The sequence below is a fragment of the Balaenoptera borealis genome, assembly GCF_965194805.1.
Source record: "Balaenoptera borealis genome assembly, chromosome: X".
Lineage (NCBI taxonomy): Eukaryota > Metazoa > Chordata > Mammalia > Artiodactyla > Balaenopteridae > Balaenoptera > Balaenoptera borealis.
Genome location: NC_138881.1, coordinates 65,444,013 through 65,588,191, shown reverse-complemented (window position 1 = coordinate 65,588,191; position 144,179 = coordinate 65,444,013). Strand labels below are relative to the sequence as shown.

At 35.5% G+C, this 144,179-nt stretch overlaps 1 protein-coding gene across 1 annotated transcript; it reads right to left on the bottom strand.

Moving 5' to 3' along the window:
- Positions 1 to 77,118: 77,118 nt before the first annotated feature.
- GPR174 (G protein-coupled receptor 174) lies at positions 77,119 to 143,010 on the bottom strand. Its single transcript, XM_082377447.1, has 2 exons — positions 121,963 to 143,010; positions 77,119 to 88,907 (listed from the first exon to the last, which is right to left on the bottom strand). The coding sequence occupies exon 2, from the start codon at positions 88,371 to 88,373 to the stop codon at positions 87,372 to 87,374; it is 1,002 nt and encodes a 333-aa protein (XP_082233573.1). The 5' UTR covers positions 88,374 to 88,907; positions 121,963 to 143,010; the 3' UTR covers positions 77,119 to 87,371.
- Between the last annotated feature and the right edge of the window lie 1,169 nt (positions 143,011 to 144,179).

Here is a 144,179-nt window from a genome sequence, read left to right as displayed (position 1 = left end):
TGCAGACATCAACAAACTTATTCTAAAGTGTATATGGGAGGCAAAAGATCCAGAAGGCCAACATAGTGTTGAATGGAAGAACAACGTTGGAGGACTGACACAACTCAACTCCAAGACTTAACTATAATGCTACTGAAATGAAGACAATGTGTTATTGGTAATAGAGTACACAAATAAATTAATGAAATAGAATAGAGAGCTCAGAAATAGACCCACAGAAATGCCATCAACTGATCTTTGACAAAGAAACAAAGGCACAATGGAGAAAATATACACTTTTCAACAAATGGTGCTGGAAGAATTGGATATCCACATGCAAAACTAAATAAATAAATTCAGACGGACTTTACACCTTTCACAAAACTTAACTCAATATAGATCATAGACCTAAATGTAAAATTCAAAACTGTAAAACTCCTTGAAGACACAGGAGAATACCTTGTTGATTTTGGGTATGATGAAGAATATTTAGATAAAACACCAAAGGCATAATTCATGAAAGAAATAATTGATCAGCTGGACTTCATTAAAATTAAAACCTTCTGCTCTATGTAAGACAATATCAAGAGAATTAGAAGACACGTGACAAACCGAGAGAAAATATTTGGAAAAGACATATCTGATGAAGAACAGTTACCCAAAATATACAAAGAACTCTTAAAATTCATCAATAAAAAAACAAAACTTTTGTTCAAAAAATGGGCCAAAGACCTTAACAGTCACCTCACCACAGAAGATATACATATGGCAAATAAGCGTATGAAAAGATTCTTCATATCATATATCCTCAGGGAAATACAAATTAGAACAACAATGAGATACCACTACACACCTATTAAAATGGCCAAAATCCAGAACATCCACAATACCAAATGCTGATGAGGATGTGGGACAACAGGAACTCTCATTCTTTGCTGTTGGGAATGCAAAATGGTGCAACAACTTTGGAAAACATTATGTCAGTTTCTTACAAAACTAAACATACTCTTACCATATGATCCAGCAATTGTGCTCCTTGTTATTTACCTAAAGGAGTTGAAATCTTATGTCCACATCAAAACCCACACACAGATGTTTATAGCAGCTTTACTCATAATTGCCAAAACATAGGAAAAAAAACCCAACATGTCCTTTAGTAAGTGAATGAAATAAACTGTGGTAACACACACAATGAAATATTATTCATTTTTTAAAAGAAATGACCTATCAAGCCATGAAAAAAAATGGAGGAAACTTGAATTAGTATTACTAAGTGAAAGAAGTGCATCTGAAAAAGCTACACAGTGTATAATCCCAACAATATAATATTCTATAAAGGCAAAACTATGAAGACAAAAAATATCAATGGTTACCAGGGGTTGGGAGAGGAATGAGTAGGTGGAACACAGAGGATTTGGGGGGCAGTGAAACTACTCTATCTGATACTATAATAGTGGGTGCAGGTCATTATATATTTGTCCAAATCCATGGAATGTACACTGAATGAACCTTAATGTAAGCAACGGACTTTTAATGAAAATGATGTGTCAACATATTTTCATACAAATGAATGAAACAAATGTATCACTAACAAATGCAACAAATGTATCACTCTGATGGGGGATGTTAATAAGTGGGGAAGCTATGCATAAGTGGGACAGGGAGGATATGTGAAATTACTGTATCTTGTTCTTAATTTTGCTGTGAACTTTAAACTACTCTAAAAAATAAAGTCTATTCAAAAGAGATCGATAGAGAGAACAAATTCACAAAAAGAATAATGAGAAATGGTTATAACCACAAATATGAGGGAGACCAGATAAATTACCAGGGAATTATGCTAACAAAATATAAATTCTTAATGGAATGTACAGTTTTATGGGAAATGTAAATTATTAAAATTTACCAAAGAAGAAATTTTAAAAATTAATAATAATTGTTGAAAAACTGAAACATTTCCAAAAAGACTCCCTCAAAATTAATATCAATAAGGGTGTGATGAGGCTCACATTCTCATATACTACTCTTATGAATCTAAATTGGTACAACAAATAAATTTACCACAAGGTTGTAAGAGCATTATAAATGCTTCTATCCTTTGACCAATTAATAATTATACAAACATTAATTTATCTAATTTTTTTTTTGTCTAGGGAAGACAATAGAGCAACCTATACAAAATTTTAGGGAAAAGAGATCATAGCCCAAGTATTCTATGATGAGACAAATTACTATTTACATGTGAGGAAAAAAGAAAAAGCAGTTTCAGAAAATACACATCTACAGTAATCTAGGAAGTTAAATTCAAACCAAGTAAAACTTGAGTCAGAATTAAGAAATCAAATATGACAAAGTTTGAATAGAAAAGTTGTAAACAATGTAACCGTGAAAATTAAATTAATGTTTATATAATTATTAATACAGTTATAAAACTTATACCAGTGTAAAAAATGTCTTGAAAGAAGACACATAACATAATAAAGAAATATTTATCCTGATTATCAACATCATCAACTGTATTTAAAAATAGATGTTGGGTTGATTACTGTAACTCTTTAGTACTGTCTGGAGTCTGGGAGGGTTATGCTTCTTGCTTTGTTCATTTTCCTCAAGATTGCTTTGGCAATTCTGGGTCTTTTATGGTTCTATATAAATTTGAAGATTATTTGTTCTACTACTGTGAGAAACGTCATGTGTAATTTGACAGGTGTTGCATTAAATCTGCAGATTGCTTTGGTTAGTATGGCCATTTTAACAATATTAACTCTTCCAATCCAAGAGCATGGGATATTTTTTTCCATTGCTTTAAATCATCTTCAATTTCCTTTATCAATGTTTTATAGCTCTCAGCATATAAGTCTTTGACCACTTTGGTCAGGTTTATTCCTAAGTATTTTAATTTTTTGATGTAATTTTAAAAGGAATTGTTTTTTCTGTTTTTTTTTTTGTGGTTTTCTTTTACTTTCCCTTTCTTATATTTAATTTTTAGTGTAAAGAACGTGACTGATTTCTGTAGGTTAATCTTGTATTGTGTGACCTTGCTGAATTCGATTATCTAATAGTTTTTTTTTAACATTTTTATTGGAATATAATTGCTTTACAATGGTGTGTTAGTTTCTAGTTTATAACAAAGTGAAACAGGTATAAATATACATATATCTGCCATATCTCTTCCCTCTTGCATCTCCCTCCCTCCCACCCTCCCTTTCCCACCCTTCCTTTCCCACCCTTCTACATGGTCACAAAGCACCAAGCTGATCTCCCTGTGCTATGCGACTGATTCCCACTAGCTATCTATTTTATATTTGGTAGTGTATATATGTTCATATATACACTACCACTCTCTCACCTTGTCCCAGCTTACCCTTCCCCCTCCCTGTGTCCTCAAGTCATTTCTCTAGTAAGTCTGGGTCTTTATTCCCGTCTTGCCACTAGGTTCTTCATGACAATTTTTTTTTATTCCATATATATGTGTTAGCATATGGTATATGTTTTTCTCTTTCTGACTTACTTCACTCTGTATGGCAGACTCTAGATCCATCCACCTCACTACAAAAAATTCAATTTCATTTCTTTTAATGGCTGACTAGTATTCCATTGTATATATGTGCCATATCTTCTTTATCCATTCATCTGTCGATGGACACTTAGGTTGCTTCCAAATCCTAGCTATTGTAAATAGAGTTGCAATGAACATTTTGGTACATGACTCTTTTTGAATTATGGGTTTCTCAGGGTATATGCCCAGTAGTGGGATTGCTGGGTCATATGGTAGTTCTATTTTTAGTTTTTTAAGGAACCTCCACACTGTTCTCCATAGTGGCTGTATCAATTTACATTCCCACCAACAGTGCAAGAGTGTTCCCTTTTCTCCACACCATCTCCAGCATTTATTGTTTCTAGATTTTTTGATGATGGCCATTCTGACCAGTGTGAGATGATATTTCATTGTAGTTTTGATTTGCATTTCTCTAATGATTAATGATGTTGAGCATTCTTTCATGTGTCTGTTGGCAATCTGTATATCTTCTTTGCAGAAATGTCTATTTATGTCCTCTGCCCATTTTTGAATTGGGTTGTTTGTTTTCTTGATATTGAGCTGCATGATCTGCTTGTATATTTTGGAGATTAATCCTTTGTCAGTTGCTTCATTTGCAAATATTTTCTCCCATTCTGAGGGTTGTCTTTTGGTCTTGTTTATGGTTTCCTTTGCTGTGCAAAAGCATTTAAGTTTTATTAGGTCCCATTTGTTTATTTTTGTTTTTATTTCCATTTCTCTAGGAGGTGGGTCAAAAAGTATCTTGCTGTGATTTATGTCATAGAGTGTTCTGCCTATGGTTTCCTCTGAAAGTTTGATAGTGTCTGGCCTTACATTTAGGTCTTTAATCCATTTTGAGTTTATTTTTGTGTATGTATGAAGTTAGGGAGTGTTCTAATATCATTCTTTTACATGTAGCTGTCCAGTTTTCCCAACACCACTTATTGAAGAGGCTCTCTGTTCTCCACTGTATATCTTGCCTCCTTTATCAAAGATAAGGTGACCATATGTGCATGGGTTTTTCTCTGGGCTTTCTATCCTGTTCCATTGAGCTGTATTTCTCTTTTTGTTCCAGTACCATACAGTCTTGATTAGTGTAGCTTTGTAGTATAGTCTGAAGTCAGGGACCCTGATTCCTCCAGCTCCATTTTTCTTGTTCAAGATTGCTTTGGCTATTTAGGGTCTTTTGTGTTTCCATACAAATTGTGAAATTTTTTGTTCTAGTTCTGTGAAAAATGCCAGTGGTAGTTTGATAGGGATTGCATTGAATCTGTAGATTGCTTTGGGTAGTATAGACATTATTTCTTTCATCAGTGTCTTATAATTTTCTGCATACATGTCTTTTGTCTCCTTACATAGGTTTATTCCTAGATATTTTATTCTTTTTGTTGCAGTGGTAAATGGGAGTGTTTTATTAATTTCACTTTCAGATTTTTCATCATTAGTGTAGAGGAATGCAAGAGATTTCTGTGCATTAATTTCGTATCCTGCTACTTTACCAAATTCATTGATTAGCTCTAGTAGTTTTCTGGTAGCATCTTTAGGATTCTCTATGCATAGTATCATGTCATCTGCAAACAGTGACAGCTTTACTTCTTCTTTTCTGAGTTAGATTCCTTTTATTTCTTTTTCTTGTCTGATTGCTGTGGCTAAAACTTCCAAAACTATGTTGAATAATAGTGGTGAGAGTGGGCAACTTTGCCTTGTTCCTGATCTTAGTGGAAGTGTTTTCAGTTTTTCACTATTGAGGATGATGTTTGCTGTGGGTTTGTCATTTATGGCCTTTATTATGTTGAGGAAAGTTCCCTCTATGCCTACTTTCTGGATGGTTTTTATCATAAATGGTTGTTGAATTTTGTCGAAAGCTTTCTCTGCATCTATTGAGATGATCATATGTTTTTTCTCCTTCAATTTGTTAATATGGTGTATCACATTGATTTATTTGCGTATATTGAAGAATCCTTGCATTCCTGGGAGAAACCCCACTTGATCATGGTGTATGATCCTTTTAATGCGCTGTTGGATTCTGTTTGCTAGTATTTTGTTGAGGATTTTTACATGTATGTTCATCAGTGATATTGGTCTGTAGTTTTCTTTTTTTGTGACATCTTTGTCTGGTTTTGGCATCAGGGTGACGGTGGCCTCGTTGAATGAGTTTGGGAGTGTTTCTCCCTCTGCTATATTTTGGGAGAGTTTGAGAAGGATAGGTGTTAGCTCTTCTCTAAATGTTTGATAGAATTTGCCTGTAAAGCCATCTGGTCCTGGGCTTTTGTTTGTTGGAAAATTTTTAATCACAGTTTTAATTTCAGTGCTTGTGATTGGTCTGTTCATATTTTCTATTTCTTCCTGCTTCAGTGTTAGAAGGTTGTGCATTTCTAAGAATTTGTCCATTTCTTCCCGGTTGTCCATTTTATTGGCATATAGTTGCTTGTAGTAATCTCTCATGATCCTTTGTATTTCTGCAGTGTCAGTTGTTACTTCCCGTTTTTCATTTCTATTTCTATTGATCTGAGTCTTCTCCCTTTTTTTCTTGATAAGTATGGCTAATGGTTTATCAGGTTTTTTTATCTTCTTAAAGAACCAGCTTTTAGTTTTATTGATCTTTGCTATCATTTCCTTCATTTCTTTTTCATTTATTTCTGATGTGATCTTTATGATTTCTTTCCTTCTGCTAACTTTGGGGTTTCTTTTTTTGTTTTTCTTTCTCTAACTGCTTTAGGTGTAAGGTTAGGTTGTTTATTTGAGATGTTTCTTGTTTCTTAAGGTAGGATTGTGTTGCTATAATCTTCCCTCTTAGAATTGCTTTTGCTGCATCCCATAGGTTTTAGGTTAGCATGTTTTCCTTGTCATTTGTTTCTAGGTATTTTTTGATTTCCTCTTTGAGTTCTTCCATGACCCTTGGTTTTTAAGTAGTGTATTGTTTAGTCTCCATGTGTTTGTATTTTTTACAGATTTTTTTCTGTAATTGATATCTAGTCTCATAGCATTGTGTTCAGAAAAGATATTTGATATGATTTCTATTTTCTTAAATTTACCAAGGCTTGATTTGTGACCCAATATATGATCTATCCTGGAGAATGTTTCATGAACACTTGAGAAGAAGGTGTATTCTGTTGTTTTTGGATGGAATGTCCTATAAATATCAATTAAGTTCATCTTGTTTAATGTATCATTCAAAGCTTGTGTTTCCTTATTTATTTTCATTTTGGATGATCTCTCCATTGGTGAAAGTGGAGTGTTAAAGTCCCCTACTATGATTGTCTTACTGTCGATTTTCCCTTTTATGGCTGTTAGTGTTTGTCTTATGTATTGAGGTTCTACAATGTTGGGTGCATAGATATTTTCAATTTTTATATCTTCTTGGATTGATTCCTTGATCATTATGTAGTGTCCTTCTTTGTCTTTTGTAATAGTCGTTGTTTTAAAGTCTATCTTGGCTGATATGAGAATTCCTACTCCAGCTTTCTTTTGATTTTCATTTGCATGGAATATCTTTTTCCATCCTCTCACTTTCGTCTGTATGTGTCCCTAAGTCTGAAGTGGGTCTCTTGTAGACAGCATATATATGTGTCTTGATTTTGTATCCATTCGGCCAGTCTATTTCTTTTGGTGAGAGCATTTAATCCATTTGCATTTAAGGTAATTATGTATGTTCCTATTACCATTTTCTTAACTGTTTTGGGTTTGTCATTGTAGGTCTTTTCCTTCTCTTGTGTTGCCTGCCTAGAAAAGTTCCTTTAGCATTTGTTGTAAAGCTGGTTTGATGGTGCTGAATTCTCTTAGCTTTTGCTTGTCTGTAAAGGTTTTAATTTCTCCGTCAAATCTGAATGAGATCCTTGCTTGATAGAGTAATCTTGGTGGTAGGTTTTTCCCTTTCATCACTTTAAACATGTCTTGCCACTCCCTTCTGGCTTGCAGAGTTTCTGCTGAATGATCAGCTGTTAATCTTATGGGTATTTCCTTGTATGTTATTTGCTATTTTTCCCCTGCTGCTTTTAATACTTTTTCTTTGTATTTAATTTTTGATAGTTTGATTAATATGTGTCTTGGTTTGTTTCTCCTTGGATTTACCTTGTATGGGACACTCTGTTCTTCTTGGACTTGATTAACTATTTCCTTTCCCATATTAGGGAAATTTTCAACTATAATCTCTTCAAATATTTTCTCAGTCCCTTTCTTTTTCTCTTCTTCTTCTGGGACCCCTATAATTCGAATATTGGTGCATTTAGTATTGTCCCAGAAATCTCTGAGACTCTCCTCAATTCTTTTCATTCTTTTTTCTTTATTCTGCTCTGCAGTAGTTATTTCCAATATTTTATCTTCCAGGTCACTTATGCATTCTTCTGTCTCAGTTATTCTGCTATTGATCCCTTCTAAAGAATTTTTAATTTCATTTATTGTGTTGTTCATGATTGTTTGTTTGCTCTTTAGTTCTTCTAAGTCCTTGTTAAACGTTTCTTCTGTTTTCTCCATTCTATTTCCAAGATTTTGGATCATCTTTACTATCATTATTCTAATAGTTTTTGTGTGGATTCTTTAGGGTTTTCTATACCATGTAATCTGCATATAATGACAATTTTACCTCTTCTCTTCCAATTTGGATACTTTTATTTCCTTTCCTTGTCTGATGGTTGTGGCTAGGACTTCCAGTACTATGTTGAATAGAAGTGGTAAGAGTGGGCATCCTTTTCTTGTTCCAGATTTTAGCAGGAGGAAGGTTTTCAGCTTTTCAATGTTGAGTATATGTTGGCTATGGATTTGTCATAAATAATAGCTTTTATTATGTTGATATATATTCCCTCTATACCTACTTTGGTAAGAGTATTTTATCATGAATAGATATTAAATTTTATCAACTGCTTTTATTGCATCTATTGAGATCATCATGTGGTTTTTGTCTTTTCTTTTGTTGATGTGGATTGTCACATTATTGATTTGCATATGTTGAACCACCCTTGTGACCCTGGGATAAATCCAACTTGGTCATGGTGTATGATTTTTTTTTTATATGTTGTGTGGTTTGGCTTGCTAATATTTTGTTGAGAATGTTTGCATCTATATTCATCAAAGATATTTGCCTATAATTTTTGTTTTTCGTATTGTCTTTGTCTGGTTTTGGTATCAGGGTGATGGTGGTTTCATCAAATGACTTTGGGAGTGTTCCTTCCTCTTCAATCTTTTGGAATAGTTTGAGAAGGATTGGTATAAGTTCTTCTTTCTATGTTTGGTAGAATTCCCCAGTGAAGTCAACTGGTCCTGGACTTTTGTTTGCAGCAATTTTTTAAAATGTTTTTAATTAATTAATTTTTTTACACATTCTATTTCACTTCTAGTGATTGGTCTGTTCAAATTGTCTATTTTTTCTTGATTCAGGTTTGATGGGCTCTATGTTTCTAGAAACTTGTCCATTTCTTCTAGATTATCTAATTAGTTGGCATATAACTATTCATAGTATTCTCTTATGGTTTTTGTCTTTCTGTGGTATTGTTTGTAATTTCTCCTCTTTCATTTCTTACTTTGTTTATTTGGGTTCTCTGTCTTTTCTTCTTAGTGAACCTGGCCAGAGGTTTGTCAATTTTGTTTCACATTTTAGAGAACCAACAATTGGTTTTATTGACTTTTTTCTGTGTGTGTGTGGCTTTTTTTTTTAATCTTGATTTCCTCTCTGATCTTTATTAATTTCATTCCTTCTGCTTACTTTAGGTTTTGTTTGCTCTTTTTCTAAGTCTTTTATTTGGTAAGTTAGATTTTTTTTTGAGATTTTTCTTGTATTTTTTAAGGAAGGCCTATAATGCTATGAACTTCCCACTAGCAACTGCTTTTGCTGCATCCCATAGATTTTGTATGGTTGTGTTTTCATTGTCATTTGTCTCAAGGTATTTTTAAATTTCCTCCCCGATTTCATCATTGACCCATTGGTTATTGAGTAGCATGCTGTTTAGTATCCATGTAATCATTTTTTCTCATTTCTTTTTCTGTGGTTCATTTCTAGTTTCATGAAGTTGTGGTCAGAAAAGAAGCTTGAAATAACTTCTATCCCCTTAAATTTGTTGAGGCTTGTTTTATGCCCTAGTATGTGGTCAATCCTAGAGAATGTTCCAGGTGCATTTGAAAATAATGCAAAGCTACAGTAACCAATGCAGCATGGTACTGGCACAAAAACAGACATACGTATCAATGGAACAGAACAGAGAGCCTAGAAATAAACCCACGCACCTATGGTCAATTAATCTTCAACAAAAGAGGCAAGAATATACAGTGGGAAAAAGTCTCTTCAGCAAGTGGTGTTGGGATAGTTGGACAGCAGCATGTAAATCAATGAAGTTAGAAGACATCCTCACACCATACATAAAAGTAAACTCAAAATTGCTGAAAGATTTAAATATAAGACATGACACTTTAAAACTCCTAGAAGAAAACATAGGCATGTCTCTGACTTAAATCATACCAATGTTTTCTTAGGTCAGTCTCCCAAGGCAATAGAAATAAGAGCAAAAATAAACAAATGGGACCTAATCAAACTTAAAAGCTTTTACACAGCAAAGGAAACCATAAACAAAATGAAAAGTCAGCCTATGGACTTGGCGAAAATATTTGCAAGTGATGTGGCCAACAAGCGCTTAAATTCAAAAATATGCAAACACGTCAGGTAACTCAATAACAACAACAACAACAACAAAAACCCAAACAACCAAATCAACAAATGGGCAGAAGATCTAAATAGACATTTCTCCAAGGAAGACATACAGGTGGCCAATAGGCACATGAAAAGATGCTCAACGTTGCTAATTAGTAGAGAAATGCAAATCAAACTACAGTGAGGTACCACCTCACACCAGTCAGAATGGCCATCATTAAAAAGTCTACAAATAACAAAGGCTGGAGAGAGTATGGAAAAAGGGACCCTCCTACACTGTTGGTGGGAATGTAAATTGGTGCAGCCACTATAGAAATTAGTATGCATGTTCCTCACAAAACTAAAAATAGAGTTACCATATCATCCAGCAATCTCACTCCTGGGCATATATCCAGAGAAAGCTATAATTAAAAAATATACATACACCCCTATGTTCATAGTGGCACTATTTACAATAACCAAGACATGAAAACATCTTAAATGTCCATCAACAGATGAATGTATAAAGAAGAAGTGGTATATATATACAATGGAATATTATTCAGCCATAAAAAAGAATGAAATAATGCCACTTGCAGCTACATAGATGGACCTAGAGATTATCATACTAAGTGAGGTAAGTCAGAAAGAGAAAGACAAATACCATATGATATCACTTATATGTGGAATCTAAAATATGACATAAATGAACTTATCTACCAAACAGAAACAGACTCACAGACATAGAGAACATACTTATGGTTGCAAGGGGTGGGGGATGGGAGGGGGTTGGATTGGGAGTTCAGGACTAGCATATGCAAACTATTATATAGAGAATGGATAAACAACAAGGTCCTATTGTATAACACAGGGAACTATATTCAATATCCTGTAATAAACCATAATGGAAAATAATAAATATGCAAAAGAATACATGTATATACGTATATATAACTGAATCACTTTGGTGTACACCAGATACTAACGCAACATTGTAAATCAGCTATACTTCAATTAAAATATATATATAAAAACATAGGCAAAGGGTAAAAAAAAAGATGTTGGGTAGGGTTTTGGAAGAAAAAGCAGGTTAATTATATTATAAAGAGTCTATCAATAGATACTATTCTATCCTGGATCTTGGTAGAGTATAATAGATTATTTTTGTGTTTAAAAATATCCCTTACCATCGTAAGGGTAGAATAACTTCAAATTGCTAGAATAAATAGCCAATAAAACATGAGCAATTCAGAAAAAGGAAGTTGGAATCCTTGTACACGATAAAGGTTTAATATTTGTAATATGTAAAGAGTACCTACAAACAATATATAAGAATAAGAGAACAGCTCATATCTTAAACTTGGATATAGTTCAAATTCTCCAGACCATTAGCTATGTAACACTAAACATACAGAATCATTTTATTATTAAGAATATAGTGAGTGCACATGGAACATGTACTCTAGCCTCTTTATTTGTCTAAATCCACATGAGAGTCTTGGGATTTTACTGATAATCCAGTAGGCCACATGGAATAAGAGGAGATCAGGAAAAAGAGAGTTTCAGCAGACATTTGAGAGAACAGAAAATCAGATTTCCTCCTAACCTTTTCTTCAGCACCAATCACAGGAAATAGGAAGCATAAGAGAACTGCTTCATTAAGGGGTGTGGCCTTGTCATACAAGGTGTCTTGGAATCTGAATAGATGTGTATTCCCACCTCTTGGGGAGGAACAAGAAAGAGTGTGGGGAGGGAGTGGGAATTTTCTCTTCCCCTCTATTTTCAAACATATAACAAAGTGTTTGCTTAGAAATGGTTTTGAAGGAGCTAGACATAGGAGAACTTCCACTTTGTATTTTGCACATTTTTCATTTTAGTTTGTCAATGAACATATATTGATTTTACAACCAGGAAAAACAACAGATATTAAAGATAATGGCTATTTTTATTTAAAAATTAATTTCATGCTCTTTTTTAGAAACAGTGTCTCTGAAAAGTTATAATAATCCTGCATTTCTATAATATAAAAACAAAAATATTAACTCGTTCTCCAAGTTATTTCATTCTGTCATTTCAGTTATCTGTTGTGTTGTTAAATTTGATTTCTTATTGATGGCATATTTAAAGGTCCCTTTGTCTAGTCTAGTTGAAAATAGTGACATAACTAACAGGGTTGTCTCATTAACAGTGGGCATTGATTTAAAAGCATGAGTATATGTAATTTAAGAAAATCTAAGATTTTATGTTTTAAGACCTTTCAACTTAGTGCTCCCCTTTTAAACACTGAATCATAGACATCTTAATGAAATCACTCTAATTATTTTCCAGCTCAGCATGTTTGTGGTATGTTCAGAATGAATTGCATTTAATTATCAGATTAACTTTTTTTTTAAACATCTTTATTGGAGTATAATTGCTTTACAATGGTGTGTTAGTTTCTGCTTTATAACAAAGCTTATCAGATTAACTTTTAAAATTAGACTGCAAAATTTTATCATTACCTATATAGAATTATCTTTCTTGCACTAATGGAGATCTTTTTACAAAATAACTATTCAAAATACTAATAAAGCTAAAAAATAGACTTCTCCATATGGATTAATAACTTTGCACAATTTTTTCATTAGTATGTTTTACTTGAAGAAGTATTTTAAGTTTTCTCTTACGTAAATTGTCCAAGAACCTCATTAATTTAATATTTACTGGATGCCTATTATGTGCCATGGCATTAGAGATATAAAGTTAAATCAAACATGGCCAGTGACCATAAGGGGTTATAATTTTTTTAAATGAGATGTTATTTAAAATTATATTTGTGTGAGTCAAATGCATTATTTTTACTGTGATCTGTGTATGTTGTCAAAAACAATTTCTACATCACCATTTTATACAATTATATTGTTGAAGCTAAAGTGTCTGTCATTGCCAACCTCTACATAGTCATAAAGCATACCATACCATTCTTCATTTATTAAATTACTGAAAAACTATGAGGAAACTAAATGGTAAAAATACACACAAAATTTAAAGTGTTTCTCCATGTGATATGCTTCACCAAAAGGGAATATTTAAGAGCAACACTCTAATAACCTAACTGACCTGAGTTTAGTTGATTTTCCTGCTAAGAAATTTCTCCTTGGTCAAAATGTCACTATATATGTGGTTCAGTTTCATCATTAGCTGAAAAAGGGAAAAAAAAATGACATAACAGGTCTAGGTAAATCAAAGGATTAAATGTTTAAAAGTGAAACCATAGCAGAGTGGAAGAAATTATAGGTTGATATTTATTTGACCTTACTACTAACAAGTACATTCTAGCATAAAGGTACTGGGCAAAGGAGGAGGGCAGGTGGAGTTACAATGCTAAAAACTGGTAAGTTTGATACAACGTAAATTTAAAATACCATATGTCAAGATGCACTATAAATATTGGGGAAAAAAACCTGATGGTGAAGTATGTGCAATATTTCCTACATACATATGGTGAATACACTAATACGTAAATAGCTCTCTCAAATGCCTATGAAGGAAGTAACATGAAGGAAAGCACTGGAGCCAGAGATTTCCATCTAGAAAATTGTTGCAATTATTCAGGTGAGACATGGGAACTTCCTGTACCAAGACAGTAACATTGGAAGTGGAAAGTCAGTAGGATTTGGTATTTGATTGAGGTGTAGGCTGGAAGGGGAAGGAGAGACCAAAGCACAGGTACTTATTGTTTACCTTTAAACCCACCACAGTCTTTAGGTTTAGTATATGTCTCCAAATGGACTATCAATGTCCTAAATAAACAGAATTCTGTAAAACACATCTAAGTCAACGTTGAACCATAAGTAACCTATTCACAAATAGCTTCTGTTGTATGTACATCTAGCTAGTTTAGGCTTGGATTTCCCAGTCAGCACATGTTTACTTTTTCCTTTTCCTCCATCTGTTCTTTTCTCTGCACTGATTGGCACCAGGGCAATTCCTGCTCTTTGCATGTCCACCCATTATTATCCTGTCCTCCACTGCTCTACTGATTTAGAGATCAGAAAGCATTTTTCCCAGCACCAATGATATCTTATTGCTTACTTCAATTTCGGCATACCCACCCCTTACCACACACAGAGTTTTGCTAAATTTTGTGTGCACATATGACCCTCTTGCCATCAATTTCATTATCTTGGCTGTGATTCTATAAAGATTTTCTTGCTCATTTACTCAAACCAGTTTTCAACAGTGTATGTCGCATTTTTTTGTACTGCGGTAGGGTTAAATTTACACAATGTGTCCCATCAAGACTTAATTCCTATTAGGTATAATAGATGCTATTTGGATTGTTAAAAATAACCGAGTCAGTATCTTTATTGATTTGGAGACATGTTAATAACAAGTTGCTGAGTGGGAAAACAAGATTATAAAATTATGAAGCATAGAATCTAATTTCTGTTTTACATACACAAACACCCACAAATATTCACAAAGTCTATACAATAAAATGGCAAAATAGTAAGAGAAAGAATCTTTTTCCTGTAGAATGTTTTATGGGTAACTTTTAAATTTTCTTTCCTTTTCTTTTCTTTCCTTTTGTTTTTTCCCTATCTACAGTATCTAATTTTCTACCAAAAAAACATATATTATTTGTATATCAAAAAACTTAAAATTAAAAAAAAAATAAAATAATATAATAAAATAATTCTAAAAGTATAATAAAAATAAAAATAATATGTGATTCTTTAGAAACTTGTTTACTAACATGGGAAAAGACTCATCTTATTGAAAGACTGATCTTATATTTCCTTTTTTTTTCTAATCACTTCTCACAAATCTCCATTCTGACAAATAGGTCTAGAGCAAATACTGAAAACCTCAACTACTCTAGACTCTGTAGATTTATAAGTTGCTTAAAAGGAGTAATTTTCTTTTTCCTTTTGATGTATTCTAAATGTGTGTGTGTGTGTGTTAACAGTACCAACATTTAAACACATTTACAATTATCCCTTATACAGTGCATGGTGTCCTTTCCTTCCTCTTCTTCTCAGGTGTAGCACTACACACCTGAAATTTCCTAATGTGCTGTTGAATAAAAAAGAAGTCTGGGTATCCTGGAATACCAACTGTGTTTCATCAACATGTCTGTAAATAAATTTTGTTGAACTGATTCAAAGGTTTCTGAAACCCTTATTTATTGAGCATACATCTATGATTTTCTATCTATTGATCTCATTACTTAATCAGCAAATAAATGAAATTAGTGTGATGACTTATAATTCATAAAGGCTTTGAGTGATTAGCTGTTGCCCTTTAGCTACCTAATGATTTTCCAGGGAATGAACTCAAGCTAACAGACTTGTCATTTCCAAGGCCTTATTTTTCTTTAGTGGATTTGTGTTTAGTTTTCTTCTGAAAATCTGTATTTACTTTTTATTAGTTTTAGGATTCTTCACCCATACTCATTTGTCATTTAAAAGTAAATTCTTCATTAGTTGTAATGGGGAAAATTGAGAGCCTTGAAAATGAAAATTCTGAGATAATTAAAAAATGTCCATCAAATAATTTATTAGAACTACTTATAAGTAAAAAATATGTTTAATTTGAAATGCATGTTACTTGTGTGCATAGAAGAAAAAAACAACTTGATGGGACGCATAAGAAATTTATGTTTGTTTAGATTATATCACTTTTATGTTTTGCTTAATGACATCTTGGTATTTGGAAATATTCCTTTGTTCAGCTTATTTTTTATTATTGAATTGAAAGTTTAATGTCATGTGAACAGCTACCCTTTTCTTCTTCCCCATGCTTGCCATCTACTAAAATTGCTAATGATTTTGAATACTGACCAATAATTAGAGGAAGGATAATTAACCATAGGCCCAAATAGTTTAATTCCAGATGTCAAAGGTTGTTTTTCTTTAAACTTTATTTCTATTTTGGTAATGGAAAAGTAGCCTTATTTACTCCCATATTTCAACACCAACAGTGACTTCCCAATCTGTACCCCAGCCCTGACTTCACTCAGACATATTTACATTAATCAATATCAGGTCTGTCTGTCCCACATGTTAACAACTGATGTAAAAGGACATTTCCCATTCTCACTCTCAGATTCCTAATTCTACTGTTGGCATAATTCAATCTGAGTCCAAAGGCCTGAGAACCGGGGGAGCCAATGGTATAAACCCCAGTCCAAGGGCAAGATATGATGAGCTGAGATGTCTCAGCTTAAACAATGAGGCAGAAAAAAATGGGGCAAATTCCTCTTTCCTCAGCAAAGCTTTCCCCTCTTATTGTGCCACTTTCTTCTTTTATCTCTATGGCCATACTTCTCTCTACATCAAGGCCTTGAAATACTCTGTTCCCCTCTGTAATGTCCTTAGTCACCACTCCCATCTCAATTATGTGCCTAGATCCTTATCATTCTTCAGACATGATTTTAAATGTCATTTCTTAAGAGAGGATTTTCCTGATTACCCATTCAAAAGTAGCTCCCACCCCACCACAAAAGTCTTTCTCACAAGAACTTGTTTTTTTAATAACTTAACTACAATTTTAAATTTAAATATTCATTTTTAGATTTTTAAAATCTCTTTCTTCCCCCAATAAACAATAATTCTATAAGAGTAAGTCTCATCATTTGTTCACTACTGTATTATCACCACTCAGAACACTACGTGGCTTGAAGTAAGTGCTCAAAAATATATATTCAATAATAAATGTAAGCATGACTGAACAAATGAATGAAAGCAGTTCTAGTCTCATGACCAGTGGTTTATAGGCATTAACTTAATCTACTAAACGTGTTAAAATACCCTAGACATTTTTATGTCTAAGGAAGTGTCACTATCACAAGTCAGTAAGTTGGCACTTTCTATTTTCTTAGATTCTTTATCAGTTTATTTTTTTCTGAGAAAGCCTGAAAAAGAAAGTGAGTAATGAGATGTGAGTAAGGCTTGAGCACTAAACTTTATAATATAAAGACCATTTGCCTGAAGTAATGAAGAGAGGTGCTAAAGAGAACATAAAGGAAATCATGTGGATCATCTGAGAAAAAGGAATAGGACATCAACGTAGATGACTGGAAGGCAAGATTTCTCAAAAAGCATGTCACAGAGTAGGAAGGACGCAGGTGCATGGCACTGAGTCAGTATGGTCCCAGGGATAGGCTAAACAGAAGAACAATTTTAGGGAGGAGAAGGGATATCTTCAAAATAGACCACCTGGGCTTCATGCTGTAACATAAGAATGCCAATCATACAAACACTTGCTTCTTCATAGGCAACAGTGATCAATTTAAAATTAAGTTTGCTCATATTTATCCCTTCTCAAATGGTAAAATATTCTGCCTGATGACATAGTATTTAATTTGCATAAAAGTGCAGTGCCTCTAAACACTTCTCGTACCATTTTAACAGCAAAGGTCAAGGTCATACCCAGAATTCCAAAGGTAAATTTGCTATGAATAGGGCAGACCGTAGCAAGGATCTACCCAGTTTCATCCTGCATTAGATGTCATTATACTTTAATATTTTAGCATTAATTTTTAATTTTCTACTTTCCATTCTCTATTTGAAGCTATCTTGGCAATTCCAGTTAATCTCGCTGAACAAATTGGTGAGAGAGTTGGTTCCAGTACAAAATCCAACCAGGAGGTGGCTCTTTCAGCAAATACAAACAGCTTTCAAGAAATGGATCAATACTCTTCTATAGTGACTTTAATGCTTGCTTTTATTGAATGTTTTGATATAAAGTAAATGTGTAGCCAAAAGTACTACTTGTTTTATTGTGAATTTTAAAACCAGCCAGCAAAAGACTGCTGGGGCAGGAAAATGGTACCCATCTAATAGAGATGGTCAGGAAGCTAAGGACTTTAGCTAATTGAGTGTTCTGTTTAACTGAGAAGTTTTAATTCCCAATCTGATCTACATTTCACCACTAGATGACCCAACAGCAAGAGAACTTCGGGCTTTAAGAATAATACTGGGGGGACTTCCCTGGTGGTGCAGTGGTTAAGAATCTGCCTGCCAATACAGGGGGCACGGGTTCAAGCCCTGGTCTGGGAAGATCCCACATGTCGCGGAGCAACTAAGCCCGTGCGGCACAACTACTGAGCCTAGAGCCCGGGAGTCGCAACTACTGAAGCCCGCACGCCTAGACCCCATGCTCCGCAACAAGACAAGCCACCGCAATGAGAAGCCCGTGCACCACAATGAAGAGAAACCCCTGCTCACCGCAACTAGAGAAAGCCCGCATGCAGAAACAAAGACCCAACGCAGCAAAAAAACAAACAAACAAACAAAAAGAATGATACTGGGTGAGCCCAGTTCTGTGAGAAACTTTCAAATGGGTAAGTATGTTTTTGTATTTCTAAAGTTTAAACTCCAAATGGGAGGACAAATCAGAATTCAAACATACTAACAATCAGAAAACAGAGACTATAACATGACTATTAAAGTGAGATTTAAACTTTTTATGAGAACCATAGTTTGTGGAATCAGTCTCATTATATTATAGTATAATGGAATTCTTAATAGTGTGATTCCAGATATAGGGATTGAGAGGATAGAAAGGGTCATGTAAAGTGGAACACTCAAGAAAGATTTCCCTTAGCAAATAAAATTTGTGATGGGCCTGAAAATTATGGGGATGTCAGTTGCTTGTATGACTGTCAAGGAGAGAAGAGGTCATTTTCTTAGAAAGCCCTCTTGAACAACATTTGTGAGGGATAGATAGGAAAGGAAACTGGCATGAGTGGATAATGAGAAGTGAGATAAAACATTGGAAGTTTTCAAACAGAACATCTATCTCTGAGTAGAGAATCATAAAGTAATTTTAAAGAGCAGAGTATGAGTAGTACAAAACTGTCTATCTTGCTTCTCTGCACTAAGGCATACAGTTGATGGCAAGAAGTTTGAATTTTAATTCAGTAATTTTTTTTTTGTAATTCATTTAGATGTTTTAGCATAAAATTCTCACTTCTTCTTTTTGTAAGACTTTCTTATACAGGCTCCTTGCTTGAGCGAGACTTCTTTCACATTTCAAATTTCAATGTTACTTCTTCTCTGGAGCAATTCTCAGATTTCAAAATGGAAACCTGGAAGAATTTGTAAGGTATTCACCATGGAGCTGTAGTCAGATTTCTTTCATAGGACCTATGTTTTCTACCAGTCAGATCTGAATTTTTACATGATATTTCAAGATTAAATTGTAATAGATAAATTAAGGAGAAAGCCTAAAGCCCAAAGACAGTTCAGAAACAAAAGTTGTGACTCACCCTGTTAGATGAGGGGTCAGAAGAGGGCGCCACAGGCTTTAGGAGAACTTCTGTCAAGACAGTGCTAGCCCTTTAAGGAGGAAGATGGTTAGAATAATGAAACAAAATTATTATTGTTTTCAAATAATTATTGGGTATTCCTGCGTAGGCAGTTACAGGAAACATTTCCTCAGAAGATAGAACTAATCATGTTTGAAACTTATTTCACTAATTTGTAAAGGTCTTTATTTTGTTCTCAAATTCTCAATGCAGTTAGTGTTTAAAAATACGAGGTTCTAATTCTCTTTTCTCTTAAGCCTATCTAGTGGAGGAATAACAAAAGATAGGTTCTCAAACTTAATCATTTTTGCCATTTAAATCCAGAATCTCAGAGATTAATGGGGTCTTACATATTGTACCTAACTCTTTTATTTGACAGAAAGAGAAGCTGAGGTCCAAAAGGATCACACAATTGGATGTTGACAGAGTTGGAATAAGATACCAGCATACCCAGTCTTCTGTGGAGACTTCCTCTAATATAGCAAGCTAGCAAGTCCAGTAAAAAGTTGTGTGTATGGTAGTAATGTAAAAATAGAAGTGTTCTCATAAGTTAGAGATGTTTACTAAAACACTCATGGATGAAATGAAATTACATCCGGCATTTGCTTTAAAATTCTTCAGTAAAAATTGTGAGGGAAGGCAGATAAATACAACAAGATTTGCAACATGTTACTAACTATTAAAGCTGTGTTATTGGTATATTCATGTTCATTACACAACTCTCTTTTTTTGTTTATGCTTGAAAAATTCTATAGTAAAGAGTGTTTTGTAAAGTAATGTGTTAGGGGACAGCTGTGTAACTGGAAATTACACCATTATGTATAATCTATAGATTTTAATGATCCATGATCATGACCATGGTCAAAACTTTCTTATAAAGGCCGTCTTAATGCCAGTAAATGTTTTATAAATAAGTACCTGCTAATGAAAGTGTGCCTGTTTATGATGCTATACATTATAATGTGTTAAAATGGAGGTTTTTGTTTTTAAGAGAATATGATTAAGTTCACAATTGTGGAGAATATAAGTTTATTATTTGAACTATATTATATCTGTTGATTCCTTTAATTTTATCCAGCAAAACCAACAAATCTACAGGGTGTGTACGTATGTGAATGTGAGCAGAGCAGGATACTTCTTAATACAATTTGATTCTGCAACAATTGATTTGAAAGAGTACTTCCAAAACAATTTGATAATTTATGCATTAAAACTTTAATTTTCAAGGAAAACAAATCAATTAAAAAAGCAATTCTTCTGTCATCAGCCACTCAATATATAGATACACAGAGGAAGAATGCTGATAAATAATCAGCAGGGGAGCAGAACAAGGGAAGCATCAGTAAAATAGATCAAAGGGAGAGAGTTTGAGACTCTGGCTACATGTAAATATACTGGACCATATATGCCTTCTGGTTGAACAGCACAAATGACAACTGAGAGCTTATGTAGCAAAAAGCTAACTTAATATAGAGAAACCCCTCCCCACAAAAACATAAATAAATAAATGAATAAATAAGCATAACCCCTTGTTATTTAGTAAGTTAAATAAGCTAGCAAGCACAAAAATATTAAAGCTGAAATTTAGAGGTGGGAGAGGATCATACTGTCCAAATTATTATTATTATTATTTTTAATTTTTTAATTATTTTTTTAGGTCTACTATTTTTTAAATTAATTTTTATTGGAGTTTAATTGCTTTACAATGTCGTGATAGCTTCTTCTGTACAGCAAAGTGAATCAGCTATAAGTATACATATCTCTCTTTTTTTTTGGATTTCCTTCCCATTTAGGTCACCACAGAGCATTGAGTAGAGTTCCCTGAGCTATACAGTAGGTTCTCATTACTTACCTATTTTATACATAGTATCAATAATGTATATATGTCAATCCCAATCTCCCAATTCATGCCACCCCCTTCTTCCCCCCTTGGTGTCCATAAGCTTGCTCTCTATGTCTGTGTCTCTGTTTCTGCTTTGCAAGTAAGATCATCTATACCATTTTTCTAGATTCCACATATATGCGTTAATATACGATATTTGTTTTTCACTTTCTTACTTACTTCACTCTGTATGACACTCTCTAGGTTCATCCATGTCTCTACAAATGACCCAATTTCATTCTTTTTTTATGGCTAATATTCCATTGTATATATGTACACATCTTCTTTATCCATTCCTCTGTTGATGGACATTTAGGTTGCTTCCATGTCCAGACTATTGTAAATAGTGCTGCAATGAGCATTGGGGTGCATGTGTCTTTTTGAATTATGGTTTCCTCTGGGTATATGCCCAGTAGTGGGATTTTTGGGTCATATAGTTCTATTTTTAGTTTTTTAAGGAAACTCCTTACTGTTCTCCATAGTGGTTGTATCAATTTACATTCCCACCAACAGTGCAAAAGGGTTCCCTTTTCTCCATACCCTCTCCAGCATTTATTGTTTGTAGATTTTTCAATGATGACCATTCTGACTGGTGTTAGCTGATACCTCATTGTAGTTTTGATTTGTGTTTTTCTACTAATTAGTGATGTTGAGCATCTTTTCATGTGTTTGTTGGCCATCAGTATGTCTTTTATGGAGAAATGTCTATTTAGGTCTTCTGTCCATATTTTGATTGGGTTGTTTGTTTGTTTTTTTGATATTGAGCTGCATAAGTCGTTTGTATATTTTGGAGATTAATCCTTTGTCAGTTGCTTCATTTGCAAATATTTTCTCCCATTCTGAGGGTTGTCTTTTGGTCTTGTTTATAGTTTCCTTTGCTGTGCAAAAGCTTTTAAGTTTAATTAGTTCCCATTTGTTTTTATTTTCATTGCTCTAGGAGGTCAGTCAAAAAAGATCTTGCTAAGATTCTTGGTCACTTTCCTATATGGTTGTCTTCTGGAAAAATAGTTTTGAAAAAGATTTGGGCATTACTCTTTTTTGATCCACCTCCTAGAATAATGTCCAAATCATTTTTGAAACTATATTACCAGAAGACAGCCAGATGGGAAAATGACCAAGAATGGCTTCCACTTCATGAAATGCAATGTACTTCTCACCTTTGATCTACTAAGGTAAGTAGGTAATTTGGCCTAAATCTATTATATTAACATTCAAAAACGCTGCCACTGTTTCATTTCTCTCCAAAGGGAAATGGCTTCTGTTACTTATCTTGAATTTTTTTTCAACTTTCATACTTTGTAATTTTTTATTTGTATTTCTTGGTGTAAGGGGCAACTTGCCAAGAAAGGCACTAGCTCAGTAGCATAATGAGCATTTGCAAACAGTAGTTATGTCTATAAAGGCTTGTTTTCTCTCCTTGAAGAAAATTTCTGGGCAAAGAATTGACATTTTGAAAACATTTTAGGAAAAAATATTCAAATATCGGGAAATAAAGGTTATGGGGAGCAGGGGGTTTTGAAAATCTAGCTTGTGCAGACAGTGTAAACACATTGAAAAGTACAAAGATAAATGAGGCCAGGTGCATGAAAGAGAGATAGATGTCAGATCTAAGTTAGAGTTGAGTTACCCATTTGGGAGCTGATTTAGATTCAAGTTGGTATGAGGGAATATGGCCAAAATATGAAGTCTTGGCTGAGCAAAAGCTAAATGAGTTTGATGAACTTGGAATTGAGTTTGATTTTGAATAAAAACTCATCTTTACTTCTTAAATGGAACACTGCAATTTTAGTTTTAAAAGAGAGGATATTCACTCAAAAAATATCCTGTACCTGCAAGAGCAGAAGCAAGAGTGGGAGTGGAAAGTAAGAGAAAGAGAGGGGAAATCTGATGACTAAATACCACACGATATTAAGAAATAGGATTATACTGTCAGTTGTGACACTTGGATTCTAACAGCAGTTCTGATGCTAACTCGCAATGTTACTGTAGGCTAGTTCCATCCCTCTCCAGGCTTTAGTTTCTCCACCTGATTATTTAAGATCGTTATATTAAATGGTCTTCTGGGTGTGGGGGGATCTTTATAATTTTGCATTTCTAGTTAAAGTCATTTGAAATCATTTAGTGTAATTTAGCTAGGTTTTGGCTAATGTTCACTTATAGCTAATAGCAACTAATAAAGCTACTTAAGCTAATAAACTAATGTTAATTTTATTTGGAGACACTTGCTACTATTCTAATCATGTTTATACTAAATTAGGGTTAGACTTGTTTTTGAAGCATTATGCTGGGCACCAATTCTCACTGCCTATGTCTGGAGATAAAAATGGAGAAAGTATAGGGAATAGGGCTGACTGTTTGCTAAATCAAGGAAAACACACCCTGGAGATGACTGATTTGGAGATATCTCTGATGCTGGCTTCTTTTTTGTTTACCTATACTCAGAACTCCTTCAAGGTCACTAGCATTTTCAGTTAAACCTGGTGTTCCATTCCTAGTTGGCTGCTTGGCTGCCTCTTTCATGGGCCCACAAGTTTTATGCAGCTGTTAGGAGATGTGCTTGGTGTCTAATTTCCCCTTCTGCCTGTGGAGATTGAGGCTTTGCACATCTGAATCCATCTATATCAAGATTTTTCCCTGGTCCAACTCTGGTGATGCCCTATCCCATATTTCACTTTCTCTTTTTAACTTTTTGACTGTTACATCAGCACCTCTTATAACTGGGGGTACAGTTCTAAATATGCCAGTGAATTTAGGAAGGAAAAAGTTATGTGACAACCTATTAAGCCTCAAATAATAGCTCTTCTTTCAAAGGCCTTGTGATGTGAAACATCTCCATGGAGAATGCAGAAAAGAAGTTAATGTTCTCAGATAGTGAAACATTTCTGTAACCAGATTAGTCAGTCTTATCTTTGCATGGCTTTGCCATGTGACCTAAGACAGGAACCAGCCTTTTTGGGAAAGAGAAGTTCTTTTCTACATACTTCTACTGATACAAAGCAGATGTAGACCTGAACCCATTTGTCACAAGTGGCATTCAATATAATTTGGACAGATGTATGGACAAATATTTTATTTTAATAACTAATTAATTATATTTATAATAGAATTAGTATTTATTTTCTATAATTACCATCTCTTTATATCACATGTAACTTGTTTTCTGAACATATGGTAATATAATATTTTATTTTAAAGGAAGTTAAATTACTTTAAATAAAATTATATTTGAATAGATTAAAGAAAGATATACATATTATTATACATATTATGTAGTGATAAACAGGTACGGAAAAATCATGCAAGAGGTATAAGAATGATTGAAATTTGGGAAACACAGGATCAGAAAACCTCCAAGTTGCTGTTAGCCCTTAGATTCTATGATTTCTTCAATAGTCACTAAAAGGAGAATTAAATTATGAAATTATTTTCTATCTGCCTCCTTATTCTCCTCCCTCCATTCAGTACTATGTGGTTTAGTACTAGGTGTCTGCTGAGTGCTTATTTGTTCCAAAAGCATTAGTATTGCCTAGGTCATCTTCAGCAAGAGCAGCTTGCCTACTACATGAAAGGCTGTCTTACCACATGTTGACATTGCTCTTCTCGGAAATTACTGTAAGTCTATAAACACAAATGCTTTTTCAAAAGGTGTCAAAACAGCAAGAGAGATAAGTCATGAATTCTTATTTCATCATAAATATTCATGAACAATGCCATCTACAGCTGATGGCCAGAATAAGTCTCAAATGACAACCTATACTTTTGGACTACATGGTTATTTTACAAGCTCAAGTATAGGTTCTCTACTACTGTGGGACATGTGCATCACAATTGACAAGGAGCCATCTGAGCATCTGCAACTCAGAAAAAAAATCAGGAGAACAACCTAAATTCCCAAACAAGGGATTTGTTATGATCACCATGCAAAGGCATTTTCAAATGTCTTTCAAAAGAAGCAGCATACCAAGAATATATATATATACATATATACATATATATATGTTAAAGCCCCTTTGGGTTCATTCAAGTTCAGCTACAACTTTTTGCTTAATTAGGGCGAATGGAACCTTTTTACACTTTGCTTGGGAAGCTATGATTTTTTTGACCTACATCAACATTTATCAAGGTTTGTATTTTTGCTATCTCTTTGGACAATAGAGATTAATGAAGTTATTTCTTATGTGAATAGCACCTACATTTCCATTAACTTTTTGAATCTCAGGCAACCTAGGAAGGTAGGAAGAGCAGACATAATTGTCCCCACTTTGAGGAGAGAAAATTGACAACTATCAAGGGAAACACTTTTGATTCTCATTGTATATTAGAGACTGAGTAGTAAGCATAATTACAGAACCAATGCTTTCTGGCCTTTTATGAGATGTTAGGTTCTATCTAGACTAGACTGTCACTGGAAGTAACAGTGATGAAGGGTTTTAGATGATGAGGTAAAAGTAGGGGTGGGGGTCCAAAACCTCTCTTCAATGTTCAGATACCTATTGAAAGGCATGCAGTCCCATAGTCCTAAACTATTCTGAGAGCTGAACATCCCTGGAAGAAGCTGCTCTGCTGCCCTGGTGTAAACTGGTAGAACGAAGCCATCTGAGGTTTGTTTATACTATAAACATAACATTTGACCTACCCAGTTTGATAATACAACTAAATAGATCATTGCACAAAGTTTTTCTTTGGTCTTCAGGTGACTAAACCTCTGATTTTCACTTTCACATAACATTTAACATGGCAATAAAATCTCTTTAAGTTGATCAGAGCTAAGATAAGGGGAGCAGAGCTAAGAATAGTATGATTTTAGCTATTCTTCTATCTCTGAAAAAAGACAGATTTCAGAATATCATTAGAAACCAAAAGGGAAGTCACTAGTGACCTTCAAGGGAATATTTTTGTTAGAAAATGAGAATCCAGGTTTTAAGAGAGATTGGGAGATAATGATATGGATGCAGTGGGTAAAGGGCATTTTTAGCAAAAAACTGAGTGTGAGTGTAAAAATAGAATTATAACTATGGTGAAAAATAATTCGTCACTGCTTAATGATATATAAAGAGTTCTCTATTTTTAGTTTGTCTCCATACTGTTCTCCATAGTGGCTCTATCAATTTACATTCCCACCAACAGTGTTGGAGGGTTCCTTTTTCTCCACACCCTCTCCAGCATTTATTATTTGCAGATTTTTTAATGATAGCCATTCTGACTGGTGTGAGGTGATACCTCATTGTAGTTTTGAATTGTATTTCTCTAATAATTAGTGATGTTGAGCTACCATAGGATCCAGCAATCCCACTCCTGGGCATATATCTGGAGAAAACCATAATTCGAAAAGATACATGCACCCCAATGTTCATTGCAGCACTATTTACAATAGCTAGGACACAGTAGCAACCTAAATGTCCATCAACAGAGGAATGGATAAAGAAGATGTGGTACATATATACAGTGGAATATTACTCAGCCATAAAAAAGAACAAAATAATGCCATTTGCAGCAACATGGATGGAACTAGAGATTGTCATACTGAGTGAAGTAAGTCAGACAGAGAAAGGTGAATATTGTATGATATTGCTTATATGTGGAATCTAAAAAAAGGTACAAATGAACTTATCTACAAAACAGAAATAGAGTTACAGATGTAGAAAACAAACTTATGGTTACCAGGGGTAAAGGGTGGGGATAAATTGGAAGGTTGGGATTGACATATATGCACCACTATGCATAAAATAGATAATAAGGACCTACTGTATAGCACAGGTAACTCTACTCAGTACTTTGTAATGGCCTATATGGAAAAGAATCTAAGAAAAGTTTGGATATATGTATATGTGTAACAGATTCACTTTGCTGTACACCTGAAACTAACACAACATTGTAAATCAACTATACTTCAATAATTTTTTTTTACCTTAAAAATAAAAACAGAATGGTAGTTAGATGAGACAATGAGGTTAATGTAGCTTATATCTATCTTTAAGTTAGTAAAAAAAAAAAAAGAAAAGTAAACCTACTTGTGTGCTTTTTGCATTTGGTTATAACACAGGGGAAAAGAGAATCGAGCTCATTGGCAGCTTAGGGTATGGGTATGGGTATATACCCCATTGTTCATCCTCTCATTTTCCACTAAGACTAGGTAGCGCCAACCACACTGTTTCCTGACTCTAGGAAAAAATCTTTTCATAGTTCCAATGGTGCCATTAAAAACAAAAAAACTTTTTTGAATGTTTTGGCTATTTCTGTTCCTCATAAAGATCCTCTATTTGCCTCTGTTTACAAGTTTCAGTGAAAACAGGTGGCCCTGGGAAAGAAATAGGTAAGTGCTGATGTGACCAATGAATAATACAGAGACACAAATAGTCATTTCCAACTGGGCTCCAATGTTTTAAATTGCTTTATAAATCCATGACTTTGCATTTCCATACATATACAGTGCATTTCTTTATTTTTTTTTTTACAATATTTTCATAGCATCTTTTCTCTGCAGTTCTCAATGGTGAGGATCTCAAAATAACAACCTGTTCATATGAGGACCCAGGGAAAATCTGACTAACACTATTGGCAAAGTCTCAAGTTCCCCTACCATATACCTTCCCCTCTCCTCCTTGTATTTCCCTGACTTCTTTTTCAGGAGTAATCCCTGAGTTGAATCATAGTCTTTCAATGTCTGCCAGTTCCCATTCCTTTCCTAAGTGTAACTGAAATATGAATACACGGAATCCCCCAACCTGGGGTGAAACATTTCCATGGCCTGTGCAGTTGATCAGGTCATATTTCATCAGCAACAGTGGGTAGTATCCAAGAATGTGAGGAATTCATAAAGAGGCTAACTTCAGTTTAGCCTGAGTTTTATAAGTGGAGCCTCTGGGGATCTCACAGCTTTTCTTCATTAAAATAGTATATGTGGTTCACATAACTACTAATCTTCAAATGCAACTTATTGGCACCTGTTTGTTGAAATTCATTTGTTACTCAAACATCTCAATAATTTCACTTAATTTTCAAACTTCTAGCCAATTGGTCCTAGATTTTAATACTTTCAATAATTCTGCCTCATGTCTACATAGTTGGAGATATATTTTATATGGTGATATTGTATTTAAAAGAACTTTAACATTGTTGCTTAAATAACCCCTGCCTTATTACGTTAATTACCATTAAAGTATCTCACGTGGTCATTATCTTTTGTAAGAAATATTCTAAACACTTTATCTGAAAAATTGAAATTAAAAAAAAAAATACCCTTGTATCCACTTTCACGTATTATTTGTCCTGAAGGCAAACCTCCTTGGTAACTGCCAGGCTCTTAAATCTTAAATCAACCAGGATCATAACTCACTTATTCCCATATCACCTATAGCACATCCAGGACTGCACCCAGAAAAAATGATGGAAAGACTTTGCATTAATACCAGAGATGTTCCTTTGCCCCCGATACTGAAGCCATGGTTCAACTCTATTGACTTGGACATGACTATTATTGAGATCTTTTGTTTAACCAACTGTTAGATCATACTACCTTTAAAACTCTCACTCTGTCCTCCTCTCTTAGGCCCAAAATCAAATTTCATGATTATGTAAGAACTAGCAATGCCTCAATAATTTCTCAGTTATCTCTACTCCTTGAAATAAAATAAAATAACATAAACAAGGAATAAATAATATATTTGGCCCTTAGACAAAGCCAACTTTAAATATCTGCGCATAGTATCTGTAATTAACATGAGAGAGAGGATTATCAGAATTGCCTATCTTTGGAGCCTTGTAATTCCTTTGTCTAATCCATGATTTTACTATATCTATATAGGTGGATATTCAAAGGAAAACATTGGTGTCCTAGTTCACACATCTCAAATGGCCCAGTTTCTACTCAGTGAGATTAAATTTATCTGGAAGTGGAATCTGAAGAAAGGTGAAAAACTTCTGCTTGTCAAAAGTTTTACTTACAAGTGAAAAGATATGTCATTCTTTAGAGATTCAACTAGCTGGGAAAAGCTTCCTTGAGCACAGAAAAATAAAATACACACTGGCTATATAAAGAGTGCTTTAACGATTAAAGCACTCTTTATGTATATTATTTACTATAATATTCATATAGCTCACTCATGGATATGAATATTATAGTAAACACTCAGTTCCAGAAAATTGCAACAGAAGATGCTGGATGACCAAGTTATTTAACTTTATGAATGAGGAAATAATAGACAAGGGTAAGAGAACCTTGAAGATTCAGTTGAAATATTGTCATCCAAAAATCATTCTGAAAGTGTCTTTTTTCTTTTTAAGGAAATGTAATCTAAGGCAAGATCCAGATGATGCACTATTTTAACAGTAAGAGGCTAAGGGGGAGGAAGAGTCTCTGTTGAGTTCACTACAAAGAGTTCATTTTGCATCAAATAGCAATTACTTTTCAAGCCACACATCCCTCCCTGTGTAAAATATCTCTACCACTTAAATTCCCACCCATTCACCCAGTGATACAGAATAGTAACTCACAAAAGATCTGGATGCTTAGAAGAGGAAAAGAGTGGGGGTGGGTCAGCACCCACTTTTTCCTACTAGACTCTGAGCACTTCTTTCTACTTGCTAACTACAAAGGTTAAGAGTATAGATTTTGGTACCAGACTGCCTGAGGTCAAATCCTTGCTCGGCCTCTTAATAGCAAAGTGATTTTTGTCAAGTCATTTAATACTTTTGTGCTTCAGTTTCCTCATTCACATAATGTAACGATAGAATCTATATCATAGGGGTTTTTGGATGATTATCCGAGTTGAAATTGTTTTTTATCACTATTTTAAGACTTAGAATTCCTCATCATGCCCTTTTTGTGACCAGGTTTCATCTAAGCACAAAATATTTGTCTGGTTAGTTACATTGAACTTCAAAGCACTCCTCAACGTGAGGCATGTTTGTACATATGTTGTGTTCAGATGGGATGTGCACAAGCCAGCAAGCTTTGTGTACTGGGTGTACACAAAGGCTTCATACAACAATGTATGTGTGTGTGTGTGTTTGTGTGTGTGTATGCATGTACACTCTTTTAGCATGTCTATACCTGAAGTTTCTAGGCCAACTGATAAATTTACTATTTATGTTTTTCACAAGAATACATTTTAAAGATGATTCTTATATTTTTTTCTCTCTATGGAAACTTCTACTACAATATTCTTTCCCCAGATTCTCAGCAGGTAAGTGCTTTTAAATATAATTTAATTCAATTTTTTTCTTTGATTGTTGTTAGTACAAGTTCAAAATTAAACACAGCCAAGTGGCCTGTGAATATTATTAGCTTATTTTTCAAGTACTTTTCAGTGCCCATACAGATTTCCACACCCCACCACCTTCCCCATGGGCCCCCAGGGACCCACAACTCTGTTTCAGACAGAGAAGGAAGGCATGTGCTCTCATTTTGCACTTGTGAAACAGCCTAGCACCAGCCACTATTGCCCCACCCCTGTTCCCAAAAGCAAAGGGCAGAAAAAAGTTTCTCCTCCTTTCTTTTCTGATTTTGCCTTCTTTCTTATGGATCAAAATATGTTTCTTCAGCTTTGAAACTTCTAAGGGTCTTTCAGGTAATTTTTTATTACTGTTTTTTGAACCCCCCTGTCCTGTTGAGCACATAGAGGAAAGTAGATAAGCCATGCCTGTTAGACACGTGGTAAAACAGTTCACAGCTGTTGCAACCAAAGCCTGCATTCTTGTTTGAATGTGGTTAAGCTGGGAAACTGAAGTGTGGGTGTCTATGGAAACAACTGCTCAAGTGATTATGAGTTGAGACATAGAGAAACCAACTTGTAAAGGGGGTGTGCTAACTCCAGCCTCCTCCAACAATAGCAAATGATAATTCTTTGTGTTTGTCAATTTGTATTTGGGGCTTCAAATTTTGTTTCATACAGACTCAGCTGTTGGGCTTTCCCTTGGCTTAAAAGCATAGTTCTGAGTACTCAGGTCTATAAGCAAATTTTGCTGGCTGCAGCTCCAGCTATCTACCTATTTCCACAAAGACACAATTCTTTTGACCATCACCCTTAAAAGTGTAGTCTTTCAGTTTCTTTGATGGTGCAAAGCGCCTTCTTTAGTGGGTCATAAAAGAATGAAAAGAACATTAGCATTGCACTTAGGAACTTGTTCTCAGGTCATGGTTCATTCAAATATTAGCAGTAACTAAGGAGGCTCTACAGCTTGTGGGAGTCAGATTGCCTGGAATCTTAATTCCAACTCTGCAATTTAATAGTTGTGTAACCTGGGGAAAACTACTTAACCTTTTTTAACCTCAACTTTCTTATATATGAAGTGGTTATAGTCATAGGTGCTATATCTCACAGGGCCATGTGGTGATTTAACGAAATAACACATATACATAATCTAAGGAAATATATTAATAAATATTATACACCATCATCATCATAATCATCATCATATCTATATTACCATCCAGGAAAAACCAAATAACCTTGCTTCTCCTTAGTAGACTTATCTATAAATTGACAATCATGACCTAGGAGTATTGAGAAAAATTCCAAAGTTTACGAATTCTAAACAAAGATGGTAGTCTCTGAAGTGCAAATGAATTGAAGGGTGTTTATTGATAATGAGCAAATATAAAAGCTAGCAAGTGACTACATGCCCCATTCAAGGTCTCTTTTATGGGATGAAGTTAATTCTAAAAGTGAGAATACAAGTTCTTAGTTCCCAGCTGTTTCTGAGTAAATGAATCCTAGTTCTCCCATTCACTGGCATTTCTTCAATGATTAATGCATACTTACTAGATTCCAGAAACAGTGATGCCTTCGGAGTATCAGCTCTGATACTCTAGATATTCTACATGTCCTAGAGCATACAGGACTAGGATAACAGATATTTTTGTTCTTGGCATGATATATTATCAGAGAGAAATCTGGATATTCCATATCAATGGATATGGAATGTTTTTCATATCCATTGATAAGCCAGGCTCTGCATTTTCTGTGAAATCTCAAAGGAATTAGAAAATTTGTGGTGATTTTCTAGATTTCCTTTTAATACCATTACAGATTTTCTCTGTAGTATTTCTTCACCAGCATTGTTAGGTAACAGTTTCAAATACCCTGAAATTAAACTCTAATATCATAGTTTTCTACAGTCTGTAGGGTGAGGCTTGAGGACTTCAGCTTTTTATTATTTTATGTTTGTTTGTTTATAATATATCTTTGTCTAAGACAGAATTAGCGGGATGTGTGTGGGATTATGTGTCAATGTTTAACTTAAACGGGTCTTCAATTGCTCAAAGCTCCTGAAAAATGCCACTTATGCTCCTCATGATTACTCACAGAGCCTTACATAAAGTTTAGCTGCCAACACTCTAGAGCTACAATTTCTTTTTATGGTGAATGATGCCACCATTTCTTCACTAATCCTTTGCAGCTCACCAGCAGAGGGGGCCAATAGCTGTATTCTATGGTTCTTCAGGCAGTCCAGGGTCCATAGTGGGGATTTTTTGTTTGTTTTTGTTTAAAATATCTGTCACTGTGTCATGTTCATGGAATGCTTTCCTGAGCAGTTACAAAGACATGTTGGCAATGCTTTTGAGGATGGGATTGTTTTCCAGTCCCCAACATGATATTTTATTTCTAGAATAAATATTTATTTAAATAGATAAATAAATAAATATTTTTTTCTCTAGAAAATATTTCTGGCTCAGGGAAAATAAAATACTTTTCATTTTCAATGGAGACAGTTTCTGGAATGTTAGGGATAGTAATGACTGAGTTAAGTCCATTCTCTCACCCCCACTACACATATACACACACCTGTGGAGGGCTTCCCATGAAAAAACTTATTTAAACTGCTAAACTTTACTCATGTCTAAGAGAGTGAGCTCACTAATAATGCCTTGCCCTTGGGTGCTGATTTTGATGTCTTTCTTATACACACACATACATGTGCACACACCCTCACACTGTCGCAACAACAGAAAAGTTTAAGTGTTATTTAAATTATTTTACACTGGGGGGAAACTAAAATACAAACCAAATTTGGGAAATTGCTTAAGATCATACATTTAGTAGTTAAAGAAATAGAACTAGATCAATTAGGGTAATAATCTCCCTGTCAAGTCTCAGTGTCTTATTTACTCTTGAAGTTTACAGATTGAAGCCCTTAGTGACTTAAGGCATAGACTGGATGAGGGAATAGAGTGAATAGGAAAAGAAAAACAAACATAGAAAGAAAAAGAGGCATAAGCATTAGAGGGTTAGAAACCCAATAACCATGGCATCAGGGCTCTCTCCCTGGCATTTAGATGCATATTTCACCTTAGTCACAAGGAAACCTATTAATAAAGAATCTTCACAGACCTAACATTCCAATTATAGATGTAATTTTTTCCACAGCAAGAAACCCCTTCAGCATATTTTCTATCTCATAAAGTAAATAAAAGTCAATCTCCATTCAATCTTTTTCAGAGATGGGAAAATTATACTTTCATAAGCAACCTGTCGCATTGCTTAAGAACTGCTCATATGTTCTATATTATAAATGGAAGTCCACTTCCACCTATCTTCCATTTATTGGTCCTATTTCTTTCTTCTATTACATTAAAGGATTAGCTTCCTGCACTCTTATACGTGACAGCCATTATTCTACATAAAGACAGCAAGAATACTCTTCCTTTCCCTTGTCTAGAATCAGTTTTCAGTTCATCATCATTAGTTTTCACCATTCATCATTGGTTTCATCATATATTCTTCATTAGCCAAGCTTTCAGCCTCTCCATGCGTTAGCCACCTTCCTCTGGTTACTTGAGTTCATTTAAGTATGTCATAAAATGTGACATCCAAATCTCATCTGACCAATGTGGATTAGAATAAGGATGGTACCATCCTAATTCTGGGAAATGTATATTTCTTAATGTATTAAAGTATTGTGCTATCTTATAGATAACCAAATTATACTGTGGGGTTTTCACACTCAATTAAAGCTATGTCTTAAACATGAAATATTATCATGTCAGGTCTTTTCATATTGTTGAAACTAAATGCTATATTTACATTAGTTAGAATTTAGACATTTTTGTTTTACCCAGCATTTTACAATATTTAAATAATTCCAAACCACTGATTCCTGTTTTACAAATACTTCTAGCAAGCCTTGTTATTACAGAATATTAGAAGCATTAACTTAGAATAGGGAATGAAGAATCAATACAAATACAGGATCAAGAAATTACAGCTGACAAAAAGAGAAGGGACAGAAACACCTGAAAAAAACCACAAGAATTAAAGAAGCAATGTTAGTTCAGAAGCACTCAGTATAGGAGCAAACAGCCCTATATACCTCATGAGAATTTCAATGTATATGTAAACTACACAGTAAAGTACCTGAGCAATTAGGATACTCTTAAGTTAACTATCCTCTATTTAATAAGGCAGATACATAAGAATCTTTAGAAAAAGCCCTGCTTAAAATTTTTTGGTATTTGAAGTGGGTTGAATGGTGCCCCCCCAAATATATCTATGTCCTAATTCTCAGAACCTGTAAATTTTACCTCATTTGGTAAACGAGGTATTGCACGTGTAATTAAGTTAAAGATTTTGCGATGAGGAGGTCATCCTGGATTATCTGGATGGGCTGTAAATCCAACAACAAGTATCCTTATAAGATAGAAGAGGATAATATACAGACACATAGAGGAGAAGGTAATATGAAGATGGAGGCAGAGATTGGAGTAATGTAGAGGAAGCCAAGGAATGCTAAGAATTGTTGGCAACCACCAGCAGCTAGGAGAGAGACATGGAATGGATTCTCCCCAGATCCCTGGAAAAAAAGTTCAGCAGCTCTGCCAACACTGATTTTGGGCTTGTGAGCTCCAGAACTGTGAGAAAATAAATTTCCGTTGTTTTAAGCCACACAGTCTGTGGTAATTTGCACTCCAAACATAGAAAACTAATACAGTACTTAAGGTGCTAAGTATCACTACCTAGTAACTTTATTTACATGGAAACTGTTAAAAACTGGATAAATGGAGCATTTGTGGGTAAAAGTAAAACAATATAAAATAATATGAATTATAGAACCTGAACAACATAGTATCATTATTAATGTTTTAAACATTAAATTGTATTTACACAATACATACTGAAATGATATTTATTCACCCATTCACTTATCTCTCCATCCTTCCATCTATTCATCCATCCATCCATTTAGCCTACCAGCAAGCCAACATTTATCTAGCAGTTATTTTTTTTTTAATTTTTATTTATTTATTTATTTATGGCTGTATTGGGTCTTCGTTTCTGTGCGAGGGCTTTCTCTAGTTGCAGCGAGCGGGGGCCACTCTTCATCGCGGTGCGCGGGCCTCTCACTGTCGCGGCCTCTCTTGTTGCGGAGCACAGGCTCCAGACGCGCAGGCTCAGTAATTGTGGCTCACGGGCCTAGTCGCTCCGCAGCATGTGGGATCCTCCCAGACCAGGGCTCGAACCCGTGTTCCCTGCATTGGCAGGCAGATTCCCAACCACTGCGCCACCAGGGAAGCCCTATCTAGCAGTTATTGAGTTCAACCTTAAATCAACATCACAGCATGATTTCATTCATCAATGTTGTTAACCACAGACACGTTTTATAGATTGTGATAATTTCAATCACCCAAATGTTTGCAGTCATCCAGATATTGAGGATCATGAAGTTAAATCAACTGAACGATGAACTAAAGAGTTTTCATTTCTTACAGATGTCTTGATACCTTGTAAATGTAACCATAATCTAAAATGTCCCAAAATGCAGTTGAGAAGGAAGCAAAAGTTATCATGTTTAACGTATAGCATACAAGACAAACATGTGTCTTGGACATTCTCAACTATTGTGAAACCCCCAGGGAGTGGCAGGAAGAATAATTTGTGCCTAATTGGTAGCAATTTATTCTTTTAGTTTATGATGTTTTGTATATTAACTTTGCTTCACTTAAAATATGCTTTTTTTTACCTGAAAACAAGAATGATCATGTTTGGCCACAGCAAGATACTGTATTGGAGAAGATGTGAATATTAGTGCTACCTGAGTTCAGGATCACACTGGAAATAAAGGAGCTTAATTCATTATTCTATCAATGAAATACATGGCAAGTCTTCCTCAAACATGAAACTAGCTGTCTTCCAGAAATATTTGGCCAGTGACTGCCCATGAGGAAGATTTTATCAAACTAAAGCAAAATGAGAAAATTGGGAGAATGTGGCAAGTGTTTTATAAAATTAAAAGCATTTAACTTAAAGACTTCTCCTATCTTATCTGTTAATGTTCTTCCTAATTGTGGGTGGTTATTGTTTATTGTTGTTTACTAACCTCTTAACTTGACAAAATAAAATATGAGCAAGCCTATGCCAATGACCACTTTTTTGTATGCACTAGTTTATGAAATTTAAAAAAAAATGAGTTACTGCTATGAAGAAAAGAATGATAATTTTGGAATCAGAAAACCTGGATTGTAGTGCCAGCTCTGCTACTAGCAAGTAAAGTGATAACTTTATCTCAGTTCCTTAGCTTCTCAGATTCTTGGTCTCATCATGTGAATGGAATAATCACTGTTATGCTGACAACATAGGGTTTTTTTTTTAACATCTTTAATGGAGTATAATTACTTTACAATGGTGTGTTAGTTTCTGCTTTATAACAAAGTGAATCAGTCATACATATACATATGTTCCCATGTCTCTTCCCTCTTGCATCTCCCTCCCTCCCACTCTCCCTATCCCACCCCTCTAGGTGGTCAAAAAGCACAGAGCTGATCTCCCTGTGCTATGCGGTTGCTTCCCACTAGCTATCTATTTTACGTTTGGTAGTGTATATATGTCCATGTCACTCTCTCACTTTGTCACAGCTTACCCTTCCCCCTCCCCATATCCTCAAGTCCATTCTCTAGTAGGTCTGTGTCTTTATTCCCGTCTTACCACTAGGTTCTTCATGACCTTTTTGTTTTTCCTTAGATTCCATATATATGTGTTAGCATACTGTATTTGTTTTTCTCTTTCTGACTTACTTCACTCTGTATGACAGACTCTAAGTCCATCCACCTCACTACAAAAACCTCCATTTCATTTCTTTTTATGGCTGAGTAATATTCCATTGTATATATGTGCCACATCTTTATCCATTCACCTGATGATGGACACTTAGGTTGCTTCCATGTCCTGGCTATTGTAAATAGAGCTGCAATGAACATTTTGGTACATGACTCTTTTTGAATTATGGTTTTCTCAGGGTATATGCCCAGTAGTGGGATTGCTGGGTCGTACGGTAGTTCTATTTTTAGTTTTTTAAGGAAACTCCATGCTGTTCTCCATAGTGGCTGTATCAATTTACATTCCCACCAACAGTGCAAGAGTGTTCCCTTTTCTCCACACCCTCTCCAGCATACGTTTTTTTTTTCTTTTTTGAGGCTTACATGTGAAAACATCTAAGAAAGCATTTTGTGAACTGTAAAGTGCTAAACAAAAGGGGATTCATTTTGTGTAACAAAATTGAGGGAAACTCTTTGATGTAGTTAAGTACTTTTATAAAGTTACAGGAATATACTCCTATTTTCTGAATGCTAGATGAGCCTGTACTCTGAAAAGGCCACCCAATTGTTAATTCCTCCTGTAGACATCTTAGTCAGGAAATCTGTGGCTTATCATACCAACCAAAAATCAACCTAGCAGGTAAGGCCCTGTGTCAATAAGCAGTATCCACTGCAGAATATTATAAGGATTTGTGTGGATGCTCAAATCCACCTAGAGTCAGCAATCTCAAGATCTAGTACACTGTCAGACATTTAGTAGATGCTCACAAAATATTTATGCAGTAAATGAATGTGAGGGAGGGCCAAACAGAGCTTAGTGATTCTGACAAAAATCAATTATTTTATAAATAACACTACAGTTTACAATTTCACATTTACATTTTAGTGGTTTTAGTATTCTGGCAAAATTGTGCAACAATCACCACTATCTAATTCCAGAAATATTTCATTACTCCAAAAAGAAACTCCATATCCATTAGCATCCATTCCACATTTCCTCATATACCCAGGCCCTAGAAGCCACAAATGTGATTTTTGTCTCAATAGATTTTCCTATTCCAGATATTTCATATAACTGGACTCATATAATACATAGTCTGGCTCTTTTCATTAGGCATACTGATTTTGAAGTTCGTTTATGTCTCATAGTATTTATCATATTTCATTCCTTTATATGGTCAAATAGTATTCCATTGTATGGATATCCCATTTGGGTTGTTTCCACTTTTTGATTATTATGAAAACTGTTGAAATGAACATTCATGTACAAATATTTGCATGGGCATATCTTTTCAATTCTCTTTGGTAGATATCTAGGAGTGGAACTCCTTGTTTGTATGATAACTATATGTGTAACTTCTAGAGGAACTGTCAAATTGTTTTCCAAAGTGGCTGCAACATTTTACATTTCTACCAGTAATGTATGAAGGTTCTGATATCTTCACTGCCTTTCAAACATTTGCTATTATCTTTTTTTTATTATAGTAGATATTAAGTGATATCTTGTGATTTTGATTTGCATTTCAAAATGACTATTGATATTGAGTTTATTTTCATATGCTTACTGGTCATTTATATATCATCTTTGGATAAATGTCTATTTAAATAATTTTCCCATTTTAAGTGGGTTATTAAATATTTTATTGTTGAGTTGTAAGAGTTATTTAAACATTTGGGATACTAATCATTTCTCAGATATACAATTTGCAAATATTTTCCCCCATTATTTAGATTGTATTTTCAATTTCTTGTTACTGTACTTCAAAGCCCAAACAATTTTAATTTTGATGAAGTACAATTTATCTATTCTATTTTTTTTTTTTTTTGCTTCTTGTGTTTTTGGTGTCATATTTAAGAAATTATTACCTGAAGTTCAGAGAATGGATGACTTTGGAGCAGGGTTGTGGACAGAGAAGATTCCTTTTCAGATAAAAATAAAAATTAAACTAAAAAGATAAAAGCAGCAGTAAAATTCAGATATAAAAATATAACAGATACACAAGTTGTCTTAAGAGCCCACAATCATCAGGGGGTTGGCCAAGATGACAGAGTAGAAAGACACTGAGCTCATCTCCTCTCACAGGCACACCAAAATCACAACTATCTACAGAACAATCATCAATGAAAAAGATGGGAACCTAACAGAAAAGATGTTCTACAACTAAAGATATAAAGAAGGAACCACAATGAGATGGGTAGGGGGCATGGAGTCATGATATAATCAAGTCCCATACCCCCAGTGAGTGACCCACAAAGGGGAGAATAATTAGAAGTGAGAGGTCCAAGCCCCGCCTTGGGTTACCCAGCCTGGTGGTCCTGTACCAGGAAAATGAGCCCCCAGAGCATTTGGCTTTGAAGGACAGAGGGGATTAATTTCAGGAGTCCCAGACACCTGGGGGAAAAAAAAAACACTTTATTCTTAAAGGGTACACACAAAATCTCATAGACTCTGAGACCCAGGGAAGAAGCAGTAATTTGATAGAAGCCTGGGTCTGTCAGACCTATCTGAGGATCTTGGAGAGTCTCTGGGAGAGGCAAGAGGCCACTGCAGCTCACCCTGAGGACATAGACATTGGTGACAGTCACTTTTGGGAGCTCTTTCTACCATGTGGACACTGGTAATAAGTAAATACCAATCAATAATCACTTTAAATGTAAATAGACTAAAAATGCTCCAATCAAAAGACATAAGCCATTAAAAAGAATGAAATAATGTCATTTGCAGCAACATGAATGGACCTAGAGATCGGCATACTGAGTGAAATAAGTCAAACAGAGAAAGACAAATATCATATGATATCACTTATATGTGGAAAGTAAAAAGATGGGTACAAATGAACTTATCTACAAAACAGAAGTAGAGTTACAGATGTAGGAAACAAACTTATGTTTACCAGGGATAAGGGGGGCAAAGATGAATATAGAAACAAAAATCCTCAACAAAATACTAGCAAACTGAATCCAGCAACACATTAAAAGGATCATACACTATGATCAAGTAGGATTTATCCCAGAGATGCAAGGATTCTACAATATATGCAAATCAATCAATGTGATACAACATATTAATAAATTGAAGAATAAAAACCAAATGATCAACTCAACAGATGCAGAAAAACCGTTTGACAAAATTCAACACCATTTATGGTAAAAACTGCCCAGAAAGTGTTCATAGAGGGAACTTACCTCAACATAATTAAGGCCATAAATTACAAACCCACAGTAAACATCATTCTCAATGCTGAAAAACTGAAACCATGTCCTCTAAGGTCAGGAGCAAGACAAGGGTGTCCACTCTCAGCACTATTATTCAACATAGTCTTGGAAGTCCTAGCCACAGCAGTCACTGAAGAAGAAGAAATAAAAGAATCCAAACTGGAAAAGAAGAAGTAAAACTGTCACTCTTTGCAGATAACATGATACTATACATATAAAATCCTAAAGATGCCACCAGAAAACTATGAGAGCTAATCAATGGATTTCATAAAGTTGCAGGTTACAAAATTAATACACAGAAATCTATTGCATTCTTATACACTAACAACAAAAGATCAGAAGGAGAAATTAAGGAAACAATACCGTTTACCATTGCAATAAAAAGAATAAAATACCTAAAAAATAAACCTACCTATGGAGGCAAAAATACCGTACATATATAACTATAAGATACTGATGAAAGACATCAAAGATGACACAAACATAGAGAGATATACTATGTTCTTGGATTGGAAGAATCAATATTGTCAAAATGACTATACTACCCAAGGCGATCTACCGATTCAATGCAATCCCTATAAAATTACCAAGGGCATTTTTCACAGAATTACAACAAAAAAAATTTACAATTTGTATGAAAATACAAAAGACCCCAAATAGCCAAAGCAATCTTGAGAAAAAATATGGAATTAGAGGAATCAGGTCCCCTGACTTCAGGCTATACTACAAAGCTACAGTAATCAAGAGAGTAATGGCATAAAAACAAAAATATAGACCAATGGAAGAGGATAGAATGACCAGAGATAAACCCATGGACCTATGGTCACCTAATCTATGACAAAGGAGGCAAGAATGTACAATGAAGAAAAGACTGTCTCTTTAATAAGTGGTGCTGGGAAAACTGAACAGCTACATGTAAAAGAATGAAGGTAGAACACTCCATAACACTATACACAAAAATAAACACAAAACGGATTAAAGACCCAAACGTAAGGCCTGATGCTATAAAACTCTAAGAAGAAAACATAAGCAGAACACTCTTTGACATAAATCAGAGCAAGATCTTTTTTGACCCACCTCCTAGAGTAATGAAAATAAAAACAAAAATAAACAAAAGTGGACCTAATTAAACTTAAAACCTTTTGCACAGCAAAGGAAACCATATGACGAAAAAACAACCCCTCAGATTGGGAAAAATTATTTGGAAATGAAGGGACTGACAAGGAATTAATCTCCAAAATATACAAATAGCTCATGAAGTTCAATATCAAAAATCAAACAACTGAATCAAAAAATGGGCAGAAGACATAAACAGGCATTTCTCTAAGGAAGACATACAGGTGGCCAACAAACACATGAAGTGATGCTCAACATCACTGATTATTAGAGAAATGCAAATCAAAACTACAATGAGGTATCACCTCACACTAGTCAGAATGGCCATCATCAAAATATCTACAAACCATAAATGCTGGAGAGGGTGTGGAGAAAAGGGAACCCTCTTACACTGTTGTTGGGAATGTAAATTGATAGAGCCACTATGGAAAACAGTATGGAGTTTCCTTAGAAAACTAAAAATAGAACTACCATATGACAAAACAATACCACTACTGGGCATATACCGAACAAAAACCGTAATTCAAAAAGAAAGATACATGCACCCCAATGTTCATTGCAACACTATTTACTATAGCCAGGACATGAAAGCGACCTAAATGTCCATTAACAGAGGAGTGGACAAAGAAGATGTGGAACATATATACAGTGTAATAATACTCAGCCATAAAAAGGAATGAAATTTTGTCATTTGCAGAGACATGGATAGACCAAGAGACTGTCATACAGAGTGAAGTAAGTCAGGAAGAGAAAAACACATATCGTATATTAACAAATATATGTGGACTCTAGAAACATTTTATATATGATCTTATTTGCAAAGTAGAAATAGAGACACAGACGTAGAGAACCAACATATGGATAACAAGGGGGAAGGGGTGGGTGAGGTGAATTGGGAGATTGTGATTGACATATATACACTACTATGTATAAAATAGATAACTAATGAGAACCTACCTTTATAGCACAAGGAACTCTATTCTGTGCTCTCTGGTGACTTAAATGTGAAGATAATCCATAAAAGAGGAAATATATGTATATGTATAGCTGATTCAATTTGCTGTAAAGCAGAAATTGACACAGCAGTGTAAAGCAACTATACTCTAATAAAAAAAAAATTGAAAAAAAATTCAGCTTCCATTTTTGATAAAAGATCTCCAGAAAGTGGGTTTAGAGGGAACATATCTCAACATAATAATGGCCACAATCCCACAGCTAACTTCATAATCAATGATGAAAAGTTAAAAGCTTTTCCTCTAAGGTCAGGAACAAGCAAAGTTCATCCACTCTTGCCACTTTTATTCAACACAGTACTGGAAGTCCTAGCCACAGCAATCAGAGAAGAAAAAGAAATAAAAGGAATCTAATTTGGAGGGAAAGAAGTACAACTGTCACTGATTACAGATAATATGATAGTATACATAGAAAATCCTCAAGATGCCATAAGAGCTCATCAGTGAATATGGCAAAGTTGCAGGATACAAAATTAATGAATGGAAATCTGTTGCATTTCTTTACACTAACAACATACTATCAGAAATAAAATTAAGGAAACAATCCCATTTACATTTTCATCAAAAAGAATAAAAATACCTAGGAATAAATCTAACTAAGGAGGTAAAAGAACTGTACTCAGAAAAATGTAAGACACTGAAGAAAGAAATTGAAGATGACACAAACAGATGGAAAGATACACCATGTTAATGTATTGGAAGAGTTAATATTATTAAAATGACGATACCATCCACACAATCTACAGATTCAATGCAATCTCTATCAAAATACCAAGGGTATTTTTCACAGACCTTGAACAAATAATTTTAGCATTTGTATGGAAACACAAAAGACCCCAAATAGCCAAAACAATCTTGGGAAAGAAGAACAGAGCTGGAGGAATCACACTCCCTGACTTCGGACTATACAACAAAGCCACAGTAATCAAAGGATTATGGTACTGGCACAAAAACAGACACATCAATAAATGGAACATAATAGAAAGCCCAGGTATAAATCCATCCACTTAAGGTTAATTAATCTACGACAAAGGAATGAAGAATATAAAATGGAGAAAAGACAGTCTCTTCAGTATGTGGTGCTTGGAAAATTGAACAGCCACATTTAAAAGAATGAAATTAGAACATTCCCTACCACCATATACAAAAATTAACTCAAAATGGATTAAAGACCTAAATGTAATACTGGAAACTGTAAATCTCCTAGAAGAAATTATAGGCAGAACACCCTTTGACATAAATCGTACCAATATATTTTTCAATCTTTTTCCTAAAGCAAAGGAAATAACAGCAAAAATAAACAAATGGGACATAATTAAACTTAAAAGCTCTTGCATAGCAAAGGAAACCATAGACTAAATAAAAAGACAACCTACCGAATGGGAGAAGATATTTCTATATATCACCAAGAAGGAATTAATATCCGGATATATATACAGCTAATACAACTCAACATAAAAAAGAAAAAAACAATTAAAAAATTGACAGAAGACCTGAATAGACATTTTTCCAAAGAAGACATACAGATGGCCAACAGGCACATGAAAAGATGCTATACTTTGTTAATCAGCAGAGAAGTGTAAGTTAAAATCCCAATGAGATATCACCTTACACCTGTCAGAATGGCTATCATCAAAAAGAACACAAATAACAAATGTTGGTGAGAATGTGGAGAAAAGGGAATCTTCATACACTGTTGGTAGGAATGTAAATTGGTGCAACCACTGTGGAAAACATTATGGAGGTTTCTCAAGAAACTAAAAATAGAACTACCATATGACCCAGCAATTCATTCCACTCCTGGGTATGCATGAGAAAAACCAAAAACACTGATTGGAAAAGATACATGCACCTCACTGTTCATAGCAGCATTATTTTCAATTGCAAAGATATGTAAGTAACCTAACTGTTACTTATGCAACAATATGACTGGACTTGGAGCGTGTTATGCTTAGTGAAATAAATCAGAGGAAGATGATTACTATATGACATCACTTATATGTAGACTCTAATAAATAAAACAAACTAGTGAATCTATAAGAAAGGAACAGGTGCACAGATATAGAGAACAAACTAGTGGTTACTAGTGGGGAGAGGGAAGGGGCAAAGGGCAAGATAAGGATAGGGGATTAATAGTTACAAACTACTATGTATAACATAAGCTACAAGGATGTGTTGTATAACGCATGGAATAAAGCCAATATTTCATAATAATTATAAAGGGAATGTAACTATTGGAAGTTGTGAATCACTATGCTGTATACCTGAAATTTAAATAATATTTTACATCAACTATACCTCAATAAAGCAAACAGAAAACAACACACAAACACACACACACAGAAAGAAATTGTTTCCTAATACAAAGTGAAAAAGATTTACTTCTATGTTTTGTTATAAGAGATTTATAGTTTTAGCTCTTACATGTAAGTATTTAATCCATTTTAAAATAATTTTTATATTTGTTATAAGGAATAGGTTCAACTGTGTTCTTTTGAATGTGGATATTCAATTGTCCCAGCATCATTATTTTGAAAATACTGTTTTTCCTCTATTGAATTGTCTTGTCATGCTTTTTGAAAATAAATTGACCACAAATTTGTAGGATTATTTCTATTCTCAATACTAATCTGTTGATCTATATATGTATCTTCATGCCGGCATCACACATTCTTTATTACTATAGGCATGTATTAAGTTTTGAAATCATAAAGTATGAGACTTTCACCTTGTTATTCTTTTTCAAGATTGTTTTAGATTCATTTTAGGATAAGCTTAACAATTTATTTAAAAAATGGAATTTTGATAAGTATTGTGTTGAATTTGTAGATTAATTTTGGGAGTATTGCCATCTTGACAGTATTACATTTTGCAATTTAAGATCATGGAATATTTTTCCACTTATTTAGGTATTAATTTCTTTCAATGACTTTTTTTTTAATTTTTGGGGTACAAATCTCACAATTCTTTTGCTAAATATATACCTAAATATTTCTTCTTGATGATCTATGAATTGTTTTCTAATTGTTTTCAGGTTTTTCATTGCTAGTGTATAGAAAGAAAATTAAAATTTGCACATATGTATTGTATTCCACAACTGGGCTGAATATCTTATTTACTCTAATAAATTCTTTTTTATTCTTTGGGATTTTCTACATACAAGATAATGTTATCCACAAGGAGAGAGATTTTTACTTATTCTTTTCCTATATGGATGACTTTCTTTTCTTTTCTGTATTTTTTTTTTTTTTGCTTGCTTAATTACCCTGCTAAGAACCTCTAGTACAATGTTTTGTTGTTGATGGGTTTTTCAGTTTTATAGAGGTATAATTGACAAATGAAATTGTAAGATATTTAAATGTACAATGTGATGATTCAATATATGTATACATTGTGAAAGGATTACCCACATTGAGATCAAGATATTCACCTCACATATTTTTTTAGTGACAACATTTAAGTTCTACATTTTTATCAAATTTAAACTTAGACAGTTTTATCAAGTATAACTGTCATTTTATATATTAGCTCCTCAGATTTTATTAATCTTATAACTGAAAGTTTGGAAATTTTTACTAAACTCTTCTAATTTCCCCCACTCCCCAGCCCCAGCAACCACTTTTCTACTGTCTCTTTCTATGAGTTTGACTTTTTTATAGATTTCACATAAAATAATACCGTGCATTATTTGACTCAGTGTAATGCCTCCCATTTTCATCCATGTCATTACAAATGGCAAGATTTCCCTCTTTTTTATATTTTATTGAAGAATAGTTGATTTACAATGTTGTGTTAATAAGATGTCCCTCTTTTTTAAAGAATGAATAATATTCTATTGTGTATATATACCACATTTTCTTTATCCATTCATTCATTGACAGACAGGTTGCTTCCATACTTTGGATATGGTGAATAATGCTGCAATGAACATGAGAGTACACTTCAAAGTAATGATTTTGATTTATTTGTATATACCCAGAAGTGTGATTGCTAGATCATATGGTTCTATTTTTAAGTTTCTGAGGAACCTCCATACCGTTTTCCATAATGGCTGCACCAATTTACATTCCTTTTGTGGGTCTTTTTTGATAGTAACTATTTTAAGAGGTGTAAAGTAATATTTCATTGTGGTTTTGATTTGCATGTTCCTGATCACTAGTGAAGTTGAACACCTTTTCATATATCTGCTGACCATCTGTATACCATCTTTGGAGAAATGACAATTCAGGTATTATGTCCATTTTTAAATTGGGTTCTTTTCTTTCCCACTGCTGTGTATAGGAGTTGCTATATATTTTGGATATTAACCCCTTACCAGATATATGATTTCCCAATATTTTCTCCCATTCCACAGATTGCCATTATATTTTAATTGTTTCCTTTCACGTGTAGAAGCCATTTGTTTTATACAGCCCCAGTTGTTAATTTTTGCTTTCATTGCCTGTGCTTTTGGTGTCATATCTAAAAAATCTTTGCCAAGTTCAGTGTCTAAAAGCTTCTCTATGTTTTCTCCTAAGAGTTTTAGTGTCTCAGTCCTTACAATTAAGTCTTTATGCCATTTTGAGTTGATTTTTTTCTGTATAGTATAACGGTCCAATTTCATTAGTTTGCATGTGGATATCCAGTTTTCCCCAACACTGTTTAAAGAAGAGACTATTTTCCCCCATTGTTATTCTCAGCACCCTTGCCAAAAATCAGTTAGCCATATACGCATGGCTTTATTTCTGGTCTATCTATGCTGTTCCTTTTGCATATATGTCTGTTTTTAGGCTAACATCATGCTCTTTTGATTACTGTGTCTTTTTATTATATTTTGATATCAGCAGATTGATACCTTTAGCATTGCTTTTCTTGTACAAGATTGTGTTGGCTATCCGTGGTCTTTTGTGGTTCCAAATGAATTTTAGAATTATTTTTCTTAAATGTAATTGAAATTTTAAAAGGGATTGGATTAAATCTGGAGATTTGTTTTTAGTATTACAGACAATTTAACAATATTATTTTTTCCAGACCACAAATAAAGGATGCACTTCCATTTATTTGTGTCTTCTTTAATTTATTTTATCACCATTTTACAGTTTTCAGTGTATAAGAAGTTCACCTCCTGGGTTAAGTTTATCCCTAATATTTTATTCTTTTTGATGCTATTGTTAATGGGATTGTTTTCTTATTTTTTTCCAGATAGGTCATTGTTATTTTATTGAAATGCAACTGAGTTTTTTATATTGGTTTTGCATCCTGCAACATTACTGAATTTGTGGCTTAGTTCATAAAGTTTTTTTTTTTTGGTGGAGTTTTTAAGATTTTCCACTATATGATCATGTAGTGGGTAAGCAGAGATAATTTTGTGTCTTCCTTTTCAATTTGGATGTCTTTATTTTTCTTACTTAATTGCTCTAATAGAACTTCCAGAACTATGTTGAATAAAAGTGACAAGAGTGGGCATCCTTGACTTTTAATGGATCTTAGAGGAAAAGGTTTCAGCTTTTCATCATTGAGTATGATGTTAGATGTGGGCTTTGAGAAATAGTCTTTACTGTACTGAGGTAGGTTCCTTCTATATCTAATTTGTTGAGAGTTTTTTTTTATTAAATTTTGTTGGATTTGGTCAAATGCTCTTTATACATCTATTGAGATGATTATGTAATTTTTATCTTTCATTATGTTAATGTGGTGTATACCACTGATTTATTCCTTTATATTGAAAATACCTTTCACCCCAGGGACAATCCTACTTGATCATGGTGTATGAACTTTTAAATGTGCTGTTGAATGTGGTTTGCTAGTGTTTCATTAATGACTGCATCTATGTTCATCAGGAATATTGGCCTGTAGGTTATTTTTCCTTTGTTGCTTTTGTCTGGCTTTTGTATCAAGGTGATACTGGCCTCATAGAATGTTTGCAAGGCTTCTCTCTTCTTCAGTTTTTCAAAGAGTTTGAGAAAGCTTGGCATTGATGCTTCTTTAAATGTTTGGTAAAATTCACCAACAAAGCCATCTGACCCTGTGCTTTTTTTGTTGGGAGGTTTTTTATTAATGCTTCAATATCCTTATTCATTATTTGTCTGTTCAGGTTTTCTATTTCTTATTGATTCAGTCTTGGTAGGTGGTATGTTTCTAGGAATTTATCAATTTCTTATAAATTGTTTGATTTCTTGGTGTATAATTGTTTACAATAGTCCCTAATGTTCCTTTTTATTTTTGTGATATCAGTTATGTCTCTTATTTCATTTCTGAATTCATTTATTTGAGTCCTTTTTTCTTATTCTAGCTAAGGAATTTTGAAATTGTGTTTGTCTTTTTAAAAAACTCTTAGTTTTGTCAATTTATCTATTTTTCTATAATATTTTCTATTTCATTTATTTCTACTTTCAGCCTTATCATTCCCTTTCTTCTTTTGATTTAGGTCATAGTTCGTTCCTTTTCTTAGTTTCTTGGGGTATAAATTTAGGTTGTTTATTTGAAACCACTATTCTTTTTTAACATAGGCATTCAACATTATAAACTTTCCTTTTAGCACTGCTTTTGCTGAATCTCATAAGTTTTACCATGTTGTGTTACCATTTTCATTTCTCTTGATATATTCTCTAACGTCCCTTTTGATTTCTTCTTTGATCAAATGGTTTTATGAGTGTGTTGTTTAATTTCCAATTCTTTGGGAATTTTCCCATTTCTATTATTGATTTCTAGTTTCATTGCACTGTGATTGGAAAACATATTTGAAATGATTTCAACCTTTTAAGATTTGTTAAGACTTGTTTTGTGTCCTAGCATGTGATCTATACTGGAGAATGTTCCATAGAAGAGCGAATATTCTGCTGCTGTTGGTTGGAATGTTCTGTATATTTCTTTAGGTTCATTTGGTTTATAGTGTTGTTGACTTCTGCTCTTTTCTTACTTTCTGTCTGGATGATGTATTCATTACTGATAATGGGGTATTGAAGTCTCCAAATTTTATTGTATTGATGTCTATTTCTCCCTTCAGATATGTCATTGTTTGTTTTATATATATTAGGTGCTTTGATGTTGAAAGCATATATGTTAATTCTTCCTATTTAAATGACCCTTTTATGATTAAATAGTGACCTTTGTCTCTAGAGACATTTTTACTTGAAGTCTACTTTATTTGATATGAGTATAGTAACTACTGCTCTCATTTGGTTATCATTTGCATGAAATACCTTTTTCTATCCCTTAACTTCTAGTCTATGTGTATTCCTAATCCTGAAGTGAGTCTCTTATAGATAGTATATAGTTGTTTGTTGTTTTTTTCTCTATTCAGCCACTCTTTTTTCAATTGACATATAATTGACATGTGACATTGTATTAGTTTCATGTGTACAATATAAAGATTCAATATTTGTAGATATTGCAAAATGATCACCAAAATATGTCTAGTTAACATACATCACCATATATTGTTAAAACATTTTTTCTTGTTATGAGAACTTTTAAAATCTATTCTCTCAGCAACTTTGAAACATGCAAGAGTATTATTAACTATAGTCATCATGGTGTACATTAGATCCCCAGGACTAATTTATTTTATAATTGGAAGTTTATAATTTTTGACCCCCTTTACCCATTTTCCCCATTGAGTACCCCTGCCTCTGGCAACCACCAATCTTTTCTTTGTATCTATAAGCTTATTTTTTGTTTTGTTTTGTTTTAAATTCCACTTATGTGCATGAGCATATGGTATTTGTTTTTCTCTGTCTGATGTATTTCACTTAGCATAATGCCCTCAAGGCCCATCTATGTTGTCCCAAACTCTATGTCTTTTGATTGGATAATTTTATCCAATTATATTTAATGTAATTATTGATGGATAAGGACTTACTATTGCCATTTTGTTAATTGTTTTCTGACTGGTGTTTAGTTCCTTTGTTCCTTTGTTCCTCTCTTGGTGTCTTTTTTGTGATTTGATGATTTTCTGTAGTGGTATATTTTGTGTATCTACTATAGGCTTTTGCTTTATCTTTATCTTTTTATCTTTTCTCTTTATCTTTTGTGTATCTGCTATAGGATTTTGCTTTGCATTTACCATGAGGCTTACATAAACATATTGTAGTTATAACAATCTTTTTAAGCTGATAACAACTAAACTTTGATCACATACAAAAACTGTACATGTTTACTCCTCTCCCCACATTTTATGTTCTGATGTCACAATTTATTTCTTTTTATGCAAATATATACATTCATAAATTATTGTAGCAATAGTTCCTTTTAATACTTTTGTCCTTTAACCTTTATACTAGAGGTGAAACTATCTACAAACCATCACTACAGTATGGATATTATGAATTTGACAATATACTTTCCTTTACCAATGAGTTTTATACTTACATATGTTTTCTTGTTACTAATTAGCACCCTTTTATATCAGCTTGAAGAACTCTCTCTTCTCTCTCCTGGCTGTGAGGTTTCTGCTGAGAAGACCATTGATAATCTTCTTTTTCATCTTCTAGTTTTATCAAGATATAATTGACATACAGCCCTGTATAAGTTTAATGGGTATAGCATAATGATTTTACTTACATATATCATGAAATGATCACCATAATAAGTTTAGTGAACATCCATCATCTCATATAGATGCAACATAAAGGAAAAAGATTCTTTATGATGAGAATTCAGGATTCTTTATGATGAGAACTTTATGATGAGAACTATCATATATAACTTAGAACAGTGTTAATTATATTAATCATGCTGTACATTATATCTTATTTATCTTATAAGTGGAAGTTTGTACCTTTTGACCACCTTCATCCAATTCCCCCTTCCCCCAACCCCTGCCTCTGGTAACCAGAAATATGATCCCTTTTTCTATGAGTTTGCTTGTTTTTTGAAGTATAATTGACCTACAACACTATGCTAGTTCCAGGTACACAACAAAGTGATTTTATATTTCTATACATTACAAATAATCCCTACTGATAATTTTATGGGGCATTCCCTTGTATTTGGCAATTTGATTTTTTTTCACTGTTTTCAAAATTCTCTCATTGTCTTTGATTTTTGTCAGTTTAATTATAATGTGCCTCAATGAAGTCTTTCTTGGGTTCAATATTTTTGGAGATTTTGAGCTTTGTGTTCCTGGATGTCCATATCTCTCCACAGATTTGGGAATTTTTCAGCCATTATTTCTTTTTTTTATTTAACTGCAGTATAGTTGACTTACAATATTATATTAGTTTCCTGTGTATAACATAGTAATTTGATATTTTTATAGATTATACTCCATATAAAATTATTACAAAATATTGTGTATATTCCCTGTGCTGTACATTACATTCTTATTTCTTTTTGCCCCTTTCTCTTTCTCTTTTCCTTCTGGGACACCCATAATGTTTATATTATTTGCTTTGATAGTCTCCCATAAGTCCTATATGTTTTCTTGATTCCTTTTCATTATTTTTCTCCTCTGATTAGATAATTTCAAATGATCTTCTTGGAGTTTTCAGATTCTTTCTTCTGCTTGATCAAATCTGCTGTTGATGCCCTCTATTGCATTTTTTAAATTTTCATTCATTGCATTTTTCAGCTCCAGAATTGCTGTTTGATTTTTTTAAATAATTTCTATCACTTTGTTGAACTTGTTTTGTTCATGTGTTGTTTTTCTAATTTCATTGAGTTGTCCATCTGTGTTCTCCTATAGCTTGTTGAGTTTCCTTAAGATAAATATTAATTTTTTTTTGTCAGGCAACTTGTAGATTTTAATTTCTTTTGAATTTGTTACTGGAGCTTTGTTAGTTTCCTTTGGGTATGTCATGTTTGCCTGATTCTTCATCATCTGTGTAGCCTTGTATTGATTTTTGTGTATTTTAAGAGAAAAACACCTCTTCTTGTCCTTACAGACTCAATTATGCAGGTAAAAGCCTTCTCCTGCTGAGTTCTGGACTTCCTCTGTTATCACAATCAAGTGGGGTGGTAGCCAAGCCACATGGCTTTTACTAGGTTTATAATTCAGTCCACTGTTGGTAGGCCTGTTACCAGGGTCAAAAGTGGATGTGGTTCCTGCCAGATCCCCAGATCATGGGTTTCTGCCTTCATGGTTGAATAGCGCTGTGGCCAGGTCATGGGTCCTTTTCAGGCACCACAGTTAAGTCTGCACACTGTGGGCCTGTTATTGTTGTAGATGGATATGGCTTACACCAGGTCCCTGTGCAGGGTCCCTGGTGGACAAGACTGTCTCCGGTATCACAGCAGAATGGAGCTGGAGCTGAATCATAGGGCTGCTTCATGGTATGCAACCAGAACCAAGGTCAGTGGGCCTGCCACTGAGTGCTTGATCAGAGGTGTTGCCCACCAGTTCCCTGGGTAGGCAGGACTCCCCTTGGACTGCAGCAAAGCAGGGCTCTAACCAAGTCTTAGGGTCACTTCAGCATCCATTGCCAGGACTAACTTCAGGGTCCACAGCTTAGACTGGGTTTGGCAGGCCTCCTACCAGGTGCATGGGCATCAATGAGTCCCCGGGAAGGGAGACTGAGAGCCGGACTACAGCTGGGTCATAGGACTACTTTAGGATTCACAGTCAGAAACAAGTTTGGTGGGCTTGACACTGAGGGCATGTATGAGCATTTATCTTACCAGGTCCCTATGCAGGCACACTGACTCTGTACTGGTAATAGATTTGCCTGGAGCTAAGTCACAGGTTGCTTCATGATCTATAATTGAGTATGTGTCTGATGGGCCTATTACCAAGGATATAGATGTGTCTCCTCATGATTCCCTTGGCAAGTAGGGCTGCTTGTAGGAGATGGCCAAGTGCTGCTAGAGCCAAGTCCATAGGGGAATGAGGCTGCTTTCTGTCTGCATGTGGGACTATGTTTGGCAAGACTGCCACCAGTGCGTGGGCTTGCCTTAGCAGCTATCCTTGGTCTTGGGATTTACTGTGGTTTTGAAATCTTCTATCTGGATCACAAAGCTCCCACAAAGACACTTTTGTCTATGGATGGCTGCCAGATTGTTGTTTGTGTGGGGGTATTAAGCTGGGAACCTTCTATTCCACCATCTTGCTGATGTCACATCTGCATCATCTCATTTAATCTCATGATAGCCCTTTTAGACTTTCTTGTAAGGAAAGTCCACTAGCAATACACTCTTACAGCTTTTCTTTATTGGGGAATGTCATAAATTCTCCTTTTTTTGAAGGATAGTTTTGCTTTTCTAGATATAGAATTCTTGCTTAACAGGCTTTTTTTTTCTCTTTCAGCACTTTGAATATGTCATCTGAGTGCCTTTTGGCTTTCCTGGTTTCTGGTGAGAAACCAGCTAGTAATTTTATTCAAGTGATTTGTATATGATGAGTTACTTCTCTCTTGCTGCTTTCAAGTTTCTGTCCTTGACTTTGTCTTTTGTAGGTTTGATTATGATGTGTCCCAGTGTGAATCTCTTTGATTTTCATCCTACTTGGAGTTCATTGAATTTCTTGGTTAGGCTGGGTCATGCCTTCAACACTCAAACAGGCAGTTTATACCTCTGCCTTAGCCTTTACTTTCTGCTTTTGAATAGCCTGAAAATGTGTCAAAGATGAGAGCTTAGGGCCTTCTCCAGTCTTTCCTGGGCATACACACATCACTGGGCATGTGTACAGTCCTACACATGCACATGGACTTTGTTTGAGCTTGTTAGAAACATCTTTATTACTAGGCTTGTTAAATGCTCCACCACATGCATTACAGAATGCGGATCACTTACACTCACTGAAAAACACTGTGCTGAAAGTAGCTTGAAATTAGCTTGTTAGAAATGTATCATCACTAGTGCTCTTAAACATTTTATTGCATGTATTACAGAATGGGTATCACTTCCATTTACTGAAATAACACTAGTACATGGAACTTTAGATTCCCAAGAATATGTCCAAGTGTTTAAACGCCTCTTTTGGTCATCTTATTTCCCAGATTTTTCTTTTACACTTTTGATAAGCTTGCTGCTTCACCCAACTGTTATCTCTGCCCCAGGTAGCTGCACTGTTACACAGTTGCCAGTGATTACTTTCAACAGATGCCACTGGAAAAAAGTTTGTATGCACCGGGAGAGCTCTGAGCCAGGTCAAAAAAAGACAAGCCTTGCGAGTGGGCTTTCCAGGGAACTGCAAGACAGGTCAAATAATGACAATTTTCTGAAAATAGGGCTTTGAAAGAGCTCCAACTCCATTCTGAGCCCTCCTGTGGCAACCAGGTTACTGGTTTTCTCAATAATTTCAGGCTGTTGGTTTTCATGGCTACCATGAACTTGAGTAGATGGGGATAGACATAGGGCCACAAAGCTCACTGTTCTGATTCAGCTACTTTTCTTAAATAAATGTAACTGGAATTATTGCAAGTCTTTTGTTTACTTTCAGAGCTCTGGAAAATTAATTGTGACAATATTTGCCACTGTTACCATTGTTTTTATGGAGAGGATTTTCAGAGGTACTTACTCTGCTTTTCGCTCTGACATTACACCTTTTATGGTACATTTGATAAGATAAAGAGGATGAAGATACTAATCCATGATAGGGGAGATGATGGGGACAGAGGTAGAAAAAGTCAGAGATATTTTAGTGATAATGAGGGGTGAGTAGAATAGTTTAGCAAAATTACACTAAAAGATTGGAAATAAACTTAAAGGGGGGTTAAGAAGTTTGAACTATATTCTATCAGACGTAGGAAGTTGTGGCAAAATTTTGAGGAGGGGATAATAAGAACACTGCAGATTTTACTTCATAAACAGACTCTACAAAGCCCTGAATGAGTTGATTTTGTTTTAAGTCACATTTTGAAGATCAGGGGGAGAGTAGGTTAGATATTTAAATTAATTATTTCAGAATTATTTGCTAAGATCAATAAAATGACAGAGTCACAATTTTGAATTGGTGAACCTACATAAGACCAGGAACTGTCAGAATTGTAGGGGGCCCAAGCTTATTTAGTCCTTACCCCTTATCTTATGAATGGTAACACTGAGGTCCAGAGAGGGGAAAGAGCTTACATAAGACCACCTAGTGAGACAATGACAAAAAAACCTCAGAACAACAACAACAACAAAACAAACCTTGATGACCTTGAAGTCTCTAAGGCAGAAAAATATCGCTGTTCCCATCATTTAATTTTCAGACTCAAAATCCACTTTGGCTTATGTTCTGCTGCATTGAAAACTGGGCATCACAGGTATGGTATGTGTATGGTATTTAAAATGAAACTTGTAATTACCCACGTTTTCTGAGACTCTGCCAAAATTCCAGCCCTAGTACTTCTTTGCTTCCATTTCAGGATGACAGCATAACACAGCTAACGAAACATCTCTGTGCTCTGGCATGTGACCTCAAGCCCTAGGTGGACATGCACAGGGTTTGCATGTTTCTCTGGTTCAAGTGCTTGTGAAGGAATTGATTATGAAAGCATGGGAAACAGAGCTGAATATCCACATTTGGGATTATATAGTTTACCAAGAATATGGATGACTATAGATACTGCTGGGTGAGGGAGGCAAATGGACACTGGATGTGGGGGATGACTGTATAGCCTTGGCACTCTCAGGGTTCCCCAACTCATGAAAAAATTCTAAAAGAATTCAGGCTTGAGGTCAGAGCTTACCTCCAATATTCCCTTTATACCCCTCTCATGATAAGAAAGAGTGGTCTGATAAACTCAGTTACTCTGATGGGTTGGGGAAAAAATGCATTTTTCCTCCAGGTGACTAAACTTGCAAAGAGGCATCTGGGTAAAGGCAAGAGGTAACTCAATGAAATGGCTCCCTAAAGTGCATTTTAGGTACTAGGGAGTGAGGTGTTTGGAGGCAGGGAGATCTTTTCTTTGAATCTTAAATTGATTTTGACGAGATGCAAAACCAGTTATGTTTGGTATAACCTTCAGAGTCAGTATGTTCCACGGAGGGGAGATAGTGTCATGTTCCCAACCTTATGTCAGTTTTTTCTATTACCATTGCACGTCCTACTTTGTCTCCTGACACCTCTGCCCCAAATGCTGAGGGAATATAAGAGGAAGAAGTTCTCTTGCCTGGTGGTTATAGGAATGCAATCACAGTGTAGGCTGATGAAAATGTTTGCTGTAAATACTAGGACACAGTAATAGGATTGCCAAGTACTTTGTGCTGGACCAGTCTTTTCTTTTGGTTTTCTGTAGAGTAAAACAAAACATCCTTAAGTGTTATTTTAATTAATGTAATTTCAGATTTTCTTGATCAATTTTTTATTCACACAAACTCAGAAATGGCATGAAAAAAATTAATAGTTTTTCCTATTGTCAAGTATTTGATAATCTATAAAAAAGAATTTGAGAAGGTGCTACTTAAAGGGACACAGGGATATATTTGTATTGTGATAGAATCATTCTTCCTTCTAGCATCTACCTGCCATTAAAATGCTCAGCTACTAAGATTAACTGTTCAATTTAAAACCTATGGAGGTGGTCAGTGGAGGCATATTTCTGCTTAAATATTTGTTTCTTCTACTCTGCTCTAGTGGCCTAGTATTTTTGTGATAGTCCTATAAGCTGCGACTTTTTGTCTCCATGAAATGGTATAATTGAAGTGTTTGTAGTTCCTCTTGATTTTATTTTCCATCTTGAAAATGTTAGAAGTTTTGCACACTGGACAGACAGTAAAGTGAACTTATGCTTTCCAATGTAAATAAAATGATAGAGTTAGGCCATTCAGGAATGGCTTAGGTAATGATGGTTGGTGTTTTGTTATAAAAAAGGCAAAAACAAAAATCTACCTTTTTGCTATCTTGCCTATTAGAAACGTCATAATGTAAAATCTGCAGAAATGAAGTTTTGGGGTTTCCTGTTTACTCCTGAAACCTCACTATCTACAGTAGTGCTAAGCTGAGAATAAGCATGCACTCAATAAATATTTATTGACTGAATATTGAAGAGGTGGTCACTTTAGGCTTTAGGGAAAATTTTAAATAAGAATATGATCAATTATAGCATAAATAATTTAGTTACAAATATTATTTTCCTCTCCTGCGCCTCAGGTTCCCCATTTAAGGCATGTTGGGTGGAACTAGTTGATCTCTACAACTCTGACATTCTGTGGCTTTCTGTGTCTGTAACACCTCCAGACCAGAGACAGGAGAGTATAAAGCAGGGGTCATTCTCTGTGAAATGTGGTGAAGGTTGAGGGATGAGTCCTAGGAGTTCTTCTAATTCAGCTATCAGCATTCCCCTAATGTGTTTAGAAAAGAAAGTGGGGTCAAAATTTGTAGGAAAACTATTTTCCAAGTCAAAATATCCTAATGTGAACATCAGTGTCCTAGACTGACACCTGAGAGTAACACCTCCTGCTTGTAATGCATTGATCAATTTTGCACTATAGGATCCACTTTGGATCTTCAAAACATTTTAATAAAGGGGAGAGGAGCAGTAATGTAGTGGGGGACACACATTAGGAAGTGTTTTTCAAGGAGTATAGTCCAAATTAGGAGTTTCCAAAATTTTTTGATCATATATCTCTATCAGTTAAAAAAAAATTTGAGCAAGAAGAAATGCAGATGCCCATTAGGTACATGAAAAGATGCTCAACATCACTAATCATCAGGTAAATGTAAATCAAAACCACAATGGGATATTAACTCACACCTGTCAGAATGGCTATCAGCAAAAAGCTACAAATAACAAGTGTTGGTAAGGATGTGGAGAAAAGGGAACCCTTGTACACTGTTGATGGGAGTGTAAATTGGTGCAGTCACTGTGGAAAACAGTATGAAGATTTTTCAAAAAAACTAAAAATGGAACTACCATATGACCCAGCAATTCCACTCCTGGGTATATATCCCCCCACAATAAAAACAAAAACATTAATTCAAAAAGATACATACACCCCAATGTTCATAGCAGAATTATTTACAGTTGTCAAGATATGGAAGCAACCTAAGTGTCCATCAAAAGACAAAGGGATAAAGAAGATGTGCTTGATATATATATATATATATATATATATATATACACACACACACACACACACACACACACACACACACACACAAAATGGAACAATGGAATACTACTCAGCCATAAAAAAGGAATGAAATTTTGCCATTTGCAACAACATGGATGGACTTTGAGGGTATTATGCTAAGGGAAATAAGTCAGAGAAAGATAAATACTGTATGATATCACTTTTATGTGGAATCTAACAAATACAACAAACTAGTGAATATAACAAAAAAGAAACAGACTCACAGATATAGAGAACAAACTAGTGGTTACCTGTGGGGAGATGAAAGGGGGGAGGGGCAATATGGGGGTAGGGGACTTGGAGGTACAAACTATTATGTGTAAAATAAGCTACAAGGATATACTGTACAATACAGGGAATATAGCCAATATTTTATAATAACTATAAATAGAATATAACCTTTAAAAATTGTGAATCACTATATTGTACACCTGTAACATATAATATTGTACATGAACTATACTTCAATTTATAAAACATTGGAGCATTTACCCTCATAGGATTATATTTATTTATAATACATATGGGGCTTCCCTGGTGGCGCAGTGGTTGAGAATCTGCCTGCCAATGCCGGGGACACGGGTTCGAGCCCTGGCCTGGGAGGATCCCACATGCTGCGGAGCGACTGGGCCCGTGAGCCACAATTACTGAGCCTGCGCGTCTGGAGCCTGTGCTCCGCAACAAGAGAGGCCGCGATAGTGAGAGGCCCACGCACCGCAATGAGGAGTGGCCCCCGCTTGCCGCAACTAGAGAAAGCCCTCGCGCAGAAACGAAGACCCAACACAGCTAAAAATAAAAATAAATTAATTATAATACATATAATATTGCTAATTCCTATATTAAATATAATTAAAGTTTATTTTCTTTATTATTTTTAAATAAAAATACATATAGAAATTCTAATATTTTCTTCCCATTCCCAAAAGACCATCATATGTATTCCCCCTGGGTGTATATCCCCCACTTTGGAGATCTGAGATTTAAAGGACATGCTCAGAATCCATCCTTCTAGATACCTTGAACTTTACCTCTACATAAAATAAGATTTTTGAAAGTTGCACATCTGATATGAATTTCTATGCCCTATTCTCGTAATTTATCCATTACACAATTATAAGTTGCCATTGTGCTCCAACAAGCTCCAAGCTCATATTTGTCCAGCTTCAGGTGTAGAGGAAAGTTTCAACAAAAATGTCAGTATTAAATCTCATTGGTACGGCTAGTTAATGTAACTACCCTGAATTAAACGCCACAGCCTGGGGATAGAATAAACTGATTGACCAAAATTGGATTCGTGCTCTCTCCTGAAAATAGTGAGAGGCTGGCAGCCACACTTGAAACACAGAATAAGAATGGAAGGGTGTTTTCCAAAATAACGATCAGAGTATTCTTACATTAAAAAGAGCAATGGTGCTAGGGTTTTAAAAATGCCCACCAACATCTGGTTTGGTTATTTTTTTTACAAAGGAGTTACAGAACCCATCATATTTCACCTTTTGCCTTGATTGGCAGAAAGCTGAGGACAGGTTCTGTGCTATAACTCAAAACTTAGCCTAGATTTTCTGGCAGTTCTTCTTCCCTTTTACCTTCCTGAGGAAGCCACTCACACATTCCTGCCATACCCACACACTAACCTATTGTCTTTTGACTAGTGATTTTGTAGTGTCTTGTTTGATGGTGTCCATTTTATTTTAAGCTGCTTTAGTCTCTTTGACAACTAAATGACTTATTAATAAATAACAAATAATATTGCTACATGATCTGTTACTACATTTACCTAACCAAAGAAGAGGACAAGCCTAGGGCAATGAGAGGAATACAAAATGCTGAGTTGCAGAATTTAGAGACTCAAATTATTATCCCTAAGTCAAGTATTAAGGTGCCCCTTAACTCTTTCAAGTTCCTAACTTTGGATATTACCTCAATTTATAAGAATATTCTATTCTTTGGTATAAAAGTTGTTTTGTCTCTTCCTTAATGAGAACCAAAGTTCAAGTATTCTGAAAGGAAGCTGTGCATGGGAAGGGCAGGCACTGAACATGGACAGCATAGGTTGCCTTTAACATAATGGATTTGAGTGACACTAAACAAGGGCATCTTGCGTACACAAGGAGCTTGCATACTCTTGAAATTATGAGTCCCATGTTTCTTCCAGTGTTCACAAGTAACAATCTCCTTTGTCTTACTGTTGCCTGAAAGGTTATCATTAGTCAGTTATAAATGTGTGTTAAGCATTAGCCCCTCTTTGACATCCTCTTAAATGTAAACAACCTTGAAGGTTAATTCTGGGTTTTTTTCCCCCCTTAACCTTAACACAAAGTAGTTCAGTGCATGTTTCTTTTCCCTCTGGCAGGAGGGAATTCATGTCCTTCACTGTATATTCCTCTTAAAACCCTGCCTGTTAGCTTAGTAATACTCAACAGGACCTACCCAAAAGAAATAATTGGTAAATGCTCAGTGTCCATGGCCAGAGTTCTGAATCATCCCCCTTGGTTTCTTTTCTTACTGTCTCACTTTACTTTGCATGCTTTCTTACTGCCAGAGATGGACCAAGTCTGTACCAAAACATGTAGGTAACTGACCCAGATTAATATCAGCCTTTCAAAATAACACTCTATGTGTTTCAATATGTTTAATGGTGATGTTGAGCTTTGCATGGGGGAATGTGAAGGAGGATAATTATGAATACCTCTTCCCCTCTCCTCTACCATTTAAAATAATTCAGCTCTTGTCCCAAACTTGCAAATACTATTCAGCAAAGCAATAGACCTGCAGTTAACAAGCCCCATAATGACAGAGACGTTAGTGCTCACTAAATATTCAATCTATTTCCCTATATTTCTCAGTTCCCCTAGTTATTAGCCTGGGCTATGTGACTAGTTCTGGACAATTGACTCTGACTAGAGTTGATAATTTTTACTTCTGAGTTGAGGCAGTTAAGGACCAGTGTGTCTAGTCCATCCTGCCCTCTTCTTTCTGTGGTGGCCTTAGAGGTGAAAAGCCCCAGAGGGTGCAGCTACATGATGGCAGACACTTCATCAAGCCAGGTCCCTGACTTTATGGAGCATAACCTTTCCACCCCACCACCACTGCCAACCCCCATTAGCCACTTAATGTGGGCATAAATAACTGCTACTGTGTTAATACATTCACCTTCCTCAGAAGACAGTTTACAGCCATCTTCTGTTATTTAACCTTGCCCCTTGATAAAGGTCTTTCTGCTCAAAAATACCTCATTATTAGCTCACTACATATATCTCATATTACAGACTTTCCTTAGATATATATTTAATTTTAAGGCATTGTGTTATGTGGCTCATAATGTATTAACTGAATTCATTTATCTGGTTAACCCATTGGCTACTACTATTTCTCCGGGGAAAACAAAATAAAGGGCCCTGAGGAAAACAAACCTAGAAGAGACAAACTTTGTTGGGAGTGGATGTGAGAGAAAATTCTAGAGCATGGTGTAGGACAGAAATGTAGTGGGTAAGAATATTATAGCTGGAGGCTCTGGATACTCTGGGGGCAGTATGAGGGGGAACACTTACTGAAAATAAGAGCAAGAGTTGGGCTTTTATGTGTACATTGGCTTGAGTCCCCATTTCCTATTTTCCCTTTTCTTTCACCCTGACACCTTCATACTTCCTTCCTTATTTCATAGGTGACTAAAAGTGCTCTGAGGAAGGTTTGACCTGAGTGGGGATATGGTTACTTTCTATGTATCCTAGAAACCATGAATTTTATAATAGAGGAGACTTCCTCCTCTGGCCACCACAGGATATGGGTACTATAAGGGAGGAACTAGCCCTCTGTCATAAAAAATAAAGGGTAAAATGACTGAAATGTGGACAGGTAAGTTTCATTTATTATTTTAATATGAGTGAACATTGTCAAAAGCAACATAAAATGGGCTTTGTAGGAGTAACCAGAAAGTCTGAAATATATAAGTTATCTATGGAGTAGCCAAGGTGAAGGTGAGAAAATACATGTTTTTCCTATAATAAGGAAATTCTTGCAGGGAACCTGGGATACAAAAGAGGGGTTGAGGAAATTGGAATCTAAAGCTGTAGATGCCAGGGGCCCCTCAGACAGTCAGCTAGCCCAGGCTGGCCAAACAAAGTAATGTATCTGATATCTTTGTTCTCAACAATATGATTCTATTCTCTGTAGTATCTGTATAGTCCCTCTGGGTTACTAGACTTTTAGTGGTGACAGGTACTATCTACAAGGTAAAGTCTTTAGCCTGGCATAAAGCCCTTCACAATCTGGCTCCAGTTGACCATTCCATTCTCATCTACTGTCACTCTTCTCTACACCCAGAACTCAAGCCATGCAGAACTTATGGTTACTTTAACATGTGTTGGATATATTATATTTGTCTCTCAAAATTCAATCTCCATCCTTCTCCACCATGATTTTTGCTAACAGACCCTTTATGGAATACACTGATGGGCATTCTTACCCTTGACTGCCTGTTGGGTTTAGCCAGTGGGAGGAATCAGCAGATCAGGAGTAGGAGGGAGATTGAGATCAGGATATATATTCTTCTATCTCTTTTCTTATTCGTTATCTCTTTCTGTATAACAAACCACCCCAAAATGTGGGGGCTTAAATGGCTTACATATCTGCATGGCTCAATTTACTTGGACTGACAGTAGCTTGGTGGATATGTTTCTCATTGAAGGTTTGTGAATCATCACCTAAGAGAGTTATTACTATTTTCATTTGATGAATGAGGGCTCTGAAGACACTGCTAATAAGTGTGAATGATAAGATTCAAACCCACTCAGCCTTACTCCAAATTCACTGCTATTTTGTCTATACAATATGTTATTTTCAATTTGTGCTCAAAACTTAGAAAGCAAATTTCTTCTGGACACTGAACCTAGGCTTGTGCCTTCATGATAATTTGCAAGAGCAAATAGTCATGAGTACTGTCACTACTCTACTTGAAACCTGAAAATAGAATCACTTCTTTTAGGCCTATGGAACAGTAGTTCTCAAATACCAATTGAAAATAACATTTTTAGAAAAGGGAAAATATAAATAATACAGTGCATTTTCACAAGGCTAAATGTATTCCACTTAAATAAATAAATAAATCTTTTATTCTGGGTTCATGCTTTTTCTTTAGAGGAGGTTGAGAGATTAAAATGTCCTTTTTAAAATAGAAATATTAGGGGAGTTCCCTGGTGGCCTAGTGGTTAGGATTCTGGGCTTTCACTACTGTGGTCCGGGTTCAGTTCCTGGTCGGGGAACTGAGATCCTGCAAGCTGCTCAGCATGGTCAAAAAACAAACAAACAAACAAACCAATAATAAAAAGAGCAGTTCCTTTAAAAATAAATAAATAAGTAAAATTGAAATAGTGGTAATAGCATATGTAATTGGTTGGTGATTTGCTTTAATGTACTTGGCAAAACACAGCCTTTGTCAGTCCCACCTACTTTTTACTTTATGGAATATTTTCTGAACTGTGAAATCCAAGTCTGGGACACCCTTGCTGTGGTGACCCATGAAAATTTGCCTGAATACTTTCTAGGGATTTGAGAACCCTTAATTGAGAAGGAAATCAAAGGTGAACATAATAGCTCTTTGCATTTTTTCTTCCTAAACTGTTAGTGGTGGTTACACATTGTATCATAAAGTGCTAATCATGACATAAAATACTAAACTCTGAAATGCCTGCCTTGTGAGCTTTGCCAGCACTGCCAAACTTTCCACTGGTATTTTACAATCTAGAGTAACTGTGGTATCCTAAAGACAGGGATATTTTTACCTTTATACATCATGGTATAAAGATCTTCAGTAACATTCCTAATTTTACAGGTGATACAGATAAATTCATAAAATTACAAAACTTTAATACTGGCAGGGTCCTTAGAAGTCATAGTCTAATAACCTGAGTTTACACATTAAGAAACTGAGGTCTCCAATCACAAGCACTGAAATTGAAACTGTGATTAAAAACCTTCCAACAAACAAAAGCCCAGGACCAGATGGCTTCACAGGTGAATTCTATCAAACATTTAGAGAGAGTTAACACCTATCCTTCTCAAACTCTTCCAAAATATTGCAGAGGGAGGAACACTCCCCAACTCATTCTACAAGGCCACCATCACCCTGATACCAAAACCAGGCAAAGATGTCACAAAGAAAGAAAACTACAGGTCAATATCAATAATGAATATAGACGCAAAAATCCTCAACAAAATACTATCAAACAGAATCCAACAGCACATTAAAAGGATCATATACCATGATCAAGTGGGGTTTATTCCAGGAATGCAAGGATTCTTCAATATACGCAAATCAATCAACGTGATACACCATATTAACAAACTGAAGGAGAAAAACCATATGATCATCTCAATAGATGCAGAAAAAGCTTTTGACAAAATTCAACACCCATTTATGATAAAAGCCCTGCAGAAAGTAGGCATAGAGGGAACTTCCCTCAACATAATAAAGGCCATATATGACAAACCCACAGCCAACATTGTCCTCAATGGTGAAAAACTGAAACCATTTCCACTAAGATCAGGAACAAGACAAGGTTGCCCACTCTCACCACTATTATTCAACATAGTTTTGGAAGTGTTAGCCACAGCATTCAGAGAAGACAAAGAAATAAAAGGAATCCAAATCGGAAAAGAAGAAGTAAAGCTGTCACTGTTTGCAGATGACATGATACTATACATAGAGAATCCTAAAGATGCTACCAGAAAACTACTAGAGCTAATCAATAAATTTGGTAAAGTAGCAGGATACAAAATTAATGCACAGAAATCTCTTGCATTCCTATATACTAATGATGAAAAATCTGAAAGTGAAATTAAGAAAACACTCCCGTTTCCCATTGCAACAAAAAGAATAAAATATCTAGGAATAAACCTACCTAAGGAGACAAAAGACCTGTATGCAGAAAATTATAGGACACTGATGAAAGAAATTAAAGATGATACAAATAGATGGAGAGATATACCATGTTCTTGGATTGGAAGAATCAACATTGTGAAAATGACTCTACTACCCAAAGCAATCTACAGATTCAATGCAATCCCTATCAAACTACCACTGGCATTTTTCACAGAACTAGAACAAAAAATTTCACAATTTGTATGGAAACACAAAAGACCTCAAATAGCCAAAGCAATCTTGAGAACGAAAAATGGAGCTGGAGGAATCAGGGTCCCTGACTTCAGACTATATTACAAAGCTACAGTAATCAAGACAGTTTGGTATTGGCACAAAAACAGAAACATAGATCAATGGAACAGGATAGAAAGCCCAGAGATAAACCCATGCACATATGGTCACCTTATCTTTGATAAAGGAGGCAAGCATATACAGTGGAGAAAAGACAGCCTCTTCAATAAGTGGTGCTGGGAAAACTGGACAGGTACATGTAAAAGTATGAAATTAGAACACTCCCTGACACCATACACAAAAATAAACTCAAAATGGATTAAAGACCTAAATGTAAGGCCAGACACTATCAAACTCTTAGAGGAAAACATAGGCAGAACACTCTATGACATAAATCACAGCAAGATCCTTTTTGACCCAGCTTCTACAGAAATGGAAATGGAAAAACACAAATAAACAAATGGGACCTAATGAAACTTAAAAGCTTTTGCACAGCAAAGGAAACCATAAACAAGACCAAAAGACAACCCTCAGAATGGGAGAAAGTATTTGCAAATGAAGCAACTGACAAAGGATTCATCTCCAAGATTTACAAGCAGCTCATGCAGCTCAATAACAAAAAAACAAACAACACAATCCAAAAATGGGCAGAAGACCTAAATAGACATTTCTCCAAAGAAGATATACAGATGGCCTACAGACACATGAAAGAATGCTCAACATCATTAATCATTAGAGAAATGCAAATCAAAACTACAATGAGATATCATCTCACACTGGTCAGAATGGCCATCATCAAAAAATCTAGAAACAATAAATGCTGGAGAGGGTGTGGAAGTAAGGGAACACTCTTGCACTGTTGGTGGGAATGTAAATTGATACAGCCACTATGGAGAACAGCATGGAGGTTCCTTAAAAAACTAAAAATAGAAATACTTTACGACCCAGCAATCCCACTACTGGGCATATACCCTGAGAAAACCATAATTCAAAAAGAGTCATGTATCAAAATGTTCATTGCAGCTGTATTTACAATAGCCAGGACATGGAAGCAACCTAAGTGTCCATCATCGGATGAATGGATACAGAAGATGTGGCACATATATACAATGGAATATTACCCAGCCATAAAAAGAAATGAAATAGAGGTATTTGTAGTGAGGTGGATGGACTTAGAGTCTGTCATACAGAGTGAAGTAAATCAGAAAGAGAAAAACAAATACAGTATGCTAACACATATATATGGAATCTAAGGAAAAACAAAAAAATGGTCATGAAGAACCTAGTGGCAAGATGGGAATAAAGACACAGACCTACTAGAGAATGGACTTGAAGATATGGGGAGGGGGAGGGGTGAGATGTGACAGGGTGAGAGAGTGGCATGGACATATATACACTACCAAATGTAAAATAGATAGCTAGTGGGAATCAGTCACATAGCACAGGGAGATCAGCTCGGTGCTTTTGATCACCTAGAGGGGTGGAATAGGGAGGGTGGGAGGGAGGGAGATGCAAGAGGGAAGAGATATGGGAACATATGTATATGGATAACTGATTCACTTTGTTATAAAGCAGAAACTAACACACCATTGTAAAGCAATTATACTTTAATAAAGATGTTGAAAAAATGAGTAAATGAGTAATAAATGAGTAAATTAATGAGTAAAAAAAAAAAAAAAAAGAAAAAAGAAACTGAGGTCTCAAAGACAGATAGTTGAGTTTTCTAAGGCTATAGTATAAAGCTATTGATTGTAATAATAGCAGTTTGGAAACCTTAATTTATTTGTCCAAGGACAAATATTATATCAAAGATAACCAAACTGTAGATAATAATTTAAAGGCTTTCCTGAATTTTACTTTGCTTTCCTGTAAAAGAGTGATGGCAAGAAAAAAAAAAGGTCTTAACCTAATTTGTTCATATAAGCTTGTTTGTTACTACAGTGATCCAGCTAACTGGTATAAATCTCCATTTTTGCTCAGATACATGCCTAGAAGAATACAGAGAATGAGCTTTTACTCCTAATGAAGCTTACCCTCAGGATCAGAGACTCCGTAACCCACTTCAATTATATCTTTTTAAACCTCTTTTTAGACTCATGTTTCTCTTTAATAAACAAACAAAAGCAGACTCATGCTCTTTAATGTTATTTAAAGTTTAAAATACATTAAATATTATTACTAGAAATGAATAAAAGCAATAGTGATTTTAGAATAAAATGTATTTTACCTCGAAAACTAAACATAGAATTGTATCTATAAATATAAGTAATTTTGACCACAAGTTATCTAGGTGGTAATCTCACAGTACCCAGCTAGTACCTGGCACTAGTTGGTGCTCAAAAAATATTTGTTAATGGATGGATAAATAATAAAACAGTGATAGAATAAACCAGATTAAGATGGTCTGAGAGGCAAATGGAAGGTAAAAAAGTTGAGACCGTCCCATTAAGCTAATCTATTGTTATTTTCTTCATATCCCTAGTGCCTAACACGAATCATGTTACATGTTATACATTCAATGTTTAACTGCTTAATTACTGCAAGTATTAAGACAAGTGGATTTACAAAACTTTTCTATCGTAGCTAATGTTGAAGCTACAGCAAAAGCACACTATAGATCACCTTACTTATCGAGTCTACTAATTTGTTTTATTTTCATAGCCATAAAAAGAAAAAAAAACTTAGCAAATTATTTATATTAAGTATATCATATTATTAGAAATCACTTTTCCAAATACATATGCTTCTCCAACAGTTCTAATGATCCTTACTTCCCCTCTTGCCTCCCAAAGCCATATTTCTTCCCCTACCTCTTCATACTTACAACAGTGATTTTAGAGGAAACTGTTTATTCATTCCCAGAAGTATCTGCAACTAAAAGATCTAAAATATAGTCAATGACACAGTTGTGATGAGTCTAACCAGCAGACAAGGAAACTCAAAAGGGCCCAACCCACAGTCCCATCTCTTATTCTGGCTACATTTTCTTTCCCAAACCTCTCTTTAGGTATGAACTCTTTCATCATACTGCTAAGTAAAATCCAAATTATACTTCCAAGACTATTATATACAAGCTACTGATTTGGAGTAAACAATCTCAGTTTAGATGATTTGTTAGCAAATAATTGTCTTGCTTAACTTAGAGCCTGAATTGGGCAGTGGCAGAGGTACTGATGGGAATTTCCCTACCGCTACTGTAACTGGGAAGAGCCAAATCTGACTACATGTTGGATCTGTTTCTTTTACTTTAACCTTTGCTTCCCGTTGCTTTTGTTCAATAAAAGGATACTGCCTATACACAGTGGCCTGCCTCAGGGAACACTGCCCCTCTGCCTGAATGTTAAACCAAAGTGCCTTTGTTGAGGGAAACATCCTGACCCTGTCCACCTGCAAGACAGGTGGCTTGCAGGATGGCTGCAAGAAAGAGGAAATTAACACATCCCTTCCCAGAGGCCGGCCATTCCAGGGGACATTTGCAAATCTTATGGCATTTTTACTTTACTTTCTCATCTCCTCCCCCTCTCTATTCTATAAAAGAAACTGGCATGCAAACCCCGATAAGATGGTTTTTGGAGACATTAGTCTGCCATCTTCTCAGTCTGCCGGCTTGTCGGCGGCGAGCAGAGTGAGCTTGGACTCGGTAACACTACCAGGTCAGGTTCAGGCCGCAAATCCTGAACACAATACAGTTTGTATTCGATGAGAACAAGGGAAAATTGTGGAGTATTTTATACGTATTCAGAAATGATTGGTTAGAATTATAGTTGGTAAAGAAAGAGCTAAATTGTTCCATGATCCTTACCTTAAGACCAGCATTGACTGGGGGTTTTTTTTAATGGTTTTTAAATGCCTCTGGCGAGGTCCCATGGGAGCAATTATCAGGTTGGATGGATTGGCAGAGGACTAGTGAATTTCCCTCCCAGGTAACATTTTTGGGGAAGCCCATCCTCTCTTTTTGTTTGAGTTTCTGTTTAATATTGGTAGATAACATTTGTGATGCTCTTCTTGGCCTCATTCTCTAGAACACATTTTGCCTCAGGTGTGGGCTTTACTGAAGCTATGCTTAAACAGATTTGGAATACAACCAAATAGGACAGCTTAAAACTAAGACAAAGGGCTTGTTTTCAATGAGAGTATATTAAGTTTTTGAAGTATGCAAAATTCAAGTATCTCCCTCTTTTGTAAGACTAATATTTTGATCCAGAGCTGTGCTTATTGCAAGAGAGCAAATTTGGATTTTTAAATACCACTGGATCACCTGGTAGTTTTAGTTAAACTACTGGTTACTGGTCAAACTACTGACTTCATTTTCTTTTTATTTTATTTATTATATCCATTGACTTGACTAATTACTGGCAATGATCAAATCAACTGGATCTTTTAATTTTTGCTCTTTGCATTAGAAGGACCATTCATCTAACAATATAGCAATTGTTCTAACAAGCTGTCTGCTAGCTGTACACAAATAAGTTAATAGGGATGGTCTTGCTATTCAAAGTCCTATGTGGTTGAGAGTGAAAATATAGTGATATCAAGATTTCCAGTATGGCTCTGACACCAATTTTCTGACACCAACAAGTTATCCTACAATTCAATTCAATTCTGACACTACACGGAGTTAACAGAGATCCCACAAGAGCAAGTCCTTCATAAGACTGACACCACTTCAGGGGCCAACCACAAGTTTCAGATATGCCCAAGGCATCCCCACTTCTGTCCGGCTCGCTACAAATTTGGGGCTTCCAACAATGCCCTTAGGCTAAATAATTCACTAGAATGACTCACAGAACTCAGGAAAGTTCTATGCTTGCAATTATCATTTTATTATAATAGATACATATGTATATCCAGATGGAGATACATAGGGCAAGGTCTGGGAGGGTCCTGAGTGCAAGAGCTTCTGTTCAAGTAGAGTCAGAGAGTACCAGTATCTTAATATGTTCACCAACAAGGAATCTCCTCTGAACCTCAATGTCCATAGATATTTTTTTCCAGTTTTCATTATGAAGGTGTGTCTGATTAAATCATTGGTCATATGATTGAACTCAATCTGCAGCCCCTCTTCCTTCCCTGGACATTAGGCTGGCTCAGAGTTCCAACTTTCTAATCATACCATTGGTCTTTCTGGTGACCCCCCCCCATTATGAAACTCTCTAGGGACTCCTCCATGAGTTACCTCAACAGCATAACAAATATACGTGTATCACACAGGAAATTCCAAGGGTATTTGAAGTTCTGTGCAAGGAACAAGGAGCAAAAACCAAATATATTATTTTTATATCACACCAACACAAGGAAGTGTACATAATACGAAAAATAAGATGAATGTATTTCCTCTTAGATGATTTTGATGGCACCTGAAGATCTTGTATTGTTTACATTAAACAATAAATCTGAACTGTTATTGTATGCTATAAAGCAAAAATTGTCAATTGATATAGAATTCCAAAGAGTAGAATACTGGATAACAGAGTTCAATTTATTTACCCTCATTGTTTCTTCATCCTTTCAAAATATATATTTTTATTGATGTATATCTGATATATAACACTGTGTAAATTTAAAGTGTACAACATAGTGATTTGATACATTAAATTGCAATATAATTGCCAGTAGCATTAACTAAAACCTCTATTGCATCACATGATTAACATTTCTTCTTGTGGTAAGAACAACTAAGATGTAATTTCCTAGAAAGTTTAATGTTTATAATACATTTTTGTTGTCTATAATCACTATACTGTGTATAGGTCTCCAGGACTTACTTATCTACTAGTTGCAAGTGTGTACCCTTAAACAACATCTCTCCCTTTTCCCCACCTCACAGCTCCTGGTTCCACCATCTTACTCTCTGACTTTGTGATTGTAGTTTTCAGTTATTTTAGATTCTACATACAAGAGATGTCATATAGTATTTGTCTTCCTCTGTGTTACTTATCTCACTTAACATAATGTCTTCAAGGGCCATCCATGTTGTTGTAAATGGCAGAATTTCCATTTTAATGGCTGAATAGAATTATATATATATATATATATACATATATATGTATATATATATGTATATATATATATGTTAATATATATATATATACACACATATATATACTGCATCCTCTTTATTCATTCAGTTTTTGACAGACACATGTTGTTTCCATATCTAGGCTATAGTGAATTATGCTGCAATAAACATAGGACTGCATATGTCTCTTTGATAACCAGTTTTCATTTAATTGGGGTATATACCCAGAAGTGGGCTTGCTGGATTATATGGTAGTTCTGTTTTTAATTTTTAAAGTGTGGAAATATCACTCTCCATAGTGGCTGAATCAGTTTACAATCCCAACAACTGTGCACAAGGATTTCCTTTTCTCCACATCCTCACCAACCCTTATCTCTTGTCTTCATGATGATTGCTATTCTTACAGGTCTGAGGTTATATCTCATCCTGGTTTTCATTTGCATTTCCCTCATTATTAGCAAAGTTAAGTACTTTTTCATGTACTTGCTGGCCATTTGGATGTCTTCTTTGGATAAAAGTCTATTTAGTTCCTCTGCCCATTTTTTAATCAGATTTTTTTGATATTGAGTTGTATGAGTTCTTTATAAATTTTGGATATTAACCCCTGATTCAATACATAGTCTGTAAAAATTTTCTGCAATTCTGTAGGTTGCCTTTTCATTTTGTTGATCATTTCTTTTGTTTTGCAGAAATTTTTTTTTGGTGTAGTCCCAATTGTTTGTCTTTTGTTTGTGTTTTTTGATGTCATATCCAAAAAAGCATTGCCAAGACCAATGTCAAGGAGCATCTTCCCTGTTTTTCTTCTAGAATTTTTACAGTTTCAGGTCTTATGTTTAAATCTTTGATCCATTTAGAGTTAAGGTTTGTGAATGGTGTTAGATAGGGTCTCAAATTCATTTTTTCTTTGTGTGGTGAGCCAGTTTTCCTACCACCATTTTTTGAAGAGACTGTCCTTTCCCCACTAGGTGTTCCTGACTTCCTTATCAAATATTAGTTGACCTTATATATAGGGGTCTAATTCTGGGCTTTTCTGTTCCATTGGTTTATGTGTCTATTTTTTTTTGCCAGTACCATATGACATTAGTATTTTGAAATCAGGATGTATGATGACACTGGTTTTCTTATTCTTTCTTATGATTGCTTTGGCTATTCACGATCTTCTGTGGTTCCATACAGAATTTAGAATTGCTTTTCTATTTCTATTAAAAACATCATTGGGATTTTGATAGGGATTGCATTAAATCTATAGATGGCTTTGGTAGCATGGACATTTTGAACAATATTAACTCTTCCAATCCATGAAAACAGAATATGCTTCCATTTGTTTGTGCCGTCTTCAATTTTTTTCAGCAAGGTCTCATACTTTTTATTGTACAGATCTTTCACTTCCTTAGATAAATTTACTCCTAAGTGTTTTATTTTGTTTGATGCTATTTTGAATTGGATATTTTTTAAAATTTCTTTTTCAGACGTTTTATTGTTAGTGTACAGAATATCACCTAATTTCTGTGTATTGATTTTACATCCTGCAAATTTTCAAAATCCATTGATTAGATCCAACATTTTTTTAGTTGAGACTTTGGGATTTTCAACCTAAGACCATATCATTAGCAAACAGTGATAATTTTACTTCTTCCTTTCCAGTTTGAATGCCTTTTATTTATTTATCTTACCTGATTGCTCTAGCAAGGATTTCTAGTACTATGTTGAATAAGAATGGAGAGAGGACACCCTTGTCTTGCTCCTGATCTTAGAGAAAATGCTTTCAATTTTTCTCCATTGAATATACTGTTAGCTATGGGTTTGTTGTATTAGGCCTTTATTATGTTGGGGTGTGTTCTTTCTATACCCAATCTGTTGAGAATATTTATCATAAAAGAATGGTGTATGTTGTCAAGTTATTTTTCTGCATCTATTGAGATGATCATATGTATTTTGTCTTTCATTCTATTGATGTGGTGTATCACATTTACTCTTAGTCATGGTGTATAATTTTTAATGAATTCTTGAATTTGGTTTACTGATATTTTATTGAGAATTTTTTCATCTATGATTTATCAGTAGTGTTGGTCTATAGTTTTCGTTTCTTGTAGTGTCATTATCTGGCTTGGTTATCAGGGTATTACTGGTCCCATAGAATGAGTTTGGAGGTGTTCCCTTCTCTTCAATTTTTTGGAAGAATTTGAAAAATAATATCATTAATTTTTTTATATATATATAAAACAACTTTATCAGTACATCTATCGATGGACACTTAGGTAATTTCCATGTCTTGGTTAATGTAAGTAATGCTGCTATGAACATTAGAGTGCAGATATCTTTTTGAGATACTGTTTTTATTTTCTTTGGATATATTCCAAGAAATAGACTTGCCAGATCATATTATAGTTCTATTTTCATTTTCTTGAGGATCCTCCATATTGTTTTCTATAGTGGCTACACCAATCTACAATTTCACTAATAGTTCACAAGTGTTCCTTTTTCACCATATCCATGTCAGCATTTGTTTTGTCTTTGTAATGATGGCCATTCTAAGAGACATGAGGTGATAGCTCATTGTGGTTTTAATTTGCATTTTCCTAATGACTAGTGATGTTGAGCGTTTTTTTGTTTTTTGTTTTTTATGTACCTGATAGCCTTTCATATACCTTCTTTGGAGAAATGTCTTTTCAGGTCTTTTGTCCTATTTTTTTAAACTGGGGTGGGTTTTTTTGGTCTTTTTTTATTGTTGTTGAGTTGTATGCATTCTTTATGTATTTTGGTTATTAGCCCCTCATCAGATATATGGTTTGCAAATATTTTTTCCCATTCTGTAGAGTTTGTTTTTTTTCAGTTTGTTGATGGTCTCTTTTGCTGTGCAGAATCTTTTTAGTTTGATGTAGTCCCACTTGTTTATTTTTATTTTGCTGCTTCTGCTTTAGGTGTCATAAAAAAAAATTACAAAGACCCAGGCCAAAGAGCTTTATTCCTGTGTTTTCTTCTAGCAGTTTCATGGTTTCAGGTCTTACATTTAATTCTTTTATACAATTTTAGTTAATTTTTGCAAGTAGTGTAAGATATTGGTCCAGTTTCATTCTTATACATGTGAATATCCAATTATCCCAGCAACAATGATTGAAAAGACTGTTTTTTCTCCATTGAGTATTCTCAGCTCTCTTGTCAAATATTAGGTGACTGTATATGCTTGGGTTTATTACTGTGCTCTTGATTCTGTTCCTTTCATCTATTTGTCTGTTTTATAACAGCACCGTACTGTTTTGATGACTCTACGTTTATAGTATAGCTCCAAATCTGGAAGTGTGATGCCTCCTGCCTTGTTCTTATTTTTTTCTCAGTGTTTCCTTGGCTATTCAGGGTTTTTTGTGGTTTCACATACATTTTAGGAGCGTTTTTTTCTACTTCTATAAATATTCCATTGGAATCTTGATAACGATTACATTGAATCATAGATGCCTTTTGATAGTATAGACATTTTAACAATATTAATTCCTCCAATCCCTGAACCTGGGTACCTTTCCCTTTCTTTGTGTCTTCTTCAATGTCTTGTAGTTTTTAGAATAGAGATCTTTTACCTCCTTGGATAAATGTATTCCTAAGTATTCTTGGTGCTGTTGTAAATGTGATTAATTTCTTTACTTCTTTTTTCAGAAAATTCATTTTTGGTATATAGAAATGCTACTGACTTTTGTATGTTAAATGTGTATCCTGAAACTTTACTGAATTGATTGATTGGATCTGACAGGTATTTTTTTGGTGGAGTCTTTAGAATGTTCTATATATATAAATCATGTCATCTGCAAATAAATTCTATTTTACTTCTTTCCTTCCAATTTTGATGCCTTTTATTTCTTTTTCCCTGTGTGATTGTTCCAGCTAGGACTTCTAGTGCTGGGTTGAATAAGAGTGGTGAGAATATGCACCATTTTCTTGTACTTGATCTTGGAGGAAAAGCTTTCAATCTTTCACCATTGAGCATGATGTTAGCTGTGCACTTGTCATATATGGCCTTTATTATGTTGAGACATGTTCCTTCTATGCCTAATTTTTAAAGAGTTTTTATTATGAATTGATGTTAAATTTTATTGAATGCTTTTTCTGCATCTATTGAGATGATCATATGATTCTCTACTTTAATTCTGTTAAAGTGGTGTATTGATCGATTTGCATATGTTGAACCATCCTTGCATCTCAGGGATAAGTCCCACTTGATCACGGTGAATGATCCTTTTAATGTCCTGCTGAATTCAATCTGCTAGTATTTTATTGAAAATTTTTCCATTGGTATTCTTCAGGGATATTGGCCTATAATTTTTGTTTCTAGTAGTGTCCTGGTTTTGGTATCAGGGTAACGTTGGACTCATAAAATGAGTTTGGGAGTGTTCCATTGTCTTTGATTTTTTGGAAGAGTTTAAGAAATATTGGTGCTAATTCTTCTTTAAATGCTTGATAAAATTCATCATTGAAGCCATATGGCCCTGTTCTTTTCTGGGAGACTTGTTTACTGATTCAATCTCCAATTCAGCAAATTCAATTCAGATTTTCTATTTCTTCCTGATTCAGTCTTGTAAGTTGTATGTTTTTAAGAAGTTTTCCATTTCTTTTAGGTGGTCCTGTTTGTTGCCATATTTTTGTTCATGTTTCAAGGTTTTTGATTTCTTCTATGTTATCTACTTTGTTGGCATATAACTTTTTGTAGTGGTCTCTTATAAGTCTATGTATTTCTGTAGTGTTAGTTATTGTTTCTCCTCTTTTATATCTAATTGTATTGATTTGAGTCTTCCCTATTTTTTCTTAGTTAGTATCACTAAAGGTTTGTTGATTTTATTATCTATTTGAAAAACCTGCTTTTAGTTTCATTGATCTTTTCTCTTTTTTTCCTGATACCTATTTTATTATTTTTCACTGTGATCTTTACCATTTCCTTATGTCTCCTAACTTTGGGCTTATTTTGCTCTTATTTTATTAGTTATTTAAGGTGTAATGCTAGGTTGTTTATTTGCAATCTTTCTAATTTCTTAATATATGCATTTACCACTATAAACTTTCCTCTCGGAACTGCTTTAGCAGTGTCCCATAGGCTTTGGTGATTTGTGTTTTTATTTTCATGTGGTTTTAGATATTCTTTGATTTTCATTTTAATTTTTTCTTTGACACATTGGCTGTTCAGGAGTGTGTTGTTTCATTCCCACATATTTGTAGATTTTCCAGCTTTCCCATTGATTTCTGGTTTCATACCAGAAATATGTGGTCAAAAGAGATACCTGGTATTATTGTGGTCGAAAGAGATACTAGGTATTACTTCAATCTTTTTACATTTGCTAAGACTTGTTTTATGTCTTATATGATCTATCCCTGAGAATGTTCTGTGTGCACTTGAGAAGAATATTTCTTCTGCTGCTGTTGGATGGAATATTCTATAGATGTCTTTTAGGTCCATTTGGTATAATGTATGGTTTGCATCCATTGTTTCCTTGTTGTTTCTCTGTCTGGATGATTCATCCAGTTTTGAAAGTGGGGTGTTGTTAAAGTCCGCTGTTATTACTGCATTGTTGTCTGTTTCTCCCTTCAGATCTATTAGTATTTACTTAATATATTTAGGTGTTCCAGTGTTTGGTGTGTACATATTTATGGTTGTTATATCTTTTGGTTTCCACTTTCATGACTTATCTTTTTCCATCTCTTCACTTTGAATTTACGCATGTCCTTAAATCTGAAATGGGCTTCTTTTAGGCAGTATATAGTTGGGTCTCATATTTTTTAAATACATCCAGTCACTGTGTGCCTTTCGATTGGTAAGTTCAATCCATTTATATTTATACTAATTATTAATACGTAAGGACTTATTTATATCATCTTATTAATTACTTTCTGATTGTTTTGTATTTCTATTGTTTCTTTTTCTCTCTGTTTCTGCATACTTTTGTAAATTGGTTAATTTCCATGGTGGTATTTTCTGTTTCCCGTTTCTTTGTCTTTTGTGGATCTACTCTAGGTTTCTGAACAGTCTATTTTAGGTTGATAGCAACTTATGTTTGAATGTCTATAAAACTCCACCCTTTTACTCCTCTTTTTTGTGTAATTGATGTTATAATTTGCTTCTCTTTATGCCATGTAATTGTTAACAATTTATTGTAGCTGTAATTATTTTTACTACTCTTCTCCTTTAACTTTTTTTTACTATAGTTGAGTGGTTAACACACCATCCTAACATAGAGTTACAGTTTTCTGAATCTGACTGTCTATCTTTCATCTTTACCAGGGTGTGGTGTACTTTCATAGGTTTTCCTGCCACTGATTAGTGTCTTTTCATTTCAGCTTGAAGAACTTTCAATATTTCTTGCAAGGCAGATCTAGTGGTGGTGAACTCCCTCAGCAATTGTTTGCCTAGGAAAACCTTTATATCTCCCTCTTATCTGAAAGATACCATTGCCAGATAAACTTTTCTTGGTTGGCAATTTCTATCCTTCAACACTTTGAATATATCATTCCACACTTTCCTGGCCTGTAGAGTTTCTGCTGAGAAATCTGCTGATAACCTAATGGAGTTTCCTTTGTAGGTTATTTTCTTTTATTCCCTGGTTGCCTTTAAGATTATTTCATCATTATTTTTTGACAGTTTCATTATAATGAGTCTTAGAGAAGGTCTTTTTACATTGAGATTACAGGGCGTTCTATTAGCTTCTTGGACTTACATGTCCAAGTCTTTTCCCAGGTCTGAAACGTTCTCAGCTATTATTTCTTTAAATAAACTTCTGCTCCCTTCTCCTTCTTTTCTCCTTCCTGAAGCCCAATTATTCTAATATCTGCCTTTCTTATTGAATCTCATAGCTCTGGTTGGCTTTCTTCACTCTTTAACTCTTAGTTCCCACTCCTCTTCTAACTGCATTATTTTCATATTTCTACCTGCAAGTCACTTATTTTTTCTTCCATCAAGTCTGCCCTGCTACAGATGCCCTTTATTGCATTTTTTATCTCATTTATTTAATTCTTCAGCTCCAGAATTTCTATTTGGTTCTATTTCATAATTTAATCTCTTTAGTAAATAACTTCTTTTTTTATTGCTAATTTGTTGAATTCTTTCTGAGTTTTCTTGTAGCTCATCGAATTTCTATATAACAGCTATTTTGAAGTCTATATTAGTTATATGAGTTTGGTTGCTGGAGAAATATCATTTTGTTTTTGTGATGCCATATTTCCTTGAATTAAAAAAAAATTTTGTAGCTTTGTGTTTCTGCTTTCACATCTGAAGTAGCAGATGTCTCCTTAACTAAGCTTTTATGTCTTCTTTGGTTCTTACAATTAACAAAGCTGGCTATTAGAAACCTCTCTTTTGTATTTCAGAAAGTAGTGCTATAGTGCATGTTTTTGTTTCTCCCTTGAGAAACAGTTGCCTATTTTCAGAGCACACTTTCTGTGTCCTGAGCTTGCTCTTCATGATGTACTTGGGAGCACACACAAGGAACTGGCAGCAGACTGGAGGGAGGTCTGGGTCTAGCACTTGGTGAGGTGTGTTTAGGGAGTCTGAGGACCTAGTAGATAAATCTCCAGTTGTGGCACTCCTAGAGACATGTGGATGGACTTTCTGCTGAGCCCAAGGCCCTCAAAGCCATTTGAAATTTTAATCTGCCTCTTTCTTAATATGCTCCATTCCCCCAGTTTCAGAGCCCCCACCTTAGTACTCTGGGTGCTGGTAGAGAGAACTTGGTTTCTCCAGCAGCATCCCATTTAGCTGGCATAAGGGGAAGCCCTCTTTTTCTCCACAGGAGAGGTCACCTCCACCAGATAAACCAGCCGCAATCAATACCTTTTGGGGGGTGGAACGGCACTGAGAAAGTTTCTTTCACCATCTCCACTGTGACAAAATTCATGTTTTTTTTTTTCTTTTTTCTTTTTTCTTATCCAAAGTTGTTTTAGATTCTCCCTTCAGGAGGCTGGAGTCCTGCAATTCCTTTCTTGAGGGTAAGTATCTGCTGAATTCAGTACTCACCCAATTCTTGCCCAACAGTAGCAAGTGGGGTCCAGGCAGTCATACTGGTTATGCTGGTTCGGCAACCCATATGGTGATCTGTCTATATCCTACTATCTGCACTGGTGGACAACTTGGGTCCTTTAGAGCAATGTACAAAGTCCAGAAGCTCCCACAAATGTGCTCTTGTTGGTGTATGGATGTCTAATTTGTTGATTTAAAAGGGGTATACAAAGAAGGAATGTCTTATGCTATCATGTCACTGATCTCACTCTCCCAACATATATTTTTTTTATTGTCTACTATGTTGCAAGTAGTGAGGTAGACATTGTAGACACAAAGGAGAAAAAAATCTTGTATTCAAGTAGGGCTGGTGAACAATAAACAAATAAATAAAATAAGTACAAATTATAAGGAGCCATGAGAAAAAAATCAAGATAACTTATTAGAAATGAACTTGTGTCTAGAGGGGTGGGGAGCTCTTTAGTTAGGGTGGTCAACTTTGAGAACTGACACACTTTAACTGAAGGAAGGGAAAAGAAAACTGTTGGAAGAACATTCTAGGCAGAAGAAACAGGTACTGCAAGACACTTTTTGAAGCAATTTTAATTCCTTGGACCAATCAAGTTTGAGGGCAAGCCTATGCTTTGCATCTGAGCTGACTGGTGGGAAGTCAGGAAAGGGGAGTGTTGCTTCCTCTCTAGGAACAGAGTAAAGAAAGTATAGGTGGGATCCTGACCAATGCAATCACTTCCCATAACCTTGTTTGATCCCCCATGTTGCAAGTTTTAAGTGTTGTCCATACACTCCCAGAGCACCACCACTATAATTTTTTTCTGGAGGTTGCCCCTCCTTTTGCTGTAGGTAAAAGTGCCATTGGATGATTTAGATAACCTCAAGAGGGAAGATAATTTGCTGCTCCATTAGAGGGAAGTGATGGTTTTATAACATGGAATGAGCATACAAGAGACTACTGGGTTTTATGGTTTGTATGGAATTCTTAGGGCAAAATGACATCCCTAGTACTTCTGATATCCATGGAATGATAGATAATAAACATTGTTACATCATTTGTTTTTCTTTTTTTATAATAAAAGAATTTTTAGCTTAGCATATGACAACCCGTATTAATGACTACGTATTCTAGTCTCCTGTGCAGCTTGGCAGGGCCATGTAGCCGATTTCTAGCCAGTGAGTTGCAAGCAGAAAGGATTTTCAACACTTCTAGTCACCCCCTTAAAAAAAAAAGCATGTCTCCCTTTCCCCATTCCCCCATCCGACTAGCTATAATGTGAATGTGATAGGAAAACTTGCACCATTCAGATTAAGAAAACACCCCAAATGCTTTGGAATTATAAGACAGGAAATGTATATCCAAATATCTTTCAAAAAAAGCCACCAACTGGCTAAGACTTTTACATGAAAGAGAAATACATTTCTATCTAGTTTAAGCCACATTTCTTTAATCACAGGTAAAACTATAACCTAACCAGTACAGCTTATAAAAAAAGATTCAAAGGAGAAGAAAATGTGAAATGTCTGAGGGAAATTTTAGAGAAATATAGCCACCTAACTATAAGCAGTATTCATAGTTTACATAACAATGACATAGGTCTCAGAAAAATTTCAGAGTGTACATTTACATGGATGCATTCTAATACTGCTCTAGAAGTATTGTTTAGTAGACGATTTTGACAAAAATGTAGAAATTCAAGCTGTCAGCAGTGGTATTTTTACTTTTAGTGGACCTGAATGTGCTGGACTCCTTCCCATAAGAGTCATAATAAACTCGGATGGAGGGATCCCTGAACTAAAATCAACATTATTCTGTATCACACTTCTGCAGTAGAAGGAAGGCTTAGCTAAGGCAAACAAGATCAGGTTAATAGATGATTTTAACTAAGTTGGAACTTGCTCAGATTGATAAAAAGTAAATTTTTATACTTGTTAGAATTTAGTGTTTGATGTCATTACTGAAAAACATCTAAAACCAGTTCTTATCCCTTACCCCTTTTTATCATATATTAAATAGTTCATTTAAATGGTACTATAACTTATTAAAATATTAAAATTTTGAATTATGTAATATATGAAATGTACTTTTATATAATCTGCGGTAAGGAGAGTGGGTGCAGACATAGAGGAAAGAAGACTGACCATGTGTTGCTGTTGGTTGAAGCTGAGTAGTGGGTACATGAGGGTTTCTTATACTAATTGTTCTTCTTTTCTTCTTTTGAATATATTTGAATTTTTCCATAGTAAAATACATATATATAAGTTATACATATTATATATATATATATCTACATATCTATCTTTATATGCATCTGAGTGAAAAAGTTAAACTTATTTAGTGACACTATTTTGAACCCATTACTATAATGTTTTACTTTATCCAAGTATGGTGTAGGAAGTTTATAGTAAGATTACTTCCTTCATGCTTTCATTTCCTGAGCCTCAAACTTGGATCGTTATTGTTTCAAGCAGTTTTTGTTTATTTTTTCTTCTCATTAGATTGGCATTTAAAAGGTATAAATGATCCTGGTCTTTGTTCAAGTTGTGAATATTCAACATTATTTAGAAAAAGCTGAAAAACATATTTCCATTGTGGGACAGAATCAAACTTGAAGAACAGAGATCCTAGATCTGCCTCTCAACTCTGCTTATGAAGCTCCTGCATAAAGGAAGATATTGGGGTCAGAGTGATAGGCCTAATTACAGCCCACTTTCCACCAATGAACAGTTGCTCTATTATTCCTTGAAGAGATCCAAGAAGGAAAATGTAAGGCCTTAAATAAGGACTATGCCTATAGATGAATAAGCAGATGTTCAGTAAGGAGTTAGATGAAGAGAACTTAGTCAACAAAAAATAGAAGAAGAAATAAGGTCTTGGAAAAATCAAGTAAGTGTTTAAGGCTGAGGAAGTTCTGCTGAAGAAATTATCTGTGAAGTTCAACAAAGATACAGCTCACTGCCTGCCCCTCAAACACACATCACATCCTTTAATTATTGAGGAATAAATAAGTTGAAAGAGCCACATTTACCTGAGAGTTTATCTCTCACTTCTTCCCCCTCAAAATATGGTACAGTGAAGGCAGTGAAATTACTTGTGCAGTGGCTTCAAGAAGGCATGTAGGAGGGATGTACATTATTTGAGGACATTTGATGTGTGGGTCAAATCCCATATTTATATCCCATTATTTTCTTCAAGTCTACCAAAACATCAGAAATTTCTCCTTAGGAAAGCCTTTACCACTTCCTAGGAACATTTTTCTGTAGCAGTCAAAATGTATAATTCATAACAACTTGGTTATTGCAGAAGATACTTGGGTCTCCTGAAAGCATTAGGAATATAGGTGAGATGAGGAGGGAGTTGCTAAAGTGGAAGAAAGAGAACTAGGATGAGAGGAGAGCCAGGGACAATTCTCCTGACTTTACTATTTGTTTTGTTTTGTTTTGTTTATGTAGATCTGTTTTGAGAAGAGCAGAGGGGGACAGTGAAGGATAAGACTTTTTTCCTGCTAATCTTTAAGAAAAATCAAACTATCGGGTCTTAAAAACCCTTAAGACTAAAGAGAAAACATTCCTTCTGTTCCCTCATCTCGTTTTCTGCCCAAAGACTATACTTGAACAAGTACAGGTATTTAAGTCATTTGGATAAACTTGGTCAACAAGTGAGGATGGGGAATAATCTTAGTAGGGTGTGAACAGTATGGGAAGAGTAGATGGCAGGTGTAGGGTAGGATGGGGAAGTGGTTCATCTTTCCATTTGAAAATAGAATGCACCACTCCAGAGAGAAAGGGAGAGTAGAGCCTCAGGGGACTTACATCCATGCATGTGAGAACACTGACAAAGATCATCAATTACATCAGTTTGCTGAAAAAGTGACACTGAATTCTGGAGGCAGAACTTTTCTATGCAAATAGAGAGACCATCTTTATTATTAAAATGCATATTATAAATTATAGACATAAATACATTCCAAGTGCAACATTTTCACAGTGTTTTGGGAGTAAAAACAAAAAGATGACAGAAAAATGACGTTGCACAGGAGTTCCACTTATGCATAGTTTCAGACCAAGGTAGTTTTATCTGTTGTTCCTAGAGCAGATGGCTCCTTTTCATGGAATTACAGGTTAACAGAATTAGTTCCTAAACCAAGTGACAATGAAAACATATAAACCATTTGAATATAATAATAATAACAATAACAATAATGACCATAATAATAACATGGAAATCACTCCATATTAAAAATATCTGTTGGGGACTTCCCTTGCGGTGCAGTGGTTAAGAATCCGCCTGCCAATGCAAGGGACACGGTTTCGAGCCCTGGTCCGGGAAGATCCCACAGGCCTTGGAGCAACAAAGTGCATGCGCCACAACTACTGAGCCTGCGCTCTAGAGCCCATGAGCCACAACTACTGAGCCCACGTGCCACAACTACTGAAGTCTGCATGCCTAGAACCCGTGCTCTGCAACAAGAGAAGCCACAGCAGTGAGAAGCCCACGCACTGCAATGAAGAGTAGCCCCCACTTGCCACAACTAGAGAAAGCCCATGCTCAGCAATGAAGACCCAATGCAGCCAAAAAATAAATAAATAAATGAATAAAAATTATTTAGAAAGCCACTTTAAAAAAATATTTGTGGGAATAATTGTGTGTACATTTTGCAATCAGAACTCAAATAACTTTAATAGGAAATGTGAGTTCATTTATCTTGAATTGTATATTACTGTAGTTGATGGTGTTTACTTTTTGAGGGTTTTACTTTTTTCATTAAACCTGGAAAGTGACAAATGGGAGGTTTGGAGAGAAAATTCTCCAAGGAAAGGAGACACTCAAGAGGCTGCTGTCTGGATGGCAGCTGCAACAGTACTTCTCTCCTAGTTTAGACTTTTCCCTGGAAATCAGATCCAGAGTTGGAAGGGGAAAAAGTCAAAAAGAAAAAGAAAAAAGCAGAGATCTGAGAAACTGATAGTCATGTTTGTAGATATATTTCTTAAAATTTAGCATCCCCATTATTGTAAGAAAATTAGGTGATCACTTACTATATGTAACCTGAAAGGCACTGCTGTAAGACTCACTTTCTTCAAAATATCTTCCTTTCCAGTCTGCTTCAGTGTCTTTAATCCCTCCATTAAAAGTGAGAGATTTACACTTTGAGTTAAAGTTCATCCCTAAGGCCTAGAATTCAGATATCCCTTGGCAAATTAATATTAAGCTAACATTAGTCATTAGTACCTCAGTGTGAATAAATTTATCAGTTACTGACTAGAACAAGGGAATAGGACAGAAGACAAAACATACTGATGATGAGGAGGGCTTGATAAAGTAAATCACAGCATTGGATACAAACTTAGATGGGCAGGCCTGAAGAGAAGGTGTGGTCCTAGCTAAGCAGCAGAAGAATACTGGACACTTGTTCTCTCTGTCTTTTCCTCAAATGATATAAATAATTTTCAAGGGCTTCTGGACTGCCTAATAAATGGGCTATAACCTCAACATTTCCTCTAAGAAGTTCAGTAATCTCCTGGATATATTTTCCTCCTGTTTAAAATAATAGATATGTTTAAAGTGAAATTAATATGTTAATGAAATTAAATCACTGGTCTCCCAAAATGACCCTAAAAAGTGTAATTCATGCTAATATAGAAAATAATAAACACATATAGTATAGACAAGTCCTTTTCATTACAAGTACCCACAAAATTATTACTTCCAATCCCATTACAACACTGAACTATGTTCAAACACAAATCACTTTAAAGCAAAGAGACCAGGCATAATTACAGTTACCCATTTTAAAGCACAATTTAATAGTCATTTAGAACTCATTTAACACATCAAAATATGTACCTTATGATGAATAATTAGGATATAAATACATACACTATTGCTAGCAGCACAAGTCAATCTTCTAGCAGGGTTTTATCTTAATAACAAAGTACAAGCAAATCAACACTTGCCTAGAGAAAACATTAGAAAAATTTCCATTCATCTTAGATATTAGAATTCATTTTGATTTCACCAGTTTTTTTTCCCCAAACATATTGGTATTGTAACTGTGTGCTTAAAATAACTCCCTTCCTGTAAATATGATGGAGCTCTTCCTTGATTTTCACATTCCTTCCAGATAGGAAGTAGCATGTTTCTTCATTTTATAGCACAAAGATTTTAATTAAAGCACGCTTTGAAACTTAGAGCTTTTTGCCAAAATATTTTTCAAAGTATTCTAATATTTAAGACCTCAGGTTAAATTACTACCCATATCCTGGGTCTGTTTCCTGCATACTAGTACTAAACAGGTAGCAGGCAAGGCATTTTAATGGGTGTCCAATGTGGCCAAAATTAATCTTCTGCACTTTTCTCAAATGGGGAAAATATTGACTTCCCCAGCTGCTGGGAGGGAGGCTGTGCTGGCCTTACAATGGTATGACTGGGGCAAAGTTGGGCCAGAAAAATTACTGAAGACTCTAGGGTCCACATGCCTGGCTGCCTCCAAACCTATTCTGGCTTGTGAATGCAGCTTGACAGTTGCCACCTAACTTAAAAATAAGAAATAACTTCATCTTTTTGCTATGGCCTAAACTTAGTGCACTACTTCTTCCATAGGCTCAGAAAGTGCAGTAACCTGTCAGAGGTACCTTGATGTCACTCTAGAAGCATGGTGGACATTTCCTTTACTTGGCAGATCCATACATCTTCAGAGGTGTTCTCTGGAAATAGTTTAAGAGAATCAGAACTATGATTATCACCTATCTGCTTTCTCCTGGACCTTTAAAGGCAATTTGGGTCACATTGTATGAACTTTGACAAGCCACCTGCCCTGGTTAGATTAAATATGTCAATTTATACAGTCATAGAGAGTATGTGAATTTATTTCTTGTTCTTATTTTAAACATACCAGAGGCCTGAGTTCAGATTTTCATTCTATTAATAGATGTGACAGATGATTTTTCATACTGATATTGAAATGAAGGAAATAGCTATTTGAGTCTTCAAATCCTAGAGTGTAATCACATATGGAGATAAAAATGGTCCATGATTTTTTTTTTTGGTCCATGATTTTAACACTGTTTTTGCAGAATAATATAATGTCCATCCTACTAAAAGACAACTAAAATATGATATTGGGATATAAACTGTGATTACTAGTATAAATAGACAATTACATTGCTTCTAAATACAAAGAAGCTCAGTGTCCATTGTAAAAAAACTAAGTGCTTATAATGACTTCAACTTAATGGTCTCTGTTTATCTTAGGTTCACAGATACAACTGCTGGCTCTAGTTGAGATCATATGTGTACAGTATATCATTGAAATTTTATAGCTTAAGTCTTAAAGACTTCATGACAAATTACTACATGGACATCTCAACATAAATGATAGTGGAGTGTAATGCTCTAAATAGGTTGTGCTATGAAGATGTGAAATCCTCATATGGGTAAGGTAGAGCATAACTGAAAAGCTGTGAGTACTTCCCATGATTACTTCCCAGTGGCTTGGGGTATTGCAGGTGTGTTCTGATATACTTGCATTTCAGTCCACATCCAGTTTTGTTTGTTTTTTTTTTAACATAGTTCAGTTGTCAAGATAGAAGTGGTATGGCTGCTCACAAATGATTTTGCATGGAGTTTTATATTATCATGCAAATCTTGTCTTGAAAGCCGTCTTCTGAACTCATCAGTGGTAAAGTAGTATATGATTGGGTCAAGGCAGGAATTCAGACTAGCCAGACACAAGGCAATAGAATGAAATATTAGAATCACCCTTCTGGCTAGGCAGCTTTTAATTTCATTGGACTTGACCAGGAAATCTAAAGGAAAACTGAAGTGATAAGGTGCAAAGCAAATTAGGAAAACTCCTGCACAGGTTAGAATCATCTTCAAGGCTTTCTTTTTCTCTCCAAGGTCTTGGGCCACAGGATATTTATCCTTCAGTGATAAAACCGTCTTCCAGGTACAATACAGGACAATCAGAAGAGGAGTGACAAATCCAATCAACTCGCCAACGGTCATCATGACAACAGACTGGGCTAGATTGACATTCCTGGTAGGAAGATCCACAAAGCATTTGGTTCTGTTGCTAGGGGTGTCATCACTGCTTCGGAGGAGAGGAAATAGCAGACAGGCAAGGCAGATTATTAGCCAGCCAGCAATGCTGATGTATAGGTCATATTTCTGTTTACAGTCGTGGAAGCGAAAGGGGTAGAGGAGAAACCAAAATCTTCGCACACTGATGCAGACCAAGAAGTAGATGCTTGCATACATGTTGACATACTTCAGGTAGAAACAAAACATGCAGAGGCCAGGCCCAAATGGCCAGTCATGATTCAAGTAGTAAAAGATCCTCAGTGGCAAGGAGAGGACTTGTAGTAAGTCAGCAATGGCTAGGTTTATCATGAATATCACAGCCCGTTTGGTTTCTTTCATATAGCCATAAAATACCCACAAGGCTAATATGTTCCCTATGAGACCTGGCACAAGAATGACAGTGTATGTCACTGCATAGATGAAGTATCGAAAATCTGTATTAGATCCATCTGTCCCAGAACATGTGTCATTAGCAGGCATGTTTCTTTCTAGAGAAACTGCCTTTGCTAAATGGTGGTTAAAAACCTAAATTTATAATCTACTGCTGGTCTTTCTAAAAGACTGATCATCGATGGGCTGGGGAGACTGAATATAGAATAACCTCCTTTTTATTGCATTGGTCTGGGCTTCTATACATGATTTGGGTTTTTTTCAAATAACTATCTGCATGTTTGTTTTGGATTTGTCTACATTAACTACATTGAAGTCTAATGTGCAAGCACAGATGACAAGCTGTTATAATTTTCCCTTCTTGTTTACTCAGTTAGAAGGCCTTCTGGGGCATCATAACAGTTGATCCTCTCCCATTTGATCATAAATGTGCCATATAGTAGCTCTTCAAATTCCCATATGATGACAGTCATCTCTTCACTGGTGTTTGGCAGGCTGTTTTTCTTTTTTTTGGCTCACATAGAAGAAAAGTTTGCTTTAGTACTCAGTGGGTCCACAACTCCTCAGAGGTGATTTACTTGGATGGATCATCTTTCTGGGACTTTTTCAGGTATGTGTCGTAAACTAAAAAGTGAGACACAAAGTCAGAGCTGCAAATGAAAAAAAAATTAAGCCAATTATTGTCTAGAAATTTTTGAAAAAAAAAGCCTATGTGTAGAAAAATCTATTACCTTTAATGGAAAGTTCTGATGTGAATGAGGGTGATTAGTCACAAGTTCCATAAGACACTTTAGAATCACAAGACAGTATAGCTAGAAGGAACCTGAAAAGTAAACTAGCCCCTTACTACTCAAAATGTGATCCATGAACCAGCATTACTGGAGAGCTTTTTAGAAATGCAAAAGAATCTCAGATCCCATCTGGGACTTGCTGCAACACAATCAGCAATTTAAGAAGAACCACAGATGATTCTTAGGCATATTAACATTTGAGAGGCTCTGATGTAGACCACAGCTTCACCAACATCACTGATTGTCACACTCATCTGGGGAAATTTAAGAAAAATTACAACTTTCCTTAGATTTTCTGGTGTCTCCTCTAGAGATTCTGATTCAGTATTTAGGGCCTGAAATTTGTATTTTTAGAAAGATCCCCATATGATTCAGATATAGCCAACCCAGCATTTGTCCTTGAACCTTCATATAGGGACCACTGATTTGTTTCATATCTTCCCCAGATGTCTGAAAATTAGTGGGCAACCAGCCTCCCTTTAATTACTTGCAATAACAAGGGTCATTTAGTCACCTCTCAATTATCCAAGACAAAAGACCATGACATCAATATGGAGAATCAAAATCCCCAAAAAGTTGACCCAGCTAGGTCTATGACCTTTGTTCTAAAACAAATTTTAGCTTAGGCACCTGGATAGTTGCCTCGAGGCTGCTGAAATGCAGGAGGAGTTAATTGACTTTAAAGATATGTGGGAAGAACAAAAAATGAAGTAGGAATTATAAAACATCCTGCTTTGGATTATCAAATCCATGTAGATTATCAAATCCATGTTTGGAATTGGCTTGATTCAACCCCTGAAGGAATTGTAATTGTTATTATTTTGCCCCAATTTCCTGGTAAGTAAAATAGCACATTTGCTCAAAGATACGATGCACACTTTATTTAAACGTGCTGATAAATAGTATGACCTATGCATTCAGATTGAAGGGGTTAAATACTTGAGATTTCTCAGATAAGGAAGTAGAGAGACGGTGTTATAAAATAAAAAGAAGCAAGACTGTAAAAAATAACATCGATGTTGAAAGAGTGGTTAAAATTAGAGGTTGTTCAGCTCCCAAACTGAAATACATCTTTGAAATATTTTCACAGGTAGTGATTTTGATTAGGCGACAGGCAAAATTAGGTGGCAGACCAAAAAGTCATAAGCCCTGGGTTTTCAACCTCCTTTTAACTACTTATATAAAAGTCATCACCTGCTAACGTCACTGATTAGAAATCAGAACTAAACAAATAAACATCCAGTCAACCTCTAATGAACATTCACCTCTCCTATCAAAACCAATGACTCTTAAATCTATATGTCAATTCTGAGCTGTAGCTCTCTTTCCAACTATATATAACACCTCTTCTTTTGGATATTTCATCATCATCTTAAACTTCAACATATGAAAGTGAAGCCATCTTTTCTATTTATTGAAAATATGTCATATCTTGTCAGATAGTCACCTCTTTGATAAAAAATCTCCTAATGTCTTCTCATCTCACTCAGAGGAAAAAGTCCTTACAACAAATGGCCTATTTTAACTACATGATCTGGCCCCTGGTTACTCTTCTGACCTCACCTTCTAAGATTCTCCCCCTTGCACTCTGCTCCAGCAACTTTACAATTCTTGCTGTTAGGTGAACAGACCAAGAACCTTCCTGCCTCAAAGCATTTGAATTGGCAGTTCCCTGTACCTGAAATGCTTTAGCCTAGTTATTTATTTGTTTTAGTCCCTTGCCTCCTTCAGATCTTTACCCAAGTGGGTCCTTTTCATGAGGCTTTCCCTCATCTTCCTATTTAAAACTGCAGCTCACCTCCAACACTCCCCATCTCCCTTCAGTATTTATTTTATCTATTGCCAGTTGTAACTAACATACTCTTTGATTTTTACTTATTTATTTTGTTTTTTTTTAAATCTACTTTTTAAACAAAATTTTATTTATTTATTTATGGCTGTGTTGGGTCTTCGTTTCTGTGCGAGGACTTTCTCTAGTTGCAGCAAGTGGGGGCCACTCTTCATCGCGGTGTGCGGGTCTCTCACTATTGCGGCCTCTCTTGTTGCGGAGCACAGGCTCCAGATGCGCAGGCTCAGTAATTGTGGCTCACGGGCCTAGTTGCTCCGCGGCATGTGGATCGTCCCAGACCAGGGCTCGAACCCGTGTCCCCTGCATTGGCAGGCAGATTCTCAACCACTGCGCCACCAGGGAAGCCCCTTTATTTTGTTTTTATATATTTTCCCTACTAGAATGTAAAGTTCATGAAGACAAGGATTCTTGTGTGTTTTGTTTACTTGCTATAAAACAGAACTGAGGACTGTGGAAGACACAAATAAGTGCTCAGTATTTGCTGAATGAAATAATTTCAGTAAATAAAATCAATATATCTCACACAAAAATCATCATCCCTCAAAACTTCAAACCAGATTCTGCTCCTGACTTCTTCATTGCTGTTAAGTTCACTAATGTTTTCCCAGGTTGTCTCAAAGTCTTGGAGGCATTGACTCTTTGTCATTTATTTTCCACTTCCAAACAAGTTAGGGAAGATAGCATACTATGGGGGAAATAACATATGTTTAGGAGTCAGGATTACCTGGATTTAAATTCTTGCTCTTTTAATTAATAACTGTGTGACTTCAGGTATATCACTAAATTTCTCTGATTCTTTAATTTCTCATTGATAAAATGAGAATAATCATAGTACCTGACTTAGAGAGTCAGTGTGAGAATTAATTGAGCTGCTGTATATAATTTATTTAGCATAGTGTAAGGTACATAAGTGCTTAATAACTGATATTATTATTATTACTACTTTCTGCAACTGCGTTATTTCTCATAATATTATTCTTTAAATTTGCATTGTTTATACTCTAGTTCAGGACCTTATTACTTAATTTATTTCCCTATCCCTTATCATTTTCTACTCCATACTATATAATGCTGTCAGATATTTTTTTCCTTAAAATGAGCTCTTAAAAAGCATTAATGGATTCCTATTGCCCAGCAAATCACAAAATACAGTCTGGCGGTCAATGGCTTCCTTAAATACAGTGCCATCTACCTTTAGAATTTTGTCTCCCAGTGCTCTCCTAACATGCCCAGAACTCCAGCCAAACTGAGCTTCATACTATTCAAACTGACTTTTTCTTCCCCCACAAATAGCTTTTTTTCATTTTTTCATTCTGCTACCTCAGCTTGGAATATCTTTTTTTGTTTTGTTTTGTTTTTTTGCATACCAGTACTACTTATTTGTGAAGATCTTTCTCAAATTTCCTGTTCTTCGTGAAAACTTTTTAACTCAACACTGTTGTCCTAACTCCTTTTTAAAACCGTCATTTATACCTCTTTTAAAGCACATACTTCTTCTGCTTTTTGGTTAGTAACTTATGTCTGTGTCTTATATATGCCTCTGCTCCCCTTTTCACCCCACTCCACCACAACTAGGCCAGAAAATTGTTGAAGTCAAGGGCTGAGTTTTATATACCTTTATACCCCCCGGATCACCTAGAACTATGTTTGGAATATGTTGGGATCATCCAATATTTATTCAGCAAATATTTATTCAGCATTTGCCAGGTGCATGCTTGATACTGGAGATACAGGTGGTGGAAAAAGGCACAAGATCTCTGTCTTCTTAGACCTTATAGTGTAGTGAGGAAGAATGATAATTGCCGCACAATATGAAAAATGTGATCATAGGCAATGTACAGTGTACCCTAAAAGCACAAAAGAGGGGAACCAACTAAATATTAAGAACATATTTGCTGAAGTGATGTGAACTTAAAGTCAAGACTATCTTCCTGAAGTCTGTATTTTTCCTGTTGGTTGTTCCCTCACTGGCCACATTTTAATGCTTTTTCATCTGTATATCCTAGACTGCAAACTTGAAATGCTCCTGAATACAGAATCTCCCTTAATATTCTTCTGACTTCCTTCTGGGAGAGCTGGTAATGTTTTCCCTTTGTTCAGATAACATTATTTTCTAGTAGGAAAAGTTGCTTGGGATTGTTGGCAAGGCTTTCAAACATGGAAAAAAAAAAACCCTAGTCAGCTGTGCTGTAATGAATATAAATATTCCTTTATCTAAGAGCGATGGACACAAAAGACGAAGGAGGCATTTTTTTCAGAGCATATTACTATTTTTTTTGAGATTTCCCTTTCTCAGGAAGGAATCCGTATTGTAGCAGACACTGGAACAGACTCCAATTTTAAATAAGCTATTTATTTGAAGGAACATGCCAGATTCCTTGAGCAAAATTTTTTCTTGCTTCAGGAGCCTATCCTTACTTAATTTTACTCACTTCCTTGGGAAGAAGAAAAACATAAGAGAAAAAATGAAACTGATGGCCTGAATTTAGCCTGATTTCCATCAATATACAGGCCAGAAACTATTCCATATGTAGTTCTTGTGGGAAGTTAGTATTTTTATCTATGAATATTTATCTGTTTACCTGAACCTGAAGCTTCACTAAATTTTACTCATGATATGGTTCAAGAGTGTTTTCCAGCAATATTGTGTATTTCGTTGCTTATTTCTGGGAAAACCTGTTTCAAATGAATATCAGGGATAGTTTTCTGTGTTATTTTACTGAGACTTCTTAGTAAAATCTCAGCAAAATGTGTTTCTGTATTTTAATAAAGGAAAGTGAATTATTAAAATTATTAAAAGACCTAATTTATAATGGTGGTCTTTGAGACATATTAGTGGCAAGTAGAGACTATATTTTGGGATGTGGAGCTCTGCCCAGCAACCATCCAATCACAGGTCAAATGCAACTGCTTGCTCAAAAGCCAACTTTATTTTAGAGTTCTGGTTATGTACACACTTTAGTAAGCCAAGAAAAAGCAGACCTAGTGCTACAAGTGACTGCAAATAATGTGGGACAGAACAAGGAGTGTACATGTGTATGGGAGGCAATTATACCTTTATGATACATGAGTAATCACAAATATTGAATAGAAGAGAGCAGAACAATTTCTTCCTGATTCTGATCAGCACACATAGCAAATCTCAGGGCTTCTTTTTCACTTTTGAAAATCTTCAAAGTGAAATAATTTACAGTATTTCCAGAAAATCTGTCCAGCAACTATATCTAAGAGCTGACTACAGCTCAGTAAGCAAATACTTTAGAAAGTCTTTACCTGGTTAATTCTTCTAGGGAGAATGCTCCATCCGAATTTTTATTTTAAAGAGGGGTGGGGGGCTTCCCTCGTGGCACAGTGGTTAAGAATCTGCCTGCCAATGCAGGGGACACAGTTTCGATCCCTGGTGTGGGAAGAGCCCATGTGCCACAGAGCAACTAAGCCTGTGCACCACAACTACTGAGCCTGCACTCTACAGCCTACAAGCCACAACTACTGAAGTCCGCACACCTAGAGCTGGTGCTCCACAACAAGAGAAGCCACCGCAATAAGAAGCACATGCAGGACTTCCCTGGTGGCACAGTGGTTAAGAATCCACAGGCCAATGCAGGAGACACAGGTTTGAACGCTGGTCTGGGAAGATCCCACATGCCACGGAGCAGCTAAGCCCATGTGCCACAATTACTGAGCCTGCACTCTAGAGCCCATGAGCCACAACTATTGAGCCCATGTGCCACAACTCCTGAAGCCCGCGTGCCTAGAACCCGCGTTCTGCAACAAGAGAAGCCACTGCAATGAGAAGCCCGTGCACTGCAACAAAGAGCAGCCCATGCTCATCACAACTAAAGAAAGTCCATGTGCAGCAATGACAACCCAACACAGCCATAAATAAATAAATAAAAAGAAGGGTGTTCTGTATAGATACCACATCTAATCATGCTCCCAACTTCTCTTATCTCTGACATCTATGATTCCCTGATATGCCAGCTCCATCAAGGGAGGAAATACCTATATGTGGACAAAGAAGTTATTTAGAGTTATTATTTTGCTAGGAAGTTTCACTTAGCTGAGTCTAAATGTCTCTTCTGAGATCTGAAGCACATTTCCTCTTCAGCTGATTCTGTATCTTGTTACTCTGCTCTGAGTAATACGCTTTTAATTACTCGGAGAAAGAAGGAAGGTCATCACTCAATCTCACATCAGAGTGAATAATGCCCAGTCATGTTGCCTTTCCTCAGATATCCTAGTTCGCAATCATTTCATATCCCACAGACCAGCACATGCCAATTGGTATTGGGAATGGGTTACTGCAGAAGTTGTTGAAATCTGTACTGATAATTAAAAATTACTTTAGCCACTATCCACTTTCTTGCTCCTACCATCCATTAAAAAAAATTAGTCAGTTTGTTCTTACACGGCTCCCACCTCTCAGGGTCTCCCTCTTATCCACATGATTTATAGGTGTCTATTTTTATTCTTCCCTTTTTTCTTAAGCAGGACTTCTCAAAATGTGGACTCTGGGCTAACATGGTGTATATAATAACTTTGTATTCAAAATACAAGTAACCATTTTACAAAGTTCCATTTTACACGTTACATTTAAAATATTTTCACTTTGTAGAAGTGATGAGAAGATCACAAGTTATGTTACAGTGGGAAAACTGTACGTATTTTCTGTTCTCACTGCTGACACGGCTGTGGGGATTTTCCTCAGCTCTTTTGAATGTCACCTTGTGTCTCAGACCAGACATGAGCATTTGGACAAGAAGAGAGATTTTTTGTAAGGAAACTTATAAGCTTCCAAGCTTACATAAAATAAACTAAGGTCCAAGATAATCAGGTCCTTCTGGCCCTTTTCACTTTTTTGCAGTTCTTTTTCTTGCAATTCTCTCTTTGAGAGTGTACCCTATCCACTGCTTCACAGGATTAATAGTCTGTGAAAGTGGAGGAGTAAACCAACCTTAAGGGTTCTGGTAAAAAGAGCAAGGGTGAAGTGGAAAATTAAACCAGTCTCTAGGGCCTCAGTCCGGAGCTGGCCTTGATTTGGGGTGTAGGTAGCTACCTAATGTGGTGTAAATTCATGGATTGCCAAAAAGCCCTCCTTTAAGAAAAAAGAAAGGAAAAGTCCTTTCCTACTTGTTGGCTGAGGCCCAAACTCCTTTTTCTTAAGGATAAGCCTTTTGCCTTACAGGGAGAATTTAGACTTGGAATTTCAGCCTCCCACCTTTAAAGATGGAGTGCAGTAATTTAAACCTGGTAACTTTTCTTGGGGAATGTCAGTACCTCAGACAAACTCAGAATTTCTGGATCGTGTGTAATAGACCTCAGAGCTTTTGCATCCTTTGTCTTTCTGCTCATTGTATCAGATCTTTCTGGTCTTGGTGCTCAGTGGTTTCCCCCCTCTCCACAGTTACTTGTGTTTTACTTATAATTTGGAGCCATTTTCTCCACACTATATTATCCAAGGTGTATAGCATTTTGTTTTTAAAAAGCAAAGCATAATATGGAAACCTCTCAGCAGATACTGGGGTCTTCAGAAACTGCATAAAGAATCCTGATGGAAAATTATTTAAATTGAATTTTAAATACTAAAATGCAAATGGCAAAAAGGAATTGTTTAGCCCTCAGTAATTACCCTAAAAAGTACTCATAGAGCCTTCAGTAATTACTCTGAAAAATTCCCAGGGAACATTTGATATCCAAAGAACAAGACAATTAATCTAATAAAAGGGTGGTGTCTTGAATTTTACTTTTTTCTTTTTTTAATCTTTTGGCCTCACTGCACAGCATGTGGGATCTTAGTTCCCCGACCAGGGATCAAACCTGCGGCCCCTGCACTGGAAGCACAGAATCTTAACCACTGAACTGCCAGGGAAGTCCTATTCTTGAATTTTAAATGACAGATGATATATACTGTCCTTCAATCAGGCTTTAAGGGAGGCATAGGAAAGGGGTACAAGACACTGAACACTGTTATCCCAGATGACTGAATATAAGCCTCCCCTAGTGGTGGTTTTGTTTTTGCTGGACCTGTTTTATTTTATGGCTCTTGGTACTATGTTTTCTCTCAACAGGTTTCTAGTTGGTTACTTCTCAATCTTCGACCATGTTTTCTATACTTAGAAAGTGGATCCTATAAATTAATCAAGATTCTCACTTCAAAAAATAAGTCCCAAAAGTCCTTTAAGTCACTGTCTAAAGAGTAACCACATACCAGGAACCATTACTGTGGTCCTACAGTTCTCCTTCCAGCATCAACAACCCTCCTGACTAGTAGAAGCAAACTGAGTCTTCTGGAAACTCTTGGCTCTTAGAGGTATTTTTCTGATTACTGACACTGAAGTGTCATTGAAAAAGATGACTGTATTCCTTGACTAATTTTCCACCAGTGATGGGAATGCTGTGACAGGTGCATGGCCCTTGGCTTAAGTGGAAGCAGAGAGGGTGGCACATCACTGCTAATGTTTCTTCTTCCCAGACTCTCCTTTTTTATAAGCCACCACATTTGAGAAAAGAGCTATGACTCTAAGGTGTTAGGAGTGGAGGGTTCTCTTTCCCTGGATCTGTCTCCAAAAGGAAGGTTATAGGGGGTAAGGTGGGGAGAGACCTAGACTAACCTCAAAGACCCTTGTGCTAAACCTACTGTACCCATTGTTCCAAGAACCAGGTAATGACATATTCACTTGGAGATCACTCTAGCCCAAGTCTAGAATAAGGATGCCCCAGGTATGAAACATCAAACATCAAATTAGATTGTAGGTCCTCACCAGAACTGTTGTCACAATTGTCTGAGATGACATCATATACATATTGATTGAAAAGAGGTTGTGAAAATTGTCATATGGGACCCTTTCTTATGACACTCTGTTCATCCCACACTAATGTTTTAGGTACTAGATTCACAAAGACCGAGAAATTTTACTCTTCTCTAGGACAGGGCTGAAGTGTCTTAAAGAATCACAGACCCCTTCTGAAGTCAAGCCTGGGATTATGTTAGCCTCTGGAGCTTGATGCATGTGCAATATTTGACTGGAATTTTGTGTATTTGTTTTTACTTCATAATGTTCTGTTAGTAAATAAAATAATTTTTCAGTGAGTATCATTATTTGTAATATTTGGGTCATTTCTGATGACATTTCACTGGAGTGAAAGGTAATATAGTTCAAGATTGGGATATAATGAAGGACAAGCCAATGTTGTCCTTCATTGACCTTGTTCTTTGGCTTTAAAAGCAGGTATATATCGGGACTTCCCTGGTGGTGCAGTGGTTAGGAATCTGCCTGTCAATGCAGGGGACACGGGTTTGAACCCTGGTCTGGGAGGATCCCACATGCCTTGGAGCAACTAAGCTCGTGCGCCACAAGTACTGAGCCTGTGCTCTAGAGCCCGTGAGCTACAACTACTGAGCCCGCGTGCCACAGCTACTGAAGCCTGTGTGCCTAGAGCCCATGCTCTGCAGCAAAGAGAAGCCACCGCAATGAGAAGCCCGCGCATCTCAATGAAGAGTAGCCCCAGCTCGCGGCAAGTAGAGGAAGCCCGAGAGCAGCAACAAAGACACAATGAAGCCAAAATAAATAAGTAAATAAATAGATAAATTTGTTTTAAAAGAAGCAGATATATATCATCCACTGTTTTCTTGCAGTCTGTAGTATGAGTTGAAAAGTATCTAAGAAACCCAGAAAATCCCTTCTTCTAAAGTCTTTTGCAGACGTTCCTACAGAAGGACTCTGAGCTTCTATTCTGTTTTGACTCAAAGGATAGAGTGTCATCTTCTACCTAAAATGAATAGGCAAGCAAGTAAAGAATACCAACCAGCAATTGCAAGCTTTTTGTACGTTTCCAGCATAGTATCAGTAACACTCAGCAATATTTCAGGAGGAACAGACATTCATATTTTATCTCTGTTTACAACATTTTGACATGAGCAATAGCTGTACTTCCTTTCTATTATGTTAAATATCACAACTTTATTATTTTAGACTAACATATTTCTACAGATGTCTTTATCAGATACAGGTTGAAGCATATCATGCATTTGTGCAAAATCCTTCAAATATTCACACTTTGATGATGTAAATATCTGACATTCAAAGCTCTATTTTCTCTCTTGAGCCCAATCTCTTATTACACTCTTCCAAATGCCCTAGGCTTCCACCATGCCAGGCTGATCTTGAATACATAATGTACCGTTTAATGTCTCCCTCTCTTTTAATTTAGTCGGAATGTCTTCAAGGTCCAGTCCCCCATCCCCACTTTCCCACTTTGATAGAAAAATTCTTGATAGAAAGGAGAATTTCTATAATCTCATTTCTTCCTCCAAGACTCTCTTGAGTTCATCCAAATTGGAATTAACTCTCCTTCCTTTGACTTCCCACAGCATAGTGCTTATAACTCTATTATAGTCTGATGTGTTTCATCCTGTCTGATAGTATAGTTAGTTGTCTATATAACCACTAGATTGTAAGCTTTTTGAGAGTAGGAACTCTGTCCTAATCATCTATGTATTTCTCACAACACTTAGAACAGACCTGTACTAAATGTTCATTGGTAGACCTTTAGTAAATGCCTGTTAAATTTGAATACAAATGTCCCTGCAAGTCTGTAGAATATTTTTTCCAATTATCCAGTTCTGTATAATTTTTGAAATAGGTCACTTAAAGGCTCTTCAAGTTATAAAATCTAAAAACATATTTAGTAATTTCTAGCTGTTGTTTTAATCATTGATATTGGCTACTGCAAAGTATTTGGAGATTACAAAACCACTTTTTAAAGAGTTTTTCTTTTTTATTTGCTGAGAATCACATCTGAATTATTTTCTGTATGAAGTTGTCTTTTTTAATAACAGGAAAATTTGCTCTTTCTTATTGGTCACCTGCCAATGGATAAAATAAGTGCTCTGGATGCCATACCATTGAACTGATTACAATTTCCTCCATGGTTTCCTCAAAACAATTAAATGCATTCACTTAAGTGTTTGGGAATCAAATTGAAGAAATTTCAGAAACAATCAAAAAGAAAATTCCTCCTTCACAGCAACTGTGGCCCCCACAAGCTCCATGCTCACTTAACATTTAAAAAATTATTCAACTACAATTTTACCATATTTATCTGCAAGCTCTGAACTAAGGCAGAGTACACGACTCAAAACACACTCATTGCCTTTTTAAAAAATCTCAACTTTTAATATACATTTAAACAGCCACATTGTAATGCAATCAAACGAAGTGCAAATAAAAGGAAGTCAGGTTTAAAAAATATTACCCTCCCACCATGCACACACACACACACACACACACACACACACACACACACACACCAAAATGGAGAAGAGCACACTTCTTTGTGGTAATGTGGTGCTATTTTTACTTTTTTTTTTTTTTTTTTTACCACCACCTGCTACCTTCTTATGGCAGGAAATGACAACTCCCTCCCCCACCATAGCCAGGGAACTCATCAAGTACTGAAAGTGTGTTGAACAGGCACTTGTTCCCAAAATCTGCAGTTGAGAAAATATTATATTTTGTTCCTATTACATTTACCTGCTGGTTTGCTCACTTTTATCTCTGACATAAGCCAATTGCTTACCTCTCTCTCTCATTATCTACTCGGAGAGTACAGCTGGACTTCTGGATACCTAAGTAATTTAGGCATAAGCTTGCTATTTATTTATTTCCAATGCCTTTCCCTTAAATGTAGCTTGTGAAAGGCTAAAGAGAGAAGGTACTTCTAAACCAAAACTGATGACCGTAAATAAAAGGATTTTTTTCAGTGAATGGCATTATTTGCAGTATTTGGTTAGGTTTTTGATGACTCTTTATATCACTGGATTGAAAACTAAGTGACTAGCCACTTCTTGAGATTCATTGCAATTGAGTTCATTGCATTTTCTTCCTGTTTTATTTGTAACATTTTAACAAGTGTTAAAGCAATGACATTTAGCTCTAAGAGATGGCAAAAAAAAACCTTGAATTCAGATGTTCCCCCACCTCATACTTACCAACTTAAGTGTATGTCAGGGTAAACGAGATTGGAGAAACAACTCTTTGACAGTTTGGAAGGCCAATCGTTTGTTTCAATGATTGACATCAGTGACAGAGTAATTGTGAATATGAGAAATATGGTTATTTTTTATTTTAAGATGATCATCAAATGGTAATGTGCTTCCATCATTTGTTCGTGATCTATCTAACTGTCCATCGATCATTTCAACAAGGCTTCACAGACGGGATAAAAGGAAGGTTGAAACAAATGGCTAGCAATCTTAAGGGCAAATTTATCTAAAACTGGGACCCTTCTCTTTCACTGTTCTTCCCAATACTGGGTACGTCACTGATGCACTAATAACTCAAAGTTTTGACTTTAAAGTTTTCTTTAATCTCCTTCCTCCCTCTGTCCTGTTCCTCTTCTCTTCCTCCTATTTAGACTGAAACTTCCTCCATCTGACCTTCTCTGCCACACTGTTGTTATCTACATTGTTTTTTCCTTAGTTCTAGTTCTATCTATCTGACTTCCTTATTACTCTCACAACCTCTTCAACTATGTCATCAACATGTCCTACATAACACACCAAGGTATTCATCTCTGATAAATTTCCTTTGCCTGAGAGGATGAATCGTATTCTCTATGTGAACTTATTTATCTGGGAAAAGTCACACAAGAGACACAATACAGCACACCTGCACACACACACACACACACACACACACACACACACACATATTACCTTTCTAGACTCCATCAATGAGTTGAAACATTTAAGACATTGGATTCCTCACAGTGATAATATTTTTTTAAAAATAAAGTTATTGGAAACAACAAGGCAGAACTACAGTCAATATCTTGTAATAACCTATAATGGAAAATAATCTGAAAAAGAATATATATATATATTCTTAAATCATATTTAATGGTGAAAGACTGAATTCTTTCATCCTAAGATCAAGAGTAAGTAAATAATGTCTGCTCTCTTTCCTTCTATGCAACGTTGTACAACTTTCCAGGGCAACCAGGCAAGAAAAAGAAAATAAGGTATCCAGACTAGAAAGGAAGAATCAAAATTATCTTTATTTCTAAATGACATGATTGTCTATGTAAAAAAATACAATGCAATCTTCAAAAAAAAACTACCAGAACTAATAACTGAATATAGCAAGGTTTCCAGAAAAATGTCAATAAAGAAATATCCACTGTACATCTATGTACTAGTAATGAATAGTTGTACATTGAAAATTAGAAAAAGATAACCTTTACAATACCATCAAAATATGAAATACTTAGAAATAAACCTGGTAAATGATGTGAAAAACACTGTACACTGGTATTCACAAAATCTTGCTGAGAGACTAAAAGACCTAAATAATGGAACAACATATATCAAAATAAATAAATAGATAGATAGATAAATAAACAAACTTATCAGGAAGCAAGCAATCAAATGAGTTTGTCTTTCCTAAGCTGTCACTTTGAAAGGCTATAGGCTTATTCCAATTACATTCCTTATTGCTCAGGAAAATTTTGGAACTCTCCCTTAGAATTGCACTCAGAGTCTGCCTCACATACTTTAGAATAATCCCTGTGGTGAAAAATCTTTGTCTTTTAAGGGTAGTTGAATTTTGGAAATAGTCAAAAGCCATTCAGAAATAAGTCTGAACAGTGAAGTTAAGGATCAAGTTAAACATGTCATTTTTGGCCAAAAGCAAGGTATGATAAGGTATGACCATAGTGTGTTATGACATATTTTTCTTGATTAGCTCAAATCCAGTCTCAAAGATAATTTCAAAGAACAAGTTATGAGACTATTTGGTGAAACACAGCATCACTATTGTAAGCATATAGCTTTGCATTTGAGGGTGACATTTATTCAAAAATATAAATAGTGATGTATTTATTTAAATTAGTAAAATATAAATAGTGATGTATTTATTTAAATTAGTAATAGCAAAGGCAATTTAGTGTCATGAAAATAATATCAGATTGAGAGTGAGAAGACCTGAGTTCTTGTTTCACCTCTGCCATTGAATATCTGTGTAACCTTGAGCAAGTCAATTTATCTGGGCCTCTATTTCTTCTTTCAAATGTGTAGGTTAAGCCAAATAACTTTTAATAGCACTTCTAGCTCTAATATTTTGTCATTTTACTTCTGGGTTTTATTCATTTTATTTTTATTTATTTTTTTTATTTTTTGGTGCACCACGTGACTTCCAGGATCTTAGTTCCCCGACCAGGGATTGAACCCGTACCCCTTGCAGTGGAAGCACAGAGTCCTAACCACTGGACTGCCAGGTAATTCCCCTATGTCTGGGTTTTAAGTAGTCCTGGCATTCCATGTCATATATATGTTTTCATGTACATGCATTATATAATTATTGTATAATATGCAAACATTTTATAAATAATGAGGCATGATTTGTAGTTGGCAAGAAAACGGACTCTGGAGCCAGTGTTGCTGTATTCAAATTGAGGCTCTGCAACTGACTAGCTTTGTGACTTTGAGCAAGTTACATAAACATTTCTACATCTCAATTGCCTCATCTGTAAAATGAGATAACAGTACGTTCCTCTATGGGTATTTAATGAGTTGTTATTTGTAAGATTCTATACCAAGTGCCATATAAATTATTAAATAAAATGAACAAATTCTTAGCATTTTAAACAGTGTAAAATAATTATATGTATGCATAAATGCTGTCGCTAAAGACTGAATGCTGGTTAATGTCTCAAGGAGGAAATCATTTAAACAAATTACATAGATTACAAGTTACATACCTATTAATACAAATTACAAATTGCATACTTATTAATACAAAGGTTTTACTGTTGTTGCTCATCTTGTTTAGCTTTTTTTGTTGTTTGCTAGTTGTAATAGTTGAGTATTTCTCTTTTTCTCTCTTAAGCCTGAGGTTTTATCTTGACTATGGACTTTCATGGTTATTAATAAATGAAAATGCATTTGAATTTCCCCTAGTTAATTTGAATTTTACATCATGAGTGGGATTCAGGCTCAGCCAGCACTTTCATTTGTTAATACTTCCAACGGAAGTATAGTACTTTAATTGAGACAACAGATATTTATTCCACAGAAGACAACAGAAATATATCAACTGTGTAACCTACTCCACCTATAATTAATCACAAATTTACGTGTGTTACAAGCATAATATGTTTTGGACTGATGCCTAAATTTTTCTCCTTGTCTCACTGAGCTCTCCAGCTATAGTCATCCTGTTTACCTCAGGAAAAATTTCAAGTGATCTTTAGAAGAGGTTCTTTCTCCTTTTACGAGAAAGTGCAACTAGAAAGAAAGGATGGAGTGGCTTCAAGTTCGCTTTCATATATCCATAAACCCATACACTAAATACTTAAGTTAGACATGCACACATTCACATACAAAGGATATTTTAACTACAAGGTATTGTATTATTTATTAAAACCCTGACCTCATGGTTAGGAATATAACTGAAAGTGACCATATTTAGGGTCTTTTTTTCTCCATGTTTTAGTGATCTGCATAGTCATTTTGCTCATGGTTTTTCATTATATAAGTTTCAGGTGTACAGCATTATAATTAAAAATTTGATACACTACAAAATATCACAACTACAAGTCTAGTTACCTTCCATCACAATAAAGTTGACCTTCTTCATCCATTTCACCCACTCCCCCAACCTCCTTCCTTTCTTGTAATCATTAATGTTTGCTGTATCTATGACTTTGTTTCCATTTCATTTTGTTTTTTTGTTTGTTTCTTTTTTAGATTCCACACATGAGTGAAATAATAAGGTATTTGTCTTTTTCCATCTGATTTATTTCACTTAACATAATATCATCAAGTTCCATCCATGTTGTCAGAAATGGCAGAACTTCATGCTTTTTTATGGCTGAGTAGTATTCCATTGTGTGTGCGTGTGTGTGTGTGTGTATAATCTTTTTTAATTGAAGTGTAGTTGATTTATAATATTATATTACTTTCATGTATACAACATAGTGATTCAATAGTTTTATAGATTATACTCCATTTAAAGTTAGCCATAAAAAAGAATGAAATTTTACCACATCTTTATCCATTCATCCATTGATCGACACTTTGGTTGTTTTCCTATCTTGCCTATTGTAAATAATGCTGCAATGAACATTTGTGTTTATATATCTTTTCAAATTAGTGTTTTCATGTTTTTCAGATAAATACCTAGAAATGGAATAGCTGGGTCATATGGTAGCTCTATTCTTAATTTTTTGAGGAATCTCCATACTGATTTCCATAATGGCTGCACCAATTTACATTCTCATCAACAGTGTAGGAAGGTTCTCTTTTCTCCACACTCTCTCCAACATTTGTTATTTCTTGTCTTGTCAGTAATAGTCATTCCAACAGGCATGAGGTGGTATCTTATTGTGGTTTTGGCTTGCATTTCCCTGATGATTAACGATGTTGAACATCTTTTCATGTCCCTGTTGGCCATCTGTATGTCTTCTTTGGGAAAAAAAATGTCTATTCAGATCCTCTACAACTTTTTAAATCAGATCATTTTCTTGTTGTTGAGTTGTGTAAATTATTTATATATTTTGGATATTAACCCCTTATCAGATATATTGTTTGTGAATATCTTCTGCCATATAGTAGGCTGCCTTTTCATTTTGAGAATGGTTTCCTTAGCTGTGCAGAAGCTTGTTAGTTTGATGTAGTTCCATTTGCTTACTTTTGCTTTTGTTTTCCTTACCTTTGGAGTAACATCTACAAAAACATCACTAAGACCCATGTCAGTGAGGTTACCACCTATGTTTTCTTCTAGGAATTTTATGGTTTTAGATCTTATACTCAAGTTTTTAATTCATTTAGAGTTAATTTTGTATGTTGGGTAAGATGGTTTCCTTATTTTGCACATGGTTTTCCCAACACCATTTATTAAAAAGACTGTCATTTTTCCATTGCATGTTCTTTGCTTGTTTGTTGTAAATTAATTGTCCATACATGTGAGTTTATTTCTGAGCTCTCAGTTCTGTTTCGTTGATCTGTGTGTCTGTTTTTGCACCAGTACCATACTGTTTTGATTACTACAGATTTGTAGTATAGTTTGAAATCAGGGAGCATAATACCTCCAGTTTTGTTCTTTCTCAAGGTTGTTTCGGCTGTTCAGGATCTTTTGTGGTTCCATACAAATTTTCGTATTAGTTATTCTAGTTCTGTGAAATATGCCATTGGAATTTTGATAGGCATTGCATTCAGTCTGTAGATTGCTTTGGGTAGTATGGACATTTTAACAATATCAATTCTTCCAATCCATGAGCATGGAATACCTTTGCATTTATTTGTGTCTTCTTCCATTTTTTAATCAGTGTCTCATAGTTTTCAGTGTAAAGGTCTTTCACCTCCTTGGTTAATTTTATTCCTAGGGTTTTTTTTTTTTTTTTTTTTCTTTTTTATTGATGCAATAGAAATGGGATTTTTTTTTAAATTTCTCTTTCTGATAGTTCACTAATAGTGTATAAAAACACCACAGATTTCTGTATATTGACTTTGTATCCTGTGACTTTTGTGGATTCACTTATTTCTAACAGTTTGGGGTGCAGTCTTCAGTGTTTTCTATATATATAGTATCATTTCTTCTGAAAATAGTGACAGTTTTCTTTGTTTCCAATTTTGTTGCCTTTAATATCTTTTTCTTGCCTAATTGGTGTGGCTAGAATTTCTAATACTATGTTGAATAAAAGTGGCAAGAGTGGAATCCTCATCATGTTCTTAATCTTAGAAGAAAAGCTTTCTGCATTGAGTATGATTTTACCTGTGGGTTTGTCATATATGGCCTTTATTGTGTTGAGGTATCATCCTGCTATACCTACTTTGTTGGGAGTTTTTATCGTAAATGGATGTGAATTTTTTTTTTCAAATGATTCTTATGCATCTATTGAGTTGATCATATGATTTTTTACCCTTCATTTTGTTAATGTGAAATATCACGTTGATTGATTTGTATGTGTTGAAACATCCCTACATCTCTGGAATAAATCCTACTTGATCATATACTACAAAGCTACAGTAATCAAGACAGTATGGTACTGGCACAAAAACAGAAATATAGATCAATGGAACAGGATAGAAAACCCAGAGATAAACTCACGCACATATGGTCACCTTATCTTTGATAAAGGAGGCAAGAATATACAGTGGAGAAAAGACAGCCTCTTCAATAAGTGGTGCTGGGAAAACTGGACAGGTACATGTAAAAGTATGAAATTAGAACACTCCCTGACACCATACACAAAAATAAACTCAAAATGGATTAAAGACCTAAATGTAAGGCCAGACACTATCAAACTCTTAGAGGAAAACATAGGCAGAACACTCTATGACATAAATCACAGCAAGATCCTTTTTGACCTATCTCCTAGAGAAATGGAAATAAAAACAAAAATAAACAAATGGGACCTAATGAAACTTAAAAGCTTTTGCACAGCAAAGGAAACCATAAACAAGACCAAAAGACAACCCTCAGAATGGCAGAAAATATTTGCAAATGAAGCAACTGACAAAGGATTAATCTCCAAAATTTACAAGCAGCTCATGCAGCTCAATAACAAAAACACAAAAACGCAATCCAAAAATGGGCAGAAGACCTAAATAGACATTTCTCTAAAGAAGATATACAGATGGCCAACAAACACATGAAAGAATGCTCAACATCATTAATCATTAGAGAAATGCAAATCAAAACTACAATGAGATATCATCTCACACCGGTCAGAATGTCCATCATCATAAAAACTAGAAACAATAAATGCTGGAGAGGGTGTGGAGAAAAGGCAACACTCTTGCACTGTTGGTGGGAATGTAAATTGATACAGCCACTCTGGAGAACAATATGGAGGCTCCTTAAAAAACTAAAAATAGAACTACCATACGACCCAGCAATCCCACTACTGGGCATATACACTGAGAAAACCATAATTTAAAAAGAGTCATGGACCACAGTGTTCATTGCAGCACTATTTACAATAGCCAGGACATGGAAGCAACCTAAGTGTCCATCGACCGATGAATGGATAAAGAAGATGTGGCACATATATACAATGGAATATTACTCGTCATAAAAAGAAACGAAATTGAGTTATTTTTAGTGAGGTGGATGGACCTAGTGTCTGTCATACAGAGTAAGTAAGTCAGAAAGAGAAAAACAAATACCATATGCTAACACATATATATGGAATCTAAGGAAAAAATAAAAGGTCATGAAGAACCTAGCGGCAAGATGGGAATAAAGACACAGACCTACTAGAGAATGGACTTGAGGATATGGGGAGGGGGAAGGGTAAGCTGTGACAAAGTGAGAGAAGGACATGGACATATATACACTACCAAACGTAAAATAGATAGCTAGTGGGAAGCAGCCACATAGCACAGGGAGATCAGCTCGGTGCTTTGTGACCACCTAGAGGGGTGGGATAGGGAGGGTAGGAGGGAGGGAGACACAAGAGGGAAGAGATATGGGAACATATGTATATGTGTAACTGATTCACTTTGTTATAAAGCAGAAACTAACACACCATTGTAAAGCAATAAAAAAATATAAAATAAAATAAAATAAATCTTAAAAAAATAATCCTTTTAATATATTGTTAGATTAGATTTGCTAACATTTTGTTGAGAACTTTTGCATCTATGTTTATCAAGGATATTGTCCTGTAGTCTTCTTTTTCTGTGGTATCCTTGTCTGGTTTTGGTTTCAGGGTAATGTTGGCTTCATAAAATGTGTTTGGAAGGATTTCCTCCTCTTCAGGTTATTGGAAAAGTTTGAGAAAGATAGGTATCAAATCTTCTTTGTATGCTTTGCAGGATTCATGAGTGAAGGCATCTAATCCTGGACTTTTGTTTGTTGGGAGATTTTTGATTACTGTTTCAATATCTTTACTAGTAACATATCTATTCAGATTTTCTATTTCTTCATGATTCAGTGTTGGAAGATTATATGTTTCTAGGAATTTACTGTTTGTTCTCAGTCGTCCAATTTTTTTGCCATGTAATTGTTCAGAGTAGTCTCTTATGATACTTTGTTTTTCTGTGCTATCAGTTGTAACTTCTCTTTCATTTGTTTTCTTTGAGTCCTCTCTCTTTTTCTTGTCTAGCTGAAGGTTTGTCAATTTGGTTTATACTCATGATTTTTTAAATTGAGCTTAAGTGTTAGGCATCTATTAGTCATGTCCACTTCTGATTGTTAGATATCTAGGCTGGTTTTTCAGTAATGCACTTCTTCTAAGAATAGGCATCAAGACAAAGGAGCCAAAAGCAAGAATAACAAACACCACCCCCATCTCCAAAATCTGTTCTTAACCTACATTCATTGACTTTTAAGCTTAGTAATCAGTGAATAGATGCTTGCCTAATATGCATGTGAGTCACCTACAGCTACTGTATTCTTCTTTTTTAGCAAATGGCCTCCCTTTTCTCAACAAACACATATTATCCTCTATTGTATGACTAGGGTGGCCAATGTGTGCTGAGTGATATATCTATATCTATATCTATATCTATATCTATATCTATATCTATATCTATATCTATATCTATATCTATATCTATATCTATATCTATCTATATAATTTAAACTGATTCTTCCTTTTGTCTCAGGCTCCAATATGACTCAATGGGACATTATTAATAAAAATCACATTCTACCAAATACTCCATAAACCACAGCTTTTCATGTTCTATAAGATTACAGTTATTGACTGAGATAAATGTAATTTAACTGGCCATTACCTGGTAATCTATCAAGTGGACCAGATGTGGGACAGGCTCTCATTGCCTGCCCAGGGCCCACAGAGTGAAAGAGCACTCTTTTAGGGATGATACCAAACGAGAAGTCAAGATAATATTTTAGTACATACTGTTTTCTCCAGTGTTGGGGAAATTCTTTAATCAGAGCAATAGGGTCCCCTGAAGAAGCCATAGGGAATCTGGCTGGTTTAATTCATTCATGCCTGAAAGAACATAGAAGAACAGTGATCAAATGCAGCGTGAAGAAGATGCTCAGGAGGACTGGAAAATTTCAGCAAGTAGATGCTGAGACCCCAGAAACAGATTACCACTGGGCAAAGGAGAGCGTGAAAAGAGTTACACTTAGCCCTTAGTGGTAGCAAATTAGGGTGAGTGGGAATCCCTTTACTACCATCTGACATCTCCTTTTGACTTAGCAGCTTTTGGAAAGGGTGAGATTGGATAGGGATATCAGTGGCAGGGTTCACAGTCCCTCCCTGGTCATAAGGAGCTCTTCATTATAATGAGCTAGCCCAGGAAAATCTCACAGCTTATAGTCAAACTCAACACAGTTGGAGTGTAGAAACTGATTTTTTCTCAGTTAGGGATTTTTCTGAGTTCTCATGACCACAACTGTTTAATTAATTAGTGAATACACATGGAAGGAGACCCAGCTGGCCACTGGCTGTCAGCACAGCTGGTGCTAAGAAGATAGACTAACTTCTGTGCAAAACTACCTTACAGGTACCTTTGCAATGCTTATAGATGGCTTCCTATGTGTGGTGATTTGAGGGCATTAAAAAACCACACTCCACACCTGCTCCTCTCTGCTTCACTTTACCCAGGGATCTCTTGCTCCAGCTTGCCACTTTGCCTGAAATATACCATTATAGATTCAATCCTTTAAGGCACTTTGTCTTTAAGGCACTTTGTCTCCAAGAATCGCCTATTAAAATGAAACTACTACAAGGAGGATTTTCACTTTAACCCATTAACTGTAATCAATCAGATAAGGTAGTTCACCTTAAAAAGTGAATGTGATGAAATATAAAGAGAGATACGTTTTACTTGGTAGAAGAAGGGACGTAAAGGAATGTAGAGGCAGATAGCCTTAGGTGGTGCAATATAGCAGGATTACCTGAGAAGCCAGATTGTATCATAGGTTTTGGCAGAGAATTCTACAAAGGGGAGAAGAGGGCAGGAAAGATAGAAGGCAGGCAACTAACATAGCAGCTATCACCTAAAAAATTTGCTTCAAACCAGTCATTTTAACAATCTTTTCTCAGCTAGATTGCCAGCTCCTTGGGGAAGGGGATCCTTTCAAAGAGACCAGAGTTCAAATGCCAGGTTCAGTTGGGGAAAGTCTCTCTCTCTCTCTCTCTCTCTCTCTCTCACCCCTCCCCTCTCCCTCTCTCCCTCCCTCCCTCCCTCCCTCTCTCCTCTCTCCCTCTTTCTCCCTCTTGTAAAATGGTATAATAAGCAATGCCTACTCCTGGGGTGTATTGTTAAGATTACGTGGGGTATCGCAAGTAAAAGCCAGTAAGACCATGCTTGACACAAAATAGATGGTCAATACACTTTATTTGTCCTTTTCTTCTTGCCTCTAAGACAGCAAATAGCGTGCTAGGCACACAGGAACTTCTCAATATATGCTTTAAAAGGACCTGATGAAGAAAATTAATGGTGAAAATAAAGTAGGCTAAAGTTCTTTCTAAATTGCTTTGTCTTTAAAAGAAGGTAACAATGCTGAATAAATAGACCTGAGAAGAGAATGAGTAATGCATTCTCAGATGCCCCAGTATCCACAGAAGTCTGTCATGAGGGCTAAGAAAGAAAGCCCAGACAGGAAGTTACAGACAGTTATAATCTCTACTGGTAGTTTGCCGTGTGTAAAGGTAGAACAAGAATTATCCAAGTACCACCTAAATGGGGCAGATATGTGAGGACAAACTAGAGTAATAAACCATAGGGACATACATAATTCAATGACTGAGCAGGGTCGCAGATTAATCATAAACTCTACCAGGCAAATCCAGCTGACTAGAAGCAGATTCTATTAAGATGGTGAATATTCTCAGGAATTTTTTTTTTAGATCATTTAACTTATTGTATTTCATGGACAGGACTCAGGCAAGATATCAACAAGTGGATTTTGGTTTGGGAGTCACTTCATCAATTTCTTCTAGAACAGTCATACCATAAAATTATTGTTTTACTCGCTGGCTTTTTCAACTCCCAAAACAGGCCACTTAAGCTGAGAGAAAGCAGGATATAGGGGAAAGAACACTGGTCAGGCATAGGATACCTGGCTTCTAGTTTCGGCCGTATCACTAATTAGTGGTATAACCTTAGGAAAGTTCCTTCCATCTTTGGTGCTCAGTCTCTCATCTGTAAAATGAAGGACTTCTTAGACTAAATTATCCCTAAGGTTCTGATACTCTAAGTCTAGTAGAAAGTTTGATTTGGCAGATAGGTCCAATTCTAGACAAAAATTGGAAAAATATGAAGAAATTTTGTGTTCTTATTTTTAAGTGCTTCATCACCTCAGATCTGATCAAGAGTCCTCACATCACAACCTACCTGCCTGGAGTCCATATCCAATCCAAGACCCATAATCTTAGGCAGACTTTCATGATGTGCACAAACTTATTCCTGTCATGGACTGCTCCTCATCAAAACATTTTTAGGGCCAGTGTCTCTACTTTTAACCTCAGAAAATAAGTAGATTTAAGCTAATGCATTAAGGACAGAGGACTAGAAGATATTATCCAGGACCTTCACAAAAAGCATCCAGACATTTTCCCAGCAGCCTATTTTTAAATTATTCATGGGAACTATTGCAGACCTAAGCAAAAAAGAGTATGGTACAGTACCATAGGAGGAGAATAAGGGAGAGGTTTTAATCAGATTAAACCCCTCACATCATACGCTGCTCAGCAGCCTACATATGGAGTAAGTAATTCAACAAGTTCAGACAGCAAATACTTTTTGAGCACTTGGGGCAACATGCTGTTTTCATTAATAAGCCCAAAGATGACATCATGATGATTCAGTGAGCCTTATTATAATGTTTAAATTGCTGGCAGACTGATTGAGTATTTAAAATAAAGATTAGACTATTAATCTTTATTATATCTCTATTAATAACCTTCTAATCTCTTCTCATGCTTTAGTCTTTACAAACAAGGTAACTGAGGGCTAGAGAAAGCAGGGGATTCATCCTGAGTTACATAGCAAGTTAATAGCAGAGCCAGGAGTAGAATTTAAGTTTTAATTCAAAATCCTTGTGTTTTTTTTATCCACATCACATTTCCTCCCAACTACACATTCTGTAGTATGTGTGTATTCACACATATTTCTCTCCCCCTCATATAGTCCAACTATTTGGATGAAAGCTTTGTTTATGTTATTAAGGCTGTCAACTTTCTAAATCACCACAGCATACAAATCACCAGAAACAAGTATCCCTCATTTTTCTTTTTGCAATGACATGGAAACCAGTGGTCTTTACTATGTGCAAAAAACCAACATCTACTCTTACCTCTTCCTCTTCTCTCTCTCTACCCCAGCTCCCACACATACAGAAACACAGACACTCAGACATCCATTTCTACTGACATAAAAGACTGGAAATTAACCAAAATGAGACAAATGTTCTTTTTCCTCTTTACCTCCTTTTCTGCTGCTACAATTTGCTAAATTATCAGTCAAGGACAAAGGAATTAAGTGATGAGCAATGCCATGTAGTAAATCAAGTCACCATGTTAGATGTCACTGGAGATAAAAAGAAGGGAGACATGGCCTCTCTCCTTGAAAACTTGTAGACTGGTAGCAGTGACACAATAGACAAAACAAAAGAGAAATGAGTAAAATCAAATGTTAAATTGAGCAATTCAAATGCCCAGCTCTGTAAAATCTGCCATGTATTTAGGGTACAAACCCACAATAGTTTTTAATGTGTTAGGCCATTCATAAGGCATTTATAAAAGCAGTGATTTCACTAATCCATAAAACTCACACATCTCTTTCTCATTTATTCTGCTGCAAGCCTTATAACTATTACCCTTCTTATAAGCATTTAGAACTGCAAGCTTGACCAAATGCAATGCTCCTATGTACTGAAGGAAACCTATCAGGTGAAAGACAGGTGCAACTTAATTTTCCCAGAGTGATTTCAATCCAATTTCACATGGCATTTTACAAATTGTATAGAGGAACTCTGACCAAAGGAGTGCAAAGTACCTAGTAAGCATTAGCATTATGATCCATACCCTATAGAAAGAGGTGCCCTTAATCACACTCTTTTCATAGATAGAGAAACTGAAAAATGAGAAATCTTGCTGTCTTGTTCAGGTTTATACCCCAAGTCAGTCCCAAAGGAGCACAACTTGAAGCTCAAGCCTGCAATTGATACCTGCTGAAAGTATGATTTAGAACAGAGTTTTAAATCAGCGATGGATGTCCCAAGTTCCTTCCTTTATTTCCTCTTGGATAAGGAAACATAAACATGGGCAGGGGGTGGGGAGCATTGCAGAGACCAGGAAGATATGGGGTAATAACCAACATTATCAGGAGATGAACTATCTTAAAACCCTGTTACTGTGTTTTTAATTTTTGCTTTTAATTTTTTACCCAGAGTTCTGTAACTAGGTGGGTTAGATGTTTACAACACTGAGCTTCTAAATTTAAGTATGTGAGTCAGATTCTGGTTAGTTCTTTCTGAAATATAGCCATAGATTGTGTTGTGAACCTGGGACAGGCATCCTGTAACTCCAAAGCCTTGTTCTTAAGGAAAAAAATAACTCACAAATATAAATATAGCTCTACTTTCTCTTCTGATGGTTGGTATGTAGCATCAGTTTTTTATATGAAGGATATCATGCTTTTCCCTTCAATTCTGATGCCCTATACCCAATAGAGAGTGTAATAGGAGCTTGGCAATCAAGTATACACATAATTTTATTCCCCGAGACTTATTTAGGAGAGTCTCTCTGTAAATTTTTGTTTGTGCCCTTTCCTTGTTTTTATTTTAACTTGCATCTAAAACCACATATTCTGTCCTAGTCTCTAATATGGCCTTATATGTGAAATTCAGAACCTTTACTCTAAACTTAACATGACGTAGGTTAGGGATAGAAAAGCAAATCTTTTGTAAAAGCTCTAATATGATTTCCTTTTTGCGTCACTTCAGCTTAAATGTAAAAGGGGATAGTGATTCTCTGTTTAAGGAAAAATATGTCATGAAGTCACATATCTTCTAAATCTGTTTTGTATAGTCAGGTTTAATATGTTCTACTTTATCTTCCCCAAGTAAATAAGCTCCATGAGGGCAGGGGCTTTATCTTATATGACTCCTACTATTACCCATACTATGCTGGAAAAGTAGTAATCACACCATATAGATTGGTTAAAGAGAATTAAAGTACTTCATCTATACTTTCTATGATCCCCATTTTTTATCAATTTTTATTCCTCATGTTATGTGTTTTACCCCCTTATTTCCTAGTTCACCCAGCCCGAACCTAATAAAAGAACAAATTATTTTTAAATTGGTACATCTTGACTCCTTCTATTATAAACTCTCTTGATTCTCAAGTGGAAAGGGTCAAAATAGTGTGATGTGACTTTATAATATAGAGATAGTATAGCATGAAGGAAAAACTTTGGCAACCAAGGAAATTGGGTTTGAAATTCAAACAAGACAGTTGTAAAACTTTGGGAAAGTTATTTAATTTCTTCACATTGTTTTTATTTATCTATAAAATGTGCGCAATAACAGTTATTTTCAAGAAATAAGAGATATTGCCGAATGCTTAGTACATCATAAGTGCACAATAAATCATAATCATTATTAGTTTTATAGCAGAGAACCCAAAACCAAAGTTAGAGCTAGTAGTAGATAATCTCTAAAAACCTGGTAAATTCTAGACTCTAGGTAGCTTCTTAAATACTTAATAGATTTTTCTGGAGTCATTACTAGGAAGATACATGATTTCGAATAGGGCATAAGTTCTTAGGGGGAGAAAACAGCTCAAGGATGACCTGAATCTGATGTTGACCCTTAGTCCATGGTGAGGACTTTGGCCCTGCCTTGAAGTTCACAGCTTGAGCTTTGAGGAGGATTTGGGAACCACGAAATGCACATCTAAACCCATAAATCATATTGAAAAATTCTGATTATTTTTCCTTTCCTATAAAAACTAGACTGGTTTCCAAGAGTTGTGAGAATAGAACAAGGCCAAAGATTCAGAATTTTCCATAAAGAAAATGAAATCAACACACTTAGCAGTGAGACTGAGCAAATCAAAACTAATTTATATTCCAAAATGAATTTTTCAAACCTAAAAATAATTCCATACCCACAAAAAGGCTATGTGAAATTAAAGTCTTATTTTGAAAACACACTATTAAACATGAAAATTAATTCCATTGTTTAAATAAACATGCTAACAGTTTATGGGAAAAGATAATGAACTGATCATCACAACTTTGAAGTATTTTATATTCTTTGGCCCAATAAGACAAGGGGGTTAATGCATGAATGCATTACTAGATTAGACTTAAAATCTCCAAAGCAACATCATACAGTCTTTGGAGGAGAGTTTATTAGGGTGGTTCACCATCAATTTTCATTTTACAGTGTCCAAAATATTTCTTTCAAGTTCACAAATGTGTCACTAAATGAAAATGCTGGGAAACAGACTGCATCTCTATCCAGTGTATTAAAGCATCCTGCATACTGGAGATCCCACTGCATTTGGGTAAGAGCCAGCATGATTAACCATCACGCCCATATTTTCCAGATACTGGTTTAGCATAGGTTTTTATTCTAGCTCTGTATGTTTGGCCCAAGTCCCAGTCAGGGAGAAACTTATAACCCAAGGTAATCAACCTTAATGTCTCTTCCTTATTGAATGATGTCACAGGGATTTTCAAATTTACTGATTCCCAGAGGTCAGGCAGCTTTAAATATCCTGAGTTATTTTTTTCCCCTAGGAAAGACGAACAGGCACACAGATGACAATTTTCAATGTTCAATTACTACAACTGTAACTTTGAATCAAGATGGTTATTAACAAGTAATTATATGTAAAATATAATCCAGGTCATACTCTGTGAATGCTGAGAAACAGCACTCTTGTCTCTGCAGATTGCTAAATGTCTTTACGGTGCTTTGCTTAATCAAATTTCATGGTCCAAAATTGGGGAAAGTTTACTCTACTTTCCGTGACCAAAAGGACCCTTCAGCAAATGGCCAGAGCAAAGCTGGGCAGCCCATAATTTAATGGATTATCCCCGACTCTGGATAACTAGAGCCCAAAAGTCTATTTTCCCTACTTAACCTGGATTGGTTACCTAGACTGACAACTTCGCAGTCTGTCATATTCATATTGTGCTTCAGCTAGGTTGATCATCATCAGGATGAATTTATTATATCCATTGATGTGAAATTAACACAAATTGTTTTTTTTAGTCCTGATAAGATTTGGAGGTCATAGACTTTCAGAGGGAAAGACTTTACTGTACCTGATGTCTTGATATGGACTGTGCCTGATTTTGACAACAAAACCAGGTATTTCTATCATCAGTGGCTCTTCCTCAGAGAGATTAATGTTAAGTCTAGTGACTGAAGTTTCCTTTATTGTACTGAATTAGCTTTATGAAGTATTAAAAATTAGTACCACCTAGCTTTAAGCTTAGCATCCTTAGAAAAAGAGAGAAGTCTGGTTGTACTTTCAGAGTTAAAAAATATTAGAATGAAGGGGGAAAAAAAAAAGATTAAGCAACAACAACAACAAAACAAGAACAAAATCAGGTCCCAGTCAAAGCTGGACCCAAGAAGATAGAAGCAGAATGCTATAATTATTATGGAAATGTGGGAAGAACCTGCCAAATAAATATATCTTTAGAATATTAAATGAGTAAAATCTTTAGTTATAAAAATTAATAACGGGCAGGAAAATATAGATTTAAAAATCCCCTTTGCAGGTCCCTACTACCTAAGCCAAACAAAAACAAAAACAAAGACAATTTTCTAAATTATTTCTACACTTACAATTTTAAGCTAACCAGGTAAATTGGACAAAAAGAGTAAGAGGACAACACTGTGTCCCTTAAAGAAAAGTTTGTTTATTGGACCCGGGTTATGCTCTTCCTCTATCGACATTAACTGAATTATTTGGATAATCATTCAAGTTTCCACTGCGAGAGGCATGTATAAAGATAACTTCATATCTTAGAGTACCTCTGATAGAATTTTTAATAAAAGTTATCTAACTTTGTCATATCATTGTGTTTAAAGGTAACACCAATCTTTTGTTTTAGACTCTTTACAAGAATGTCTAGTGCATATCCTTGATTCGCTAATATGCACAATATATGCCAAGTTGCCAAATGTGCATTAATTTCAACAACTTCAATTTCCCAGGAAGAAGAGAGAGAAAGAGATCTTCAACGTTTCATAGTTAATCTAGAGCAGAAATTGTTTCTGTAGTTCGGAGCCACTGTCTTACCTCTGTAATCAGGGTGGCTTAATTATATCCATTGAAGTGACCTTAATGATAAATATCAAGAAAACATTTCCTTTTGCAGTTTTGGAATTGAAAGGATTTAAAAAACGAACACATCTGATAAATAATAAATCAGTCTATCTTCCACATGTCATTCATTTTCCAGCATACCATTTGGTCAGACACTTCAAAGTAGAGTAGCCACCCAGAATAACAAATTTTTAGTTTTAAAGATCCAATTCATACGTCACTTTGTGTCATTTAAAAAAGATTTAATACTCCAGACAGTAAATCATCATCAGTACTGTTATCCTATAAATAACTTGTAAGAATTATTTTATCATATAAAAAATAAGTCATTAGCTTTTAAGAAATATCTGGTGGCATCTTATTAGCTTATGAGAAATACCTGAATCTGATCTGCCAAGTAAAGCTGAAAAGAATCTTAGCTAAGTAATTATAACAATATTAAAACCTTTCTTCTGCTGCTGAGAATGTGGACAAAACCTTGTCATTGTCTGCCATAAATAGCGTAACACTGAGCGAAAGCTCTTGGAAGAAACAAATATATTGTCAATAATTAAGGAAGAAATTGAGGGGCTTTTGACTTGGGGGTAGACATTTGCATATATTTTAGGTACCTAGTGAGATAGCAATTATGCTGTCTGAGATACAACTGAGCCTGAATAGGCAGCCTTGTCTTATGTGCTGGACATAAGTCACACTTCTATGTGACCCACATACTGATCATGGCCAACGGTGTAAACTTTGGTTTCCTTACTAGGTAATCAGAGTTAGTGAACTTCTTGGCCCATACACAAATCTCCAGGGTGTATACAGACTTGATTTTGGTTAAGATCGTGCACTTCTGATTATTTCTCAAGAGCTCTATCTGCATCTGGCTGTTGCTGCAAATGAAAGTGATACCTGTGAAGCACACTCTACTCGCAATGACTATACCAAGAGAGCTCACTTTAATTTTCAAATCTACGATTATCACCCTCTTATATGATAAACATTAGTGATAGTCAAGCCACTAACTACTGCATCCTCTTTGGGATTCACATACCAGCAATTATTACAACATTTAGCTTCCTCACACTTTATCCTAAGCCCCATATACCTGTTTCTGCAAGGCAGATACCCTGTATCTTGATCCCCTTCTCAAATCTGAAGTCTCCTAGACCTTGAGACTTTCTTAATATTTTCTCTTACAGCTTTGCCAAACTTACGCCCTGGCACTCGATATAGCACATAAGCATCCAGTCCACGGCCAAGTCTGTGGTAGTATTATATTACAGCACCTAGTGTACATCAATTTGCATTTTGGGATTTTTTTTCTGTCAGCACAGCAGGAATAATTCTTTCCTATTCTTGCAAGTAAACCGTGGTAAAGCCCAGCAAATCAAGGTTTGTTACATTATCAGGGCCCTTGGGAGAAACCCGAATTGTGCCCCCGGTATTGAGAAGTCCTTGAATGATTTCAAAATGACATCTTTTAACATTTCTCAATGAATAATTCATGTGTCTGTTAATCCTCAAGCCTTGTTAGGCAGTAAAATGAAATGAGCACTGGACAAAGTGTCACAAGACCTAGGATTCTTCCTTTTCTCTGTTATGGACTCACAGAGGTACTTAATCCATTCACTTCAACTCTCTGGGCTTCAGTTCAACTGTAAAATGCAAACTGATGATCTATGTTACTTCCCAAAGCATAAAAGAGCCTCATATGTTCGGCACTGCTCCTGTGAATGACAAGATTCGAATCTGTTTCTGATAATTTCATATTCTCTGACTAGGGTTCTGGTGACTGATTCTTGGAACCTACGGCATAAGAGGAAGGCTTTGGGGATGTCACTTTAATGGGCAAGGGAAACAGGACTGTCTATGGTCTCTCCTCCAGGATTAAGTAGGTGTCAGAAGAAGGAGTTAAATTCCCTTTTTGGTTCCAAGCATCGGATTGGTGCCAAAAGTGTCTATCAGAGGAAGACAGAAAGCATGCTTCTTTCTCCTTTTAATTTCAGTTACTTAGTGCAAAGGGGGATAATTGAGTCCATTAATTCCTAAAACTCCCTAGGTGGAAATTCAGTGAGCTTTTTGGAAGAGTCAATGTCCCTCTTGTATGTATTCACCTTTACAATATTCTGTATTATATTACACTGGCCCCAACAGAATAGATACAAAAGATGGTTCCTGTCTCACAGAAATATTACTGCAAACATGCAAGGTAGAGTAGTACATGTGTTAACAAGTGCAAAGAAAATTTTGTAATTAAAAAAAGTTTCCCCTTTGGCACAGACTTCTTGGAGTATGGCATTTATGTATTCCAAAACTTTGCTAGCTCAGAATCTTTCCCTGGGCTAAAAAAATTGAATCCCATCTAATAAGCAAGTTCTTTATGTATAGCACAGGGAACTATATTCAATATCCTGTGATAAACCATAATGGAAAAAATATAAAAATGTTTATATGTGTATGACTGAGTCACTTTTCTGTACAGCAGAATTTGGCACAACATTGTAAATCAACTATACTTCAATTAAAAAAAGTTGAATCTCATCTGTAAGATTGGTACTTTTGCCACCATACCTGAGATTTACAGCAACTAAAATATTCAGAAAGATATACTCCTTGCTGAATGACCCAAAGCTCTCTAACAAATATAGCTTTCCTAGTTGAATAAAATTATAACTTTTTTCTTCCCTGGAAAGATTACAGCAGTATAATATGAAGTTCCTGCACACCACTGTTGATAGCAGAGAAGGGAGCAGGAAAGTCATTTGGGATTTAATCTTGGGTCATGTTGCACCATAAAAATCTATCATTTCCTTTCTGTTAATCTCTGAATGGAGTTTCTAACAGTTTCATGCTATTGATAGCCTCATCATTTAAAGTTTGAAGGCACCTTCCTTAATATTTCCTCTTTGAGCACAAAAGAAAAACAACATGCAAACCAGAAAACAATTTCACTTACATTTTGTCAAAATAAGTTGTCAGTTATGTGTCTAAAAATGTAAATTTAATTCAAAATTATTTTATCCATTGTTGACTTTTTAAATGTACTGATTATTTATTCTGATAGATGCAGCTTATCTATGAGCAACTGTTTCCATTATTTTCTTATTTCCTCTCTCATTAAAAACATGTTTTGATTTTTGTTTTTTTTTTTCTTTCTGGAGTGTTTTCTTTGAAAGCAGACTCTCTATAGCTAACATTAATTATAATTCACTTTTAAGGTGAAAGTATGTAACTTATATAAGCTAATAGGAACACAGATTCATGCTGGTAATGGTCCTGAGATATTATAGCTCTTTTATGTTTTAATCATAGCTCGTTTTGAAAATAACACAAATCTAATTTAATATTTTGACAGATAAAAATATCATCTACAAAGAATTATAGCAAAGAGTAGATAAAAACATCCTACACATTCATACAAGTAACTCTGCTTAATAAAGAGTTGGTTAAATCATGAATGTTCACAGGGCTATTTTATTCAGTATCAACTGAGGGAAACACATTATGAAAATCCTCTCCATGTCAAACTTACATTTCTCCAAGTTCAAAGTTGCCTTCTCCCTCTCACCTCAGGCAGCCAACTGTATAATTATTTTTGTTTGTGCAAATACCAAAGAAAAGACATACAAGGATGGTCCAGATTTACTATATCCATACCACCCTCAGATCTGACAGGTTACTCAGAATCTGGTGTGAAGAGGTCAATTCAAGACAGCAAGGGTGAAAGGCACAGATAATAGCTAATATGCATTTAAAAACTGGAGCTTACCGTTTCAATTTCTTTCTGTTTTCTCCAGAGAGCTCCAAAGAATTCATGTGACAGCCACTCCAACAAGGACACTACTGATTTGTGCATCAATTCCAGCTCCCTGTTCTGAGAACAACCAATCCAATCCACCTTCACTACCACCCCAAAAAAAGGAAAGAAAGTAAGAAAGAAAGAAAGGAAGGAAGGAAGGAAGGAAGGAAGGAAGAAAGAAAGAAAGAAAGAAAGAAAGAAAGGAAGGAAGGAAGGAAGGAAGGAAGGAAGGAAGGAAGAAAGAAAGAAAGAAAGAAAGAAAGAAAGAAAGGAAGGAAGGAAGGAATAGAGGAAGGAAGGAAGGAAAGAAAGAAAGAAAGAAAGAAAGAAAGAAAGAAAGAAAGAAAGAAAGAAAGAAAGAAAAGAAGAAAGGAAGGAAGAAAGAAAGGAAGGCAGTAGGGAAAGAGGTTGGAAGGAAAAAGTAAAAAGAAAACGAAATAAAAGAAAGCCGAAAGAAAAATGAAGAAAGCAAGAGGAAAAAGAAAAAAATAAAATTCTTAGCATTACCTAATCACTACCATGTTGAACAACATGGTAGTGAGATGTCAGAGTGAAATATGCAAGCCACTCTGTGAACACTGAACATTTCCGTTTTCCAGGGGTAGCTTGAGCTAACGCTTGCTCTCTCTCTCTTCCTCTCTCTGTCTTTCTCTCTCTCTCTTTCTGATTAATGATGCAGGGCTACCACTACAGCCTGCAAAGCTTCACATTTAACACAGAAATTCTCGTTTCTATTTATAGGGCCACAGTGTATTGTCTTCCAATCCTGTGGTTGAACTCAGCTTTGAGTTTGTGGTACACAGCCTATTTGCTTATGAAGCCCTTTGCTGAAGCTAGGTGCCCCTGGTCCCATCCATAGACAGTCGATCACTGCAATCTTCACTGTTATCTTTTCTCACAGACTCTCAGTTATTGTGTTCAAGTATGAAAGTGGACACACCCTATCTAAGGATGTCCCTTAGGTAGCTCCCAATAGGAGAGGTCAAGGTGGGGAAGACATCTGCCTAGGGTATTCTTTTATATTTAAACCTCCAAACCCCTGATAATGAAATAAATATTCCTTAAGAGGTTTGGAGATACTTAACTCACCATTTCCTATCCACCAACTCTCCATTCCCCTCAGAGTCCTTGTGACCAGGAAGTACAGGTAAGCACCCATTTCCTCTCAGTGTTTAGGGAGGACTGAGTAAAAAGGGGCTGGTTTCCTATAGCCCAGACTCATACCCACAGCCTCTTAAAGATGGTGTTCCCAGAAGCCTAAGAGTCCCAGAGCCCAGCACCACACTGTATTAGGCACCTAACACCCCACCACCACTACCACCATCAGCACCACTGGAAGATGAACAAGAGGCAGCTGAAGGCAATTCCCAAGACTTGAGTAGTATCTTTAGATCAGAGTGAGGGAATTTTGCACATAGGCCATAGGAGAAAGAAGTATGTTAGTGCAGGTCCAGCCTCACACCAGGACATACGTATGTGATATAGGGAGCACCTGTAGGGCTCTCTGCTTCAAAATGCTTCCTTCACTAATGCCTGAAACACCAGCCCTTTGGAGGTAAGCATTCCCTTCTTCCTGAAGTCTTGATTTTCAAATCCTGATGTTCTCTTAGAAATATACTTACTTAAAAACCTTGGTGTGAATGAGTTAATTAGAATTCGAAAGACAGAAGTAAATGGTGGGAGCAGGTCACAAAGGAAAACTGAAGAGATCCCAAGATGGGAAAACTGAACTGCCAAAAGTAATCTTTAATGACTTTGTACTAGGATAGCTATGGTGAAAATAGTCCTGAGCAAGTTGGGGAAAATATAAGGGGGAAAAGAGTAAATTAATCTAAATTTGCATAAAGTCAGGTATGTTGAACACAGACCAAAATAGATTACCTCTGCTTTATCTTTTTATTCTGTACTCCAAGGTCTGGTAGAATATGGGGGTAATGCTTTGTTTGTTTATTTAAAGAAAATTCTCCTATTTGCTTTTGGTTTCTCTAGAGTTTATCATGATGCTCTTTTCCCTCACACTCCATTCAGCAAACATTTATTGAATAACTGCTAAATGAAGACCAGTGCATCAAATACAGATTAGGAGGAGACAATGAGGGGAAAAGTGTGGGAGGGGGCTGATAGTAAAGGGATCGGTGCCACCTCCCAGCAGCTTTTTAAGATCTAGTTAACCAGATAAGACATTATGCAAATGCCTCAAATATGCGACAACATATATGTGATAAGGGCCTAAGAATGTCATATTTAGAGTCGCAAGATTTCATAACAGAAGTTAGGGATCCTGGAGGGCTGGGAAAAGGAATGGAATTTCAGGATGGAAGTCAGTCAAGTATTCCAGAAGAAGGAGAGAATAGGCTGGGCCTATTAATAATGGCAGGATTCCAATAAGTAAAGAATAGAAAGATATTATTTGGATTTCTAAAAACCCATAAATTTTGATGCTTTAAACAGGCCCACCTTTTAGTATCCTCATTTTCCTCCTGTCTGCTTCCACCAAATAAGCTTTAGGTGTAGGCATATCAGTCTCCTTGAGTTTTCAGCCTGCTACCTCAGATAGAATTCATAAGAGCCAATCTTCATTTTGAAATAAAACAACCAGTGGTAAAATTTCCTGACTTTTCCTATTTAGGTCAAGGAACTTCAGGTTGATTAGAATCAAAGGAATACTCATATAGGAACATTGTTAAATTCCACTCCACATTGATCAAGTAAAAATTGTATATCAGAGCTGAAGGGGATATGAGTGATGCTTTAGTCTAAGCTTTCATTTTAAAGATGAAGAAGGTAAAAGAGAAGGAATCCATCTCATGTCTCGCAGTCAATTAATGATAAAGCTGAAACCTAAACCTGGGTTTCTTGACTTTTATGACAATGTCCCCAGCAAAGTCATTTCTATCTGGCCCATATCTAATGGCATCTCTGAAATGGTTGATTTATTTGCAGTTATGTCATCTGTGGCAAGGCTTAGTCATTTAATTGCAGAAGAAAGGTCAAATATCAAATAGAGTAAAAAACTAAGTTCTATGGCTCTGCCTTTACATATAAAAGGGGTTGATATTTTAAATCATTAGATCGACTTTAAAAAAAACAGGTCAAGCCCACTCAAATTAAGGATACAAATCTACAGATCAAGATAATTCTTTATCCTTTCTCAAAATTTGAATTCTGAAATATAAAATATACTAAAGTAGAAATAAAGGAAATATTTGAGCTCTTATTATTAATTTGAGGAGAGAATTTTCTTTTTAATAAATGTTTCATTATGATCTAATGTTTACCTCACAATTCTAAAATTACTGTTTCAACTTAACTTTTTTGTTGTGTTGTCCATAAAATATTGCATGTTATAATATAGATTATCATTAATATAGTTTTTCTAAGCATATTCATACCATCAGACCTGCAATTTAAATACCAAGAGTTCTCCCTTTCCAATAATTTTCTATAGCTTAGATTTGCATTTGTTGTGATTTAATCATGACTAACATTTGTTCTATAATCTGCGGAGTGCTTATGCCTTTTTATGTAATTGTACAGAATTAACACATCATCATTCATAAAATATGAGTACTGCAATTAACAGACTAAAATACATTAAAAATAAGTTACCTAAATTGTTTTCCTTGGGAAATTACCAGTTAAAGTACTAATTATACTCATTCCTTATTTAAGTAAAGCATTTTTCAGTGTGAAAGGGGAGGGTATTTCATGACCTGAGATTTGGCAATGCTCCAGGCACTGTGCTACCTCTTTTACATTCATTATCTTATTTACTTATCAAAACAACCCTATGTTTTAGGTGCTTTTTGTCCCCAGTTTATATTGAAAAAGATAGGTTCAGAGATGTTAAGTAATTTTCCCCAAGTTGCACAGCTTTGATAGTCAAGAAATGCTGAGGATTGATTTGGAGTTTTGAAATTAAGATTTCAATACAGAGAATATCATTATTGATTCTCAGGCTATAGTGGTACCAGTTGGTAAAGTATAATATTTTAACCAAATTCTATTAATCATTATAAATATATAAAAAGAACTTATAAATGGAGATTCAGGAGATGTTCAGGGCCAAAAGAAAAACTCTCATAGTCTTGGGATTATGGGGTTACAGCATAAGGGAGATTTCATATTTAGGGACCTCCCACATAGTCCTAAATGGACTGCAATATATCTCTAAATACCAAACTTTCAATCAGTCCCAGGGTAGGTCACCTACACAACTGCTTCTTTCTTTGCCATAGTTTTCATTTATATCTGATACCTGTATGTTTTGTGTTTCCTTGGGGTATAATCTCTTACAGGATCATGGAAGAAGGTGAGAAAACAGAATTCACTTTACAGAAATTTACTGAATCCAGCAAGAAAGTGTGTGTGTAGGGGGGGAATTAGTGGAAAGTTTTTTCTATTCCCGACAAATAGTCCAGTGGCCAAATACAAAGAGCTAGTTTGTTCAAGATCATACTCATTTACAAAGCCAATGTAGTAAAGTTTAATTTGTTCATTGAATTTTCATTCTTTATCTAGAAAATAAAGATAAATGGTCCAGAACACAGTGTTAAAAGTAATAAATAGTGGTTATCATGTAGTAGGACATGTTTAGGGCCTGAAGGGAGCCTATTTTGTTATTTTGAAAAATATTCAAGAACATTATACTAAAAGTCACAGTGTAAGTGCAAATGAGTAATGGATTTCCCAATCAAAAATATCACTCAAGGGAATAGAGCAAAGGCTCTACATACTCAGACCAGAATTCAAGGCAGGAGTGATTTTGTTGTTGCTTATTTTAAGTCCTTATAATTAGCATAAGTAGTTAGGGAGGGTATCTACTGTACTAGACCTTTGGTATTAGGGGATTCAGCTGAAGCCACCAAGGTCACTTTATACAGCCTATATTTGGATATACATCTGTGGACAATGCCCTACAGAGAAAGAAACACCTTTATCCATAGACAGACTAGAAGGTCACTTATTGTACACAATATAACACTCAGTGCAAGTGTTATAACCCCTAAAACCCACTCACATACCTGCCACCAGGTCTGAAATGTCAGTATCTCAGAAGTGGGTTTTATTTTCGGTTCTTCCCCTTCTATGTCCTTTTTGCAAAAGCAAACTCTGTTGAGAAGTGTAACATGTATAGCCTCAAATTCCTTACTTAGTGTGAGTTTATCAAGTAAACTTGCTCTCAGTAGAGACCCTGGCAGTTTCAGGACAATTAACAGGAAAGGAATTCCGAAGAGGAATGGGAAGGGTGTGGGGAGGTATCCACCACATAATTTTGCCTTGGGTCAAACATACTGACCACATAAGAGACAAAGTATTGGAGTAAAAGAATTCTTAGACATCTTTCTGTACATGAGTTTTTATTGGTGAGCCATGCATGGAGTTCAGAAAGTCCTGGAATCTCTGAAAGCATTTATAAAATTTTTGTGTGCAATCATATGTGCACTTTTGGGGGGAGAAAGTCCATATTTTAATCTGATTCTTGTACGGGACTGGGGCCACCTTGGACTATCTGCTCTCAGGAAGTGCAACCTGGCAGGAAGAGCCTAGTGAGTGAGGCTATTCAAATAATAATCCCCCAAATGTTTACAAGCCACTGATCTGTCCAACTTCCTCATTTTACTGGTGAGGAAATTGAAGCCAAGAGAGTTACAAATCTTGTCCAAAACAGTATAATCAGGATGAGCTCAGTGGAAATTATTTTGAGTCTAATGAGAAATGATCTCTCTTAACCTCTATTTTCCTTGATATTATCTTTGTGAGGGGCACTGTGGGTGGAAAAGAGGATGCTCAGTGTGTTGGATACAGGCTTATGTTGGTATTTTCTGACCTGAGTAATGGCAGGAGAGGAGAGGTGGCAAAAAGGGAAAGGAAATGTTGAATAAAGCACAGATTCTTCAGCCTAGAGAATCTCTGAAATTGTATGAAAATGTTAGCTTGGCAAGATGTAAATGATGTAGTACTGATAAGCTGCTTCCCTCACCACTATGTAGGGAGTAGGTGAGTCCCTGGTCCCCCATCCCAAAAGGCCATGCTCCCTCCCATGTAATTAATCAAACACCTAATAGATGAATTCAAAGCCATCTGCCCCCTTTTTGGAGCCTCCCCATGTGTCTCATTACTATTTCTTTTCCTCCATCTTCCATATGCCTTGGTTAAGGAAAAGAAGTGTAGGCATTTGAACTTTCAGGGATTATCATCACATTAACCAAATCATTATCTGCCCTACCCTACATGCTTTAGTCAGGGCACTTTCATATGCAAAGGACTGAAACCCACTTAAACTGGATTTTTAAAAAATGTGTTAGCTCATGTACCTGAAATTTCCAGGACTTCAAGCACTGCTGTACTTAGGTTCTCAGACAATCAAAGCAGAGATATGTTTTTGTTGTTGTTGGTGGTGGTTTTTTTTTATCATATCTTGTCTCTTATTTCCTCTGGTTTGGCTTCATTCTTAGGTAGGCTTTCCACAAGTCATGATAAGCTGTACTCCCAATAGTCCTGGAAGATAAGTAGAGCAGGTATTATTATACTCTTCTTATACATGAAGAAAATGGAAAACAGATGATTTAAAGATGTAAGAGGATTGCTCAAGGTAACATAACTAGTTAGGTAGGTGACTGTATCAGACACTTCACATCATTTCAGACCTACATTTTACTCCAGTTGTTGCTTAAGCAACTAGCTGTGGACCAACATAACCTGACAGCATCATATCTCAAGTGCACCATATATATCTCTCATTTTGGCTCAGGATTTCTCTGTATAGAATGGATGCCTTCTGGAAAACTTGAAACTGTGACAGAGCTTCAGAAAAGGTTCATCACTGCAGATCCAATAGGATCTTAAACAGGACTGGCTCTAACAAGATGGGTTTTAAATAGGAAAAAATGCTTTGCCTTACTCTATATCTAAAAATGTAATCAGCCACTTAGAGAACAGGAGCGATGTGGATAAGCAACATAACATGTAGAAAAGACTGAGGAATTTCAGCTGACATTTAGCTCAGACTCAGTGAACAGTGAGCAATAATCATCATCAACAGCAAAAAGTAAATGCCGTGTTAGGCTGAATTAATAGAAATAAGCTATCTAGAATGATGGAGATGATAGTTATATTCTACTCTGAGCTAGTCACTCCTAGCTACTAAAATAGTTTATAAAGTTCAGGTGGTCACAACTTGAGGAGAAAATACAGTGAGAAAAGAACATCTAAGATAATAAAAAGGTATTTACAAGATAAGACAGTTGAAAGAACTGAGGAAGTTTAGTGTGCAGAATCTTGGAGTTTGGAATGGAGTACATGCCCTCTACCTTTAAATAACTCAGTGGCTGTTATACAGAAGAATAACAATATCTTATTCAGAAACCACTATGCACCTTTTACATGAGCAGATTAATCAACGCAATCCTAAAGGGAGAATAGGAAGCTGTAGATGTAAACTCCCAAGAGACATATGCTTCCTGAATGTTAGAAAAAGAAATATTCAAGCAATTATTTATGACAAAAGTTTAAAAAGACAGGCTAGGCAAGCAAATGAGTTCCCTGTCCCCATAAAGTTATGAAAGCAGAAGCTAGACTATTCATAATGGAAATTACTATGTACTGAATCATAGCCTCTACAAAATTCATATGTTGAAGCCTTAATCCCCAAAGTGACTGTATTTGGAGATAAGGCTGGCCTGTGAGGGGATGGTAAAAGTTAAATGAGGTTATAAGGATGGGGCCTTTATTCAATGGAGCTGCTGCCCTTATAAGAAGAGGAAGAGACACCCGAGCGCACTCTCTCTCTCTCTTTCCCTTATGTGAGGACACAGTTGGAAAGCAGCTATCTGGAAGCCAGGAAGAAAGCTCTCACCAGAATCTGAATCATGAATCCTGCCAGAACCCGGATCTGAGATTTTCCAGGCTCCAGAACTATGAGAAAATCAAGTTCTGTTGTTTAAGACACCCAGTCTATTCTGTTATGTCAGCCTGAGCAGACTAATGCAGAGATGCTGCAGAACACTTAAGCAAAGGAAGAAAACTTAGGCTACACCAAAGATTCTAAAATCGTTTGAAAAAGCCCCAGGGGATCTGCAAAAGCACGAATCTAGGCACACAACTCAAAGAGTTCCATGTTAAAATGCTTTATATATAGAATTCCTATGTAAAAAATCATTTAAATAAATAATTTGAATGCTTTAAAAATATTTGGAAAAAATGGTTGAGCCCATTAATCATTTTGATCTTTCCCATACTTGAGGTAGTATGATCACATAGCAATAATAATCAATAATCAAAAGCAAAGTCTCTAGAGTTCCACCTGGGTTCTAAACTTGATTCAACTGCTCACTAGCTCCTTAATCTTGGACACACATTTTAACTTCTCAGTGCCTCAGTGTCCTCGTTTATAAAATGTGGATAATAATAGAACCCACTATGTGGGGATGTTATGAGGTATAAATAAGTTAATATAAGCAAAGCGGTAACTAAGCATTCAATTTATGTTATCTATTATTATTATTAACATTATTATATGAAAAGACACTATGAGAGTTTGTAATAAGTTCCAAGTCCACTCTCAGAGTATGGTTACAAACTTTCTCATTCTTCAGGTATCCAACACTAGCATAATATTTGGCTGCCATATACAGAGGTCTCATCACCTTCCTTCTGACAAGGACAAGGCTTGTATTTCAGTGGCTCAGAACTGTTAAGGAACTAAAAAAAAGCTAATAAGCTTAATGTTCGAGGTATATTTATTGAGGAAAAGTAAGAAAATTTACTTGACTTCACTCCCATTTCAGATTTGTATAGATTTACCTATGTGGTATGTGTTAGAAAAAGACTAAAAAGTTAATTTCTCAGCTTAATCTTCCCTCTCCCCGTGTCCTCAAGTCTGCATGAAGTGAGAGAGTGTCATGGACATATATACATTACCAAATGTAAAATAGGTAGCTAGCGGCAAGCAGCTGCATAGCACAGGGAAATCAGCTAGGTGCTTTGTGTCCACCTAGAGGGGTGGGATAGGGAGGGTGGGGGGAGACGCAAGAGGGAGGAGATATGGGGATATATGTACACATATAGCTGATTCACTTTGTTATACAGCAGAAACTAAAAAATAATTGTAAAGCAAGTATACTCCAATAAAGATGTTAAAAAAAATTAACTTCTCCAAACCATTGCCCCATCTCTACCTACCATTCTCTCCTATCCCACAAATTGGAATTCTACCACTTAAATTGGGAATTGGCAAGGTATGACATGCAGGTCAAATCTAATGTTTATATGCCATTAACTTCATCTGTTTAGAGTATTTTCAGAGTGGTACACTATCACTATAATCAAATTTTAGGACACTTTAGAACATTATCAGAACCCCCAAAAGAAACCATTAGCAGTCACTCTCCAGTTCCCTCACCACCCCTGAGCCATCACTAATACACTTTCTGTCTGTATAGATTTGTCTGTCCTGAATCTTCTATATAAATGGAATTATAAAATATGTGGCATTTTGTGACAGGCTTCTATCAATTTGCATAATATTTTCAAGATTCATCCATGTGGTAGTATGCATCACCATTCCAATATTTGTTTATTGTCAAGTAATATTTCATAGTGTGGATATATCACATTTCACTTATTCATTCATTAGTTGATGGAAATTTGGATTGCTTTGAATTTTAAACTATTGTGAATAAGGCTTCTACTAACATTTGTGTGCAAGTTTTTATATGAGTGTAAGTTTTCATTTCTCTTGAGTAAATATGTAAGGTTGCTAGATCCTGTGGTTAACTCCATGTTTAACCTTTTGAATAACCAACAGACTGTTTGCCAAACTAGCTACATCATTTTACAATCCCACCAACAATATATAAGGGTTCCAATTATTACTCCATATCCTTGTCAACACGTTATTGTCTTTTTTTATTATTATTATAGCCAATCTAATGGGTATGAAGTGGTCTTGAATTGCATTTACCTATTGTATAGTGATGAACATGTTTTCATATGCTTATTGCCTTTTTGGTCATCTTCTTTGAAGAAATATCTATTAAGATCTTTTGTCCATTTTTAATTGGTTTGTCTTTTTATTGAATTATGAGAGTGCTTTATATATTCTGGATACAAGATGTTTAGCAGATATATAATTTACAAATGTGTCCCCTTAGTATATGAATTCTTTTCACTTTCCTGGTTGTGTCCTTTAAAACACCATAATTCTTAATTTTTATAAAATCCAACGTGTAAATCTTCTTTTTTATTGCTTATACATTTTTTGTAACCAACATTGCCTAAATTAAAGTCATGAAGATTTATTGCTATGTTTTGTCCTAAAACTTTTATAGTGTTAGATCTTACATTTAGGTATATGATATATTTTCAGTTAGTTTGTGTATATGAAACATGGTGTGAGATAGGGATCTAATTTAATTCTTTTGCAAGTAGATATAAGTTATATTAGGAACATTTATTAAAAAAGACTATTCTTTTTACTTTTCTTGACCATAATTATAAGTTTATATTTGAACTTTCAAATCTATCCGTTTATCAATTTGTCTATCCTTATACTAGTACCACACTATCTTGATTACTGTTGCCTTGTATTAGGTTTTGGAATTGAAAATTGTGACTCCTCTAAATTTCTTTTTCATTTTCCAGACCATGGATGTGCTTCCATTATTTAGATCTTCTTTAATTTCTTTCAATGATATTTTGTAGTTTTCAATGTACAAGTTTTCCACTTCTTCATTAATTTATTCATTTTTATATTAATATAACTTATAATAATTATATATTGATATAAAATATATATGATATATCATATTATTATAAAATGAAATTATATTACTAATTTCATTTTCAGGTTGTTTATTCCTAGAGTATGGAAATAGAATTGATTTTTGTATACTGATCTCATATGCTGTAACCTTACTTTTTAGTTCTAATTTTAGAACAATTAGATCTAATATTAATTCCTATAGCTTTTTAGTAGATTTCTTAAGGTTTTTTTAACATAAGATTATGTCATCTCTGAATATAGATAGTTTATTTCTCCCTTTCTAATTTAGATGAGTTTTATTTCTTCCTTCTTATCTCTCTGCCCAAGTTAGTACTATGTTGAATAGAAGAATGAATATCTATGTCTTGTTCCCAATTTAGGGGGGAAACACACACAGTTTCACACTTTCACCAGAATATGATGTTAGTTTTGGATTGTTGATAGATGTCCTTGAACAGGTTGGGGAAATTCCTTTCTCTTCTTACTTTGTTGAGCATTTTTATTATGGTAGGGTGTTGGATTTCATCAAATGATTCTTCTGTGTCTACTGAAATAATCATATATTTTCCTCTTGAATTAATACAATGTATAACATTGATTTTGGCCGTGCAAACAAACCTTGCATTCCTGGGATAAGTCTTATTAATGGTATATATTTTATATTTTACTGGATTCATTTAGTGTTTGGTTAAAGAATTTTGCATCTATATTCATGAGGTATATTAGTGTGTTGTCTTCATTTCTTGTGGTGTTTTTATCTGGCTTTGCTTATAAGGTACTACTGACCTCATAGAATGAGTTGGGTAGGAAGTGTTTTCTCTTCTTCTGTTTTTCTGGAAGACTTTGAGAAGGATTAGTATTAATTCTTCTTTAAATGTTTGGTAGAATTCAAGAGGGAAGCCATTTAGTCTTGAGCTTTTCTTTTGGGGAAGTTATCATCATCATCATCATTATTATTATTATTTATTAAATTTCTAAATTTGTTACATAGGTCTATTCAGATTTTCTATGTCATCAAAAGTCAATATACTAGTTTATGTCTTTCTAAGAATTTGTCTATTTTGTCTAAGTTATTAAATTTGTTGGCATCCTGAAGTGGGTAGAGAGGGAACATATCTCAACATATTAAAAGTTATTTATGACAAAACTACAACCAACATAATACTCAATGGTGAAAAGCTGAAAGCCTTCCCAGTAAAATCTGAAATTAGACAAGGATGTCCATTCTCACCACTTCTATTTAATGTAGTATTGGAAATCCTAGCCACAGCAATCAGACAAGAGAAAGAAATAAAAGATATCAAAATTGGAAGAGAAGAGGTAAAATTGTCATTATATGCAGATGACATGATACTACATATAGAAAACCCTAAAGACTCAACAAAAAATCTACTGAAACAGATAAATGAGATTGGCAAGGTAGAAGGATACAAGATTAACATACAGAAATCTGTTGCATCTCTGTATATGAACAATGAAATATCCAAAAAGGAAAGTAAAAAAAAAATACTTTACAAAATTGCATCAAAAAATACTTTGGAATAAACCTGACCAAGCTGGTGAAAGACTTATATGCTGAGAGCTATAAAACATTGATAAAAGAATTTGAAAATGAGTCAAAGAAATGGAAAGATATCCCATGCTCTTGGATCAGAGGAATTAATATTGTTAAAATGGCCATACTGCCCAAAGAAATCTACATATTTAATGAAATCCCTATCAAATTACCCATGACATTTTTCACAGAACTAGAAAAAATAATTCTAAAATTTATATGGAACCTTAAAAGACCCAGAATTGTCAAAGCAATCCTCCAGAACTAAGCTGAAGGCATAACCTTCCAGACTTCAGAGAATACTACAAAACTAAAGTAATCAAAAGTGAATGGCATTAGCACAGAAACAGACATATGGATCAATGAAACAGAATAGAGAGCCCAGAAATAAACCCACACACCTACGGTAAATTAATCTTTGACAAAGGAGGAGACAAAATACAACGGAGAAAAGAGAGTGTCTTCCACAAGTGGTGTTGGGAAAGCCAGACAGCCACATATAAATCAATGAAGATAGACTACACCCTCACACATTACACAAAAATAAAGTCAAAATGGCTTAAAGACTTAAATATAATATATGATGCTGTAAAACGTCTAGAAGAGGACATCAGCAAACATTCTCTGACATAAATTGTATCAATATTTTCTTAGGTCAATCTCCTAAGGCAATAGAAATAAAAGCAAAAATAAACAAGTCTGACCTAAGCAACCTTATAAGCTTTTGCACAGCAAAGGAAACCATAAACAAAATGAAAAGACAACCTACAGACTGGGAGAAAATATTTGCAAATGATGCAATAGACAAGGTCTTAATTTCCATATTATAAAAACAGCTTTGACAACTCAATAACAAAAAAAAAATGACCCAGTCAAAAAAAAAAATGAGCAGAAGACCTAAAAAGACATTTCTCCAAAGAAGACATACACAGAAATCTCTTACATTCCTATACACTAACAATGAAAAATCAGAAAGAGAAATTAAATAAACAATCCCATTTATCATTGCAAAAAATAAAATAAAATAAAATACCTAGGAATAAACCTACTTAGGACACAAAAGACCTGTACTTAGAAAACTATAGGATACTGAGGAAAGGAATCAAAGATAACACAAACAGATGGAGAGACATACTATGTTCTTGGATTGGAAGAATCAATATTGTGAAAATGACTATACTACACAAAGCAATCTACAGATTCAATGCAATCCCTATCAAATTACCAATGGCATTTTTCACAGAACTAGAACAAAAAAATTTGCAATTGGTATGGAGATATAAAAACCCTGAAGAGCCAAAGCAATCTTGAGAAAGAAAAATGGAGCTGGAGGAATCAGTCTCCCTGACTTCAGACTATACTACAAAGCTATGGTAATCCAGACAGTATCGTACTGGAACAAAAACAGAAATATAGATCAATGGAACAGGATAGAAATCCCAGAGATAAACCCATGCGCATATGGTCACCTTATTTTTGACAAAGGAGGCAAGAATATACAATGGAAAAAAGACCATCTCTTCAATAAGTGGTGCTGGGAAAACTGGATGGCTAAATGTACAAGAATGAAATTAGAACACTCCCTAACATCATACACAAAAATAAACTCAAAATGGATTAAAGACCTAAATGTAAGGCCAGACACTGTAAAATTCTTAGAGGAAAACATAGTCAGAACACTCTTTGACAAAAATTGCAGCAAGACCTTTTTTCACCCACTTTCTAGAGCAATGAAAATAAAAACAAAAATAAACAAATGTCCCCTAATGAAACTTAAAAGCTTTTGCACAGCCAAGGAAACCATAAACAAGATGAAAAGACAACCCTCAGAATTGGAGAAAATATTTGCAAATGAAGCAGCTGAGAAGGGATTAATCTCCACAGTATACACACAGCTCATGAAGCTCAATATCAAGAAAACAAACAACCCAATCAAAAAATAGGTGGAAGACCTAAATAGACATTTCTCCAAAGAAGACATACAGATGACAAACAAACACATGAAAAGATGCTCAACATCACTAATTATTAGAGAAATGCAAATCAAACCTACAATGACATATCACCTCACACTGGTCAGAATGGCCATCATCAAAAAATTTACAAACAATAAATGCTGGAGAGGATGTGGAGAAAAAGGAATCCTCCTACACTGTTGGTGGGCATGTAAATTGGTACAGCCACTATGGAGAACAGTATCAAGGTTCCTCAAAAAACTAAAAATAGAACTACCATATAACCCAGCAAACCTATTCCAGGGTATATGCCCAGAGAAAACCATAATTCAAAAAGACATGTATGACAATGTTCATTGCAGCACTATTTACAATAACCAGGACTTGGAAGCAACCTAAATGTCCATCAATAGAGGAATGGATAAAGAAGTTGCGGTCAAACTCTGAGCTTCTAGAGAAAATTCGATCTATGTCTGTCTTGCTCACTACCAAAGCCCGAGCTTAAAGCACAGGACTTGGCAGAGAGTAAGTGTTCTACAAAGTCTCATTAAACTATTGAATAATCTGGAAAGAGAGAATAGATTAATATGGAAGCAGGAGGGTTCTGGTATCCAGGGACACAGGAGGAAATGAATGGACAGATAAAGGAATGGCTACTAGTTTCTCTTTTTTTGGACCAATGTTGCTTGAATATTGCTGTGAAACGCATTGGTACCAGAATTTTTGTGTTCTGCATATATTTCAGGTAACCACTGAGTTCAACTGGGAACTCATTCTGGGGGAGAGTAGCAATGTGAATGTAATGAAGGACAATGGGGGAAAAATACCTCACCTGCATGTGGGTAGCACTGTTTGCATCCGGCTTCCTTACCTGATTAGTCCCTATTGTCCCTCCACATCCCCCAAACACAGGCTGAGTGTAGGTCTGGCTCACTACAGAGGGAGCTCTATGTTGTCATGGTAAGGACAGGGCTTTGTAAAGTTCTGTACCCATATGTGCTGCACTGGGGTTAGAGGGTCCCTGTAGAACCAGCAGGCTTAGCTTGAAGAAAACAAATAAGTTAAAAATAGCAAGCTGGTAATTCACTTTCTCATTTTATCAGGTTGTCAGGAAATTTGTGTGTGTTGTATGTGTTTTTCTAATTTGAAAAGAATATCTGAATTTTTCTTGTCAGAATTGATTATTTTGGGACTTTAAAAGCAATACACTCAATCAGGGAGCAAAACTGTGGAAAATCCTAACTTGAAAGCAGATGGTGAGATTTCTTACTCATTTGGTAAGAAATCCTGGCACATTATTCCCACTCATTTGGTAGGGAATCCTGGCACATTACTGGTGCTCCAGAAAGAGAGAGAATGTTATTAGGGTCATTGTGTCAATTTATCTTCTCCCGAGAAGGACACAAGAGGAAAATGTAAGCAAGGCTTAACTTAGCTAAATCTCTGCGTGACCCAAGCTCCAGAAGCTGGTGGCATGTCATTAGCTTTGGAGCTTGACATCAGAGAAAAATCCCCTGTAAGATAGATTCAGAGACCAGGAGAGACCTCTAAGACCAGTGACCTGACTTTCTTATTTCATAGATGAGGAAACTGAAGCCTAGAGAAATTAGTTGACTTGCTCAAGTTGACACAGTTAATTAGTTGTAGAGCTGTGATATGATGGCTTAAACCACTGCTTCTCAGACATATATTTTCATACAAATCACATGGGGATCATGTTAAAAATGCAGATTCGATTTAGGAGGTCAGAGGCAGGGCCTGAGAGTCTGTATTCTCAGATGCTCTCAGGTGACATTGATGGTCCTATTTCCTGGGCAGCACAGATTTTTTAGGGAGCAGAGACTTAATCCTAAACCATTCCTGAGTACCCCCTTCAGAGGGGATGCTGGGTTAAGGCATGGAAAGAGGCTCAGGAGCACTCGCCCAGCAGAGGCTCTCCTTGGGGCAGGCTGAGGTAAGTTCACCAAATAGGGGATGTCCTGTAAGGTGAGGTTTATGGGGCTCTGACTGTTCAGATGATTTTTCTTTCCTTCATCATTGACTCTGTCACTGTTTTCTTGCTTCTCCCATAGGACAGGGGCTTGGAAAGATAGGAGGCCTGTTAATTAAGGGAAAATTATGGAAAAAAAAATACTGGGTATCCTATGCAATTTCAGGTGTTGTCTAGCACGCCCATCTGGATTATCTGATTTTATAGTGGTCTACTCCCATTGTCTATGAGCTGCTTTTTTTAAATCTCTGTAAATTGTAGAATTCTAAATGTAACACAAATGGTTCTTGTCTGTAGAAATGCAAATAAAATTTGTCCCAAGAAAAAAAAATAAAAAAGAAGTTGTGGTACATATATACAATGGGATATTACTCAGCCATAAAACGGAACAAATTAGTGCCATTTGCAGAGATGTTGATAGACCTAAAGACTGTCATACAGAATAAAGTAAGTCAGAAAGAGAAAAACAAGTATCGTATAATATCATTTATATGTGGAATCTAGAAAAATGGTACAGATGAACTTATTTGCAAAGCAGAATAGGGGCACAGATGTAGAAGACAAACTTATGGATACCAAGGGGGGAAGGGGGTTGGGATGAATTGGAAGATTGGGATTGCCATATATGCACTACTATGTATAAAATAGATAACAAATGAGAACCTACTGTTTAGCACAGGTAACGTGACTTAATGCTCTGTGGTGACCTAAATGGGAAGGAACACTAAAAAAGAGGGCATATATGTATATGTATAACTGATTCACTTTGTTGTACAGCAGAAACTAACACAACATTGTAAAGCAATTATACTCCAATAAAAATTTTAGAAAGGACATACAGATGGCCAATAGGCATATAATATGATGCTGAATATCACTAAGTATTAAGGAAATGCAAAATGAAACTACGAGGTACCACCTCATGCTGGTAAGAATGGCCATCATTAAAAAGTCTACAAACAATAAATGCTGTAGAGGGCATGGAGAAAAGGGAACCCTCCTACACCGTTGGTGGGAATGTAAGTTGGTGCAGCCACTATGGAGAACAGTATAGATGTTGCTTAAAAAACTAAAAATAGAGTTTCCATGTGATACAGCAATCCCACTCCTGGAGATTTATTTGGAGAAAACTCTAATTTGAAAAGAAGTAGCACTACTTACAATAGCCAAGACATGGAAGCAACCTAGATGTCCATCAACAGTTAAATGGATAAAGAATATGTTATATATATATACACACATACATATACACAAAGGAATACTACTCAGCCATAAAAAAGAATAAAATAATGTCATTTGCAGCAACATGGGTGGACCTAGAGCTTATCATATAAGTGAAGTAAGTCATAAAGAGAAAGACAAATATTGTATGATATCACTTATATGTGTAATATAAAATAGGACACAAATGAACTTATTTATGAAACAGAAACAGATTCACAGGCATAGAAAACAAACTTATGGTTACCAAAGGAGAAAGGACGTGGGGGAGGTATAAATTAGGGGTTTGGGATTAGCAGATACAAACTATTATATTTAAAAGAGATAAAGAAAAAGTCCTACTGTATAGCTCAGGGAACTATATTCAGTAATTTATAATAAACCATAATGTAAAAGAATATGAAAAAGAATATGTATCTATATATGTATAACTGAATCACTTTGCTGTACACCAGAAACTAACACAACATTGTAAATCAACTATACCTCAATAAAAAATAAAAAATTTGGCATCCTGTAATTTGTCTTCATACATGATTATCATATTATTCCTTTATAATCTTTTTATTTGTGTAATTGAGTGGCAATTACCCATATTTTATTCCTGATTTTAGTAATGTGTCTTTTTTTCTTTATTAACTTAACTAAAAGTTTGTCAATATTGTTGATCTTTTCAGAGAAGCAACATATTGTGTAAATTTTCTCTTTTTAAAAAATGTTCCCTTAATGTCCACTTATTATTTTCCTCCTTCTGCTTGCTTTGGGTTTAATTTGCTCTTTTATTCTAGTGCCTTAGGGGGAAGGTTAGGTTATTGATTTGTGAAATTTCCTTTTTAATGTGGTTGCCTATGGATAAAAATTTCTCTCTGAGCAGTACTTTAGCTCCATCCCATAAGCTTTGGAGCTTTGGTATTTTGTGTTTGTTTTGTTTAGTTTTGTTTTAATTCAATTCAAAATATTTTTAAATTTCTTTCACAGTTTTTCTTTGACCTAGTGGTTATTTATGAGTCTGCTCATATTTGTAAAAATTTTGTTATTTACAAGATTTTCTCTATTGTTCATTTCTAATTTAATTTCATTGTAGTCAAAGTTCATTTTTGTATAGTTTCAATCCTTTCAAATTTGTTAATGCTTTTTTTATGGCCAACCATAGGTTTATCCTAGAGAATACCTTAATGTCTACCTGGAAAGAATGTGTGTTCTGCTGCTGTTTGCTGGAGTTTTCTATAAATGTCTATTATAGTGTTAACGTCTTATATTTCCTGGTTGATCTTCTGCCTCCTTATTCTGTCCATTATTAAAAGTGAGGTATTAAAGTCTCCAACAATTATTGTTGAATGGTCCTGTTCTCTTCAATTCTGTCAATTTGTGCTACATGTATTTAGGAGCGCTCTGGTTAGGTACAAACATGTTTATAATTGTTCCATTTTACTAATGAGACAACACTGTTTTCATTATAAATGCCCGTCTTTATCTCTAGTAACACTGCTTATTATAATGTTTACTTTGATCTTAGTACAGCCACGCCAGCTCTCCTTTGGTTATTATTTATGATATACGTTTCCCCATCCTTTTACCTTCAACTGATTTGTAGCTTTGAATCCAAAGTATGTCTACTGTAGACAGCATGTAGTTGAATATTCTATTTTTTAATTAATTTTTATTGGAGTATAATTGCTTTACAATGTTGTGTTAGTTTCTTCTGTACAGCAAAGTGAATCAGTTATACATATACAGCGTTTTCTGTTCCTCTTCCTTAGTTGCACAGCCCCTGGGGCTCAGCTTTGGTTTGGGCCCCACCTCTGCGTGTGGGCCACCCTCAGGTGTCTGTTCTCTGCCCAGGCGAGAGGGGGCAAAAGCAGCTATTGACTGGGGCTCTCAGGTTGATTGGGGCACTTATTCACTCAGGCCAGGTAGGGATAATGTGGCCACAACTGGGACGTGTGTAAAGTGCCTGCGGCAGCAGAGACCAACAAGAAGATGCAACAGACTGGGACGTGCTCGCTCTGCTGGTAGTCCCTCTCTGTGCCCACGGAGGCAGGGGCCGTCAGTGGGGAGGGAGATTGGAATTGTGGCCCCGCCTCATGCCTGCCACTCAACAGTGGTGCCCCGTTTCCAAGGCAGACCATGCTTCCTCTAGGAGCATTCCAGGCCACAGAGCCCTCACTCCTGTCCCCTCGGTTTGTCTCTGTACAGCCAACAGTGTTCCTCTCCCTGGGTCTGCTCTCCTAACCCCACGCTTTAGCACTCAGCCCCCGCTAGCATTGGTGGCTTCCTGTCTCAGGCTGGGGCACCAAGGGCTGATTCCAAAGGAGGCTTTGGAGGTGGCAGTGCTCAGGACCCCGGAACCTGCGTGGCTCAGGACTCTGGAGACTGTGCAGGCAGAGGAGGCCTTGGCTTGAGGGGCAGGTGAGCCTGCTCAGTTGGGAGCCCCTCCCAGTGCCCGCGGAGGCAGGGGGCCAACGGGTGAGGAAGGGGGTTGCAATGGCAGCCTCACCCCTTGCACACCACTCAACAATGGTGCCTAGCTTCTATAGTGCCCTGGGCTTCTTCTGAAAACTTTCCTTGTTGTAGAGTTCCTTCCTCCTGTCCCTTCAGGCTGTCTCTTCACAGCCAGCAGCTGGCCCGTACCTGAGTCTGCTCTCCAAACCCCACTTTCCAGCACTCAGCCCCACTCCACACCAGGAGACACATGCCTCAGGCTGGGGTGTGCCGGGCAGTGGCATGGACCATGCACGCACTTCCTACTTTGTCCTGCCTTCCACAGACAGGTTGCTGCATTTCCCTCCAATTCGCCAAAGGTCCCTTTCTGCCCCAGCTGATTTCCCCACAGTGAATGGTCTTTTCTGAGTGCAGGAACCTTTCCTCACCTTCAGTTCCCCGCCAGGGGTGCTGGTCCCTTTTCTTTTTTTCTTTCTTTCATCCAACCCAGTTACATGGGGATTTTTCTTGTCCTTTTAGATGTCCGAGGTCTTCTGCTAGTGTTCAGCAGGTGCTCTGTGAGAATTGTTCCATTTGTAGGTGTATTCTTGATGTACTTGTGAGGAGAGGCGAATTCTGCATCCTCCTTTTCTGCCATCTTGACTCCTCCTCCTCGAATATTCTTTCAATTTAATTCAACCTGCCAATTTTTTCCTTTTGATTAGATTATTTAATCTATTTAAATTTAATGGTATTGACATTTGGATATTCGTCTTCGTTTCTTTTGTTTTCTATATGTCTTCAATATTTTGCATTTCTTTCTCCCTCTTTGTACTACGGTCTTTTGTACCAAGTGGATATTTTCCAATATACCATTTTTATTCCTTTAAGGATTTTTCACTATATTTTTAGTTGTTTTCTTAGTGGTAGTTCTTAGGCTTAATATATATATTTTCACTTAGAATCTGCTTCAGATTTATACCAATTTAATTACAGTAAGATAAAGGAAATTTATTCCTATATTGCTCCATTTTTGTGCTAGTCTACATACGCACAAAATATATGGGAGAATATATCTCCAAGCTTCTTTGGAAGAAATAAGACTATATAGATATAGTATAACAATGCCCTGTTAACAATGCCCATTTAACAATGCCCTGTTAAAATTATTACTTTGTATAAGCGTATTTCTTCTAAAGAAGTTAGGAGAAGAAAGGAGAGCACAATATGTTTATAGAGTTTTTTTAAAAAATATATTCACTTTCTTTATTATCTCTGATTCTCTTCATCCCTTCCTGTGGATTCAAATAACCACCTAGTGTAATTTTCTTACTCTAACACTGTTATTACCAATATGTTAAATAAATACATATTATGATTCTTATAATGCAATTGTATACATATTGTTTTATGCACTTGCTTTTTAACTTATTTTACAGAAGAAACGGAAAGATACATGTAATTATGTTGTCTTTTATTCTTACTTGAATAATTATCTTCACTTTCTTTGGTTTATCATGTGATTTTGCATTATAATGTAGTATCACTTCCTTTCAGCCTGAAGAAACTTTATTCAATATTTCTTGCAATGCATGTCTGCCAGCAAGAAAATCTCTGTTTTAGTTTCTATGAGAATGTCTTAATTTCTCCTCCATTTTTGAAGGATGTTTCTTTTGGATAGTAAAATCTTCACTGATTTTTCCTCCACTATCAACAATTTAAATATACCATCTCACTGCTTTGTGGCTTCCATTATTCCTGATATAAAGTCAGTTGTCGATCTTATTGTGGTTCCTGCTAAGCTCTTTTGTGATTTTCTCTTTTTTTTTTTAATTGGGATATAGTTGCTTTACAATGTTGTGTTAGTTTCTGTTGTAAAAAGAAGTGAATCAGTTATATGTATACATATATGCCTCTCTCTGGAACCCCTAACACACCCCCATCCCATCCATCTAGGTCACCACAGAGCACCAATGAGCTCTCTGCACTATACAGCAGGTTCCCACTATCTATCTGTTTTACACATGGCAGTGCACATACGTCAACCCCAATCTCCAAATTCATACCACCAACCGGTCCCCCCCACAATGTATCCAAACGTCCATTCTCTATGTCTGCATCTCTATTCCTGCCCTGCAAATAGGTTCATCTGTAACATTTTTCTAGATTCCACATATATGTGTTAACATACAATATTTATTTTTCACTTTCTGACTTACTTCACTCTGTATGACAGACTCTACATCCATCCACATCTCTACAAATGACCCAATTTTGTTC

Excerpts from the sequence above, each read along its gene's own strand:
- GPR174 (XM_082377447.1), bottom strand. The coding sequence starts at position 88,373 with ATGCCTGCTAATGACACATGTTCTGGGACAGATGGATCTAATACAGAT.